Source organism: Stegodyphus dumicola, chromosome 8, assembly GCF_044657685.1.
Source record: "Stegodyphus dumicola isolate Sdum_Otavi_A_Nest chromosome 8, ASM4465768v1".
NCBI classification, from domain to species: Eukaryota; Metazoa; Arthropoda; class Arachnida; order Araneae; family Eresidae; genus Stegodyphus; species Stegodyphus dumicola.
Genome location: NC_140775.1, coordinates 124,679,579 through 124,816,381, shown reverse-complemented (window position 1 = coordinate 124,816,381; position 136,803 = coordinate 124,679,579). Strand labels below are relative to the sequence as shown.

At 33.3% G+C, this 136,803-nt stretch overlaps 1 protein-coding gene across 3 annotated transcripts; it reads left to right on the top strand.

Annotated features, from left to right (window-relative positions):
• The first annotated feature begins 53,116 nt into the window (after nt 1-53,116).
• LOC118194405 (putative sodium-dependent multivitamin transporter) lies at nt 53,117-128,884 on the top strand. Of its 3 annotated transcripts, none has more exons than XM_035365563.2 (12): nt 53,117-54,185; nt 61,919-61,984; nt 70,848-70,967; nt 76,383-76,537; nt 78,535-78,675; nt 85,480-85,615; nt 96,418-96,625; nt 104,820-104,974; nt 107,461-107,699; nt 120,303-120,400; nt 123,698-123,786; nt 128,484-128,884. In XM_035365563.2, the coding sequence occupies exons 1-12, from the start codon at nt 53,808-53,810 to the stop codon at nt 128,532-128,534; spliced, it is 1,836 nt and encodes a 611-aa protein (XP_035221454.1). In that variant the 5' UTR covers nt 53,117-53,807; the 3' UTR covers nt 128,535-128,884. The 3 variants fall into 3 exon arrangements, with proteins under 3 accessions (XP_035221454.1, XP_035221456.1, XP_085678500.1); XM_085822374.1 differs by lacking the exon at nt 53,117-54,185 and adding an exon at nt 57,478-57,551; XM_035365565.2 differs by lacking the exon at nt 61,919-61,984.
• The last annotated feature ends 7,919 nt before the right edge of the window (nt 128,885-136,803 follow it).

Here is a 136,803-nt window from a genome sequence, read left to right as displayed (position 1 = left end):
CTGTTTGAAACTTCAATAAAATTCAAGAACCTATTTCTTTTAATAGAGGTAGACCAAACCTGCTTCCATTTATCATAGTAAAAATTCTTCATAATTGAGATCATCTTTCTTCTAGCCGGTCTTACATCAAAATAATCCATACCATCCCCCAGGGCAGCCTCCTTTGCCAGTGCGTCCGCCCTCTCATTGCCAGGATGTCCAATATGTGCCTTAATCCAGTGAACATGGATAACATGATATCCTAATGCTCTTTTAAACAGATCTTTAATGTCTTCCAAAATTTCATTTTTAGGCTCTGGCCGGGAGAGAGCCGTTAGCACAGATAGGGCATCTGAGTATATATGTATACAGTGTCTCTTAGTAAGTTCTCTTAATATCCAGTTAAGAGTTTCCCTCAAAGCAGCCATCTCAGCCTGATAAACTGAATTATGTTCAGACATTTTAAATTTCTCTACATGTATCTCAAATCCATAAAAATAGACAACAAAGGCTGAACCGACTCCCCCCTCGAAGCCAGAGCCATCGGTATAAATTTCAATTTCCTGTAGGTCCAATGTATTGCAATCAAAACTAATGCTACAATAGTCCATAGGAGAAACACTCTCTGGATTAAAATATTTAATAAAATTGGCACAAACTTTAAAATCATTATAATTAAAAGAGTCTCTCAATCCATTACTTAGTAAAAATTTTTCAAAATAAAACTGGTAAAAAATCGAGAGAGGGGGCACACCGGCAAGTATGCACAGAACCTCCGTCGAGACCGTCCTAATAGCTCTGGTAACAGCCAAGAGCCAGCCTCTCTGCAAAGAGTCTAATTTAGTTCTTAAACGGAGGAGCTCCCCTGCCCGGACACCCCATGCGCCAATGCCATATATGATCTTGGGAAGAATAACGCTGATATAAATTTCTCTCAGGGTGGCACCTTTCTGAGCCAGAGTACTTGGATTAAAAGTATAAACATAAAAAGTTAAAACCTTCTCTATCTTTCATTGTATATCTTTAAAATGGGAAATAAAATTCAATTTCTGGTCTAAAATAACACCCAAATATTTTATCTCATCCTTAAAGCGTAGATTTTTTCCGTTAAATTTCAACTTAGGTGGTCTAGTATGAAAGCCACCCTTTGGAAAGAAAATAGCATTTGTTTTATCCAAATTAAAGCGAATAAATTGTTTATGGCTCCATCTATTAAATAAATGATCTATCTGGAAAAACCTCTGTTCCAACGTTTCCAAAGAAGAATCATACACCAAGACCAGAATATCATCGGCAAAGCAGTTAATTTCAATATTTGGTAAATCGATAAGTATTTCATTAATTATAAGGCTCCAGAACAGGGGAGCGCTGCAAGAGCCCTGCGGGCATCCTTTCGTGATCTCATACTTCAGGTTAACACCATCACTATTACCTTGAAAGAACACTTGTCTATTTCTTAGATAATCTTCAATTAAGTAGTATAATCTTCCAATAACACCTAATTTCCTAAGGGCAGAAAGGAGTAAAGGCCAGGCAATAGAGTCAAAGGCACCATGTATGTCAAATGAGACAAGTGCAACATGAAAGTCCTTCTTCTTTTCCCTAATCAACTGTATAGTGTGATAAAGTGCAAGTTCAGTAGAACGCCCTCTTCTAAATCCATATTGTATAGGGCTAATAAAATCTTTCTTGTATAGAATAAAATTAAGACGATTTGTGAAAAGTTTATCTAAAACCTTACCAAAAACTTTCAGAAGACAGATTGGACGATAACGACCTTCACTCTTCGGAACAAGAACAATTTTTCCAATTTTCCAACAGTCAGGGAAAACAGATAAAATTAAACATCGATTATATAAAATTATAAAAAAGGAAGGATATTCACAAAACAATTTTTTAATAATAGTAGCACCTATCCCATCCAAACCAGGAGCAGATCTTGTTCTTAATCTCGAAATCACACAATAAATTTCTTCGTACGTAAAAGGGGAATCATAAACTTCTCTATAATCTTGACTACTTTCTTCATGTCCTATATCTTCTTCATAAGAGTCTCTCATCACAGAGTCCTCCACTCTACCGGAATGGCCCTCATCCAATTTCAAAGCACTGCGGATAATACAGCCATAGTACTGTTCGACTGAATCTTTATTCTTATCTTCCCTATCCAAAATAATATGTTGTCTTCTTTTATTTGTAGCAATCCTGTAATACTTATCATAATAATATTTACTATTCAAAAATATTTCTTCTCTATATTGTCTTTTAGTAAACTTAATCTTTTTCTTATAAAATGCAAGGTTTCTTTTATAATCCACTTTCCTTTTAATACGCAACTCATCAGGAATGTTTTTAACTTGGTAGCTTTTCCTAGAGGCTCTTAATTTCCTTCTAAGACTGTCCAATTCATTAGTCCACCATACGGTATAGTTCTTATGTTGCAAGGTCTTCTTAATCAATAGATATCTATCCATATTACTAATCAACAGTCTCTCCATTTCACTAATACAATTATTCAACTCTAAAGCGTTGGAGGAACAACTAACTTTGTCTTCAATATCAAAAATATCCCTGCGACTCTTCTTCACCATTATTTCAATTCTTTTAATGTTTCTAGAGTACTTCTTTCTAATGTCACTATTGACTTTAATATCATTCAAATTAATCAAAATATATCTGTGGTCGCTAACGGTATCCAAATCTAGAACTTCATATTTAACATTACTGATATCCATACAGATGAACAAAGTGCAAGGTCAGTCCAGCCACTTTCCACAGAGGAAAAAAAGGTTGGAGTAAAATCTTGAATATTTAAAAGCTTCAAATTATATTGTACAATAAAATCATAAGTTAAAACTCCTCTTTGATCCATTTCCCTAGCTCCCCAATTAAAATTCTTGGAATTAAAATCACCAACAACTATAAAATCATAAGTATAGAGTTTAAAAACATTTTCAAGTTGAAATAAATGCATCTTCAAATCCTCTGCAGGTGAAAAATAAACTGAAATAAGAGCTAATTTAACTTGATCCAGGAAAACAGTGATTGCGACAATACAATCCTGAAGTACATCTACTGTAAACTCTAAATTGCTATCCGCAACAATAATACCAGTCCTGCCATTATCAATTCCTACAACTCTCCAATTTCCAAGTAGATGAGCAATCTTACCCTTAATAGTATAGGGCTCTTGCAGCGTAATTACATTCAATGGCTCTTTAATGATATTATTAATTGCAGAGAGCTGGCAAGAAGCGGCCGCACAATGATTTAAATTAATATTTAAAATATTCATGTATAACAAAATAAAACCAATCCACATTAAAAGCAATATTTTAAAATCAATATGTACAAATAAAAACGGTATTAAAATCAATCAATTAAAATCCAGTAAAAGTCTTAGTAAAAGTTCAATTGACATAAATAAATAAAATCAACACCAGAAGGTTCAAAGTCTTTATTAAAACCAGAGCAGCTTACCAGGGGTGAGGGCAAAATCTTCTTCTTCTTCTTCTTTACTGGCTTCCAAAATAAAATACTTACCCACAGGCCAATCAATAATAACAGAAAAAAGTAAAATAAGATAAACAATATCACACTCCTTTTTAGTATTGAATTAAAATATAAACAAACAAAAAGTCCCCACCGACACCTAATCTCTCAATAAAATCTAGATGTCCAAATGATCCTTTATAAATTTCATTTCCTCTAAGTATACGGAACAATCATTAGAAAAAGCATGATGGTGTACATCAAAATCTGTGTGAAACTTCTTATTGAATTCCACACAGTTAATGCAAATAAACTCTTCACTTTGACAATCTTCCTTTCCATGCTCCTTAGAGCAGGCGGCACATATTTTGTCATTCTCACAAAATCTTTTTGAATGTCCAAAGGCCAAACAGTTAGTACAACGTTTAGGTCTTAAAAAGATCTTAGTACTATAGGCCTTCCAATCAATCCTTAATCGTTGATCTTCAATAGTGTTACCCTGGCACTCTCTAGTAACCCTGATACACACGATGTGACACGAACTGCTCTGAGGCCCTCATTCTAAATAACGGCTCGACACAATTCCCCTCACAACAGCAATTTCTTTTCAGTGCTTGCGTAATCTTATCGTCTGATACTTCTTCTGAAACGTTATAAGTAACAATCTTTGGTCTAATAAATTTCCTTCTTCTTGGTCTTACTAAAGAACATATTTTCTCATTATTCTTAATTACTTCCTCTAATCTCTTGCATTCATTCCGATTTTCAAGTTTTACCACCATATCACCATTCTTGCGGCAAAAGGAACTAACTATTCCAATTCCTATCTTTTGTGGGTCTACATTGGATTTAACTTCTTCATAAACATCAACTCCATCCTTCATCGGGCGTAAGATGACCTCATTTTCTCTTAAATTATCTTCTCTATTCATTTCTCTCTTCCTCCCATTTCTTTTTGATCTAATTTCAATCCATGTTTCTTCTCGAGTAGCTTCATTGGTCATCTTCTCCTTAATTTCATAGACCTCTTTTTCAATCGCATCCAATTTACTCACTATCAATCTTTCATTATCATTTACATTATTTGTCTCTCTTTTAACAATCCAGTCAGTTATAAAATTTAGACCATTACTTAAATTCGCAATAAGAATCTTCGGGACTCTCTTTTCCCTCAACGTGTCAACGATCTTATTCATATTACACATAACCGTCAGAATATCATATTCATTACTTGCAAAATCTAAGATGGTATCAGTAACTGAAAGTACGTTTTGACTCATCTTTGGATCAGAAATTATATTATGTCGGCTTGGGGACAAACAAATCAAATTACCTCATAAAAATCAATGCATATAGATAAATCCTAATATAATAAAATTCTAAAAACCCTAAAAGTTCAAAGTTAATACATCTATAGTGTTAAAACTTCTTAAAAAAGATAGAAATCAATTTCCAATACAGCAAATTCTCTTCAAAAATTGGTAAAAATTCTAGAATTCAATAAAGTATCCTAAAATCAGTATCTGCAATGCGTGAAATAATTTTTACAATAAAAACGAGAGTTCTAGCAAAGGAAACTGAGCAAATCGACCAACGTGCTGAAAGACGTCGAATATGATGCACCAAAATATGTCAGACATGTTCCTCCATCGGGGAAAAAGACTTTATTACATGGTGCACCAAATCATTATTTCTTCCAATAACATAAATCTATTATAAACAAATGTCAGCCTCGTTAGGCCTAGCTCACTCTACAATTTCAAATTCAAATATATTCAAAACCATGAAAGATAGAACTGTGCTTTTAAATATACAACTAGATAGAACATGTAAGAGTCTAAAACAGCTGACAAATTAAAATTGCAGAAATAATTCGTCATATAATCAATGTAAAACCTACTCGTCCATGCAAGATGGGCGTTCCGGTGTAGACAGAATTTAAATTCCTCATATCTTGAAAGAAAACCAATTTCAGAACTTGCACAATACCTTTTTCGAAAGCGGAACACTTAATTAAAAATAATTATACACTTTCACAATCCACAATCAACTTTTACACAGGAAAATAGCAACTTTAAGCGGGAGCACATAAACAACCATCCAACATGGATTCCAACATGCGCAGCATCAATTATGACCTGTATCAGATACTCGCGTAAAACTAAGAGATGAAAATTGATGCTATTTAACTGTATTTAAAGACGTATTTGAATAACATGAGTTTGTATCTAATATATTTCCAATATTTTGAATACAGTGTAGGGGATTGATTAAATAACTATACAGAACTTCAAACTGTTTTTGAGAAAAATGGCAAACAGCAAATAAACGACAGAGGCTTGATACTGCAAAATAAATAAATGTAATGGATATAAATTGCGGAGTTGATTACAAACTTATGTACTGATAAAGCAATCTTCTTCTTGCAAGTCTGTTCCTTTCTTAGTCTTGTGAAGTCATGTGCCAAGAGGGGAAGGAAAAAGTTGAATTCCAGTTAAGCCACATACTCAAAGGCGCAGCCGCCACGTTGTTTTACACTAGCCGTTGCGCGGCAACATTGCTCTCAACATTCCAAACATCATTACTGATGTCATGGTGGGTTGTTTCGAACTGAACCGAATCTTGCTTTTGCTGCATGAGAGCCTTTGCAGCGTAAGGTTGTAGAGACATTAGAATTTTTTTGGACGCAAGACATGTGAAAAATGAGCAACGCCTTTGCCAGGAATCGAAACACGGACCTCTGGAATACGCGCCTAGCGTGCTGTCTACTACACTACGAAGGAGTGCTAAGAAGGCGGGAAAAATATCTTATATAGAGAATAATCATCCACCACCCTTTTAGTCCGGGAGCCATTGTAGAGTCATTAGGTTATTTTTAAAGCAAGAGTGATGAAAAAATAGCAACACCTTCGCCGGGAATCGAACCACGGACATCTGGAATACGCGCCCAGCGTGCTGACCACGCATATACATTACGAAGGCATGCTAAGGCAGGAGAAATACCTTATAAGGTTTATTTATTTTACAGTCCCACCCTCAATTGTTTGCCGTAGCCTGCATGAAACACACGCTAGCGAATACAGTTTTAGAAGTTGTGCATGAAATAGCTGATTTGGACGTTTCATACAGGTGGTGACCGGAAAAATGCCTACAGGAAAAATGCTTACAGAATAATGCTCACAGGTATAAATGCTCACAGGAAAAAAAGCCTACACAGAAACATGCCCACATAAAAAAAGCTCACATAGATATATGCTCACATGGAAATAAGTCCATTGATAAATAAAATACGTAGAAATATCCTTACATTAATCAATCAATAATTAATCGATTTGAACATAGTACATCTACTTGAATTTTTCAAAGAAAAATTGTTTAAATTACCAAAACATCTATGGTGTATATATATATATATATATATATATATATATATATATATATGTATATGAAAAACTGTATAACTTATGTGTAGATTTAATTGCTATATAAGATTAACAAATGGGCCGTTTTGAATTAGGAAAAAGAGAGGAGGGAGGAAGAAAAATAAAACAGAATATACAGCGAAAAATTATTACAATTTTAATTGTTAAAAAAATAAAGTAATAGCGAGCTTCACATTTTACAATATAAACATTTAGAAGAATAAGCAAATAGAAATAATTATTTTATTTAAATTACGTAAAATACCTTGTTATATAAAAATCATGTATATTTAACATAAACGTATAAGCTATTTCTCCCGCCTTCTGAGCATGCCTTCGTGGTGTGGTGGTCTGCACGCTGGGCGCGTATTCCAAAGGTCCGCGGTTCGATTTCCGGCGAAGGTTTTGCTCATTTTTCATATCTCCTGCATGACGGTTGTGGAAAAATCCCCCAAATGATTTATATATCGCCGTTAGAGGGCGCTTCGCTTCTGAAAAGGAATGTTAGTTTTTAGTTTGCGACGTAGTTAGTTGGCAGTGAACCTTCGATGTAATCCAGGTTGCTTTGTAAATAAAATGATTATTTTTGTAGATTGTTGAAGTATTTCACTTCATTTAGAATTAGAACCACCTTTCGCAATATGGCGCATCGTTGCCGAGAACCTTTGGCCAATTTAGAAGTTTGTGTTTTTTAATTTTGGATATCATTTTATGCGAAGACAGCCAAGGTAAGCCTGTATTTTCTATTTTTATATAATATGGAAGATCTTATTTCTAAACTGAAATCGAAACGAAAGGTATTGAGGACCGGAGTGTCCAAGATATTAAAGAAAATTGAAACCGAACTGAATAAAGATGATAGTAGTATAAATGTAAATGTATTGGAAGAAATTTTAGACCAGTTAAACGAAAAATCAAAATCCTTGAGCAATTTAGACGCTGAAATAGAACGAGAATTAAAAGTCGAAGAAGACGAATTTGAACTTGAAATCTCATCCGCTTTAGAATATGAAGAGAAAATTCAAGTGTGGCAGTTTAGAGGAAAGAAAAAGTTGAAAGTGTTGAATAAGTTGGAAAATTCGGACAATGCAAATAGATACACTTCTAATGAAACCGTTACAGAATCCCAAAACGAAAGTAACAAATTCACTCGTCTTCCAAAATTAACGATCTCTAAATTTTATGGTGATTCTTCGGATTGGTTAGAATTCATAGGTCAGTTCGAAAATGCGATTGATAAAAATCCGAATTTATCAAAAATAGAAAAATTAATTTACTTAAAAAGCTTTCTTGGTGGCTCAGCCGCTAAAGCTATTACTGGTTTCGCTCACATCGAAAATAATTACGAAGCTGCTCTTGAACTGTTACGTTCCAGATTTGGTCAAAAGAACATCTTAATTAATTCGCATTTAGGACAACTCTTAAGTACTTCACCTGTTAGAAATCCTAATGATATAAACGGATTAAGAAAACTTTTAGATCACGCCGAAGTACAGATAAGAAATCTTGAAGCATTAAAAATAGACTCTGATACCTACGGAAATCTCTTAACGACTTTAATTTTGAAATTACTTCCTAATGAATTCGTTCTTGATTATAGCCGAAAAATTAAAGACGAAAATTGGGATTTAAAAGGTTTGTTAGCCTTTTTGAGGAACGAAGTATTCAGTAGAGAACGCGCGGCTTCTGTTAATTATAATTCTAGAGAAAAATATTCGCGATTGGAAAAGCATTTGCCCTTCAAACATAAACATTCTCCAGCCATAACGAGCAAGCCGTCTACAGTTGAGTTATTAGCGGCATCATCCGAATCGCAGTGTCTGTTCTGCGGGAACACAAATCATAAATCTGCGGATTGCGAAATTTTAAGTGTAGAAAAGAAAAAGGAGATCTTAAAAAGTGAATCGCGGTGTTTTTTATGTTTGGGTCGATTTCACAGGATCCAAAATTGTAAACAAAAAATAAACTGTGCCTTCTGCTTTAATAAACACTCGAAAGCCATTTGTTATTCATTCCATCAGAAAAAAGATAATGAAAAGCCTGAAAAGAAAACGTCGGATTCGAGCGTTATTTCCGCTGTTTCGTCATATAATTCCGATGAAAATAGATCTAATAAAATATTATTACAAACGGCTTCTGCATTGATCCGAAATAATGATAAATCTGAAAATGTCAGAATTCTTTTTGATAATGGCTCAATGAGATCTTTCATAACTAAAGATGTATCTACTAAAATGGAATTTCCGATTGTTAGAAAAGAATCACTTTCTGTTTATTCCTTTGGTGATAAAACTGCGTTAGAAAAAACCTTTAATGTTGTTAGAGCAAAACTAGAAAATGTAAACGATCCTAATCTTAATATATATATTGAGCTTCTTGAAATCGAAAATATATCCAATACTGTTATCTCTCCTCCAGATTTGAACTTTGCTAAGAAAAATAAAATTTTACAAAATTTACAATTAGCAGATTGTTGTAGAAAAAGTGACAAAATTGATATTCTCATAGGGGTAGATTTGTACTATTCTATAATTACTGGTAAAATTAAAAGAATTTCAAGAAATGTAGTAGCCACAGAATCTTTATTTGGGTGGTGTTTGCAGGGTAAAGTAAATAATGATCATAGTGAATTATTAACTATGAAAGTAATTGTAAATGAAAACTTGATATCAGATCAGTTACAACAGTTTTGGAAGCTAGAAAACTTGGGTTTGGAAAGTGATACTCAAAACGACAAAACTGTTGATTTAGAAATTATGAAATCTTTCGAATCTGATATCAGGTATAAGAACTGCAGATACCAAGTAAAATTACCTTGGAAACCGAATTCAAAACATTTAATGGAAGATAATAGGGATATAGCACTTGAAAGATTTAAGAAATTGAGTAACAAATTTAAAATTGATAACTCTTTGTTTGTTCAATACACAGAGGTTTTAAAGGATTACGAGTTAAAACATATTATTGAACCAGTTCAAGAAGACAATCAAAATGATAAAACCCTATTTTATTTACCTCATAGAGCAGTCATCAGAAAGGATAGAGCAACAAGCAAACTAAGAATAGTTTATGATGCTTCAGCCCATAAACCAAAAACACTCTCTCTAAATGACTGTTTATATACTGGTCCGAACCTATATCCTGATATTTTTGATTTATCGATAAAATTTAGACAAAATTCGATAGCCTTTACAGCGGACATTACACAAGCATTCTTACAGATAGAGTTAAATGAAGAAGACAGGGACGTTACACGATTCTTTTGGAAATATGATCCTAATGATAACAATGGAAGTTTGAAAATCTTTAGATTTACAAGAGTTTTGTTTGTAGTAAAATCTAGTCCCTTTCTCCTAGCTGCTACTATTAAGCATCACCTTCAAAAATATTCAGAAATATATCCTGAAACAGTAGAACTCTTAAACAACTACCTGTATGTTGATGACATTATTGGTGGTCACCAAAATTTAGAACAAGCCCTGAAAACAAGTTTAGAAATTGTGAACATTTTTAATGAAGCTAGCATGTCACTATATAAGTGGCATACTAATTACAAAGAACTCAAAGATATTTGGCATCGCAAAGAATTTTCGATGCAAGAATCTCCTGAAGTTGTCCCAATTAAAGTGTTAGGAATTAACTGGGATACGGATAATGATAATTTTTATTTTGACACTCAGCACTTGACAAATTTCATTTCGTCGTCAATAAACTCAAAACGTTTTCTATTGCAAACCGCAGGCCGTATTTTTGATCCTGTCGGATTTTATGGCCCTTTCACTATAAGAATTCAGGAAATCTGATGAATTCAGTGTCTGATTCAGGAAATCTGGTCTGCCAAAATTGATTGGGACGATCAACTGCCACCTGATCTTAGTTGTAAATGGAAAGCCTGGTACGAAGAAATTGAAGAACTGAACCACCTCAGAATTCCCTGCTACTATTTAGAAGGAATATTAGATGCAGATGTGAAACAAATAGAACTCCATAGCTTTTCTGATGCTAGTTTGAAAGCTTATGGATGCGTGGTATATCTGAGAATAGTTTTGAACAATGGAACTTTTCAAACAGTTTTTGTTGCTTCCAAGAGTAGAGTTGCACCTCTGAAATCCCTTACACTTCCTAGATTGGAGCTTTTGGGTGCGCTTTTATCCGCTAGATTGAGTGATAAAATAGCAAAATCTTTAAAATACGAAGTAATCCCCTTCCACTGGACTGATTCTCAAATAACGTATTTTTGGATTCAGGGATCTCCCGAAAGATTTAAATCTTTCATCAAAAACAGAGTTTATGAAATTCAGAAACTAACTGAAAGCAATAATTGGCATTATTGCCGTGGGAAAGATAACCCCTCCGACCTCGTATCACGAGGAACTACTGTTGCTAATTTAAGAAATTGTTCACTTTGGTGGTTTGGACCAGAATGGTTGCAAAACAAACGTATAGACTGGCCAGTTCAACCGAAGTTTGACGTGGGAAACGATAAGCAACTAGAACTCCGTAGTAAGATATCTGTTTATGACGTTGTTGTGAAAAGAGATGATCAACTATTGGATATAACAAAATTCAGTAATGTGCTGAAATATCTCAGAATTATGGCATGGGTTAGACGTTTCGTTGCTAAGGCAAGAAAACTGGCTGCTAATTGTGGAACATTAAGTGCTTCTGAAATTCAGAACACTGAAATTTTTTGTATTCGTAAAGCTCAGATGGATTTCTTCACACCTGAAATTAAGGTTCTTTAATCTAACAAGTCAATTTCTCCAAGCTCTAATATATTCAGCTTGGCACCATTTCTTGATGAAAATAAAATTTTTCGAATTAAGGGAAGATTAGAAAAAAACCGAATATACAGTTGACGAGAAGCATCCAGTTCTTCTTCCTAAAGATTCCAAATTTACTGAATTAATTGTAAAAGGAGAACATAATAACGCTCTGCATGCGAGAGTTGCAGCAACTTTAGCCAAACTACGACAGAAATTTTGGATTCCTAAAGGCCGTCAGTTGGTAAAGAAAGTCTTAGGGAACTGTTTAATTTGTCGAAAATACGCAGTAAAACCAGCGAAACAAACGACAGCTGAGTTACCTAAAGATCGAATTGTTGAAACTCCACCTTTCTATGTTGCAGGCGTGAATTTCACAGGTCCAGTTTACATAAAGTCTGGAAACGACATTCAGAAATCATACATCGTATTGTTTACGTGCGCTGTTACACGAGCGTTACATCTAGAACTCATTTCCAACATGTCTGCAAACAAATTCATTTTGGCTCTCAGTTTCATTTCGAGAAGAGGAAACTGTCGCACCTTTTATTCAGATAACGCGAAAACTTTCAAATATGCTGCCAAAGATTTACAGTATTTTTACAGCATAATTAAAGGTACAGAGTTTCAAAATTTTCTAGCAAATGAAGGCTTGACTTGGAAATTTATCGTCGAGCTTGCTCCATGGTGGGGAGCTTTTTATGAACGCCTTATGAAAACCATAAAGGAACCATTGAAAAAGATATTAGGCAGAGCTCAATTAAATTTTGAAGAATTTATGACTGTGTTGACAGAGGTCGAAAATATTGTGAATAGACGTCCTTTGACCTACGTTTACAACGATTTACATGAACCTGAACCGCTTGCACCGGCTGATTTTCTATTGATCGGACATAAGGATGAATATCCATACAACTTTGCTGAGATCCTGAATAACTCTCCAACAAGAAAGAGTCTAATAAAACGAAAAGAATATCAGACAACGCTTATAAAACAGTTCTGGAAAAAATGGAAAAATCAGTATCTTCTTGAGTTAAGAAATGCTCACTTCTTTGGTACACCAGAAGCCAAGAAAAATCTTAAAATTGGTGATATAGTTTTACTTGAAGGAACAACTAAATCTAAGTTCCTCTGGGATTTAGGTCGAGTAATTCAAGTCTTCAAAGGACGTGATGGTCTTGTACGATCATGTGTGGTAAAAACTAAAAAAGGGGACCTTAAGAGACCTGTGCAATTGATATACCCCCTTGAACTATCAGACTGAAAATGAACTAATTTTGTAACCTTTTAATTTTACTTCTTATATTTCATATTCACTAATATTAATTTTAGATAATTTAGTTATTACTAATAATTTACTGTTTGTAATTTGAATTAATATTTACGTATTGAGTAACATTTGAGTTGATGCAGTTAACTATATTTGTTTATTTTAAAGAATTTCCTTTTGCAGTTTATATTTACATCAGTTGAATGTATTTGATATGTAAGTTGCTTTCTTATATTTTATTATTTGTATGCTGAAATAGTGATAATTTTTGCAAAAATTATCAGGTGGGGAGTGTGGAAAAATCCCCCAAATGATTTATATATCGCCGTTAGAGGGCGCTTCGCTTCTGAAAAGGAATGTTAGTTTTTAGTTTGCGACGTAGTTAGTTGGCAGTGAACCTTCGATGCAATCCAGGTTGCTTTGTAAATAAAATGATTATTTTTGTAGATTGTTGAAGTATTTCACTTCATTTAGAATTAGAACCACCTTTCGCAATAACGGTTCTGCGCATGTCAGCGGCCATATTGGTTGTGGTTTTGTGTGCTCCGTTAAAAGTGCTAAAATCTTGGTAATTATACCACTTGTGTTTGTGAAAATGTGATTCTTCCATGGATTACTAGTTCCGGTTGCGATATTTGTGGTGTTTCTCTGCGAAGAAGGGAAATCTCCGAGGATAGGAAGACTTAAAATTGTTGCTGTCCGCCGCCCTCATTTGCATATCCTGAGTAAGCATTATCTCTCAAGGTTTTTATATACTGTGCTAATAACTTTTGAGTATAAAATAGCATTTTATATCTGTTTCTCTCCTTATTTTTTGAAAATTGTGATTCTGGTACATGTATGAAAAATGTTATATGCATTTGTAATTCTGAGTAAGCGTTAGGCTTAGTGTGGCGGATATATGCTGACACCACGAATTTGGCGCTCCATCCACAAAAAGTCTTTCTGCCCGTCGAGAGGGGAAGGTCGAAACTTTTGGTTCACTGATATTTAAGTCTTTCTGCCCGTCGGCCGATTTGTTTAATTTTCGTCTGATAATTTAAATTTCTGCTTAAAAATTATTTTGGAACCATTTAATACACAAAGTGAGATGGTTCGTCCAAAAAATAAAGAGCCTAAGGGGCAACGCCCCGACAATGAGACGCAGTCGGCCAGTGCTCCAATAATAGATAAGACACAGAAACAGAGCAGTACACGACAGCTAGACGTTGATATAACTTTGGTAGATGCCAGTACAGAGTATCAAGAGGCTTCAGAGTGCTATACTAATCTAATTGGATATTTAAATAGAGACGACATTTCCACAAAAGCAAACAAAAAGATACGAGGTTTCTTTGACCATATGTTAAGAATAGTCTCGAGGCAGAGTTACAAAATTGCCAATTTGGAAGGACAAATTGAACAAACTAAGAATATAGAGACATGCATCCAAGGAATAGTCGCCACTCAAAAGCTGTCTTTTGCAGAAGTTGCAAGATCTCGAAGGCCATCCAGAAGTAGTTCTAGATCTAGACGATCACAATCAAGATCACGGCAAGAGACAGAGCATGTATTACTAGTCTATCCTAAGACTGAGGGTAGTACATCCGACGAGGTAAAGGAGAAGCTGGTGAAGTACATAGATCCAGGGAAACTCAAAGTAGGCGTCAAGAATATAAAGAGAGTCAACAAAGGAGGGCTCCTAGTAGAAGTTACGAAAAAGGAAGAACTGGCAATACTTGAAGAGGCCATAAATGAAAATCGGAAGCTGAAGGACGTAGTGGAGACGAAACATCCAAAAAAAAGAAACCCCAGAATAATAGTCTACAATGTCAACGAGAACATTAATAAAGACGAGATAGTAAACTTCATTAAAATACAGAACACCGACCTAGCAGAAAGTGAAATAGAGGTTCTGTTCGCCATGAAGGCCCGCTTTGGACAGCACTGGGTTCTATCTATAGACCCAGTAGCTTTCAAGATCCTTATGAAAACGAAGAAGTTGAACATACAATGGTCAAGATATAACGTAAGGGAGTTTATAAAGGTTTCGCAATGTGTCAAATGCCTTGGGTATAACCACCCAGCGAAATATTGCAAGGAAGATAAAGTCTGTGCCGGATGCGGCTCCACACACCACGGAAGACCAATTGTGACCAAAAAACAGTCAGCTGTGTCAACTGCACAAAGGTGAATAAACGATATAATACAGGCCTCGATGCCCAACATGATAGCCGAGATAAGAAATGCCCATGCTACCTAAAAGAGCTCGAAAGATTAAAACAACGAACAAATTATGGATAGTATCCAAATAATCCAGATTAATCTTAAGCACTCCAGGAGTGCAACAGAAAACTTAAAGATAAATTTTGAACAAAACGACAAACTCAAAGTAGCATGTATCCAGGAACCGTACACAGTACAGAACAAATTGTACGGATTCCCCACAAAATATAGGAAGTTCTACTCTTGAACAGACGCAATAACTGCAGTGATTGTAGCGGACTCAAATCTCCCAGTTCTGGAACTTTTCAGCTTTCCGGAGATTATAGCGCTTGCAATAGGCAGTGACTCAAGATTTATACTAATCACGGTATACTGTCCTCCATCGCAAGATATTGCACCAATCCTGACAACCCTAGAAAGGTTTATGCAGGACAATAACAACATGACTACAATAATTACCGGAGATTTCAATGCCAAAAGTCCTCTATGGGGCTCACATAATACGGACACACGAGGCCTCAAAGTATGCGAATTCATTGCCAGCACTGGACTATCGATAGTCAATGAGATAGGGGATACGCCAACCTTCGCAGGAGTAAGTGGTAACAGCTGGATTGACCTCACACTTATCATAAGTAGAGACAGAATCCGGATCGATAATTGGAAGGTAACGGACGAAGCAAACAATAGCGATCATAATAATATCTATTTTGACGTCTCCAGCATTCATTACCCAACATGGAGAAGATCGAAAATCAATGTACGACATACCGACTGGCTAAGTTTCAAAAGGTATGTCTCAAAATCTTTAGCTGACCCTAGAAATCTGACAACTATCGAAGAAATCGATAAATATGTAAGAGAAGTTACCACTAGTCTTCATGAGATCTATCAAAGAACAGTTCTCTCACATAACTCGAAACCAAGATCGCGCACCTGTCTATGGTGGACAAAAGATCTCACTATTCTCAGGAAAAAGGTCAGAGCAACAAGGAAAAGATTCCAAAAAACAACTGGAGAGGAAAGGACCCATAACAGGCTGCTTTACCAGAGGGTACGTGCACAGTACCGGCAAAAGATGTATAAAGAAAAGAAAAAAGCATGGGACATGACATGGAACAAAATCACTGTTAGCTCTCCGTTCGGAACATACTTCGATCTAGCTAAAGGGAAGAGCATGGATCCATTACAGATAGGTTCAGTTCAAAAAGAAGATGGCACAATGACGAGCACAATTGAGGATACAATTAGAGAAATCATGAGGTTCTATTTTCCAGAAGACGACCCCAACGAGGACTCTACATACCATGCAGATATTCGTTCCCAATCAACTGAGATTCCAAACTCGGAAGACGATCAACCGTTCACACTCGAAGAAATGCAACGTACGATAAACTCAACACGCCGAGGTAAAGCTCCTGGGCTGGATGGCCTCACGATTGAAACCATTGAAGAGCTTAGGCTCGCGGACGACAAACAAATTCTAGCACTCTTTAACAAGTGCCTTGAATTAGGTTATTTTCCAAAGGAATGGAAAAACGCAGAGCTAGTATTGTTCCAGAAAGAGGGAAAACCAAAGTCCATGCCCAGTTCTTACAGACCTATCTGCTTACTCTCAGCGTGGGGCAAGGTCCTTGACAAGATGCTTACGCAGAGATTAACGTATTACCTGGTCAAAAACAAACTACTAAACCCCGCCCAATTCGGGTTTACTAAAGGGCGGAGCACCACCGACGCCCTCAACCGTGTTCAAGACATCATCTTAAATAACAGACAAAATAACCTCCATACGTGTATAATATCGCTTGACGTAGCTTTCGCATTCAATAAACTATGGTGGCCAGCGCTGAAAACAAAACTAAAAGACCTGCGATGTCCAAAGAATCTTTACCAACTGATCGCAAGCTACCTCACAGAACGTCAAGTGACCTACAAAAGAGACGGCTTAAATATCACGATGAATTACCACAAAGGAGCCCCACAGGGGTCTAATATCGGACCCATCTTGTGGAACATAATTGCAGACTCAGCGCTGAACATCAACTTTGGAGACAATGCCAAGATACAAGCTTACGCCGACGATATTATACTCATAATAGACGGAGGCAATAGGACAACAATAGAGCGTAAAGCAGACGCAGCACTCAAATTGCTTGCAAAATGGAGTCAAGACAACAAACTGTGTTTCAGTATTGAAAAGACTCAGATGATAGTCTTTCCAAAAGGTTCAAAAATAGACGCGAATCCACCACGCATAAAGTGGGAAGGGCATCCACTGCGACGCCAGAATACCATTAAATACCTCGGATTCACGCTTGATAAGAAGCTCACGTGGGTATCACATCTTACGGAAGTCCGAGATAAGACGCATCGAATCATCAATAAACTAAACAGGATAATCACAGACAAGTGGAGCCAAAAGGGGCGCCTGTTAAAACATCTATACCTTAATGCAATTGAACACATGATCCTCTACGGCTGCCCAGTCTGGATGAATGGCACAGCAAGAATATGTCAAAAACTACATCAAATACAGCGAGTAATCCTGTTAAAAATCACCAGTGCGTATAGCACCACATCAACCGCAGCACTTCAGGTCTTAGCTGGCACGCTCCCACTCGACCTAAAAGCAGAATTAGAAAGATCAATCTATCGACTTCTACATTACAAAGAGGACCTTCACATTAAAAAAGATTTACATCTATCCTATGCCAGCATAGAAAGCTTCCAAGATTCCCCTAACTTACACCCAGGAGATCTACCCATCCTTTCCTGGTGCAAATCGCCACCCTCAGGACAACAAAGAGAGATTTTTTCTGACGGTTCAAAAATTTCAGGACGAGTAGGGGCAGCGTTCACGGTCTTTTCGAACAATGAAGAAATTTATCAAGCACAATTCCGTCTAAGCGATCATGCTTCAGTCTTCCAAGCCGAGTCCCTAGCACTCAAAGAAGTAGCACTATGGTTAGATACACAACCAGCAGCTCACACTTCATTCTTCACAGATAGCATGAGCGTTCTGAATGCGCTAAATTCCTTTCCTCCAAAACATCCGCACACGGCAGCACTTAGAGAGATCTTCTTGACGTTAGGCTCTTCCATACCTTTAAAGATCAACTGGATAAAAGGACATACCGGGCAGAAAGGCAACGAACGAGCGGATGAACTAGCTAAGACTGCAGCTCTCAAACCAGAAATTGACAAGGAAGTTCCGCTTTCCGCAGAAGTTGTAAAAAGGCTCCTCAAGACAGCATTTCAAGAGACATGGTCATCACGATGGCAGGAAGAAGAGACAGGAAGATTTACTTACAACATCTTCCCAATACCTTCTCTCAAGAGGCTGAAATGCAACCGACTCTTCCTCCAAGCCTGTACCAACCACGGGAAATTTCCAGCGTATTACAGACGTTTCCTCAGACAGGACGTCAACTGTTCTTGCGGTTTTCGCGGGGAAGACGCGGACGCACTTCATTACCTGCTCTCCTGCCCTCTGACAGAGCACCTTCGACAGCAGTTCTTTCCTTCCGACTACATCACATATCCTGTGAATAGACTGTTCACGGACTATTACTGCAACAAGGGCATCTTAGAGATAATGAAGCAAGTGAATGAAAATAATTATATCCAAGAAACTACAGATTAAAGTAAAATGTAGAAAGGCGGCCTAACCGTCAGATTGCTAGCAATGACTAGGATGACTTCCTAACCCTGTAGTGCCATTAACTCAGTTTGGCGGAACAGGTTAAGTAAAGTGACCATATATATCTCCTGCTTCCAAAATACCTAATGTCTCTACAGTGGCGTCCGAACTAAAAGAATGGAGGATGATGATTCTCCACACCCAGGATTTGGCAATTGGGTCACCTAAAAACCCCAGTCGTCCTTTTAAAGGGTATATCGTATATAAGGTATTTCTCCTGCCTTCGTGGTGGGGTGGTCTGCACGCTGTTCGCGTATTCCAGCGGTCCCTGGTTCGATTCCCGACGAAGGCTTTGCTCATTTTTCACATTTCTTGCTTCCAAAATACCTAATGCCTCTACAAACTTACTGAATATTAGCTAATATATGTAAATATCTAATTTTATCATCGATTTTATCATAGTTTCTTACATGATTCGCGATTACCAAATGTAAGTATGGTTACCAAATGCAATGTAAGTTCTCATTTTTTTTTTTAAACCCTGCATTTATAATAGCTAGTAAAAAACGTTGACAAGCTAAATCTTTTTTCAGTCCGTCGAACAAAAACCATATACGAAGACGGCTACAATTAAATAATGAATTTAGTATCTTATGAAAGCTTTCGTAATAATTTGTTGCTTTACGAGATTTTTCGAAGGCTGCTTCATGAATTTGCAGGCAAGCCTCCACATTTATTCAACATCAAGTCTGTTCACTGCGACCGCTCAATAACAGAGCGAAATTGGCGGCTACAACCGGGTTCTCCTTCTTCTGCTGCTGGGCTCCGAAGATGTAGGACGGTCTTCTGGCCGTTCACACCCGAATGACGCTTGTATGCCATTTTGTTCTTTTGCATTCCTGTTTTGACTGCCATCTCCATATTGTTTGTAGAATAATGCATTTTTCCTAGAAAATAGAAATTGGTACTGAAGATCTGACTAAAATTATCTAGATGCTGACTTCTGCAGTAAATTAATGATGTTCTACGACTTGAAATATCCTCGAAAGGACTTCATGTGCACGTGTTCCACTTTCCTGATATGATACGAATATTCGCCTTGTGTTTCTTCAAAAATATATTGGAATAACCAGCCAACTCAATTTCCTCCGTTATAAAATTTGATTTTTTTTAATCATGAAACTTTGTTTAAAGACGATGGACTGAGATTTACTTTGATTGGAATATTACGCATTTCTTTACGAAAGGTTAGGTTTCAAAATGGTAGAACTGTTTCCTTCTGCCGCTGTATGATCACGATGGCCAATCTTCTGTTTGGCGATATTTACTTAATTTATGCTGGTATTAATTCAAAGTTTTATGATGTCAAGGTATAATAAATATTACTTAATTCACATTATTTGAAGTGTCATCCTTTGAAAGTAAGTTACTTTAATTTTATATTCTTTTATAGAAAACACATTCCATCATTACATTCGACACACATATTTTTATTACAATAATGATTCGACACTTCGATTGGAAACTGTGGCTTTCTAGAACTTTTTTGACTCCAAACTTAAATAACTACATTCAAACATCAATTTCTATAGATACACATCAAAAGTATGCAAAAATAGAGTAAATAAAAAACAAAAATAAGCTATTGGCAGTTACAAAGGGAAAAAATGTACAGGGGGCATTGGTATAAAATATTACAGAACATGCAAAATTTTACTATAGTTTTTCATTCTTTTATATACCGCCCTTGAAAAGGTTAATATGAGCATTTATCCAATAATTTTTTAAAATGATCAAATAACTTTTCTTTAAAATATTCAAGTAGGTGTTCAAATCGATTTTGATTGATTAATGTAAGGATATTTCTACGTATTTTACTTATCTGTGGGCTTATTTCCATGTGAGCATATATCTATGTGAGCTTTTTTCCGTGTGAGTATATTTCTAAGTGAGCATTTTTTCATGTGAGTATTTTTCTATGTGGGCATATTTCTGTATGGGCTTTTTTCCTGTGAGCATTTATACCTGTGAGCATTATTCCTGTGGGCCTTTTTCCCTGTGGGGTTTTTCCTAGAACCCATAGAGGTATAAATATTCTCTTACGTATTGAATCATTAACATTCATTAAAAACTAATTATATGAACCCCCCAAAAGCGTACCTACAATTAAATATGAGGAATAGGAAGATGAACATTTTGTTATCGATTTTGAGAACAATTTAGTTTCTGGCTGAACAGTTTCTATTCGCAAGCATTATTTGAGTTTGCACAAATACTTGTAACTCACAAAAATCCTTGTAAGAATAGCAACGTAATTAAAGAAGCAATTCTTGCTTCATCGGTCATTTAATTTCGAATGAAATCATGTCAGTTAATAGTCGAATTATCCAGAAATTCCCTCACTCGTAGAATAGATGGTATGTCTGAAAAGAGAAGAGGACAAGTAGAAAATGATTTAAAAAAATACCTTTTCCTAACTTTACGGTGTGATGAATGAACAGATATGTGCAATATAGCTCAAGTAAATGTTTGTATAAGGACGGTCTTTAGTGATTACTCAGTGAAGGAAGATAGACTGTTAGTTTAGTCAGTAAAAATCAATACATGTGACACTGACGTGTATTAAGCTATTAAAACCCATATAATCGAAAATAATCTTTTGCCTTAAAACATTTGTGGCCATAAAAACAGACGACGTACCTGCCACGATTGATTCTGCTTCCGGTTTCATCACATTATGTGAAAATGATGTTGACTTCCTAAACATTTTTAGCTATCACCAAGTCATACATCAGCAAGTATTATGTAGAAAAGTGTTACATAATAAATAAGTGATGAAAGTTGTTTTAAAAATTGTAAATTCTATTTATCCGCTTCTTAGCAGTACTGACTCACGAAATTAAGGCCGAGTGTTTTTATGTTACAATTCTGAAATTAAATGGCTTAGGAAAAGTCCTACAACGATTTTTAAAGCTTCATCCAGACATAAAACGGCTTCAAGTATTCACTACAGAAATGAAACTTATGAAGAATTTAATGATCATAGCTGGTTATGATTTAGCCTTTCTTACAGGCATAACAACGAAAAAGAATAAAATAAATCTTGAACTTCTGAGGTAATAGAAAGTATAAGCGCATTTAAATGAAACTTAAATTTGTGGATGTCTCAAATAAAGGAATGCAACTTTTGCCACTTTACAAATTTTGAGAACTGCATTAAAAAGTATAAGAAAATTGATGCAATCTAATATTCTGAAAGTCTCCTCTAGCTTGAAAATAATTTCGAAATTAGATGTTTTTGATTTTAGTAAAATTCAGCCCATTGCTTCATTCATTTCAAATCAGTTTGTTGATACTAATATTTCAGAAATAGCGAATAGATTGCAAATATGTTAAATAAAAATTCTACTAACCTGGAAATGGAAATAATTGATTTCTTATTTTTGATTGATAATCTACAATCAAAAATTAAGAATATCAAGTAGATTTTTGGATACTCATAGATGAGAAAAATGCCCACGCTTAAAAGAATCTCTTAAAAGGTTAAACTCTTGCTTTGGATCAACTTTTAAAATTAAAGTTCTGATTCAGGAACGTCGTATCGTATGCACCAGAATACAATAAACTGGTTAAAGACATGCAGTATTAGGTTTTATATTATAAAAATATTATAGAGCTTATCCGAAGGCTATTTTTGTGAATAAGGAAGAAATTTCGTCAAGTTGTTCTGAAAGAATTTATTTAAGTTTCCAAAGAATGAAACAAACGACCTTGATTACTGTTCATGCCAGTGTTACTGTACTTATGATAACTGAAAGTTCAGATAAAATGGACAGTTACTTTGATAAAAAATTATGAATATTTTGCAGCTTTTATTGTATACTATTAATTTTAAGCTTCTTCTCCTATATAATCAAATAAATATTAAGAAAGGAAAACACACATTAGCGTTTACTTTTTAATACACCAATTATTATACACAACGAACTGAAGTTTGAAGAAGAATTAATATTACTGTTTACATTACGTTATTTGGAAGCAGGAGATGTGAAAAATGAACAACGCCATCGCCGGGACTCGAACCACGGACCTCTCGAATACACGTTGAGCGTGCTGACCACTACACTACGAAGGCATGCTAAGAAGATAGGAGAAATACCTTATATTACAAAATGAAAGTTCTTTCTAATGTTCGTAAAATAAATTAAAAAGTTTTTTTATTTTTGCTCATTTAGTTATTTTTTTTTATTTAGTGCAATTTAAACCCTTTTCTTGATATGTTTTCTACTTCACATTTTTCACTCCGATGGTGAGAAAATGTAATAAAAGACACTGCTTTTAAAGTTAATGGAATTCTATATCTAATATGTGTGGTAACAAATTAATCAGCATGGTAACATCCTAGTTATTTCTAATTTAAAGCGATGTTATAGGATCTTTGAAGCTGAAAAAGAGGTACTCCTGCAGTGCAATTAAATTGCAATATGATATTGTGAACAAATTTCAGAAAAAGAAAATTACCTAATTTAATTTGTTTTGATCGCTCTTTTTCATTAGTAGGATAAAGGCTGATTTGAAAATCTTGAAAAATTTTAAGACGTTATGAAGATAAATTTTGTGAGAAAAATATAAACATATCATATAATATATACATGATGGGAAAATATGGTTTGGAGCGCCCTGTAGCACGATCTAATAGCCGAAATGGCACCAAACTTGGTATTTAGACTAATCAAGACATGGGAAAAAGGATTCCGTGAAAAAACATTTTAGTTCCAAAAATCGCCGCTAGGGCATTTTGTGGCGCTGCTGTAGATCACAATAACGAGAATTAGCATAAAACACGGGTATCAAAGAAAAACGTAAATGATGTGAGATGACAGCGCCAGCAATAGGGACTATAAAAGCAAGTAGTAGACAGCTCCGACAAATAATCTCAGCTGAAGTAAACGAGCTCCAGTGGACATGCCTCTCACGTTACCGGAACGTGCGTTACTGGTGAAGCTGTATTACATGAATCAATGTAATGCATCCGCAGCTCTTCGGAAATTTCGAATCTGAAAAAAATTACGAAAGGGGCCTTTATCGCTGCATGGTCTTAAGAAAATCATTAGGAAGTTCGAGGAAACGGGATCACTGACCATTCGCACTATCAGGTTCAGTCCTCCTCCTTACTTGCTTTGGGAGCATTAAATGACCTGACTCGGAACAGGGAGCTTACTAAAGCTACGTTCAATAAATTTGGGAAGTAGACAAGATACACAGGAAGGGTATACGAAACCCTTTATTTTTCTCTCTTTACAATGATTTCCGGACTTCGGAATACAGAGACCAACCACTTGTGGTCTGAACGTAAGAATATAAAAATATTAACTAAATTCCAACTAAACTAACTTTGGATTAATAAACAAGTGGCTACTTGAAGATTGGCCGTATATTAACAGAAAGGCCGTATGTAGTACAGAGAACTGTTAACACTACGATACGTTTAAAATTATCAAGAGGATTAAACCTCTGGCCTTGAAGGCAACCAGCAACCGAGTAAAACTGCTAAGGCAAGCGGCCTGCTTCTACTAACTCCTTCCTCTCTCTTGCTTGGCAAAAAGCCACAACTTAAGTACTTGGCGTTCGCAAGACAAATTTGCATAAATAAGTTAAAGCTTTTAATTCTGGCCGGAAGTAGAAAATAAGAAGTGACAGTAAAGATTTAAAATAAAATAAACGTTAGTAAAACTTAAGATCCTTACAGCACTGGGAGGGGACGTAAACCAGTATCAAAAGATGTAATAACTGATGTGGCAACTGCAATTGTCGAAGGATCGCAGGGAACCATTGCTGGTACTAGCAGCGCCCGGGGTGTACCTCGACAATTGGACATGAATTATTTTTATACGGTATGGAGAATTTTGCGGCGCGTTATTGGATTTTACCCCTACAAAATCAGCCGCTTGCACGAACTGAAACCAAGTTATTATGATAAGCGAGTGGCATTCGCTCTATCGTTTCTTGCCAGGGTAGAAATTGATGATGCTTTCCCATGGCACATTCTGTGGGGAGATGAGTGCCATTTTTATCTCAATGGGTCCGTAAACATACAAACTAGCCGAATTTGGGCTTCTGAACAGCCCCACACCGTGCACGAAATTCCATTAAATTCCCCAAAAGTCAATGTTTGGTGTGGTTTCATAGCCGAATTCGTAATTGAGCCATTCCTTTTTGAGACCATCACTCCGACAGGACCCCAAACGTGCACCATAAATGCAGAAAGGTACCACGAATTGCTGCAAACGTTTGTTATTCCACAACTTCAGCAGAAAAACTGTCTCCAACAGACAATCTTTATGCAGGATGGTGCTCCGTCACACATTAGTAATAAGGTAAAGCAGCTGTTGCGCCAAAACTTCACTGATGATAGAGTCATAAGTAGAAGTTTTCCAGTTGCATGGCCGCGTCGTTCCCCTGACCTTACGCCATGCGATTTTTGGCTCTGGGGTTATTTGAAATCTCAAGTTTATGTTGGTGGAGTATCAAATTTGTCTAATTCTAAAGGACAACATAACAAAGACAGTGCGGAATATTCCTCGTGATATGTTACATACGGCTATGGAGAACGTTGTGCACAGAATGCACGGTGTTGTTTCTGAAAACGGTGCTCACATTGAATGTGGTCTAATTCCTCACCGGGAAAGTTAATGTAGTAAATAAACATTAATAATTTAAATGTACGATTGTATGTCTGGATGTCGCATGTCTTGATTAGTCTGAATACCAAGTTTGGTGCCATTTCGGCTATTAGATCGCGCTACAGGGCGCTCCAAACACTGTCACTTTAAAAAAGATCACCCTGTATACACAAAAAGAAACAAGTAATAGCCAAAAATTAAAAACAAAATTTCTTTAACGAGTCCTGCGTTATAGCTGCAGAACTGAAGTAAATTAAACTTAAGCATCTCAAGTTAAAATTAAATTGGAATCAAAGCAAGGCAATTATCCTCAACAGTATTAATACAGTATTAATAATTGCAACCATGGATAAGAGGTTTAACACTGTATCTAAACATATCAAAATTAAAATAAGAATTCATCAGTGGAACAAGCTCGAAAAATAAAAATGCGGAAAGGAAAAATATACAAAAAATATTTCTACTATAAGCTATTAAAAAAAATCCATAGCGCAATTACCTATCAAAAATTGAAACTGCAGCGAATATACTGCAAAAACATTTCACTGCAATTGATAGAAGATTTAAAATCACACGAATAAATTTTACAGATTTTCCAACCTTTATGCATTGCCTAAATTTTACAAAATGCCAGTTAAATTTCGATTCATAGCTAACGGGACCAGATTTTATATGAAAGAAATAGACTATCGTTTTACTCAAGTACTTAAAAAAGTTCTCTACTTTATTAAAGATGCAGAGATGCAAGACCACAATTGCAACTATGTAGTAAGCAACAGCGAACCGATATTAGAAGTACTTCGTACTTTAAACATTAAAAATATTTCATGTTGCTGAATGACAGCTCTATTTGAAAAGTATTCTTTTTAATAATTATATTGCATTTAATAATGCATTTTTTAAACAAATCAACTCAAATACAACGTTCCTATTGTTGTAACATTTACGGTTACAGCCGAAAACATCGCGGACGAAAACGTCGCGGAGAAAACAACGCAAGGCGAAAACGTCGTGATACAAAACATCGTGGGAGAAAACATCGCAAAGAGAAAACATCGCAGTTCTAAAACATCGTGATACAAAATATCGTCGTCCAAAATAAAGCGGTTCAAAAATTTCGCAGTTTAAAAACATCGTTGTCGAAAATATCGTGGTAAAAAATAAAGTATCTACAAATCATCGGATGACGATAACATCGCAGACATGTTTTTTTCAGGCTTTAATAATTGTAAATGGATATTTCCATAATGATTTGTGAGCGCAAGATGGAAAGAAGGACTTGCTTTACTTTCATATTTTTTATTAACTAATAAATTTTTGCTGAAAAAGTAAGAAGGAAATTTAAGCATAGAAAATTAAGGCAACTTATAGCACTTAATATAATTTTAAACTGACATAGTTAACTAACAAAGGTCATTTATAAATCATTTTTTTATAAAGTTTGTACTGGTAATTTTTCATTAAAAGTATAATCTAAAAATGTTTAGAAAAAGGAAGCTACGTAACTGCATGAACTTATCTATAAAAAATTGCTAATTATGAGATTATTTTCTTCACTTTTGTCAATCTAATACTCTTAAAATTATTTCTTCTTCTGCTTCAGTTTATTTTTAAGTATCAAGTTTCCTTCTTACGTTTTTAGCAAGAATTGATTAGTTAATAAAAAATATGAAAGTAAAAATTATCTTCCTTTCCATCTCGCGCTCACAAATCATTATGGGAATATCCATTTATTAAAGCCTGAAAAAAGCAGGTCTGCGATGTTATCGTCCTGCGATGATTTGTTGATACATTATTTTTTGCCGCGATATTTTCGACGACGATGTTTTTAAACTGCGATGTTTTTGAACCGCTTTATTTTCGATGACGATATTTTGTACCACGATGTTTTAGAACTGCGATGTTTTCTCTTTGCGATGTTTTCTCCCACGATGTTTTGTATCACGACGTTTTCGCCTTGCGTTGTTTTCTCTGTGACGTTTTCGCCCGCGATGATTTTGCCGCGATGTTATAGGCGGACACCAACATTTACAGATGTATGGATGATATTATTGCAATCAACAACTTCAATAAAATAGAATACGATCAGATTTAATCCCTCATGTTTGAAACTCAATAAAACTAACTTTCAACAACGAGATATTAATTACCTAGATTTGAAAATTATCCGTTTTAAAGACATAAAAATTTATGAAAAAAAGAATAGATTTTGATTTCCCAATTATAAAACTCATTCATTGGCACTCAAATATCTCCCAAAAGAGTGATACTTAATACCATACATACCCAACTCCTTTTAACCAAAAATATTTGCAACAATGTCGAATACTTACAAGAAGAAATCCCTAATTTGGTCAAAATTTCCTTAGAGAATAAAACACCTTTATTCAAAATTTCTATACCTTTAAAGAAAGCTAGTATTAACTACTTTTTCAAAATTTCTCATCTTAAAGTGAAATGATAATTATTACTTAAACCTTAATCGAGGTAATAGTTGGATGACTACGATAAGAGATTTAATGTAAATATGTACAAAGATCTTGTTTCTTTCCCTTTCAATTATTAATTATGCTGTCTATCTTCTGTTTTTGTCAATTTAAATAAACTGGCAAACTTTGCTTTTATCACACACACACAAAAAAAGGGGGGGGGCTTCTAGTTTCAAAGACGTACTGTAACCCGATTATGTGAAGACTTTTATCTTTTATAACCTAAATTTTATCTTTTCCCTCAACTTTAAGCTAGTTTTGGTTTCGCATTTTAAGATTTTACAGAGAATATCATCTTTTAGAAAGTTTCTTCAGCCGCCACGTTGGAGTTGACACTCACCCTTCTCGTTGGTAATAATTTTTACTGACCCAACGTTTTGCAGCCCCCCCCACACAAAGTTTAACAGGATAGGAAATTTTGAACACATGCTAAAATAATTTGTTCTGCTAGTGGACACTTTGAACTTTATCGCATACTTCTTCCATGAAGCACAAATTTTTACTTCTCCAGAGTAGCCTTGAATTCAACTTTCTTTTTCAAGGAATACAGTTTAGAAAAAGATGGTCGTGTTTAGAATTCAGTAAGTTTACATTTTGTTCAATTTTTGTTTCAAACAGGTTTTCAGTGCTAGCTGTTTATGGCCCTGATTAGATTTTATATTATTTATAGAAATCTCTTCTGTTAAGTTTTTCGTTTTCTTGGTATTAAAAGTTTAGGATCGCATAATCGGGGGCCACCCAGTTTTTGAGTGTTGTTTAAATGACAATTTGATTTACAAGAATATTTGTTTTGCTCTTTAATTTGTAAATGCTTTTGAATGTCGGATTTACATATAGTGTTATTTGACCAGTTTGGTTTTTTGAGTGGTCAGTTTGTAATAATGTAAAGCTTTATTGTTTTTGTTTTGGTAGTCAATTTGACATAATATTTTATTCTTTTTCCCAAGTGTTTCAAATGTGTGTAGGGAAAATTCTAGACACATTTGAGATTCGATGTTTCGGTTTTAAATGAATTTTAATGTCTTAAATGAAAATTTAATTGAATGTTTTTTTTTTTCAGTTTTATATTTCAAATGAACCAGAATAACGAAACATGTATTCGAAGCATATTAATCGACTTTCATGAATCTTTAATTAATTTTTCTCTGATGAGTTCTGAATTAGAGTTTCAGTAAAAGGAGATTCAGTTTTATATTTTTATAATTTTTGTATATTTTTTCCTTTTCGCATTTTTATTTTACGAGCTTCTACTGATGAATTCTAATTTTAATTATGATATGTTTAGATACAGTGTTAAACCTCTTATCCACGGTTGCAGTTATTAATATTGTTGAGGAATTGCCTTGCTTTGATTCCAATTTAATTTTAACTTGAGATCCTTTAAGTTTGCATACACACACACACACACACACACATATATATATATATATGAATATATTATATAATATAACAAAAAAAAATCATTCGGTTATGGAAGAATCTCCAAAACTCGGTGAATAATGTTAAAGGTTTGGAATGAAAATCTACGGAATGATTATTTCTCAGCTCAACCGGCGGCTAAATAATCGAAATTCTGCAATGATTAGTGCAAGCATCAAGCGACGATATATGCGAAAACTCCGAGCAATATCACTTCATTAAGTATAAAAATCTTAAAAATATATCATTAAATATAAAAATCTTTTACTGAATTTTAAAAGAGACAATCGGTATGAAATGTTGTTATCTCAAATCTATTGTAGAGACATTAGGTTAATTGTAAAAGCCGGAGAGATGTAAAATGAGCAATTGCCTTCGCCGGGAATCGAACCACGGACCGTTGGAATACCGGCCCAGCGTGCAGAACGACTACACCATGAATTCACGCTAGGAAGGCGGGAGATATACTTTATACTATCTATAATGAAAATTCTAAATAAACTAATTAAGAGTAAATTAGTAAGACCATAATTTGCACTAAAGCTGCAAAGTAATAAACACACAATTTATGGTTATTATTATATTTATTATAATAATTTATGGATTTAATTGAATTTCTGTTCCTTGGAGATGGTATTAAAATGTTTTCTAATAAATTATGTATATATATATATATATATAATAAATGTGTGTGTGAAAAATTTCTTTAAAATCAAAATCGAGTGTGCAAAAGTGGTACAAAAACTGATTTGTAAAGTTTAACTCTCTTCGGTATCATCCAATGATAAATTCTACGTAGACGTTAAGTGACTTACCGCTCAGTCTAAAGTGCAACAGAAACTGAGAAATGTGTAAAAGCCTCTTTATTTTAAACTAAATAAGAGGAATAGAAGGCACTCCTGGTGCTTAAAACTCTGCTAACATCTATGGCGAGAAACTTTAAGGAGTAGGTCAAACGTACGGCTTAAATTTAAATAACCTAATAGCAAAAAGCTACGCAGAGGAATTTAACGCGAAGTTGGCACAGAAATTTACTCGCCTGGATTTCAAATATCGGCAAATAATGCAAAGCCGAAGACAGGGATTCTTATCTAACGTCTTAAACCTAGTAACGTGGCCACGAGTGGCATAACACGCTCTGTCTTAACAATATCAAAACCTCACTTAAATAAGGAATTTGCATTCTGGCGGGAAAACGGAAAGAGAGAAGTTACAGTACAGATTCAAAATATAAAATAATTGGTTATTTAAATTAAAGGAACTTCACAGCTATTTAAATAAACGAAGAGAAGCCTAACTTTATAAAAGAGTGTAAAAATAAATTTCTCTGAAATGGGAATTATTGCGCAATTTTGATAACGAAAATGACTGTATAAATTAAGAAAATGCGTAAAATGACATAAAAAAATAGAAGAAAAAAATTTATATTTCTTTTCTGCAATTCAAGGAAATTTGTTTGTGAAAACTTGTTTTAAAGAACCAAATCGAATTTTAAAATTTATAATCAAAAAAGATATTTATTTCTTAGCACATTTAGAAAGAAAAGCGTCTGTATATCTCATCTAAATTTTTGTTAATTTTTAGATTGTTATACGATTATCGCAAAGCCCTCGAAGAATATTTGCCTAAGGAGGGAGATGCTTTCATAGAGAATTTTTTGTAGTGTGTATTTAAGTTACACACGGGAAAAAAGACAAAAATGCCCATGTAGCTAACTCGTTCATCCAAATTTGAATCCTGGCCGAACTTTTAGTATTTTTTATCCAGTCAGTTACTAATGAGCCGACTACCTTTCTCACCAAAAGGTTTAAATAACATTATTTTCCACTTATTTGCAGATTTTTTTGTCATTAGCAGTTTTTCGCTTACCTGAGCAAGCATTTTCGACTTCAAGATCGTTCATGTAATGACTAGACTACCCTAAATCAAACAGTCGAATTATTCATACACTATCCCAGATCAGACTATCAAAATACTTCCATTAACTGATCAGCTAGATAAACATACGAAATCAGAAGGTAATTTATGCATTCTACTGTTTGATTTTTAGACTTCTTTAGAAGGTATTTCTCCCGCTTTCCTAGCGTCCTTCGTGGTGTAACGGTAGCACGCTGGGCCGGTATTCCAGAGGTCCGTGGTTCGATTCCCGGCGAAGACGTGTGCTATTTTTCCTTGTTTCTGCCTCGAAAAAAATCCTTATGACTCTACACATTATTAAATGCTACTAGCAAACGATTTTGAACCAGATGTACCAATGTGTATAACGTAATAATCTAAGAACTATAGCAGGTAACTGTCATGAGAGGGAAAAAATCCATTAATATAGTTTAAACTGCGTATGGCTGATATTAACTGAAAACTGCGTTAGATTTTTGCGTTTTTCCGCCAGTGAATTTAGCTCCATGTATTCTAACAATCATATTTTTCCTTAAAATATTATAGAGTTTAACTTCCTTTGGGAGCGTAAATTAGCTTCAAACTTCTAACAGACGTTAAGCGAATTATCACTGCGTTTGAAATGAGCTACAGAGCCTTAAAAAGGCTTAAAACAAAAAACCAAACCTTTTTATTTAAAGGAAACTTAGGACATAAACGCACTTCTCGTGCTCAAAGGGTCAGCCCCCAATTTTTGCGATGTAAAGTAACAGTCAAATTCTAAATTTAAAACTTAACCCAGTAGTCAAGGACTGTACAATTTAATTTAAATCCAAGTCGTCTCACAACTTCTCACCGACGTAACAATTTAAATGACAGCTCCTATAACTCAATAATTTATAATCTTATCAGAACTGGCAAAACGACGTAACGAGACCTCAAGAGGTGAAAACACGCTCTGTCTTACAATTAAAAACCTCCAGCTTAAATACTGTCTGACTCATTTACATTTCTGGTGATAAGACGGAAAGGCGAAGTTATGGTAAAGGCTGAAATTATAAAAAACTGGTTAATTTAAATAATTACCTTATAATATGATACATAGCAAATAATTCTGAGAAAATGTAATTTCACGAAAAATTCAGCTTTGAGAATTGAAAGTTCATCAATAGGTTTGATGACTAACCAATAGATATCTAAACTCTTTATATAGCGTAATTTGGTAGAATTGCTATTTGAGACAACATACACAATTTTTTGTTCTCCAGAAACTATTGCATTTTGTAATATTAGACAGTGAGTTCGTATAATTAATAGACTACAGTTATAAAGAGTCTTGTAAAGTCAGTTGTACCTTAAACCAGAAATCGAACTTGAGACCTTCCGGTTAGCAGTTGAATATGCTCATAACTACCAGATAGGAATCATGCGGGGTGCAATGCATTTCCATTCAAATATCGATTTGGGAAAGGAAGCGAGACCAGGTCTTTCAAACCGAGATGGTAAGGAATTATAATCTACCAGCAGTTAAAGCGCCACTGTGTAAGGTTATGTTCATTTTATCAACAGTTAAATTTTAAGTTCGTTTCCTGTCAAATTCTTAACTTCAACTTACTACTTCCGGCCAGAACGTACTTTTGGAATTTGCTAAATATTTAATGAAGAGGAGCGGTATTTAAACCACGAAGTTACATACTGAGGCAGAGAGAACCAGAGTTTCTGATTTACGCGCGTCTGCCTCTTTGGCCAATCTCTCTCTCAAAGCTGTTATTACGCTCGGCCGTACTCAGGCTCTTGCTAAGCTTCGTAGTAAAATAAGTTGAGAGGCCAACTCAAATTGAACTTTGATAGCTTCGGCTATACTTGTTTTAGTTAATCTTAGTTTTAGTTTAATTCTTAGTCTTTTAAGTTCAAGTCCAAGTGCGGGCTTTGCTTGTACACTTCCAGGCGGAGTTTTGTTAAATCTTATTGGAATAATGAAGGGTTAGTTACCCTTCTATCTTGTTTCTTATCACCGAACGCAAGCGATTATTCGCTTATCAGTTCTTAGATTCCTCACTTCCAACATTAACTTAGAATTCCAAAGTCAGGTACTCTACATTTGGCGCCCGAAAAGTTTTTTTTAACGGACCATGTCGTTAGAATCCGGGAAGTTTACGTTGACCCCTCCGACCTTTCAGGTCCCTACAACATCCACGAATCCAGTAGAAGGGTTTGGATTCCTCGCGGAAAAGTTGCATGCATCTATGAAACCAACAGCAACTTTTGACGGCAAGGGCTCAGTCCTGACATTTTTGGAGCAATCGGACCTGCATTTCACCTTACACCCTGTGAATCAGCTACAAAAAGTTATCATCGCTACTACAGCCTTAAAAGGTCAAGCCCTTAGCTGGCAGAAGAGTATAGGAAAGTTCTTGTTGGGGGACCCAGGATCTGAATCATATAACTGAGAAAATTTCAAGTCTGCATTACTAAAAGCATTTCCAGTCATTAAAGATCGTGCGAAGCTTGAATCAGAACTGTATAGTAAATACCAAGGCGGTTTCGAGTATTTGACGGAGTTCATTTTAAGAAAATTTCATATTTTTAATCTATTATACGGGAAAAGGCCCGATAAAGAAATTGTCGAACTAATTCTACCGCGTCTTCTAACGTCAGCGCAAGATTTCCTCGATGTGCGTAATCCGCAAACATTAGAAGTTATATTTCAGCTTGCAGTAAAATTCCAAAGTAGAAGAAACTTGGAGAAAGCGCGTGCAAGTCAGTTTGGCCAATACTCAAGATTTACTCCCCAAACGAAACCACAATTTCAGTACAAGGCGTATCGGCAGACTGGAAAAAGTGAAAAGTTCAATAACAAGTGCGCAGATAAATCTAAGGGCGGTGGATATAAAAATCAGCGAAAAGAGGCGGCAGGTAACCAGAATTTAAACGCAAACCGGTGATCGAGAAGGGGCTACGGTCACCGAGTGGAAAGAAGACCCCTCAGAAATTTGTTTAAATACAGTGGTGGTACAAAATCTTGCTATGCCGGAGGTACAGATTCTGGTAAATAATGTACCAACCACTGCACTCCTGGACACAGGGGCACAATGTTTATTCCTATCGGAGAATTTTTTTAAAAAGCATTTTCGTCGTTACAGACTGTACGTGACAGAAAGTAATTGCCGCCCAAGGCAAACAGTGCGTATGTTTGGGAAAACCGCACGGCATGTTCAGATTAAAAAAGATGTTCTAAAAGTTAATTTTTTAGTCGTGAAAAATTTACTCACGTCAGTTATATTGGGGGTCGATTTTTTACGCGCATCCGGCGCAAATCTTAATTTTCAGAATTCTACGTTTCAGGTGCACATAGACCCGGTAGAAGAAGATGAAGTTTCCATGCCGGAATTGCATCTAGACCACTTGAAGCTCGAAGAGAAAAAGAAGATTGAAGAACTGGTAGGGAAATTTAATACTTTGTTTAACGACAAACCTGGTTTTTGTCAGGTAGTTAGTCATTCCAAGGTCAAAGTAGTTAGTCATTCGAGCAAGGTCTAGAAATTTCAGCGGATGCATCCGATTATGCAGTTGGAGCGGTGCTCTCCCAAAATGGGCAACCTATAGCTTTTTTTTCGAAAACCTTGAATGCTACTCAGAGGAACTATTCCGCTACTGAGCGAGAAACGCTCGCTGTGTTATTAGCAGTTCAGAAGTTTCGTGTCTACTTCGGAAGTTCACCGATAACGGTCTACTCAGATCATGCGGCAGTGGGTCGCTTGTATTCAGGAAAAAATTTATCGCCTCGCTTGATACGTTGGACTTTAAAATTACAAGAGTTCAACTTAATCATAAAACACATTCCAGGAAAAGAAAACTTAGTCTCTGATGCCCTTTCGCGAATAAAAATTGATGAAGAGGGAAACACAATCAAGTGTGCTATGCTCACCTCAAGAGTTATTGAGTCTCGTGAAACAATAGTCGAAGAATTGAAAAAGGACCCGGAATTTAAAGATATTTACGCGTACCTGGAAGACCCTGAAAAATTTGAACATATAGATTTAACGGCTATTCGCAATAGAGCACAGCATTACGAAATAATCGACAAATTGTTATTTTATACGAACGAATGAAACGAATGAAAATCAGGTAACGAATGAAAATCAGGAATACCGACCAGTAATCCCAGAGAGTCTACGTTTAAGTATCTTAGAGGAGTTGCACGATCTACCATGTGCCGGACATTTCGGAACACGAAAAAAACTAAAGAGAGTACGCGAAGAGGTTTATTTTCCGCAGTTACAGAAAGTTGTTACGGCGTATGTTAAGTCGTGCCATATGTGCCAATTAATAAACGATGTTAATTACAGCCCGGCCGGGTATTTAAAAAACATAAAGACCACTTTTCCAAATGAAATAGTTGGCATAGGTTTGCTCGGACCCTACCCTAGGACAAAAATAAATAAAAACAGATATATTTTAACAATCGTTGACCATTTTTCAAAATGGGTAGAAATAGTCCCTCTTAAACGAGCTTCAGCTAAAATAGTCGCAGATTCGTTCTTAAATAAATATATATTAAAATACGGGGGCCTCACTAAAAGTAATATCAGATAACGGAAAACAGTTTGTTAGTAGTATATTTAAAAATTTGTGCACAGGACTTGGCATACGCCATCTAAAAATGATACCATATAGACCGCAGTCGAATATAGTGGAACGCGTAAATAAGAATATTGTAAAAATTATCAGGGGATATGTGAAAATTTTCATGACCGCTGGGACAGCTGTGTATCTTAGAGGTTAAGTATCTTAGAGGAGTTGCACGATCTACCATCTGCCGGACATTTCGGAACACGAAAAAAACTAAAGAGAGTACGCGAAGAGGTTTATTTTCCGCAGTTACAGAAAGTTGTTACGGCGTATGTTAAGTCGTGCCATATGTGCCAATTAATAAACGATGTTAATTACAGCCCGGCCGGGTATTTAAAAAACATAAAGAGTTGTTAGTTAGGTTTTGCCTTGAGAACCGCAAAGCACGATACTACGCAGAAGACCCCCTCGGAAATATTTTTAGGAAGAAAAATCATAACGCCTTTGGATAAGCTGTTCTTTATACAACAGAGACAAGAAGAATTCAAGTTAAAAGACATTCAAAAAATTATCGACGAAGCAATTAAAAGCTCTGATATAGCAAGACAAAAACAAAAAGTTTATTATAATAGAAGTAGAAGGGAATTTGAATATAAAGTGGGACAGAAAGTTCTTAAGTTGAAATATTCGTTATCATCGGCACCAGAAAACAGAGTTGCGAAGTTTGAGCCCAGGTTTGAAGGGCCATACATGGTGGAAAGAATAAGAGAAGCCACGTTTTATTTAAAGGCTGAAAATGACCAACAACTGGTTTCAAATATCGATCAGATAAAACCTTATTACAGCCGCACTGACTTTAAAATATTGCAGGATTTATTACAGGATCCTGGAAGTAAGGAGAGAAGCCCGCCAGCTTAAGAGCACAGCTGGAGTCCCCCAACACAAAAAAAGCAGAGCCAGCAAACTTCGACCAGGGAAATCCATTCCAGTAATGCTTCAAGCGCACAAAAAGGAGGAAGTTAGCACAAACAGATCAACGAGTCAGAACCGAGGATTCTGCAAAACTTCAAGTACCATCAACCAGAAGAGGGAGGTCTGCTGACAAGGTTCCAGGAAAGGAGAAAATTCAACGACGAATGAAAACTAGATGCAAAGCACAGTTTTCAGCATCAACAATTACAAGGGAGGCTCAAGGAGGACCAGCATGAAGACCGAAAAGCCAGAAAAGACCTGTAGACACAACCGTGCCGGACCAACAAGTTAGAAGGGCCAAGAGAAGATTCAAAGACCCTGAAGGACGGATATCCCCACCGGAGCAAAAAAGGAAATTGGCATTCCAGAATCCGCAACTCGCCCGCAAGAGTCCCAGATTCCTAGACAAGGGGAAAAAAAGGAAAAGAGTGGAATTAAACGGAGCGGAACATCAAAGCTCGAGAAGAAGATTGGAGGTCATCAGGTTCCCTACATTTGAACAGTTCTGTAACGTCAGAATGCAGGAATACAGAAAAAGATAAGTGAAAATTTTTTTGCTTATTTTTCTTTTAAGTTCAAATTAAATCATCTTGTTATAAGTTGTTAAAGATGTTTAGAAAAGTTAAATCGCAGATAGCGAAAGATTGGTTGTAAATGTTCGCAATCATAGATTTTTATGTTAGTAATTTGGCGAGAAGCTACTAGAGTTAAATACTTTTTGTTAAGAACTCGCAAGTTGCGAGAAGTAAATTGTGAATAAGTTTAGTCGGAAGACTATTAGAATACTAAAATCTGTTAACGTAAAAGTAAGATTTCGTGTAAATATTGGTAAATTGTAATTAAGCAACTATGACTGTTGATGTAAAATGAATTCAAAAGTGATGTGTAAATATTTTTCATGTTCATGTTTCAAGTTCATGTTCATGTAGAAATGTTTAATCTTTGTGTCGAAATATCGTAAAGTTTAAATGACTTCGAAATTAAATTTTGATCTCTGTGTATTGGAATATATATATATGTGTGTTTAATGTTAGGCTCTCCAGTTAACACGTTTAAAAGTAAAATATAAGCTTTCGCTTACTACATTAGGAAAGAGTTTTCGTGTAGGGAGTCTTGTAAGGTCTGGTGTGTCAAATTTAACAAAGTTAGGTGTTGTGTAGCGGTAGTTTTGTTCGCGGTAACACAACATAGAAGATCTTAAGTACATTTCAGTACATTTGCTGGAGAGCGTGGGTGAAATAAAACTGTAGTATGAATGAAAGTGCATGAGAGCCAAATGATGAAATAAAAGAGTAAAGTTAGGATTTAAAGAAAAGCTTTGTAAAATGCATTACTAATGACATTTCCTTCCAGATATGGAAGGATCAAGACCTGACACAGTTATAACAGAATAAAGTGTCCATTCATGAAGATTTATGTCAAGATATATGTCCAGAAAGAATCAATTGTAAATTTTATTTTTCCTAGCTTTAGTCTAGCTTTTAGAATTGTTGTAAAGTTGGCCCTAAAAACGAAACTTTAAAGTCATTTAGTTAATTTAAAAGTTGGAAGAGTGTAGTTAACGTAAGTTTTCAGACTTTAAAGTCTTAAACAAGGTCGTTTTGAGACCTTATTTTTCGAGTATTTTAAAGTCTGGTCGGAAGCTATGTAAGGATTATGTTAATTTTATTAACAGTTAAATTTTAAGTTAAAGTTCCTTTCCTTTCAAATTCTTAACTTCAACTCGGCAGTACTTAGGCCCTTGCTAAGCTTCGTAGTAAAATAAGTCAAGGGGCCAACTCAAATTGAACCTTGATAGCTTCGGCTATACTTGTTTAGTTAATCTTAGTTTTAGTTTAATTCTTAGTCTTTTAAGTTCAAGTCCAAGTGCGGGCTTTGCTTGTACACTCCCAGGCGGAGTTTTGTTAAATCTTATTGGAATAATAAAGGGTTAGTTACCCTTCTATCTTGTTGTTTCTTATCATCGAACGCAAGCGATTATTCGCTTATCAGTTCTTAGATTCCTCACTTCCAACATTAACTTAGAATTCCAAAGTGAGGTTAACTACAACTACAACTGTAAAGCCATTAGCTTCAGTAGAAATCTTTTAAGATCAACGGTGTTTTGGCCGGAAATCGATTTGAGACATTCCAAGTGTCGGTTAAATATCCTGACTGCTACAATAACAAGGATACAAGAGACGAATTTTTTCAATTCCTTACAAACGTAAGACATTTTACTGTTCTTGGACGTATTCCAGAAACAAGAAAGTGCTTTAAATTTGAGGCTATCGATACAATGGCAAGATTTTTTTGCAGTGTTCGACCCTTTTCCTATTTCATTCTAAAAATTGACTTTGGCCACATCAATTAAAGGACTTAAAACGCAACGAAAATGGCGTGTCTAATTGATTGCGCAGAATGTCCCAGACGGAGCAAAAACACAAAATGCTCTGAAACTTTCAACTAAAGAAAATTAAAAACTTACAACTACTGAGAACCTTTTATTCAGACATGAACGCTAAATAATTCTTTATCACGGGATAACTCTGACTGTGTTACAAGGAGTTAGCATAACACAGTTTCGATACAAATAATGCCTGATTGGGAATTATTACTGTTGATGTTCTTTATAGTGTTATTAAAGATTACTGAGAATTTTATGTATTATTATTAAATATATTACACCTCAGTATTGCAGTTTTCACTTTAACCAAAATGAAAAAATATCGTTTATTATCCGTAAAAAAATCATGACAAAATTTTGTATTTACATTTAGAGTTTATACAAAGGAATTAATTTCATTGTTTTATTTCAATAGAAAGAGTAGTGGGTTGCTTGTTCAAGGTGAATAAGATATACTTTTATTGTTTTATAAGGTATTTTCTCTCTCTTTTCCGCATGCCTTCGTAGTGTAACTGGAAGCAAATTCGAAGCGCATTCGCGGAGGTCCGGAGTTCGAATCGCGGCGAAGGCATTACATTCTTTTCAAGTCTCCAGCATCAAAAACCCTAATGAGTCTACAGTTTAATGTTTAGCCTTTTTTTCTGGAAGAATAAAATTTTTTTAAACTCTGTCATCTTTATTGAAACATTAATCTTTATTGACACTGTCAATGTTTAAAAAAAAATCTGCATTTGCATTCAATTAATATATAATCTGCCGTTTCTAAAAAAAGACAACTTATCAATCTTAATAACTTATTAATTTCTAAAAAGCATAACTTACTTATTTAAAGCTGTGGAATTTGTTAGTTCGTATAACTGGAGTTATCTACTTTTGTTTATATCAATTTTTTAACCTAGAAATTAGATACAGATGTGCGGAAGTCTGAAAAACGAGAAATCTTATTTTAGGGACTGAAATATTAAATTTGACGGCAGTTAGTTCAACTTAAAGAATTATGTGTGCATTTTGCGTGTGCTCTGTTCACAAAAGCTTTTAATTATGAGAAAAACTGATTATTAGTTTCAAAATTTGTCTTCAGGTAATAACGAGATTCGGTTAATCTCAGTGGTAAATGCTTTCCCAGCAATACTTTTATTAGTTTTGGAAGCAAGCCTGTCGCGGGAAAATTACGTAACTTAGTTATGAAACAAATATATGACGACTTTAGACGAGGATAAGGTCATATACCTCTTCCAGAAAGGAAAGAAGAGTTTTATTCCGAAGGCAAATAGCACTCTCCTCGCGTGTTTTACATAATCAAGTAGCTTACCAAATTAGCCTATTACATTCAAGGAATGAATTATTAAACAATTTTAACTGTCATATTTATATTCAATGTGACATTAGTAAAAATGTGTTGTTTTTATTTCAAGCATTTTTTTTCTGTTCAATTAATTAATGTTCTAAAGTTGACGTATAAAATACGCGCAGAACCATATCTTTTCTTTTTCACAAAGTAGTGAATAAAAACTTTTAAATTCTTTAAATTTATTCTACATTTGCAGGAAGAAGACTTTTCTTTCATATTCTTTCCATAAATCTTTGAAATAAACAGGTGCAGCAGAGAAGTGTTATGCTAATTCTGTAGCTTAAACGGGAAACAAACTTAATTTATTACTTTGCAAGAAATAATGTGCGTTTCTTGGAAGTCGTAGCTGAAACTTTTGTTTTCCGAGACTCAATTTCTCAGCCGCTTATTTGCGACAACTATATTTGGAATCTTGCGAATGGCGTGTTTTATGAATCATAGCACTTCGTCCTGGAGAATATTTTGTGCTGCGTCTGATGGTTTGAAGACATGTCTAGACATTCTTCTTTATACTGCAATAGAAATTTTAAGCGAACGAACAAATTTCGTTTAGAAGTCCTGTTTCACAAACTTATGGATCAACTGGAATATACACTACACAACTGCAATTATATTTAGACTTTCGAAAAATGTGGTTTAATTTATCTTTTACTCTATTGCACATAAATACTAATTAGGAATTGAAAACTAATGGAACTGAATCCTCGTTATTTCTATTCTAGGATTTCATGATAAAAATCATCAGTAGCCTTTAGAAGACATGTTTGATGTTATAAGGTATCCTCTTCCTCTTTATGGGTTTCTTCGCTGTGTAACTGCAAGCACGTCTGACGTGTGATCGGGAGGTCCAGAGTTCGAATTCCCGCGAAGGCATTGCACATTTTTCACATCTTCCCCATCGATAAACCTAATGAATATACCATCTAAGCAGGGATAGTATGTTTGACACGGACACAATTTTTTTTATGTTTAACGCAGTAATTAATGCTATATGTTTGATTTCTATTCCGCATTGTAATTTATCAATGTATTTTAATTAATAACTTCAAAGGAAAATGACGGTAAACAAACTAAAAATTGCGTTTGCAAGCACTCGGATCTGTCTGCTATTTGTTAAAATTTACACGGTTATGTATGACTGAGTTGATTTGACTGGTGACCTAAAACATTTCTATCCAGATTCGAATCCTGGTGAACTGGCTCGTTTCGAGGATACGACAAAATAAATATAATCCATCATATTGTGGTGTTAAAAGTATATTCGTACATTATATATAATACTAAATATTTTTATAGATACTTTTAAATTAATAGCTTGTAGAATATCCTTTAGCATAAATAAATGCTTCGAGTCTCTTTGGTGTGGATTCGATCAAATTTGCTGTTACTGAGCTAAGCATGAACTCCCATTCTTACTTAAGAGCAGTTATTTAAGCCATTTTTATTAGAAATGTGACTGGATCTAACATTTTTATCAAGAGTTTCTCATAAATTTGCAATGGGATTAAAGTAGGGCGACTGAGGAGGAAATTTATTAAACTTTTAGGTGTTATATAATAGCCAGAACCGTGTATTTAGGGCTGCATGCTTGGGGGTCATTGTCATGTACGGAAACATGTTCACTATCCAAACCCATTTTTGTTGCGCTAGGCTGTAATTTTTTTTCAAAATATCAATGTGTAGCAGATGGTTCATAATGCCATTAATCATGACTAAATTACCGACCTCGGAAACACTCATGCAATCCCAAACCAAACCGCCTCCCTCTCCATGTTTCACTCTCTGTTGATAGTAAATTCTTTGGACGCATTTCTGTATTTAGTTTCATCCCCACCATTTGCTTTCCTCCGACCAAAATTATTGAATTGAAAAAATAATGTTCTTCCAGAAGTCTGGGCATTTTTTTATGAAGGATCATCGTAGCTTCCGATTGCCCTCACATACAGAGAATTTTCTTCGCGCAACATGGCTGTGGAAACCTTGTTTTCTGCATCATTTCGAATCGTGCTTACGGATACTGCTCTTCTGATGTTTCTCAATTCTGCTGTAAGCTTAGAGCACTTTCGAATTTTTCTTCAACGAACGTGCCAGAAATCATCTGTTAACGGATAGGTATGGTCGTCCTGATCCAGCACAATTTTGCACTGTTCTAGAAGAATAAACTTTCAATAATCGACTGTACGCTTGAGCGTGGTCTGCCGACTAAAACTAAAATTTCATTTGTACGATTTACCACCTTTACTAAGCTTTGAGATTAATTCTCTTTTGGAAACACTCGTTTCTTTACCATTACGATCTATATTAAAATTTTACATTTCGTATCATATTTGAAGTTTACACCAAGTCATTTTATGTGATCCGCAAGATAAATGACGTCAGTTATCAACGAAAAACTGATTAAAACAATTTGAAAATGCTACCAAAATTTTGAATTATTTTGAATGTACGAATACTTTTTAAGCGCGAATAAATCGCCAATTTTTAATTTCCCGTATATTTGGAAGCTAATTCAATATCTTTCCAGTATTATTTTTTGAATTCGTATTTGGGAAACGTTTTTTTATTAGTTATTGCCTTTTGAAGAAATTTCGATAGAATTAGCAGGTCGAAGAAAAGTTTCTTTCGCGAAATGAATTTGTATGAATAATTTCTACACTCACTGCATCTCTTCCTTGGCATGCTTTGCCGCAACTGATTAAACAATGAAACAGACAAGAAATGCCAAAAATATAAGTCAAATATGTTCGAGAAGCTTATGATGAATTCTTCGGTGAAATAAAAAGCGGGTTCAAACTCTGATGTAATACTATATGAACGGATAATTTATATAGCGATGGTGCAGAACTAGAATTAGTCAATCATATGTGCAATGAATTTTATCTATGGGGTTGTGACTAAAAAAGGATCAGCCAATCAAAAGGAGGGACAAAGAAATTATTTCTGGGTATCTTCCTTTAAGCAGCAACTCTCTTTCCGCCCACAGACCCATAATGCATATCAGCGAGTTCAGCTTCGTATAGCGATGAATACTGCACGAAATTCGTACTGAAAGTCAAGATTTATGCCAACAGAATGCGTTCTGCCTATCACTCAACAATGTCCTGTGCTACCCCAAAGCGCCATTTGTGCACACACAGTTCATTACAAAATTTGATTACTTCAGTTCCTTCCACTTAACTTTAAATTTTTAACATATATTTTTGAATCAGCCTGTATTTTAAATAAGTTATATAAGGGAATATCAGATAAGATAATGCATACTATATTATTACGAAGAAATGTATTTTGAATATTCCAGAATCAATACTTGATTATTTATGGAAATAATGTTATTCCAGAAACAATGTTTGATTAAATTTTGTTGTTGAATTTTGACATGAATACACGCCCAACGCGTAATCGGGAGGTCCGAAGTTCGAACCCTGGCGAGGACATTGCGCATTTTACACGTCTTGTGATCACGCATTGATTCACGCATCCATATAACCTAATGATTCTACAAAATTACATCGCCATTGTTTGCATTATTAAATTTGCTATGATTTCGATTTAAATTTGTCTGCGATTTCGGCAATGGTCGCTTCACCTTAAGTAAACGCTACCATTATCATTGTTGAGTTAGCTGAGAATTGTCACTGATATGCATGTTTTTTCCACATTTGGGTGTTTTCTTCAACAAAACTGTGCAAGCGAAAAACAACCCTCTATATCAATTTCATAATAAGTTTCCAGTGTATAATCTCGCATAAAAAGTTTTTAGTATTTGAGATATATAGTTTTCAATAATTTTTGCTGATTTTTGATAACTGATCGGGGGCACCTAGGACTAAAAAGCGGAAATCGCATTTTTCAGCAGTGGCTTTGATGCAGTCCTTGAAAGGAATTTTCAGAAATGACACATCATATTTACTTCTATTCCTTTATCCAAAATTGATGTGCAATTCGCGGTCCAACTTACTTGCTTTCAGTTTTTGATTTGTATATGAACAATACAGTTATCCATTACAACAGCAACGCTTTGCTTTTGATTTTGAAAATTTTGATCTAAATCTTTTAGGTTCACAGTGGATGAGTAGTAAGATCCTGACATTTTAGCACTATTGAACATTTTAGCACTATTTTAAGACATTTTTAGCACTATATTGTTTTGCCGTAATCCAATTCTTCGATTCCTTTTAGTCAAAATGCGAAAACATCCAAGTTTTAGAGCTAATTTTGTATGTAACTAAAAGGCATTCTACAGTAGCGTTTTTAAAACACCTTGGTGTTAAATATTTGGCCTATTCTATGAGCGTTTACATGAGTCTTCAGTTCATCGGTAACAATCATCTTTACATCTAACTTCACAACTATTCAGTTTTTGATTTCTTCCCACTGTAGCATTTTTAGGAAGGGAATGATGTTTTTTAATAGAAAATGAAAAGGTAAAGAGAAAAGGTTAGATGTATTTTCTTCCTCCTTCCCACCATGCCTTAGGGGTGTAACGGTAGCACACTCGGTGCGTATACGAGAGGTCCAGGTTCGACTCCCGGCGAGGTCAGTGCACATTTTTCTCATCATCCTGCTTCCAAAAACCCTAATGACTCTACAGAGGCGCCCGGACTAAAAGATGGTAGGCGATAATTCATCACCGCCAGGATTTGGTGACTGAGTCCTCTAAACCCTAGTCACCCTCTAAAAGGGTGAGCATATAAAGTATTTTCTCCTTTCTTTACGCATGCTTTCGTGGTGTAATTGGAAACATACCCGACGCCTATTTGAGAGGTCTATGCTTCGAGTCCCATCAAGGGTACTACACATTTTGCACGTCTCCTGCTTCAAAAAACTCTAATGACTCCGAACTAAAAGGCAGTGGTCGATAATTCGTCACCGCCAGGATTTAGCAATTGGGTCTCCTAACCCGAGTCGGCCTTTAAAAGGGGGAGTACATGAGGTATTTTTCTTCCTTTTCCCAGCATGCCTTCGAGGTGTAACGGTAGCACGCTCCCTTCGTATTCTAAAGGTCCAAGTTCAAGTCCCAGCGAGGACATCGGCCCCCCCCCCATTTTTCTCATCATCCTGCTTCAAATGATAATGTCTCTGCAAAATAAAGATTTTTTAAAAATAGTTTGTGCAGAAAATTGCAAGATTCTTATAAATCATCTTCCGACTTAGCTTCTTCATCAGAAAATAATAAAAATCCAAACATTTCCTGTTTTGCTTAACAAATTTTCAGAGCAGAGATTTTACACTCATTTGCATGTGAGTAGCGGTGCAGATGTCACTATCAGAACTTTTAGAGCTTAGAACTTAAGTTCAAATCAGTAATATTTACATTTAATGTTACGTTAATTAAATATTCATCAAAATGAGTCTAAATAACACGTTTAGAAATTACAAGAAGCGAAAAGACATCGGAAAAATAAAAGAGAACTGGAAGTTCTGTTTAAATTGTTTAATGTATATATTAATTAGAAAGCAAGTTAAAGAAAATGACATGGGGTAGTCAAAAATCCTAATATCTGAAAATGAGATATTCACATCACATAATCCACGCACGTAATCATGCTACCCCATAAAAACGTTATCCACGTGATTTGCGGCGAAATTGCAAAGTAATTGGATTATTGAACTGGGCAATTTGGATTATGGCAAAGGCATATGAGGGCTATCTGCTTAAGGGCAATGGTGTCTTCGCAAAGGATATTTGAAGGAAATTAGTTGTTATTCACCATTTATGGTACATCTGTATCTGAGCCATTAAAGAAGCACATTTTAAACTTCTTTGAAGTCCGACATCTGAAACCTTTTATTTCTTCATTTTTCCTTTCTTTTATCTCTATCTGTTTTCTTTAAGTAATTTTTGAGTGAGTCTTTTGATTTTAAATATTATTAAAGATTATTGAGATACTCCGCGTTCTGGGAGATGCTGCTTTGGTCATTTCTTACTTTTCGCATTCCTCAGTTAATTTAATTTTTCCACATAATATCCACGAACATAGTTTTATCTCCATTTTTGGGAAGAAATGAATTTATTCGCTGCATCCGCTCCATTAAGATGGACTAGAAAGAACTGCTGCTCTAGATTTTGGGACTATTTTTTTAGAACCGAAGAAGAAATAAGATTGTTTATTGGTTGGATCTTATACCAATGACATGGAATCATTTTAGCAAACTGTACCATATAATAAAGACAGAAAAAAAATTCCATTCTCGTCATTCACCTTTCATTCTCGTCATTCAGCAAATGATATTTCCATAGAAATTTCATCGGTTTGATTCGACTTTTCCTCCATCTTTTTGTAAAATTTACAGATTTCTAATAAATTAAACAGTTAGCTCAGAATTTAAGCATTGATGTTTGCAGCAATTTATTATTTTCACTTGCCGAGACAAAAACATATAACTGTAGATATTTTAAATGTTATAAGATACGAACTATTTACTACTAAGTATAACATAACAACATTTCATAAAAGCAGCAATGTAATGCAACGAACAAATAAAATAGTAACAGTAAATAAATAAAATAATCCTATAAGCAGGGCTTGATTTCTACGATTAGAAGTGTAGGAGCCCCATGGAAGACCGTCAGCAAAGAAGAACAAGTGTAAATAAATAAATAAAATGACTATTAAACTCATTAATAATTTTAAAATTAAATAGTTAATTACTATCAAATTACTTAATAGCTATTTAATTAATGTTTATAAATTGTTATTTAATAAATAATTATTATATAATTAATTATAATTTAATTGATAGTTATTAGATAATTAATTATTATTTATTGAAATAATTAAAGATTGAAGTAATTAAATAATTAAAATTAAATAAAATGTAAAGAGATAAATTGAAATTTAATAAGCGATTTTTAATATAATTTTATTGCTAAAATAAAATTTTCGAGATAAAATTTCTACTGAAATTGTTATTCAATTACATAAAAGAAGTGCCGCAGCCTTCTTATTCAGGGCTCCGGTGCGTTAAATTGTGGTTAATTTTATAAAAAGAAGTACCGGAGCTCATCTTATTTAGGGCTCCGGTGCGCTCCGGCTAAAATTGTAATTTACCTTAAAAATTGAGGAGTACTGGAGCCGGGTTCCGGTGGGCTCTGGCGCAATTTAAGCACTGCCTATAAGCAAACTGGAAAATACTGAAAATTATAATATTATTTCTATGAAACTGGTTTATATTTTAGGATGAATAATTAAAAAATAGCAGTAAAAATAGCTAAACAATTATTATCATTATTACACAGAAAGCTTAATCACGAAATATAAATACAATTCAAAATATAAATAGCGAGAAATAAACTAATTAATTAATTTCAGTAGTTTCAGTAAAATTAGAAAGATATATCTGTCTTGGGAGGAATGCTTTCGTGCGTAACATTTTAAGGAAACTATCGCACATTTATGTTACACTTGGCTTAAGGGCAGTGCATTCGCCAGAAAGCAAACCGAGGGTTAAACTGCTGATATTTAGTTGTCTTATCGATTGGCCACTAGTCTCTGCTAATGAGTCAGGAGTTTTTTTTATTAAATTTTAACAATATACTTAAGTCTTTTCAATTTAGAGTACATTCTATAAAACTTTTCCTTTTTCTTTCTATACAAATGATGTGAATAAAAATTTACATTATTACATATTTATTTGTAAATTTAACTAATCTAAATTAGTCAGTTTTAAAATATTTAATATTAGTTCATTAACTATCTAGTGTTTAGCTATTAACTCAATATTTTCCATTCTAATTTAAACAATGTGTGTAATGCTGTCATATTTTACAACATATTTTGCTGAGTTTTAAAATACGTTATCAGCAAAAAAGTTTCTTCTATGATAAACAACTACTACGTCTGTGCAAAGACGAAAACATGCCATACGCAAAAAAGGGTGCAATAAATTAAACCCTTCATATGTATCCTTATTTCTTTCACTTTTATAGTCGTTTAATTTTAAAAATAAATTTAATTTTTTTACAGATGTACCATAAATGACTCGCGCAGATTCTGTTAGACTTATTATCATGAATTTACTATTTCCCAGCAATTTCAGTATTTGAGTAAACTGATTTTGTGTAATGTTTTGAAGCTGCATCTGCATAGCATAAATATATACAAGATACCCCAAATGAAAGTGAAATCAGAATTGAAAAATAAAGACGCCCTTTTGATACAGTTAGGCGTAATCTGTTACTATTTATTTGTAGTAATGTAGCACGTGCTACAATGCAGCGTGCTACCTGCGTATTCATTATGCATGTAATGGATATGCATATTTAAACATTTTTTATACTGAACTTCTATTTAGGTATACTTTTATTTGATACCACCTGTGTAATTCATATGAAGCAATAGTAAAATAATGACATCACCATTAACGTAAAAGATTTTAAACATTTGCACTCGAGAAGTGATTTTTACTTGATTTGATGCGGCAACTCGAGAGGTGAATCTCGATCACCACTCGGTTTGACGTGACAATTCGAGAGGTAAGGATGTTTATTTAGATTTGGTTTGGGCAATATTGCTTCATAAATGTATTCAGAAATGGATGCGTATAAAACAACTGCTAATATTTAATCTTAAATGCATCTTTCAGATTTATTTTTATATATGCGTCTTCAATGTTAGTTCGAACTGGCAACATGAATATAATTTTTAGAGTTACACGGGGCTTATTGGAATACGATAAAGGATACAGTTCAAGTGAAGACGAGCTCGATTTTTTTCATGAAGAACGGAATTATGGCTTTGCATAGACTATTTGATGATCGAGTAGAGGAAAGCAGTGATGAAGATAGCGATAAAGTAAGAGGCGTAAGAAGGCAAAAAGTTGGGGTAATAGATAGTGAATGTGAAAGCGATATTGATTTCGAAGAACAGACAGAAAATTCAGAATGTATAACGGGTACAGAATCAGAATGAATATCGCAGAACATACTTTTTGTATCCGACGAAAGAGCCGTAGGATCGAGCTGTAGAATATCTTCAGATATGAAAGAACCATTATATTTCTGTGAAATCATTTTAAATTAGCTGTAAGAAATTCACCACATGTGCGAGAAATAATCTTGAGTTGTCTGTGCACCCGAGCGAGAAACGGCCTAGAGTGCAAAAGCTAATTACTAAAGAGTTACTTTAATAAAAGACTTTTTAAATAAATAGATATTTTTTTAATTATCATATACAAAGCAATTTATAACCACCCTCTTACAAAAACACTGTATCGTTCGTATCAAGCTCTCAGCTGTCAGTACAATGAAAAATGTAATATCGTGTTAACGTACATATCGTCGTATTTTATTTATAATAAAATTTCGATTTTGAATTAGTAATCTAACGTTAAAATCTAAATGCTAAAAAAAATTAAAAGTCTCAACGCCATCAGAGCGTTTTCTAGCAGAGGAGGTATGAATTATCGCAAATGTATCCAATATTGAACACGGTTTTTGTTTCCTTGTAATGAAGTAAAGAAAGTGTTGTAATCACGAAATATTTCGGGTATCATATCCATTTTGACTGTTTCGGAACCCATTTGGAAGATTCTTTTGCGAGATGTCTGCACGTATGGACAGAGTAAAGAATAGTCTTTTCCAGAACAGATTATGCAACGTGTTTAAAGCGGATAGGGATTTTTTCGTGACATCTGTACGTACGTATGTACATAACTCAAAGACTATTAGCCGTAGAACGTTGAAATTTTGTATATGGGACTGCTACAATATCAAGTTCTGCACCTGCGTTTTTTTTACTCCAATCAGAACTAAGCGCTTATATATATATATATTGCTTCATAAATGTAAATATATACGCGTATATATATATATACTCGGCCTTTATTTTCACAATCGTTGGCTATTGTCATACACTTCCAATTACAGAAGAGTTTTAAATGGAGACATATATTCATTCTTTTCGTAATGCGAATTTAACAAAAAATTTAACTTTTGACAAATGACAAAAACATAACTTTTAATGCGATCTAACAGTTACTAATATTTGGGAAGTTTTATATGCATTATGAAAAATAAAATTATAAGAAGTTTGACTCCCATAGGAAGAAAATTGACCGCGATATTAAATTTCAAAATTTACAGCTTTTGATGTCATTTTCAACTTGCCTTCGGAGATCGGTTAATTAAGATAAAAGATTCGAAGAAATAAGTTTGAATGAAGTGCAACAACAAAATATGTATAGTTTAATAGACCGTACAAGGAGGTCATGTGGTATCCACATCAGACATTTTTTCATTGGATTCACTACTCGGTGCAGCTTTCTGGAACATTAAATAACTATAGCTAAGACACAATGAATGTTTTCTTCACTGTATCTGAGCTCTAAAAGGGGTTAGCACAATTGTACTTTCGAAAGCCGGCCAAATTTCTGGCAAAATACATGAGGAATAAATTTTCTTCCTTTTAATTTGACAACTAAGAGATAGAGCTGATTACTATAGAAGCTTCAAATGGAATTTGGAAAAAACTTTCATTTTCAATTGACAGATACTAACTGTTTCGATGGGTTTCTAAAGTAGGTGAAACATTCTGGATTAAAAAAAGAGCCTTTTTCGGAGAACGAATAAGTTTGTTTATACCGCGCGTCTGAACGCAAACTAATAACTGTGGACAATATACATCATAAACGACTTACTAACGAGTATAAATTGTATAGAAATGAAACAGCAGTCGGTCGGAGCAAAAAAAGAAACTCTGAAAGCGTTTCAGATTTTATATTACGCTCGAAAGGGCGTTTTTTTAACGTTTTTGTGCGCTTCCTTTATTTATTAAATATCATGCTCTTCACACTTAAAACACAAAAAATTGATTTGATCAGCAATATCACAAAATATTTAAAAACAACAAAACAGCGTACTTTTAGAATTTCGGATACACAGTCTCACGCACTGGAGATTGAAATGTTTTTTTTTTCGTACAGTGTTACCATTGCTCGTCTTGAAATCGTTGAGTTTGTTAACCAAAAATTCGTTAAAGTTTTACAAAATTTGAAATAGGTAATAAAACAAATTCTAAATTCAAAATTCGGACTTCCAAATGCTAATGTTCGGTTGGGGGACTACATTATTCAAAATTTGATAGCTCTAGGTACCGTTGGTTTTTCACAATGCGAGAAATATTCATGCAGATTCTTCATTATTTAGTTTCTATAAATAGACTACATGGGGATAATATTTGGTACCAGCAGTTTGAAAAATGAATCAAGGTAGAAAGTGAAACGACGCAAATGTCGTTTTGAGATTAATAGCCCTTCGGATTTAACGCCCCTTCGGGTTAAAAATCTGACCTAGTAAATGTAATGACCTAATATTTAGCTGACCTACTTAATGAAGTATGACTGCAACTGTTTCTGAAACTAGCTTCATTCAGGAAAATGTTAAAAATTAACGGGCTTTTAATTTAAATCATATGTATAATTCCCATATTTTTACTCATAAATTCAATGTATGAAAAGGTTTAGCTAAATAAAAAAAAATTAATAAAAGTTTATGTTTGTCATTTCATATAGAACACGTATGGGAATATCAATTTATATTTAATTGAATGTTAAGAGCACAAAAATCAAATTTAAATTCTTCAAAAACATACCGATTTAACTTTTGTGAATCACTTTAGCATTTTTAATTTTTCTTTTAATGTCTAAAACAAACACTGAATTACTGACAGATGATAACTGATTGAACGGATTTTTAAACCAACGGCAATGCACCTGCAATCCAGGGAAAAATTTTGGACAAAAGATGAACCTGTTTTTAATTATTTTATATTAAGTTACAAAAACTTAATTAAAATATTTATGTGAATAATTTTAATTTATTAACAGATGTTAAGGATATTTTCTAAGACGCCAAACGATTTTCTCTAGAAAGCTATATGAGTCAACTTAATATTTCCACTGAGAAAATGTACTTCCGTCATTATCTCCTTAACTCATTTCGACTGCTGTTATTTTTCTTCGATCAATTTTCAATCACTTTCGAAATCAAATGATGCACATCTTGAAATTTTTTTATTGATAATACTTATTTTGGAAATAAGAATCTTGTCATAAAAGATAAGAACTCATCTAATTTAATAGCAACGTTGGTGAATATATCCTTCTGCAGAAAACAATTTGGCGCGTGTTGCCTTACAACGAAAAAGATCTGAAATTAATTTACAAAACGTTATTATTTTTAAAAAACTATTAAGAACACATGTTAATAAGAACTTAGATTTTCGTTTATATGAAAAAGAATGCAAGTTCACTAGTAAACCTTTGTTTTAAAATATATGATCGTGCACAGAATTAAAGCACAATATTCGGAACACATAGAACCGTAAATTCATTCTAGAAACTGAATGAAAACTCAGAAGTAATGCGAATTTTTAAGGAGTAATTATATTTTGGTAATAATAATACAAACAAGGTAAAATACTTAGCTAAAGGACTCCCCCCTTCCTATGATTCTGCGCATTAAACGTATGAAAATTAGTGGATGACTCTAGACACTAGGAAAAATGAATTCCGATTTACTACTCACCTTTCCATCCCCCAAGAATGCATTTGTCGGCAGATAATGCGCATGCGCTACTCGCTTCGTAGTAAAATGCTATTTTCAGCGTCATTTGGGATCTGAAAGATCTCCGCGGTAGTTCGTGAGTTTCTGTTGGTGATTATTACTTTGTCTTTTTCATTCCAGTGTGCAGAAACTCCTTGCTTACTTTCGCTTTATAATTATCTGATATCTGTGTGATGAATTAAGAAATAGCTGGAATACATTTTGAAGAAATTTGGTTTCAGTCTTCCTCTTATAGTGCCTTCAACGAAAATGCTTTGGTGGTGTAATACGTGATATGTTTAGAATTTTTGTTTAATTTGTTTGCTATAGTGTGTAGTATTGTTTAAGAAACCACGCTCAGTTTGTTTAATGTCATTAAATAAGCAGCATTTCATACGTCCAGGAAAAGTGTGCTGTGTGCAGTAAGTGTTAAACATTTGTCTGTAACATAACAGAGATTTAATTTTAAATAATATCGGGTTAATGCAGTTAAGAAAAGATATTTGCTCCAACTCCTTTGTTTAGAAAGGAATGAAACACTGATTCTTAATTCAGAAAGTATCTAAGATAACTGAGCTGTTGTGCGTTCTAAAGCGAACTATTATTCAGCATTTGGATCACACTTCATCGAATTTATACAACAAACTGAATTCATTTGACTTTCTTGATACCTTTACATCGTTATACTTTAAATCAGCTGATAAATAATATTTTCATTCATCAGAGCACAGCGATAGTTCCAAGAATGAATCATTCATCGATCTTTCATTCAGAACCTCTTTCGCGCCAAGAGCTGATGCTTAGTGTAATGGATTACATCGTGATAGGGGCTATGCTTCTTTTCTCCTCCGGAATTGGCGTTTATTTTCGATTTTCTGGCGGGAAACAGCGCACAACACATGAATTTCTGTTGGCTGGAAGAAATATGTCTGTGCTGCCGGTAGCATTTTCGGTGATGGCTAGTGGAAAATCGGCCATCACATACTTAGGTGTACCAGCAGATATGTACGTTTACGGAACGTATTTTGTTTTTACAAACTTGGGAACCACAGCTGGAGCATTAGTAGCAGGATTCCTTTTCATACCAGTATATTTTCGAACAGGTGCAAGCACTACATATGAGGTAAGTATATTGTATTTTCTTTTTTCTAATCCAAAGAGCGAGTTATCGAATTAAAAGCTGACAATTAAAAGTATTAAGAAGTTATGGAAAAGTTAAATTGAACGCAGTAACCTTTGTACTTTATATTGTTTAATAACCTTTATATTGTTTAATTTAAAGGAGATTTAAAATAAGAGAGGAATTGTGCTTATTATTAGCTCTAAATAATGGCAATGAATTCGAAGATTACCTACCTAAGGAGAAGTATGCTTCCGTTAGGAGTTTTAGAAACCTGGTTTATATTCACATTGCTTTGAGAAAAACCACAAGAACTACCATGCAGCAAGCCCATTTAATGGGATACAAGCCTGGGTCAAACTACCAGTATTCAGCAGCTTTACCTGTAGGCCATTCTGCTCAACGACGTTAAGGTTAAATGCCGGTGATTAAAAATTTTAGTTTTGCATATTGCATAATACTAGAATAATATACGAAACATATCCAGAATACATTATCTAAGAGAATCTGAAATATTTGCCCCAAATTTTACTCTAAAAATGTGGAAATTTCTTTATCATACAAGAGACATATAAGTAATTTATTACTAACACAAATACTGTAGAATTTCTGTTGTGAAGAAAACATGATATTTTTGGCAGCCAGCCCATTCCATAAGTGAGAATCGATTCCAAGATTCAACTAATTACCGCTAAACTTTGGCCACCCACAACTCCAGATATCCGAAACTCTAACTACCTGGATCACTTCATCTAAATAAACATATTGTTAATTTCGCTTAATTTTTCGTTGACTTATATAATGTAAAAGGATAAGCAATGCATTGTTTTAAAGAAATGTGTAGATCGATCTATACTATTAGGCAAGTATTGCGTTAAACAAATATTACAGAGATATATAATATACATATAATTTTATTACTCTATCACAATCAAAACAGTTTGGTTTAATTTTAGTTCAACAGAAATGTATAGAGGCAATATGAATGATTCATTTGTTTTAAAACCCCGTAATTTCTAAGATTTATTTCATTTACTGCGTGATTAATGAATCGGTAATGCAGACAAAAATCTGACTTGTATAAGACACCCTGATGTAAATTTGCCAGGCTTTCATGAAGACTGCTTCTTTGAATTTAGAAAGTGATCTTCAAAAGGGAGTGCGCAAATTTATTTCGGGGCAACCTTATGAAGATTTCTTATCTTTTCGAATAGCAGCTAACCTGCATAAGTTTGTGGGCACCTTTATGTCGAAACAGAGTTATGTCATCCTTTTGAATGACCTAACCGCGTTAAAGTATATTAACTCGACATTTGAGAAAGCATATTCTTTTCGTACTGAAAGTTCAAACTAATGTTAACATTAAAGTCAGATGACTGATTTTATCTTGAAATATTACAAGATAATTAATTATCAGAGCTTAAATTCAACTGCAATCAAGTTTTGTGACATAACTGAATCATAATATTAGCAGATTATTGCTACGTTATGAATGCAACATTCTTTGTATAGCAGTTAATAATACTGGTAGTTAATAACACTGAGCTATTCCCTGTATGCCTAATTTTCTATTGGAAAAGCGAACAAAATACGTGATAAATCAGCACTCGGGAAAGAATCTCTTCATGACATACAATTCTTTTAAGAAGAGTAATATTTATGGGATGCGCCTAGCCAGTGAAGAAACCTTTAAACTCATTTTCCATTTGTTTTATTATTTAGCTTTTCTAAACTCATTATTTTAATTTATTACTTATCTATCATTAGTTTATTTTATTATTTCTTTATTTATTTTCATTTTATTTAATATTAATTACTCTATTATTTTACTCATTGATTTATTTTATTTTTGTATACTTTTGCTAACTGCTTTCCATAGGGCTTTAGCATTTCTAATTTTAGAAACAAAGCTCGGCAGCACATCTGCCGGAGCTCACCAGCGTTCGAGCGGTAAAGTCGCTGAACACTGGTAGATCGATCTGAGTTCAATTCTAGGCAAACGAGCTGGCTAGATGCGTGGTTTCTTGGTTTTCTTTCACGTGGTTACCAGCCCATTCTCCTTAGAAAATGCTCTCGAAAGCATCCATTCCTTTAGGTAGCTAGCTGTCGAGTTTGCCGTAATCAAATAAACCAGGGCAAACTAATATGCAACTGCACAACTAAACTAAAATTTACCAGTTTTGCTATTTTGAATGAAGGCTTCTTAGTCTGTTTACTGTATTAAGTTGAGCAATATATTTTTGGCAGCTGCCTCATGTTATATTGAAATTTTTAGATTTTGTTTTAGTTAAGTTCTTAATACGTATTTTCTTCATATTTATAAACAGAATCGCGATTATCTGACACACCACGATCACGTGACTTTAATACAAGTACTTTAATAATAATACCGCACTGCTGAATTAATTTAAGGTCTAATGTCTTGTAGCTGCTAGAAGTAGTTGCAAATATGAAGAGAAGCATACGTTTACTTTATTTACAAAGCAATTTCTCGATAAGTTTCCTTTAATACCGAAGCATTTTATTCCATTGTTCAATTTTTGTATAGAGAATTCAATATAATGTTTGACATAATCTTTATTTTTCAGTTAATTTCACTTACGTAGACATGAGGAGATAAAATTGCCTGGTGATATTTAAATGCAGGCATATTATATATGTTTTCTGTTGTTCCAAGTTTGTAACCAAATGGGTAATTTTTGTTCATTCATTCAACCCGTTTCTGTTGGTTAACCGGAGCCTTACAGTAACTGTTTTTAAAATAAGTTGTAAAGTCTAATTTGATACATTTATGAGTTTTTAAAAAATGTAAAATATTCGGTTGATCTTTAGAATATGGTAATTGGTAGTTCGGCGACATTTTGGAGGCGATAAAGGTTACTACCTGGGACTTTGGTAATAATGTGAGCAGTACCTAAGTCCTGGAGCAGTACTCAGTTCCAATTACGCATTATTTTGTATGAGGGAAATGAGAGATCATGGGATATGTCATGTGATATTAATGGACGAATTACGGTTATTTAATCGGAAAAGGGGGGAAATCGGGAAACAATCTGGAAATTTTGTATTTGGCTTCATTCTGTGTTGTGTGAAACAGTGTTCGTTAATTTTTGGATCCCATGGCCCTAACTAAAGTGAATTCGAAATGGGTATTTAGTGGGATTGAAAGGGGTAGTAATAAGTGTTAAGGTTCTGCGAGATAGAAGTAAAGATGTTTTATTAAGTTATTTATTTTACCTGGTACCTTGCTGTGAACTATAAGTGTGATTTTAAAGATCCTGAAATAGGCGCACATACGCTTGCTTTTTATTTATCGGAGGAAATAAGAAAAGTTTATCGGACACGTAATCAAGATTCTGAAGAAGATTAGTTAGTATTTTTAATTATTTGAGGATATTATTTTTATGCATTGTTCTAAATGTAAGGTGGAAGTAAAGTAATTTGATATTATTGGGAAAATTGTTATTAGCAATGATTTAGTTTAAAGTAATTAGGATTGTAAGCTAATTTTTATTAATTTAACGTATGTGCTTATTTATATTTTAAGTAGTGTTTTTGAATTTATTTATATTTTAATTAAATGATAGTTATTTTGTGAATTTTATGTTTGTAGGAATTTGGTATACGTTTTAGTTGAAGTAAACGTGCATGGAAATAATTTAAATATTTGACACTAAGAATTTGTAATGCTTGCGGTATGAATTCGTTGGTGACGTTTATAATATAATAGATGATTTAGAGGTAAAAGTTTTTGGATATTTTATTTATTTTATATGTGGAAATGTTCATATTTGGAAAGGGTATATACTTTTTCGCGATCAGGTAATTTTATATATGTTCTTTTTATCGGATTTAAAGATTCAGAAAATTGTCATGTATTTTCGTGAAATTTTTCTAATTTATGAGAAAAAAGCAGTGTACATGGATATAGTGAAGAGTGTGCACATTTTTCTGTAATTCTGTGATATTTTTTTTAAGTAAAAATAAGTCGACGTGTACAAGGTTTATGTGTATGTGTTATTTTGAAAAACGCGTAAGGAGTATGGTATTGTGCACTTTTTCCCAATTTTGCAGTGAATATTTGTCATGATTAAGCAGTTTTGTCAGATAAAATTTCTAGCATAAGTGTGATTCGGCTTGTAGATTGTTGGAAGAAGTGTTCAGTAGATAAAAAGAAAAGAAACATGTCTTTACTTCGTGAAGACAAAATGGCGGCGGGGAAAAAAAATAGAGGGTTGCTGTAGGGAATTTGGTCACCAAATTTTCGTCAAAAAATCGCCAAGTTACCATAATCTAAAGATCAACCAAATAGGCTTGTATATAAAACATTCTTGTATATAAAACATTCTTGTATATAAAACATTCTTGTATATAAAATATTCTTGTATATATGTTTGTATACGTAACCTTAAAGCATATTTGTGTTTACGCTTTTGTAATATCCACCCTTTTCATTCAAATATTTCAGTTCCAGTTTTCGGGAACAGCTATTACGCGGGTTATTCATTTTTTAAGCTTGATGACTTGCACTTATTCTCTCACAGAAAGATCAGGATATCTGTTGAAGAATAAAACATTTTTTTTAATACCCAAATCTAAGTATCCATATTTAAGAGCTTTATATAATCAGAACCGGTTTGACCATCAAACAAAGGTTACCCAAAGCCTTCGCCTAAAGTCATCAAGATGCGATGCCTTAGATTTTTCCAAGTGAGAAAAAAGAAAACAATGGCCTAGTCTTCCCGACTTTTTTTTATGCCCAGCTTAATAGCGCTTAATATTAAACGAATGTTAATTGAATATTGCAAACAAATGTACCTTTCGCGGCGATTATCTTCCCAACACACCTTCCTTTGAAAGTGACGAATATTTCTTAACCCTTTCCGGCACTCTACCTTTTAAAATTGGAGTTTTGCTAAAAAAAAAAAGGTAGGCAACCTAATTAGGCCTAGAGGAGTACACAAGTAAAATTTTGTGAAGATAGCACTTATCGTTTTAATTCTGTGGGTGTGCCCAAAGTGGGCACACTGATTGAATAGAGCTTCGAAAGGAGTGCCGAAACGAGCATTGTTTCGATGAAATGACCGGTGAGATGCGGAGAAACAAAGAATACAGACTCTCAGTTTTCCTAGATTATCGATGAGCCCGGTCTGGGCACACCTAGGGTTCGCCGTTTGATTTTAAGCAAGATTTCAAGGTAAAAATTTAAAACTAATATAGAATAAGGAGATTAGCATACAGCCAAAAAAATAGCATAGAAATTTCTTTTCAAACAATTCCTTTTATACCCTAAAAAATCTGGAAGATTTCTTTGAAAAATGAGGATCTTAAAAAAACTAACCATGGCTAAAATATATGGACTGGTTTGTGTGGAGCTGCCATCTACTATAAATAAAGAAGGTTCAGAGTAACCTATAGTAACCTATAAATCCTTTCTCATTCAATTTTTCTGTGCGTACAGAAGGAAATTTTTAGGTGTGCCGCAAAGGGTTAAAACATAATGAAATAAAGGCATTTTGAACGTAAACGATGATCCTATTTTCCAAGGCGATCCTATTTTCCAAGGCTATTTATGCTAGCAGGAAGCATTCAGAAGCTGTTTCTTAACAATCATTTTTTAATATGCTACAGGCACACTTTCTCTTTTTACCGTATGTACAAGGACAACTGTTGTTTTTCGTGTCACTTACATAGAGACGATCTATTTTTTTCGTGTCTGGATTAGGAAAATTGCCTTCCAGTATTAAAATCATCTTCCAATATCTTGAATTTAAATTTATTTGATAATGTAAAACGTACGAAAGCTATCTGCCTAAGGGGAATCATGCTTTCAGAACGGATGTTCTAGGAAGAAACTTCCGTTTCCTAGAAAGCTCCTCCTACTTACGTTACACATGGGTGAAACAGCGAAAACAGCTACGCCGCGAGCTTGTTCTTTGGGGTTTGAAATCTAGTCGAATTACTAATGTTCAGCAGATTCATCCGCTTAGCTATTGGTAGCTCGCCTTTAGTTACATTAATTGGATCTGAGATGCTCATTACTGTAAAATTTTTCAAAATCCTAAAATAATCTCAAATTTTACTCAAACTACTAGAAAATCACAGTTCATTCACCTTTTTTCTTGAACTCGCTCAATAACTCAGCGGTAAACTTTTCGGTACTTACGTATTATCGCAACGAGGTTGGCGCGATTTGTAAGTTTGAGTAACAAAGTATGAATAGAAAGAAAATGTACATTTATTAATTACAGATAATTTTTAATACAGTTTTTTATATTATTTTGTTTTAAAATATAAAATAGCAATTAAACCCTTCCGGTTTCGAATTTGAATAAGTTGCAGAATTATTTTTTCGGCGGAAATCTTTTGGCTATTGCTTTTAGCACTGATTGAAAACCGTCTTCGCCATTAACAGCTTTAGCTTGGCGCCAATATAAATTCGATAAGGTATGAGTCAAGATGATGACGGGCTGTTCCTCTCTGTTTTTTGTTGCGTCATTTGGCTGAGCCCCACATGCGCTCTACATGTTGTGTGTGAACGTCCGTGTTGGGATCCACAAAGTTATATTTGTGATTAACAGTTCCATGCTGAAATCCAGCATTTTCCAACTCACTTGTATTGTATCCTTTCCAGCAATTCGAATAAATGATGCTTCCTTTCTTTATATTTTCGCAAATGTTTTCCATGAGGGTAACGGCGCTTCTGTTAGGTACAGTAACCAAAAAAGTCTTTCTTTTCTCGGCAAATTCCGCCGAAAACCCATTGCTGTGCTAGTACACGCCCAGTGTTATTTTTTCTTTTTAAAAATAAACTTTCGTCTATTTTCACAATAAGTCCTTCGCCGCCTATTTGCTTTCTTTCTTTTTCATCCATTTCAAGGGCACATATCTCCCGCATGTAATTATTCCAATCTATAACAGTTTTGTCAGCAATTCCCATCTCTTCACAAAATTTAATTGAGGTTAACTCTTTACACCAACAATAAATGAAGCGCACGGCTGTCACAAATGAAATTCGGCTACCTTCAAACCAATTTCCGGTTCTCACACCCAAATGTTGATTGCACTTTTCGACGTTACATTTCCAGAAGATTTGCTTTCCGAAATACAGTTTCATTTTATGAGAATTTTTACAAGTACGTTCGTTCGGTATAATTCCATATCCCTGCAACAATTCAACAGCATCTTTTTCACTCGTAGGCAGATCCCAAATACCCATAGTTAAAAGTATTTCAGGGCATTCAATCTAACCAGTAAGAAAAATAATTTCTTTACGAAAACCTACGTATAACACGTAGGGTTGCCGTAAGTAGGGTCGCCAAATTTGGCGATTTATGCGAATTTTGGCCTGGTTGCGTCAATACGTAAGTACCAATTTTTCTTCGCAAAAATGCTAATGCGGAGGTTATAATATTATATTTACTCGAAAATAAAATATTTTTTCCCTAAAATTTGGTTAGATCTTTGATACGATATTTTCATAAATTAAACTGCAGATTGAAAAGAAAAAATTAGTTATTATATTAGATAGAACAATTACACTGTTTAAATAATAAATAAACTCACAGATAATTACAGTGCAGTTTATATTACAAAATAAATAATTACCTAAAGTTTTATTTCTTAAAATTTAACCTAGAATGTAAGGAGGATAGACATAAGTACAGGCATTACGTGAGTGTATTCGGTAATTTGTTACTTATGTCTATAAAGATCTTTTTACCTTTTTATTCTAGTACCTTGAAAAGCGTTTCGGAAGGACTCTTCGGATTATGTGCTCTTTGAGTTTTTCTATTCAATCAGTTAAGTATTATTTTTCTTTTTAAAACTTGTTGCTGATTTCTTTAATGGATTGAAGTTGAACTTTATAATGAAGATTTTGATTCATTGACCGTAGTGATTGAAACTTTATCTTAGCTAAACACCAAAAATTGCCTTGGCGTAATAGATAGGAAATTCTTTTTTATATCTTCAGAAGAATGTAATTCTTGATTATTTTGTTATGATAGAAATGGGGGCTAAATTATTGCTTAAAAAATGCGATATAAAGATTACATTATACAGTAAGACATGACGGGAATGTTATGCTGTTATTATTAGAGTAGTCATTCGATGCGGAAGGCGGGGAAAAGAAACGTTTGCGGTATAGTCCCGGAGTAAATCGTGAAAATTCGCCGCCTGGGATTAATTCACGAAAGTAGGAGCAGCCATTAAGTATTCGCACTGACATTTTCCCTAAATAAAGGAGAGAAAGTCTAGCTACATAATAACGGTATTATGTAACTGTTTAAGCATTAAATTATATCTTTTCTAACCAGTCAAATTATGATAAGCTAAACAACGTCGCTAACTAAAATTGATTTCCATTTAAATAAATGATAAGTGGGTTGTGTTATATTGTACATACAGATTTTCTTCACTAAATGACTCAAATTAAAAAAATATGCATCGAACCTGTTTATCGGGGCTGAAAGGCAAAGGAGGAAATTTTCATGTAACTTTAGAAAGCGACTTTTCATGGTACCTGCGAAATATTAATAAAATTGAAGGTTTTTTTAAAGAATCAGTTTTGATTTGGAATTAGGATAGCTTTGCAGCGTGTTTTTCACGTATACTTCAAATAGAAAGCGGCATTAATTTAAGTATAAAAATTAATCTGTTAAAAATAGAAATTAAAAAAAAAAAAAAAAAAAAAAAAATATTAAATGTTTCAGATTTTAAATTACGTCCAAAGGGGCGTTTTTTAACATTTTGTGTGTTACCTTTCTTTATTAAATATCATGTTCCTCGCACTTAAACCATAAGATCCAATGCAACAGCAATATCGCAAAATAGTTTTAAAACGAGCATATCTTTAGAATTTCCGATACAGAGACTCACGCGCTGCAGATAAAAATGTTTTTTCTGCACAACGTTGCCATTGCTCGCTTTGAAATCCTTGAGTTTGTTAATCAAAAATTCGTCAAAGTTTTAAAAAATAGGAAATCGATCATAAAACAAATTTCAAATTTCAAATTTGGTCTTCCACATGCTCATATTCGTTGGAGGATTACGTTATTCAAAATTCGATGACTCTATGTACCGTTGTTTTATCACAATACGAGAAATATACATACATTTATGCAGATTTTTCATTATTTAATTTCTTCAAATATAATGCAGGACTCTAACATTTTGTGGCAACAGTTTGAAAAGTGAACCGACATTTATGAGTTCGACGCAAAATGCCAAAACGAAACTAATAGTCCTTCGGGATTCAAATCCCTTTGGACTAAAAAAAAAAGGAAAATGGAAATATGCAGATATATTTGACATTTACGGAAAACTTGACTTTTTGCGAAGTCACAAAATTTAAAATTTGCCAAAACAATAGTGGAAATTTTCGCCTGGCTTTTTTTTTTATATTACTAGCTTAATTCGCAGTTTATGCTCATTTCATTGGGGCTGACACTGATAATTTGGAACTGAAGATTTTTATGTCATGATATTACGAAAAATATATTTTCATTTGGCTTTGTATTGGCCTTATTTTCTATCTTTATTTTTAAATAAAATTTTAATATCACAACCCTACTAGAAGCCCGTTATGTTTCGAATAAATGTTTTAGATAGAAAGAAAACAAAGTTACGTTTTTTTTCAAGAAAATATTTGAAATGATTCACTTTTTCCCGGATATTTTAAATCTGGAAAGTTAAAAAAAGAAAAAAGTGTTTCATTTTTAAGTTGAAAAAGAAGAGATTAATCGTATCTACATTGAGGAATTAAAGCAAAATACTGTAACCCATAAATATTATTTTTTTTACTTAAATTTCTGTACATTCTGATACTATGTGTTAACATTTAATTTTTCTTGGGGTCTATAGTGGTAATACAGGAGAATAAAGTAATTAATGTTCGTATCCTGGGCTATCATGTACCTAAGATAGTGGAACAAGAGTTAGAAAATAGTGTATGGACCAAGTAACTGTTCGGAGTATTTAGGAGAATGCAAGATTCTACAAATGCAAATATACTCTCCCCACTTAAACAAAAAGTGAGAAGTAAGACTATTAACCACTTGCGCTAAAAAAGACGTGCCACGCACGTGGAGACGCTTTTGTCTCAAACCGCGAGCGACGTGAACAACAACATGTCGATAGGCATTTATCGCAAAAATGAAAATAACGTGGTGCACACGTCGCCTAACAACGACATTGTTTATGTTTAGGAACGTGTACGAACTAAGTTAGTACACAATAATTTAATAATGTAGATTTTTTGTGGCATTATAATGTAGATTTTTTTGCCATTATAAATGTAGATTTTTTGTGGCAACAGTTAGGTTTTTTATATTTTGCTTTGAGCTTGAAAAATCACGGAATGTTGTTCTTTTTGTAATGTTTAGAATGCTAAATAAATAAGTTCGTTGTTAATTAAAAAGGTTTTCTCTGCGAAATGTATTACCATTCGTCCGAAGTTATTAAATAAGCCAAGAAATGATTAATTTCAAACAGTTTATTTCTCGAGTTACAGCTCTGGATTGCACTCGCAGATGCGGAGCGGCGGAAATGAGACACTTTACCACTTGTTATATTGTAGCGCACGGCACCGCAACCGTGAAGTTTAATCGTAACACAAGGGTAAAGGAGGAGCCAAGACCTAAACGGCTGTTACATAGTCCTCCTAAACGGCTGTTACATAGTCCCAACATGCCTTCCGTGTTCCAAAGTATTTTTAATTTATTTAATAGTGAGAAAATTTGTTTTTTCATTTTCTTCGATACCATTTAATTTAAATATTGATATATCATTTACCTCGCATAATGCTGCGCAATGTATTTCAAGACAAAACATGTTCTCGAAATTGGAAATATCAATATCATGAATTTAAAAATGGCAAAAATAGAGATTGTTAAACTAACTAGAAAACCAAAAACCTTCCAGCGTTCTCGAGTCGTGGGGAAATTGTGATTCCAGCCAATAGTGCAAGTTCTGCCACAATCGGCGGCATCAACAGCATTCCTACCTTTCAGCGTTAAATTAGCTCAAGTAAAATGTATTACATTACATGACATACATAGTTGTACAGGTGCATGTTTCATGGCGTTATCTATTATAGCGGGTACAAACATCATGTTTTAGGATATTAAATATCGCAGTAGATATAGGCATGATGTTCTCACGTTTCCCATTGATCTGAAAGCTTTCAGATTTTTTTTTTATTTTACAGCACAATAAAAGTATTTTATGTACTTATTAAAAGTTTCATTTTAGTAAAATTTCCTTTATTAAATTTTATAAGATTAGTCTAATAAGCCAATGCATTTTCAACTTTATTATCTAATAAATTTGCCCTTTTCAAATGAAAATATTTGTACTATAATATTATTGTACATTGTATCTACATGAAATTGTGTATTAACGAAAAAGTGATGTTAAAAATATGCTTTTCGAAATATTTAAAAATTGGAGCTACAGAGACTCTATCATTTTCATGCCGAAGAAAATGTGGTCTTTGAAAGAGAAAAAATATAAAGTGTGCAACATGTTACAGTATAATATGTGTACTAAGAATTCGCATCTTATACTAGCTTAATTCTAAAATAATTCAATAGATGTGAATCGCATCGTTTTATAAATGGAAAAATTACGTTAGTTCTACTGTTATCGTGTTCACACGTAGTGATTAATCATGCTTTAAAAAAGACTTATATTTATAAATCTATCAAAACATTGTACCTGAATATCAAAATAAATTTAGTTAACATTAGTTCGCTTTTGAGAATTTTGGATAACGATCCTAAACGGCTGTTACTAATTAATAATTAAGCAAAATAAGTACCATTAATTTGTAGTTCTGCGGTTGCTGTTTAAAATTTAAGGTATATCTATCAATATTATCTTATATATGTGCATTTATAGCCGAGTCAAAATGTAACATTAATTAATAACTTGTTATTCTGTTTCATTCGAAATATAAAGTAAGTTTATAAACATTTCCTTATCTAAAGACATGTTTATAATTTTTAAGATAAAAACATGCTATTCTGCAAATATTTTATCTGCAAGTATTTATAACTTTTAAGATAAAAGTCATGCTTATAACTTTTTAAGCTGTCTAATAGTCGGATCAGATAACCGTGTAATGAAATGTGCAAATAACACTAAGCCAGTGAGTGTAAATCATTAGGGTAAATAAATATGATTACTTCATCACCATGATTATCATAAATGAGTATGTCATGAGTGAAAACTGAGATGTGTATGGAAGTAGTTGAATCGGTCTTGAAACTTCAGATTAATGGAAACGTTTTGCGAAAGACACGCAGTTCAGTGTTATTACATAAACAGAATTGAACTTGGGTTTTGTTTTTTTAATGTTGAAAGCGCGATCATGAGGCCAAGACAACTGTTTCTAAAATTAATAAAATACATATAATTATGTATGGTAGAAATATTTAAAATTAAAAATGAATGAAAGCAAACGGGATCAAATAAATAATAATAAAAGAATGTGAATTTAAAACTCTGTATAATATTTAAATACTTGTGTGTTAACCTGCGCCCGCCAATACCCCGCCAGTAATCTGTTGACTCATTTTGGCGATGGAATACATTTTTGATGTCAACAGGATATTTTGATTTCCAGTAGCATTGTTTAACATTCTCGTTCAGAATAGCGTCGGAATGTTGCTTTGCGCAGCTTGTCACTGCTTCTATGAGAAATTTGCTAACTGAGAAAAAGGAAATGACTTCTGTCGAACCAGTTCTCGTTCTCATTTGACACTTCGTCGGCAGTTGTTAATATTACACTTCCATCGTATATCATCCGTCATGTAGAGTTTCATTGAATGAAAGGCAAATTTTTTGATTTGAAAATATCATACTCTTTGAAATATAATGGATTGGTTCTGTTTCGTTTCTTGGCAAAACTAATAAACGGACAATAAAAAACGGTAAAAATTAACGCGAGACGACGTTGTCTAGGGAATATTTCGTGAGAAAAGGATTACCGAAGAAACCATTAAATGCAGGTATGCACTTGCTCTAATTAATCTGAGCCCACCAGCGGCCGAACGGTAAAGACTCTGAACACTGGTAGTTCGGTCTGAGGTTCGAATCCCGCGAACTTGCTGGCTGCATGTGCGTTTTCGTGGTTTTCCCCATGCGTAACGTGTATACGAGCCAGTTTCCCTTAGAAAGTCCTCCACGAAGGCATCCCTCCCTTTAGGCAGATAGCCCTCGTGTGCTTTGCCATAATTAAATAAACCAAATCAACCTAATTAATCTGAAGTTGTCGCTAAATAAAAGTCTGAAAAGGTACCTACAGATTTTAACGATCGCTCAAAAGGATTCTTTTAATATTTAATATGGCTTATCTGTAGAGATAATCCACAGACGCGGCCCAGGTGGAATAGCGAAACATTATAAGAGGATATTAGATGAATATATAGATTTAAACTGACATGGGAACGTTAGGTATCTTCTAAACATTAAAAAGTGTAATGCAGTTTTATAAAAATACTTAATGTTTTAATCAGATATATCAAGAATTAAATACATTTTTATTTAAATCAATTGGATTAAACAATAAAGAAATATTTTTAAGAATTGCATCTATTGCTTTTAAATAGTTTGTTAATTAATAACAGATGGTAAATAAAGAATAATATCTTACGTTTTTCCGAATGGCAACAGACTCAAATGAAAAGTGAAACAATGCAAAATCGTGCTTTGATACTAACACTTTTGGGCTAAAAAGAAGCCATCCAACACTCCCTTAGGTTAGAATTAACAAGAAAAATAGTTTAGTAAATAAATTCATCTTTCTTGGAAGAATCCGGAACAGTTTCTAGGGTTGAATGCTCACAGGAAACAAATCGGGTGACATTTTTAGGATGTATCGGCAGATACTGGTTCATTTAACATGATGCAAGTGTCCTACAAAAAAGATAATATGATATGTACCACCCCTTTAGCTAAAACTAAGTAGTTATATTTTCTTTTAATGGAAAAGTTAAGAAGTGAACGTTAACTTATATTACATATTTTAAGAGGTGAACGTTAAGTTACATATTTGAAAAGGATGGAAAAAGTTTTCGAAATACATCTAAGGCAAAGATGGCTTTTTGTGTTTTGAGTAATACTGTATACGAAAATATACAATTAGAAAAAGTCTTTACTGATGTTTAATTGTTTTCTCATTTAGATTAAAAGTAGAATTCGTATAAGAAGTTTTCTTCTCTACAAGCAGGAATTTTAGTTTCGAAAGGAAAACTCAGTAGGTGTACATAAGTTTCTTCCAGAGTGTGAAGTTCTTGCTTTTTAAGTATTCGTGACTAAGACGGATGATTTGTAAACTTTCAACTGTCAATATTTTAGGAAAAAAAATAATAAATCTGTGTACCTTAAAATATCTAGCGATAAAAAACTAGCTGCTAAGTGTTGTAGAGAAGGAAAAAATATGCAAATAAACATGTTTGGCAATGCCGCGCAGTTTGACGCTTTTCCGGGATTTCAAATCTCCGAGTTTCCGAATGATCGATTTTCGGAAAAAAATAATAAACATATGCGTTAATTTGCATGCCTTCATTCGCGTATATTTTATTTATTATGATTATAGCACTTAATTTATTTTCGGTTTAGCGTTTCTTCTCGCTTTTATCACAATTTTTGCAGATTTTGTTTTGCAGGAGAGGTTGTTTTTGTTAATCTATTTTAATAAGAAAAAGAACTAAAGTAGAAATTTCGGTTTTGAAAAATGCTACCAATATTTGGTAGAGGTCTGAAAATCCTTATGGATTAAATGTATGGTACCATGAAAGAATATATATATGAAGAAATGATCAAAAATTATATTTTACAACAATTACATACTACGAATTTAATAAAAGTATCAGACTGAAAAATTATGAAAACTTTCAATTTACGCACCAAATGTAAATCACTTGCAGTGGAATTCTGCTATTGCATAAATATACGTATGTAAATAATAAGGAGTCTCTAAGCTAATAAAGGCGAAAACATTCTGCTGATGTATTTAGCAAATCTGATAAAATACTGATGAATCTATTTCGATCAAGTACTAAAATTATTTGTATCAACTAGAATGTTATAATTGCGAAGTTACAAAAGTTGTACACAAAAAATTGCAAGTGCTTCTGCTCATTTGAGGAGTAAGCAGTTTTAAAAAATTAGTTGTAGAGTCGAGTCTATTTGACGGTTGAAAGCATGCACAAAAAATTGAGTTTAGCAATGCAGCGCCGCTTCGGCGAATTTTCAAAATTTTGAAATGCTTTCAAATTTTAGAGAAAATTTATTTTTAGTGATTAAAAACTTTGTCTTTAATATAGCTACTTTTAGTAATTAGTTTGAAATGTTATGTCTGTTTTGGATCCTATTCTTCGTGCCTATGCTGCTGCAATCAGAATTGCCTTCATTTTCCAAGCATATAATGCTAGCTTTAACACTGTTCGCCTGATGCATCAATCTCTGGAAAAAGAAATTGTAGTCCAAATAGAATGGCCAGTAGGCTTTCCCAACCTTAATCCCATTGAACATGAGTGGGACACTTTCGGGAGGCGTATTGCTGGCCTCCAGTCCCCTCCCCAAACCCTAGATGTGCTTAGTATTGCTTTATCTCAGAGCTAACTCTTTTCAGTCGCGACCCCTTTTTATCACTGAGCTTTTTCTTCGCAAACCCCAATGCCTCATAATATTTACGAAAATTTTGTGGGACGCCATAAGCATTGCGCAAATCTGACACACGCGAGAGTGAAACTCTCAATTTTTTCACTTTAATATATTATTGCAGTTTTAGGTCATAAACTTTAATTTTTAGACAAAGAACAATGTGAAAATTTTAAATAAGTAACAGACGAAATGACAACATCACGTGCAAAGCAAATAAAATGAACGTTTATATTATAAAAAGAACGCGTCGAAACGTTTTCGTTTTTTTTTCTTTGTTTGTATTGCCTTATCTATTTTCAGATATATTGTGTAAAAATATTTGGTAATTGTAAAATTATAATGTAATAAGTTAAAGAAATATCAAAACTGCTAAAAGTTTTGGCGACCGCCTGCTGCAGGTCCCGCGACCCCCAGTTTAAGAAACTCTGCTTTATCTAATCAATGAAGACTGCTACCCATGCAGCTCATTGACAGCATCGTAAACAGCCCGAGACATCGCTGTCAGGCATGTATTGCTGTTCGAGGTGATCATACTCACTACTGACACTTTTTGTATTTAATTTGTATGCCAAAATTTTATGATTCTGTCGATATCAGAAAATGTAAATATTCTGGAAAAAATTTGGTACTTTACGTATTAGCCGAGGAAATTTCGGCAACGGTTGCCAGTTGCCACTCGTTACTGCAGAATTCTAAAGGAAGTGGTCATCCATAATTGGCGCTAAATCGCACTACTTAGACGGGATAATACATAAGTACCAAAACTTTTTTTTTTTTTTTTTTTTTGGTTTTAAGTTGTTAATGGTGTATCAAATGTTATCACTAATTTTCGTCCAATTTGGTTGCATACTTCTTGAGTTATCATCAGTTTTTGTTTTCAAACTATTGGAAACTAGTGTATCATACTAATTTAGCCATCAAATTTAAAACCTAAAATATGCTGAAGTGTTTTTTAAATCATAATCATAAATTATGTTTTTCCTTGTTTTTTAGGTTTTATACCTAGCGGTAATTTTGTACGCCCCAGCATTAGCCTTAAGTGCTGTGACAAATCTCTCCATTTGGACATCAGTTATTTCCGTTGGCGTCGTCTGTACATTTTACTGCACGCTGGTAAGTTTATTACTTCTAGCCTTAACAGTTTCATACCTAAATATATAACAGAACTATATATTTGAAATTAATTGTACTTTGTTAGCATAGAATTAATTAGTATACTTTAACGTTTGTTTTGTGCTTTATTAGACTATGATTTGTTATCATAAATGATATTGCCCTTGGTTTCTCATGCATTAAATTTTCTTTTAGGTTTTGCAATAAAACTGTTTTGTATTTTATAACTTTTTTATAGATTTTGTATTTGTGTTTGCACAGTGTACACGAAAAAGTTTTTAGAGCTTTAATAATGTGTTTAGGCTAAAATGTCTTCATAAGACTTCTTATTTATGGTATAAGTGAAGATAAACACCAGCGCAACGCTCTCGCCTTGTTACATCTGCTTGCTTGGTTAAAATTGTTTGGATTATGTCAAAGCGCAAGGATTATCTGTCTAACGGGACGCATGCCTTCGTAGAGAACTTTTTAAGGGAAACTCCCACGTAGCTAGCTCGTCCTCTGGAAATAAAATTCACATATAATTAATATAATTCAAATTTACATATAATAATACAAATTCAGATTCACATACAATAATACAAATTCAAATTCTAACAACCAGCATTTGATGATTTTGAACTTGGATTCTGTGGGTCTTATCTAGTCACTATTCATTTTTTAATTGAGAAACATACACAATGGCGTATTGGGGTATATAAAGCACAATATTCCGGCATAATATTAGAAAAGTTTATATAATAAAGCAATAGGCTATGTTTAAATGCAATGTGATAGGGTTTACGACCAAATTTTGTGATCCTAAACATTTCATAGACTGAAAAATATAAAAAATTTTGAAAGTTTACTTAATACAAGTCTAAGCTCAGTTGTAATCTTGTGCCAAAAAATCCTTAAAAAATAATCGATTTCCAAATAGGCAAATGCTTATTTAAAATATTATTTTTATTCCTTAACTGTTATTAATCTGCATTTTAATTTGTGACAAAATGGCATTTCTTAATTTATCTTAGAATTGTTCTCCCAGTTCTCTTCTGCTGCTTTCTGCAGTCTGTCAGTTACCATTGGTCAGCACGTAGAAATGCTTTTTTTTTAGCAGTCCAAAAGCACAGTGAGCTAACGAAGCCACAGGGTAAAATGCCAAAAGAAAGAAAAAAAATAGAAAGAAATTTAAAAATGAACTCTGCTTATTATCAAAACAATATTTTGACTCAATATTCTCAATCAACTTCTTTGCTCCCACTATGCAAAGCCCACCAGCGGCCGAGCGGTAAAGTCGCTGAACACTGGTAGTTCGGTCCGAGGTTCGAATTCCGCGAACGGGCTGGCTACATGGGCGTTTTCGTGGTTTTCCCCATGTGTAACATGTATACGAGCCAGTTTCCCTTAGAAAGTCCTCCACGAAGGCATTCCTCCCCTTAGGCAGATAGCCCTAGTGTGCTTTGTCATAATTAAATACACCACACTACCCACTATGCAAAATCACCAGATGAGGCTGCTGGAATATGCGATAATGCGATGCTGTACAATTCTCATTTTCCAATTTTCCCCCTAGAAATTTAGATATTGACGTGACATTGTTCTGGAAGTTTTGTTGTGCGAGAGCAAAAAATCTGGATTGATATTTTAAGTATGATGTTGAAATATTGTTTTAATAATATACAAGGCCCATTTTTAGATTTCTTTGGATCTTTTATAATTTTAGTTTTTCTGTTTGGAAACCTAGCTCTAATAAAACTTTTACTGAAATTTTCATTCGACACTTTATCCTGTTTTACGATGGCAGATTTATCGCTTTTAATTAAGTCATTCAAATATAGATTCAAATGCTTCATCTTCAGTCACGACAAATTTCCGTTTCCATGAGATAAATGTCTTTCGTAAAGAAATGTAGTACATATGGCTTCACGCTTTACCACTAGTCTCGAAAGAAGGCAAGGAGCACTATGCGTATTTTAAAGCTTTATTCATTACGGATAAAAAACTTTGAGAACCTTGCTTTTAATGCGAAGTTTTAATAGTATGTAATTTTTATTAAATATTTGGCGTTCTATTTTTTGTAGAAAACGGTGACTGAGAATTTCTTGCTCTGTTGTAAACGATATTTGTTACTGTGTCCTTATATATTTTGATTCCTAGATTTCTATACCGTGCTTATATTGAAAAATGACAATATTGTTTTGAAAATGCAGGAACATACTTCATATTCAAAAAAAAAAAAAAAAAAAAAAAAAAAAAAAAAAAAAAAAAATGAAAGCTAGTTTGTGTTTCTGAAAATTTGACTACCGTAGTCGATGATTTATTCCTCTGTGCAAAATTTTTTCCAATTTTTTTAATATTTCTGGTCAATTTCAGTTATAAGGTTGACCAAAATCATTAAAAAGTGTAAGGGATTTTCTGTTAATAGGACTATAATTTTGATTGCAAGATTTATCTCAACCTGCAGTATTCTTCACAATTCTGTGAAAGATTTTAAAAATACCAAATCTTATTAGACTGAAATAAAAAAAAATTCACCAGCAGTTTTTTAATATTAAGTTTGTCCTTTTTTGTCATAAGGTGCACATCCTGCAAAAAGGGGTGGGTGGGTGGTAGTTCTCTAAATCTTCCGCTGTACTAGGCCGAGGGACGAAATTTAACTTGAGTTTTTCATGCCTCGAAAGCGCGACTTAGGGTGTTTATTAGATTCTTGTATAGCATTGTTCTAACATGACAGGTATTTTGGCACAAGATCGGACTTTTTCTGAAATGACATACCGAGTATTTTCCATATTTCGATTATATGACTTGAATTATGCAAAAGTGCCAAGTTTTGTAAAAATCGCATGAGTAGTTTTAAAACAATTCCCAAAGCTCCTTAATGTTACTGACTTTGGTATATATTTATTAATATCTCCGTTTTAGTAAACGTACTTGATTCCTTCCTTCCCAGGCCCACCAGCGGCCGAGCGGTAAAGTCGCTGAACACTGGTAGTTTGGTCCGAGATTCGAATCCCGCGAAAGGGCTGGCTGCATGGGCGTTTTCGTGGTTTTTCCCATGTGTAACGTGTATACGAGCCAGTTTCCTTTAGAAAGTCCACCACGAAGGCATCCCTCCCCTTAGGCAGATTGCCCTAGTGTGCTTTGCCGTAACCTCAATAAACCAAACCAAACCAAACCAAACCTTCCTTCACAGTTCGAAATTTAGGTTCAATCGAAATAAAATTGCCAGCTATTTATCTAATTTATTTTTTTAAGTTTGCTTATTTTAGCAATTTTTATAAATTTTTCAAAAAATGTTTTTCAGAATAACCCATAAAAGTTTTTGTCATCACCTTAAAGTAGACGTGTTTCAAGGCACACCTGCAAAAAGATAAGTTTTTTTTATCCCAAATTTCTGAAGATATCCTTGAATTTATATACTGGCGCGTTCTGAAGTTTGACATATTTGTTATGAACGATAATAATGCCAAATGTGTTTCACGCACTTTGTTAAAATTATTTGAAAGATTGAACAATGGACCTTTTTTTCCCGCTCTTGCGCAGTGAAAAAAAGAGAAAGGAAAAATAGTCTATTGTAAATTAAGAATTTCTCCAAGTGAATTATTCTTAGTCCAGATTAAAAAAGATGCCCAACATGAATTTTTAAATTTGTCGCTAAGTTTTTTACCGAATTAGCTTAATTTGAGTCGTAGAATCGGAGTATGGACAAAAATTGGTGTCATTAAAAAAAAAAGTCCGATTGTCAAAATACATGTGTTAGAACAATACTGTATATAAAACTAATATATATCCTATCCTAAGTTGCGTTTTAGAGACATGAAAAACGCAAATTAAATTTCTTCAATTGGCCTGTAGAACGGGAGATATAGAACTATTCTCCGTTTTCTTGTGCAGAGTGTATGTCTGTGCCATAAATATTTTCATCACATTCGATGATATTCACAGCTTTGATGAAACGGTTATTAAGCGCCTGAAGATTGATGGAAAGTGGAAGCACATCCTTTATTACATTCCGATAAAAAAATCACATGGTTACGGCTAAAAACATTGCGGAAAGAATAACGTAAGGGAAAAATTCGTACACAGGATCATGAGAGAAAAAGAAAAGAAAAAAAAAGGAATATGGCAGACATGCGTTTCCTGACTGAAAAAATGAAAAGAGCAAGAAGAAACAAATAATATTTTTATTCCTATATATATTTCATATTTTTATACTAATAAATTTTTACTGAAAAAGCAAGAAGGTCACTTGAGCATTAAAAAAATTTGGAGAAATTAATGCTATATATGGCAATTAACGTCATTTAACTTACCAGTATCATTTTCTTTATAATCTTTTATACTGTTTTTATGGAAATCTACTAATAAGTCTTTGTATAAGAGGTTAATTAAAAATGACTTCTAATAATTGGCGACATATTGCTAAAATTTTATAAGTTGCTATACATAGCATTAATGTTTACCAATTTCCATATTTTGAGTGATTAAATTTCTTTTTTGCTTTTTCAGTAAAAATTATGTACTATTTTATAAAAGTATCAAAACTGTTAAAAATATTACTTCTCGTGCTCGCAAATTATTACGCGAAAATCATCATAAATTTTTTACAATTAAAAAATGTATGTCTTTGATGTTTTTCATCATGCGATAATTTGTAGGTGATTTATTTATTTTTTACCTCGATATTTTGTACGTCGATGTTTTAAACCTGTAAAGTTTCTACATCGCTTTATTTCCTCCCACGTTGTTTTGTACCGCGATGTTTTTTCCGCGCGTTGTTTTCTTCACGACACCAATTTCACGAATGATGTAACTCTAACAAGACCAGCGCATTAACAAATCTTCTTGTTGTCTGCTTAATGCTTAATGGACTTATGCTTAATGGACTATTTTAATTGAGATACTCTCGCAAATTATCTCTGTTGTAGTGAGCTAAATAACTGTCTTATAGAATGCGAAAATTATTGCTGCTTTCATTCAACTATGGCATAGATAGCTTTTCAACACTTCCTAGTAAATCCTAAGGAGGAGGTTTTTCTTTCCCTTCCCATTTGCATTTTGGCAAACTGGAAAAGGCGTGAAGTCCTCGGTCGTCCCCGCGCTCTGAAAACCCTATCTGCGCCATTGCCTACCAGTGATGCATAAAGATCTACATACCATCAAAAATTAGAACTCTTACGTGTTTGGGAAGCATTTGGGGGAGATTCAGTTTCATTTTTTATTTAAATACAATGAAATTTGGTATCGATTGCGTATCTTTTTCATGAATTTTAATAATGTTTCACTGACTTATGAATAAGCCTAATTGTGATAGGACTAAACAATAACTAATTAAATTAGGTAAAGCATCCAGTTTTGAGATAATATTAGTAATGACAAATTTTATAGAAAAGTAACATATTTTTTAATTATGAAGGAATTTTTCACTTTTAGGGCGGCATGAAAGCTGTGCTTTGGACCGATGTTCTGCAAGCCTTGCTCATGTATGGTGGGTTGATTGCGATGGTTGCGAAAGGTAGCTATGATGTTGGAGGCTTAGAGACCGTCTGGAATCGTTCACAAGAAGGTGGAAGACTTATAATTCCTGAGTAAGTAGAAAGAAATTATTTTCTAGACTGCTGGCTTAGAGGTGGGATGAATCTTAAATTTTCTCGAATACGATTCCTGAAAGGTTCTTTAAACTTTTGAAACTTCAATCCCTCGAATTCTACAAATAAAAATAATAGTAAGACAAAGTATTTAATATAAAAAATTTTAAAGCAGAATTCGAAAAATATGTTTAAGAATACACTTTTAAAAATACATCCATATTTATTAAGAAGACACAAAATTTAACAAAGAAAATATATAATTAAAATTATTGAATCTTACAATTTTAATTAAATGATGCAATAATAAAAATCTTAAGATTTAAGAATTTTAATTATTAGTCCATTTTATTAACAGCATTCTTTCAACTTAATTTGAGAAAGATTGGCTTAGCATTTCAAATTTTTAATGAATAGTTCAAAATTTAACACCTGATATTAAATATCTCAATTAAAAGACAACTAGAGTTATGCTCAACATAGCATTTGTAAATCTCATAGTATGACATGAGTTGCTAGAAACATCCAGGACCTAGCATTCAGAGTCTCCATGGGATGATAATAGTGATCCAAATGCCACCTAAAATTGCAACAGTGGCTTTATTTCTTGATGAAAGCTTCTGTTGAGTCTGAATAAAATTAACCTCTTTAAAATTTTAAGTTGAAAAATTAAAGTTTATTAAGATTAGCACATTGGGATGGCGAAGAAAAAAAACACGTAATTCGAGTATTTTAGGTATAAAATACTCGTATATAAAATACTTGTAAATTAGGTATAAAATACTCGTATATTTAGGTATAAAATACCTAAAATTCGAGTATTTTAGGTATTCTGCCTCTTTCGTCACTTAAGATTCGTTGGGATTGGATTGACTTATTTGGAATAATATTTCTACTATCATTAACACTTAATTAGTATTACATTTACTTTTCCTTATGCGTCAATATTTAAGTTAATTATATAAAATACACGCAGCTAAAAGCGAGTGTAAGTTGCTTTGAATTCTCAGTTAAAGACGCTAGTAATTCATTTGCGGGGAAAGAACAGCGGAGGCGTATGTAATCTAAAACGTAGTTCGGCAAACCGTAAAAAAGGAATCATTTGGCGGGTTTAAATGAACGATATACAATGTATCACATCTTAAAGCTATGAAATTATATGTATGTTCCATCTATGTAATGTCTTTGTTGAATACATGGTACTTTCTAAATTTAGATACTAAAAAAATTCTTATAAATTTAACTATCAAAGCACCAGAGTGCGGCTTTCACGCGAAGACTAAAGCAGACTGGTTTTGGTTAATAAATTTTCCACGATAGACGATGCTGTTCATACCGTGCTCTAAGAACAAACTGAAATATTCTGATATACAGTCTTTATTCATTTGTAGTGACAAGTATCTTATTAGTTCTAATAATGTAGCAGTCCATCATGACCTCTTGGATGAGCAGCTTCTTTTTAAACGACTTAGCGTAGCTAAAGAGGGCAAGAAGGGACATTTGTCCCTGAGTGTAGAATCCAGTGGTCGCCAAACTGATGTTGCGAATTTTTAAAATGAAATGTGCTCTACTCTTGGCAAACAGGATGGGCGCGAGATTTTCATTTGCCCCTGGGCGCTAAAACCCCTAACTACAGCTCTTTTATAGCGCCTTCTGCAACTAAAAATTTCAACTGAAATTGATTTTAAGCTGCCCCCACGAAAAAAATCTCTGTGATACATATTGAATTGCAAGCTTCACACTGATTCATCACATTTTTAATGTTTTGAATTTATCGGATATTCTGTATTTGTTGTTTTGAAAAAACAGCATTTTGTATTTTAAGAGAAGGATTCTTTTTCTTATTGTATTGCTTTTTTGTTCCTACTTGAAAGCTATTGTAAATTTTAAGTTACGTTTTAAGAGTATTATCACTGTTGATTGTATTCTTTACTTATATATTTTTATAGCATTTAAGGTTCAAATTAATTATTTTAATTTTGTTTTACCGATTTTAGATTCAAAATGGATTTTACTTCTCGTTATACGTTCATCAACATATTCTTGTACGGATTCTTCACCACGTTATCCGCATACGGAGCCAGTCAATTGCAGGTACAAAGACTCTTAACTGTGAGTTCTGCAAAGAAAGCTAGATGGTCAGTTGCAATTTTTCTCTGTGATTTGCTGAATCAAACTGCTTTTGTTTGTATTTAGTTTCAACCAACATATGCGTTTTTAAATCTTAAATTTCAATAAGTTTCGTAAAAAATTAATTCTTTTTTCAGGTGACTAATGCGTGTGATAATGAAATTTGATTGTATAGAAATTTTATGACGCATAATAAATTAATTTTCAGTATGCGAACGACATAAAGGATATCTGCGTTAAGGGCGTTGTTAAGAGGTAATTTTCTAAAGGAAATTAATTGGATTTATGTTACATATGACAAAATCCCCAAGTAGCCTATTCGTCTGCTGGCAACCGAACACGAGACGAATCTTATACAGTGGATAAAAAAAGTATTGGCAATTTCTTATAATTGATCATATTATCTAGCGAAGGAAATGCTTGACAATTTTAGCTCGTCATAACAAACGTAGGAGGTAATAAAACACAAATCTAATGAAATCTTCATTTTAATATGCCTTTTATACAAAATATTCAACAAAAACGTAAATTTCGATGTCAAAAATGTATTGGCAAAGTTCTAACTGCTATGCAAATTTTGTTATGTTGAGGTCTCCTGTTTAGACCGATAAGACACCCTGTTAGTATAAAGTCTGCAGTGCTACTTCAAAACTTTTAAAACGTTATTTTGCTAATACCGTGATAAAATGGCTTTAAAGTCGAAAGAGTTGGATGTTAGTGCTAAAAAAAAGTGATTATTCAGCTCAGAAATGAAAAGCTAATTTATCGTGCTATAGGAATACAACTGAACATTAAGCTATTTACTGTTAGAAGTGTTAAAAATGTTCAACGAGACAGGATCGACAGAAAATAAGATTAGAAGTGGACGGCCTCGAATATTTCCTTCAAGAGATAACGGGCATTATCAAAGAGGTTAGGAAAAAACCCTAAAATAAGTGCACCCCAATTAGCCAAAGGTTTTGCTAATACTCCGCATAAAACTTTCAGTGTACAGATTATACGGAATGTTATACCTGCAGGGAGTTATTAGGAAGGGCAGCTAGAAAGAAACCTTTCATTTCAGAAATAAACAGGAAAGAGAAAGATTAGATTTTGCAAAATCTCATGTTAAGTTATCAGACGAGTTATGGAACACTGTTATTTTCTCCGACGAAGTTTAAAATTTTTGGGAGTGATGGGCGACAATACATGTAGAGAAAGCCAAACACCGAGCTGGAATTTAGCATATAACCACAACCTGTGAAAATTGGTGGAGAAAGCGTCGTAGTTTGGGGCTGTATGGCAGGAAATGGAGTTTGTAATCTGTGCTTCTTTGATGGTATTATGACAGCATGTACGTACACTGACTTATTGCGATATAACTTGAATTTCAGTGCCTAAAGTCTTGGCTTAGGAACATTATTCGTGTTTCAACAGGACAATGGCCGTAAGGATACAGCCAACCTCGCCCAGAAGTAGTTACTCTATAAAGTTCCTCGCCAGTTAAAGACACCACCTCAATGCCCTGGTATAAATCCAATTGCACATTTATGGCACAAATTGGACCTAGAAGTCAGGAAACAAAATTTCGTGTAAAGAAGAGCTGAAGCATATACTTCTGCAATAATGGCACTAAATTCCCAGTAGTACAACGAAGACTTTGGTATTCTGTATGAGAAAAAGATTACAAGCTGTTATAAATGCAAAAGGTATGAATACAAAGTATTAAATTTTGTTCCCACATTTTGCTATATGATCTTGCTAATAATTTTTTGACAAGCAAATTTACATTTTTGTTGTATATTTGTGTAAAAAGCATATTAAAACGAAAGTTTCATTAGGATTTGTGTGTTTATTACCTCCTGTGTTCATTATGTTCACCTAAAATTGTCAAGCATTTCCTTTGTTAGCTAATATGATCATTTATATGCAATTGCCAATACTTTTTTTACCCACTGTATTAGAAAAGTTGATGACGGAAAAACAAATGCTTGTGGCGTGAACCGTACATAGCTGATCAATGTTTATTAATGTTTGTTGTGATTTTACTTAAAACATTGTGTACAGTGAAGCTTTTGATTACTTTATCACGAGTTGAGCAATTTTGTCAACTTTACAACTCACTATTGCGCAAAGTCTGAGATATGTTGTGAAATTGAATTATATTATATATTGCATTTTTTAACCTTTCCATTCTTATGCAATTCGTATCGTAGAGAGTTTCACGCATTCTCTTTTTCGATTTGTGAAAGAATCGGGGTTTACTAGTTACTATCTATTCTGCCATAGTTTTTCACTTCTTTATTAATTTTATAATAATTTTCGTTAAAAAATTCAAATACTAAATAATTACTTAATTTAAACTGAAAATGTAGACGTATCTCTCTGCAAATTACTTCTGAAATATTTGAATTTTAACTTGAACTTAACTACTTAACTGAATTTGAATTTTAACGTGAAGTTTAACAGACGCACTCGTGACCCCAACCGAACACTAGTTATTCACTACGCATCCAGTTCTTGGCGAACAGGCTGGATCCATGAGATTTTTAATGGTGTTCTTCATATGTAACGCTAATGAATCGGAGGTTTTCTCCATATGTAACGTAAATACGAGCCGGTTACCATCAGTAAATAGGCTTCTCAGTTGAGTTTCTCTTTTTAATGAATGATTCCTGCTTTAAGCTACATAGTCATAGTGTGCTTCGGTATGATCAATTATTCAATACAAGGGTAAAATAGGTAATACTACTGAATTCTGGAGTTCGACCCAGCTTCATATCCTGGTAAACGGGTTGCTGCAAGAGGATTTTATGCTTTTAACCGTGTAAAACGCAAATGCGACCATGGTCTTTCGCGACGATACCCTTGTTGAAAGGGATGATCTCCCAACTTGTTGTAGAAATACATAACATTGAAAAAGATTAAATGTTAATATTTTATATAGCATTCAGAAATTATTAAACAAATTTTTGAACGCCAGTGGCGAACTTTATGAAGAAAAATAGCGGAATTTTAAAGTTTCCCGAAATCTCCGAAACAAAGTTGCATCCCCAAATACAATTAATTATATTTGCCCATTTTAAATTTTCTCTTCAAGTTTTTTACCACTGAAATTTTAATATTATTTATTTCTAAATAAGAAAAAAAATTTTCAATTTTTTATGTATTCCTTTATTTTCAGTAATTTCGATGTGTTATCAAAATTGCTCCCTCAGTTTTCAATAAAACAACAGTCTGTACTTACTTGAGTTTTGAGCTTGATGAGGGGAGTAACAAGTGCTACACACTCAAATCCCTCAGAGTATCACATTTGGTCAGCAAGGATGTCATGACCGCGGGCCTTAGTGCTGTTTACCCCTTTCCCTCTGTTCCTGCTTCTCCTTTTCTTTCTTCCATATGGTTTCCTCCTCGGAGGATGGTGTTGACCTGAGATGCTGTTACGAATTTTTTATCTATGAATCAAAGTCTAGACAAAAATTTAAGGAACCGTAGGTACGGCTGCTGGTACTTCACTACTGGATTCTCGGGCATATAGGGTTTGAAAGAAATGAACTGGTAAGCATCACAACAAAAAAGTGTGTTATGGAATTTCCTAGCCGGTTCGTCCCTTTAAACATCTTAAAACTGTTATTAAGTACAAAATCATAAATGACAGCTACTCTGAGACTTTAAGTGAATAATAAATTGAAAAACATAAATCTTGAAGTATTGGGTGGCTATTAGAAACCGTCTTAAATAAGTCATTATCGAGATAGATATACGTACTTATCATCTATTGCTGAGAGTGAGCCTTTGCAATTAAAATGTAAATTTTATCTATTGCGTCACATTTTAATAGAGTGTCCATATTTTAATTTCACTTGAATTATTTTAATAGCTATGACTTGTTGACCGTTTAATTGGAAAAAAAGTTCAACATTATTTCAATACTTAAAATAGACTGGACTTTTTTTTCTTTAATCCGGTTTCAAAGTCGTTTATTGCATGTATTTCAGGTTTTGTACTTTTATTTGTTTTATATTTGAATTTCTTTTTTGAATTTCATGCATTTTTTCATTTCAGCAATATTTATCAGTATAACAGTATTTATCAATATATATTTAAATTTATTTTCGAAGTCTTTTTTTTGTTTTTTTTTTTTGTTTGTTTTATTGAAGGTTTTCAAGTTATGTGTGAGTAAATTCATCATCATACATCATACCCGTACATACATCTTAAAAAAGAAAGCTGTTTAAATTAAAATTAAATGCTAAATTACTGTAGACGAAACAAAAAATGAAACAACAATAGAAAAACCATCACCACCACGTACACGCAACCTCAAAAACAAAACTATTAAGTTAAAATTAACTGTTCAATTACTGTAGATGAAACAATAAAAAAAAACTGAAAGGTAACAACCTCATACAAAAGGGTTTAAGGCTTTTTACACTCTCGCTGACCCCGTAGTCAACAAGTCTGTTACAGCCACTCCTACTAACTCATTTTCTTTGTCTTTTTAGCTTTATTATTAAGCATAACGTTTTACACTTACGCTGTATACAATTCAACAGCAAAATTACAAAAATTTAAAGCATCGTAGCGTAAATGTTTAGAGTTCCTGATGCAGCTTTAATTTCTGGCATACATTTTTCTATTTTATTTTCAGTCTTTTCTGAGTTCATAATATCAATGTTCAGTTTTCTAGCTAAGATATTTTATATAAATGCCTTTTTCTATGTTTTTATTATTCACGCTTTGTTTAGTTTACTTTATTTATTAAATGTCCCGTTCTTGGTACTTGCACCGCATAAAATTCTATTCAACAGTAAAATTGCAAAATATTTAAAAACAGCATATCTTTAGAGTTTCTGATAGACAGTCTCGTGCGCTGGAGATAAATGTTTTATTCCCTACAGTGTTGCCACTGCTTGCTTTGAAATCGTTGAGTTAATCAAAAATTCATTAAAGGTTTACAAATTATGAAATAGATAATAAAACAATTTCAAAATTCGGGCTTCCATGTTCCCCTGTTCAGGTGGAGGACTACGTTATTCAGAATTGGAGGGCTCTAGGTATCGTTGATTTTCACAGTGTGAGAAATATACATACATTCATGAACGTTATGCATTATTTAATTTCTTTGAATATTATACAGGGAGATGATATTTGGTTGCAATAATCTGAAAAGTGATGTGCCGTTTTTAGTGATTCAGCGCAAAATTCCGTTTCGACACTAATATCCTATTCGGAACTAACGTCCCATTTGGGTTTAAAAAGAAAATTTTTAAGCACCAAAGCAAACTTTCTTTCAGGAGTTTCCGCAATTCATTAATTTTTTTCATTCGATAATCTTAGGCTAACAAATTACCCTCACAATGTTTCGTCTTGCATTCTGTCATTTAAATGAACGTTAGCCCAGAAGGGCTATTGGTCTCGAAACGGCATTTTGACATATAACTCTCGAAACTGAATTTTCAGTCGCTAAAAGTGTTGAATCACTTTTGAAATTGTTGTCACCAAATGTTATCACCCTGTATTATATTAAAAGGAATTAAATAAGGAACAATGTGCATGAATGTATGCATGTTTCTCGCATTGTATAAAAACAACGATACCTACAGCCATCAAATTTTAAATAACGTAGTTCTCCACACGAATATGGGCACTTGGAAGCCTGAATTTCGAACTTGTTTTATTATCTATTTCATAACTTGTAAAACTTTTAACGAATTTTTGGCTCCAAAACTCAACGATTTCAAAGCGAGCAGTTTCAACACTATAGGGAATAAAACAATTTTGTCTCCAGCACACGAGACTGTCGATCGGAAATTCTAAATATATGTACTGTTTTTAAATATTTTTAGCCCAAAGACTCTCGAAACCGTATGTGTGTGGGAGGAGGAATGAAAAAACGCCCCTTTGGACGTAATATAAAATCTGAAAACTTTCAGGTTTTTCTTCCTTCTCTTTTTTCTATTTTTAGCTGTAAATAACTTTATTTTAACTTGCAGTCATGTTGATTGCAAGTTAGGCCACTTCAGCGTGTAACCGTTTAATATGTGAGCACACATTATATGTTGAAAAGGCGTTTGCTTCAATGGCATTTAATTTCTCTTAAAATTGTTTAATAAGTTTTGAAACTCTGTATCTGCTATATAAATCAACCGGAAATTTGGAAGCATCTAATCCAAATATTGTATTTTGAATTTATATATAACTTTTATTCGAATTTCAAATTTAAACCCTTTATTTTGCAAATTTCACATTTAACTTTTGTTTGTGAAAAATGCTCGATATTGCTGTCATAAATGTTTTTGGACACGAGATTTTCTGTAAATGGGAATGCTGTTAAAAAAAAGTGAGCAGTTTCATTATCAGATGAACAGTTTCAGGTATGCCCTTGTTATAAACGTTGATCTAACACCATTTGCCGAATTTATCAACTGAGATAGTAATAGTTTTACGTTTTATGGAACAGTTAGAATAAAAAAAATTATGCCATTTGTTATTCAGGAAAATATGCTTCCGAAAGTATTTCTCAAATCATATAGGATTTTCATAAATTTGGGTTGGTGATGCTATGTAATAATTTAATTTCATTAGTAATTTTCGAAAGAAGTGAAAAAAACTTAGATTTTGCACAGGTTATTGTGGCTAATTACGTTTAATTATTACATTGATGTATAATATTTCTTCTTTCCAAGCATATTTTTATGTCCTTTACTCCAAACTCTTAATGTAAGATCTGAATTATTTTCATTGACGAAATTTAATTTAAACGATTCTAATAGAATATTAACTTTATTATTGATGTAATGATTTTCAATGCTTTGTATTTTATCTTTTAGTGCTCTGTTTTCAAGCTTGCCCATTACCTTTGTTTTTTTCGTGGTAAACTGTTTAGCAGGATTGGTTGTTTACGCCAATTTCTATAACTGTGATCCTTTGACATCCGGCGAAAATATCATTACGAAACCTGATCAGGTATAGACATATTTCTTGTATAAATTTTATTTGAAATAGGATCCGAAATAATGAGTATGTGCTTTAAAATTTTGTATGCAAAATTGATACTGTTATTAACATTAAAATGAAAAATCAATAAATTAAAAACGGCTTTCTTTTTGCTAAATTATTATGATTCTTTTTGCTATAAAAATGTTCGGTATAAATTATTTCTCTAAAAATGTTTATTTTATCTGTAATCACCATTAAAATTCTGGTAATTATCATTATAATATGCTTTTTAATATCAGCCTGAAATTTCAGTGGGTCCAGAGCATTAAAGATTTAATAACTTTAATTTTTATAAAATCGTATTGAAAATAACAATAAAATCAAATAGAAATCAATAATGTTTATCACCAAATAGAGGGATTCGCTATGGGTACTTCCCTCAATACAGTATTCTCCGATATTTGAATGCATTATTTTAAAGTAAAATTATTTCATAAATTATCTTTCAGGGTCTGGTTCCGTTACGATGGTGACACATTAGCACTTTTATAAGTCAATTTTAACCAAGATTTTATCTGTTACTAATTCGATTGATTTGATGTAGTCGTTTTTATAGTCCATTCTTATATCAGTTACAAAATAGTTCTGTATCCAGAAGCTGAAATTTCAGGTCATCTTCTCAGCTACGCGACAGCTATCTGCTTAAAAGGAGGGATACCTTCGTGGAGGTCATTTAAAGAAAATTTGGATGCTATTCACATTGGACATGGCAAAAACTCTCATGCAGAGCGCATTTTTCGAAACTGAAATCGGATCGAACTACTAGTATTCAAAGATTTAACGTTCGGCTTTTAATGTGCTCCGCGCGGACTAAAGAGAATTTCATTTGTTATACCTCTAAAATATTTTTTCCTTTCCCTTTTTACTATTTTTTTAATTCTCCAGACTTCGTATATGCCTTCTGAACGCAGTTTGTGTTTATTCATGCGAAGAGACGGTATTTTATTTTTATATCACATATGCACAAGACAGAAAACAGACTTAACTGATATGTAAAAAATTCCTTTATAATTAAACACAGGATGATCAAGAATTTCCCGAATACTAAGCTCAAATCTTTTCATATATGAGTTTAATTTTATTTATTACTTTCGAGAATCTTCCACTAATCCGTGACAAATAATGTTGAGATACAAAATGCCCTTTAATCTACTGTCGTGATACAATGGGCAATTTATTAACGTTAGATGACTGCGCGACGTTACCTAGAGCAGTTCTCGAATCGTACAGCTACACCGGTTTGTTAAATTATTGCTTGAAGCATACAAACCTTTTTTTAACTCTTAGCTCAGGAATTCGCAGAAAGGGATTAACCTCTACACCTATTTTCTTCGTCATTGGTGTTTCATAGCAAGATTCTTCTAACTTTACCCTGCCAGTATATTTTATTCGAAAAGATGTTTTCTCCCTTTAAAAAGCGAGTCTAGAAATTTATTTCCTATGACAGTCGTGTGATTCTGAGAAATTTTATTATATGCAGTACCACGTTGAACATTTCAAACGACCATTAACAAATATTAAAATAATCATTATGATGGTTTGCGGCTTAGAGATTTTTATTCTAAATATTTAATACTGAAAAGAGTGTATTTCCAATTACGATAGAATAAAACTATTCATTGGATTTGTGGGGTGTAATGCTATCTTCGTGACATAGTCTTAACATATGTAAATGATATTATTGAACAAAAGCATAAAACCTATTGAGGTTAGCTCATGCTCAGCTGCGTGCACCGCCAGCTGACGTCATTTCGCCATCTGCTTAGTGAAATTCATATACCTTGTGTTAATTTCTAAGTCTGTATGTAATAAGTAGTTGGTAAGTTGTAGGAAACGACCTCGAGTTTACTCCAAACGCCTACGCGTTGCATTCAGCCAATTTACTGCGTTAGCTAGTCAGTTTTTTTAAATAAACTGATTCCTTTGGATCCTTATAGAAGATCTTATTTCAATAGGTTCTATCAAACCTGAGACTTCTTGGTTCGCAGATAAAAACGATAAAGGACACATTTTTTTAAACATTTTCTTTTATAATTATTTTTTTCTCTTAATCGAGTACTAGTGGCCGAATGGATGAGACTATTCAGCACTGGTAGTTTGATTCGTACTCGACTTCTGGCGAATAGATGTGTAGCATGCATACTTTCGTTATTTACCCCACATGTAAGGTGAATTTGAGATAGTCTGCCATAAATGCATCTTTCCCACCAGGTAGATAGCCCCAATGTAATTTGAAATAATTAAAGAATCCATTCTTTTCCTTTTGACGAGCCGGATGAATTTGAATTCCTTGAAGAACTAAAAATGACATTTTTAATATACAGTTAATAATCCAGTCCGCTTATTGAATGAGTTTGCATATAAAGACTACACATAACAAATACATAAATGATGCATGACGATATGTAAATGATATGTTGTAGCTCGTTACATTACCGTTCTAGGTAAACTACCCAGCAGGATAACACAGAACCATGAATACACAGCTAACATTAACCCTTTGGCCTATAACTACGACTCTGTATCATGGTAAGGAATTTCTGCCATAAACAAAAGCCACGACTCTGACTCGTGGTAAAGAATTTGTGCCATAAACAAAAGTCACGAGTCTGACTCGTGGTGAGGAAATTGTGCATAAAATGCTCCGTATTGTTATTAGAACAAGCGATTGAAGTTATTTCTACATCCAATATTTTTCCTTTGATTGTAATCTCAGGTTTTTTTTTTCAGTTGTTTCTGACGAAACTGGATGATCTATTACTTTAGTTCCTCGTAAAGTTTCCTTACGTTCACACGTTTCATATAATTTCGTATAAAGAATTAAAAAACTCTTATACCCATCATGCAATTATTTTTGTCAACTAATCAATGGATCATGATTACACCCTAGACGTCTTAAAATTACTATTTGTACCTAAACATTGTTTATTATTTCACAATTTCTTTCGTTAGACTGAAATATATATGTTATGAAAAGTGTACATTTTGCGCCAGTTCGGGTACACGGCTGAACAGTTGAATGGCACGGCACGCGACTGACTTTCTTGTTTACTATAGCTCGCGTAATTGACAGATATCGGGTAGGCCAAGGGGTTAACAGCAATATGCCTTTTCATATGAATGCTTTTTAGCACCCGCATTATTTAGATGACCTAAGAACTTGCACTACATGCCTGTCAACACTACATGCCTACAGTATCACATGGCAGAATTCGTTGAATTAAAATCATACTTAGTTAACGACTATGCTATTCCAGCGGATGGCTTTAGTTCAACTAACTCTGTAAATTTTATTATGCAAGTTTGAGTATTGGTTTTCTATAGCTACTTGAAACTAAAATCACGTTTTTAGAATATATTTCTATGTGTACCATAAAGCTGGTATTCGTGTAAGCGGGTTTTCATGGTCTTGTATTTTCGGTATGAAACAGCGTATTAAAACAATTTGACATATGGTTTGGTTTATTCGAATACTCAAAAAGCTACTAAGAAGAAGGATGCCTTCGTAGAGGACATTCAGAGGGAAATTGGCTTGTATCACGTTATATATTGGAAAAACCATGAAAACATCCATTTATCCAGCCCGTTAGCCAGGAATCAATCCCAGATTGAACTACTAGTGTTTAGGTACACTGCTCAAAAAAAAAAAAAGGGACAGTGCTATATCTACCGTTCTAATGGGCCGATTGACAAAATTCAAACTGCGTTTTTCATGTCTCGAAAGCGTGACTTAGGATATATATTAGATTTATATATAGCACTATTCTAACATAGGTATTTTGACACAAAATCGGACTTTTTCTGAAATAACATACCAATTTTTTTACATATTTCGATTTTACGACTCAAATTATGCCAGAATACCAAGTTTTGTAAAAATCGTACGACTAGTTTTTAAAATATTAGCTCTCAAAATTTTAGCTTCTCAATGTTAATTGAATTTGGCAAATATTTATTAATATCTCTTTTTTTATCGAACCTTTTTGATTTTTTCTCACATTTCGAAATTTAGGTTCATTCCAAATAAAATTTACCCATTTTTTGTGTTTTATTTTTAAAATTTCTATTTTTAAATAATTTTTATAAATTTTTCGAAAAAAATTTTGAATTATAACCTATAAAATTTTTACCATCATCATAAAGTAGGTGTATTTTTAAGCATATCTGCAAAAAATTAGAATTTTTTATTCAAAATTTTCTAAGATATACACGAATTTACATATTTTCGCGTTTTGAAATTTGGCATCTTTTTTTTGAGCGATAATAACGCCAAATGTGGTCTATGGATTTTTGTTAAACTGAATTGCCACAGCTATTTTTAACCTTAAATTTCAAGTAAAATTGTACGGAGAATTAATTATATGAAATTTTTTCCCTCAATAAGGCGTAATAAATATTTATTAATACTATATGAAAAGCTATTTTTTAAATTATAGATGATATTATTCAAATTTTTAACAATTTTTTAAAATTTCTCTTTCTTCCTTTTTTTAAAAAAAATAAGAGTGCATTTTTCTAAGAGATCTTAGAAATCTTTTCTTTTTACCTTCGGCGTTTTATCGTCTGCTACTTTACTTCGCTTAAATCGAATTGTCTAAAACTGAGAATTTTCGTTTAATGTTTATTTGAATTTTATGAAAATATTTTATGACATTAACTGCATAATTTATTTCTAAACAAACTGTTGCTTTTGAAGTGGCTGAAAGAGCGGCAGATACTATCATCCATATTTTTAAAGCACAGTGTATTTTTATAGAAACATAAGATTTAGAACAATCATTTATATAAGTCAAATTATGATATAAACATACAATCCTCTAGAGACTGAATTAGTGGAAGTTCAATGGTTATGTAGAAATGATCTGCAGCTACTTAATGGCTGGATAAGTCAGCAACTTCTGTGGACAAGTAAGAATAATTATATAAACGACACACAACATTCTGGATTCAATTAACAACGAGGATACGATGTTTATTAAATGAATTTAAGAAGTTTTAAAACATAAAAAATCAACTCATTTTTTATCCTAAAATGTATTTTTGTGCGTAGCGTATTTTCATTATACCCTTAAAATTCTAATTTAGAATGTAATTGTCAAGAACTGAATCCTAATCATCAGTAATATAATAAGTAATTATTACGGTTATTAATAAATCCTTCTTATAAAGTAATTGCAAATATTTAAAAAAAACTCTGTCTGAATGCAAATATTTTTCTATGCAAAATTTTTAATTTTATATTAATCAAGATTGCACACGATATTATTTATTTGCACTTCAATTTTTACCTTCAGCTCTAGTAGAAGTTACAAATCAATTATATTTAATTACGGATTGGATTGGATTATTCAATTATGGCAAAGCACACGAACGCCAAATGTGGTCTATGGATAACACATTAATAACGCCACATTTGGAATTATTATTTGAACATGGGAGCTATTTGGTTAATATGCTTTTATAGAGAACCTTTGTAAAGAGAACCTAAAAAACTACGAAAACCAACCATGCAAGCCTGGGTTAGACTTCGCAACAAACAATTAGTATTTAATAATCTTCAAATGCTAGGCAACTGGTGAGGCTGCAATTAAATCTCCAATTTAATATTTTATTTGTAAATATTTAAAATATTGTTGTATACTTAAACACAAAAAGCAGAATTTAAGTTTTGTTAACTCATTAGTAAACTACCAAGCCGTAGTGCAAATGAATATTCAATTTCTTTTGCAATAATTGTATTCACTTAATATTCTTGGAATATGAGCTAAAGAAGGAACGTTCTTGGAAGATTAAAGAAGTGTTTAAATCCAGTGATATAAGGTTTGTCTTACAAGCTCAGGATCAAAACGATTCTGCAATTGCCCCAGTAGTTGACTTGTAAATGGCTGTGAATTAAGCAGATGACTTTTAATCTTACGTTTTCAGTCAGGCAACGTATTCCAAATGTTTTGTATTGCATGATAATGCATCTTTTCATTATTCAATAACCAGTTGGAGAACCGCTTGTGTTCCGAAAATAAGTATGTGTACTCAATCGTCCTGCATGTTTTTCAAATTTGTCTTCTTGTGATTTTTTTCTTTCCCAAAAACTAAAGTTGCCTCTCAAAGGAAAGTTTTTTGATATTGGAAGAGACAAAAGAAGTATGACATCTACTTTTAGAGGCATGTCAAAAACAGATCTCTACAAGCCTTCTCTTCCATTACATGTTGTGCAGTCAGACAAAACGTTGCATCAGCGTAAATTCTATAATCTATTTTTATTACACTCTGATTGCTTTATTAACATACAGTGAATATATAGTAAATCTTTTACTTCAGCTTAAGTAATTCGGAATTTTTGACGGAATTGTTGTCGGAACTAGGACTTAGAAGATAAATCAAATTAAATATTTCGATAACCCAATAAATTCAAGGTCAAATTTCAATATTTTATTTTCGAAAGTTTCGTTTATGGTGATAATCTAAACAATTTGGCAGAAATGAAAAATGTGATACACTGACATGTCCGTAACATTCCTCCTGATATGCTAAGAGCTGCTGTTGAGAATGCAGTAACAGGATTTAACTTGCTTTCGGAAAATGCTGGACGCTACATAATATGCTTCGTAGCACGTTTCGCAAAATATTAAACACATTTTAAACAGATGTTTTCGTGTCTTATTTCATTTAACAATATTGTATACAGTGCCATTTTTCCCTGGTGGTGGGTTTTTGAACTCTTTTTTTTTTTTTTTTTTTTTTTTTCCCGCGGAAAATAAATTCCCATAACCTCCTTTACACGATTCCCAAGTTTGATAACATTTGGTCCGGTAGTTTTCCTTTTATGACCATTTCAAATTGGAACTTTAATTATAACCACCATGCAAATTAAACTTTAAAAGTTTGACAAGTTGGTTCAAGTCCCAGCTTTAAAAGTATATGTATATAAATATAATATTTTACATTAATCATCTTAGAAAGAATGTTTTAGGAAGCTAATCTTTATCTCGCGTTATAGATTGTATAAAAAAACATGATCTTTAATGATTTAGATTGTTTCAGCTGATATAAGAATCGGGTTACTCGGTAGTTCAGAATAAACCTTACTAGACTGTTTTATTTCTTTGTCATTTAGCAAAAATATTTTAATTAAAATATTTATTCTTTGGACTTCTCTTTAAACTTAATTTATAGTTAAAATGACTAGAAAATGAAAAGCTGTTTTCAGCTGAATCGCAATTCATGTAATTGATATTTTAAAAAATTGACAAGAATGCAAAATTTATGGAAGTCTAGCAATCGAAAAATCTTAATTTTCTTGTGTGAGCACTGAAAGTAACTGTAGAAGAAAAGAAGAAAATTAGGGAGAAAAGTAAGCAAACATTTGCAGGGAAATTTGGCTGTCAGACATACCAAGATGTTTCAAAAAGTTGGACGCTTTTGAATATACTTTCAGGATACTTCAAAGAATTTAGGCGTTCAAAGAGAAAACACTTGAACGTGTACACCAGCAAATACCATCAATTGAGCTTGTGTTAGCAGAAAAGACAAAAACGATATCATTGCAGATTAAAGTGAAGAGCGACTGGTTTTAGTCTATATGGTTGTATAAATTTAAATTCGTTATAGAACATCATATCGTATCATAAATGGAGAATCCCATGATTTTCTCAGTCGAATTATTTGAAGATTCAGGAGTTTATCCAGTATTTTGTATGTGGATGTCACCCAAAGGCGTTTTTTTTTCCCTCCTGATGAAACAGCGGCCGAGCGGTAAAGTCGCTGAACACTGGTAGTTCAGTCCGAGGTTCGAATCCCACGAACGGGCTGGCTGCATGGGCGTTTTCGTGATTTTCCCCATGTGTAACGTGTATACGAGCCAGTTTCCCTTAGAAAGTCCTCCACGAAGGCATCCCTTCCCTTAGGCAGATAGCCCTAGTGTGCTTTGTCATGATTAAATAAACCAAAACCTCTTGATGAAACCAATTTTTCCTTTCATCTCATACCTTCAAAATGTTTAGTCTCTAAAGACTGATAAAACTCTAACGAAATACTTCGTGAAGAACTTTATAAGGAAAACCAGCTGTCATACACGGTACACATGTGAAAATCCACGGAAACGCCGACGCAACCAGCCCGTTTACCGGGAATCGAACCCCGGAGTGAACTACCAGTGTTCAGCGACTTTACCGCTTGGCTGTTTGTTGGCCTTTATGAAATGGAAGGCGATAACTTTATTTAAAATAATTGTGAGAAGTACCAAAATGTTTCGAAAAGTTGGATGCTTTTTTAATATACTTGCAGAATGCCTAAAGAAAAAGAGCAAGAATAAAGTAGAATGCCTGAAGAAAAAGAGAAGAAAAAATAAATTTTTGCGTAAAATTTAGTATTTTAATTTTTTTTTAATTTAAAACCTTTTAATCTTATGATATTTTATTCTTGCGATTTCAAAAATAAAATATTTGACTAAAATATGAATAACATTTTAAGAAACCAAATGTAGGATAAAATTGTGTAAAGCAATGGGCACAATGATAAAACTGTTTTAAGCAGTGTATGCAAGTCATCCTAAGTTAAAATATCGTTTATACATCTCTCTTATTTATATATCTCTTTTCTGAACGGAACATTGAAAGGCTTGTTAACTTTGCTTTACTGTATTTTCTCTTTCAATGTATGCAGTTTTCAAACGCATCGTAGTCTGGGTTACAAAGTATTCCTCCGAAAGAAACGCAATTCAAATAAATAAAATCAAATTCTGGAAAATTTATATTAATAAATATATTTAAAATGCTCAATTCGAAGGAATAAATATAAAATTTTAAAACAATTATCTGAAGAGACAATGCAACACAAACAATTAAAATAAAAGTATAAGAATTTAAAAATTACCTAAAATAATAACTATGACAAAAATATATATAAAGAAAACTATTTGAAAAAAAAATAAACGCTGCACCTTTATTTACGCAGTTCGAATAGGTAAACAGAAATTTTTAAAACAGTTATTTGAAAAAAATATGCAACTTAAACAATTAAAATGAAATTCGAAAAAGAAAAAATTACTTAAAATAATAAGTTATAATTAAAAATATAATATAAAGAATATTATTTGGGAAAAAGGAACGATGGTGACTTTTTTTCCTCTCACGGGAAAGGAAACTAAGTTGCTATATATTAAGAAGTTCGCTAAGTGAACTATTCTTGGCGCAAACTGACAAAAAAGTGCCAACATAAATTTGTGAATTTCTCCGTAAATTTCGCTCCAAATTTTACAAAATTTCATATTTAGGCGTAATTTGAGTCGTAGAATCAAAATATGTAAAAAAAATTGATATGTTATTTCAGAAGAAGTCCGATTTTGTGTCAAAATACCTATGTTAGAATACTGCTATATATAAATCTAATACATATCCTAAGTCGCGCTTTCGAGACATGAAGAACGCAATTTGAATTTTGTCAATCGGCCCAGTAGATCGGGAGATATAGGACTGTCCCATTTTTTTTATTTTTTATTTTTAATTTTTAATTTTTAATTTTTTTTTTTTTTTTTTTTTTTTTTTTTTTTTGAGCAGTGTACTTTGCCGTTCGGCCACTGGCGTGTCTATTGACATACGTACAGACATTTAACACCGATTTCTCAATGAAAGAAAATTCGATTTCATCTTATCGACATCTTCTAATGCACAGTTCTAATTTCTTGGTAAGTATTATTTGCCGAATGGATAAAGCAATTGATCATTTCTAATTCATCCTATGAGTAGCTTCAGTTTTAGTAACGGAACAGACTGGTTGCATGGTTTTATTGTCCTTTTGTTTAAAGTAAATACTTGCTAATTTCTTACAAACTTCTTTATGATGTTATGTATCCTAGGTCAGACAGTTTTTGAGTGCTTTTCTGTAATTACATATTTATTCCTTTTAATTTTATTTCCTTTGATGCCAACTGTTCTATCCGTACATTGTCGTCTTTGCGGACTACCAGTATATCTTTGTTAACCATTATATATCTCATACCATTATATCTCTATTTGGAATTTTCCTTTTCCCAGAGTCAGCATAAAAGTTTATTCTCAACTTTAGAGTGCCGAGTGGCCCATAAAAATTTTAAACTTATAGACGGCTGATATAACGTGTAGGTCTACTTTTAGCGCAGAGGCCCTGTTACTCACTCAATGTTTCTTGTTAACTTGTGTTTTAAATTGTATGGGTAAGTAAAATATGCAGCAGTTTGTGATAATGAAGTATGTATCTGTTATGTCTAGAACGCGGGACTGACGCTTTTGTAATGCTGAATTTAGAAATTAAGGCGGTCTTAAGATTTGTCATTCAATTTCATAAAAAAAGAAGAAAAATCCTTCAATTTTGATTTAAAGCTTTGTTTTACGCCTATGAAACCAACTAAACTGTAAGAGATGTCTACAGTTTGTTTTCTAAAGTAATGATGTCTAACTGTTAGACATCATTACTTTAGAAAATGAAGGAAGATTAATGCGTAACATAAAATGCATGAAGTAAATTCAAGATGCGTATAGATGATATACGTCAAAAAGTTAAGATAATTCAAAATGTTAATATCAGATGGCACTTAAAATACTAGCCGAAATTGGCAATAATTACTGGCTGATTTAACATGTTTTTATACAGTTTCTGATCATTTTAGATTGAAAACGCTTATGCAAATTAAAATTGGAAACATCATTTTCACTGCAGCAATAAGTAACTTTCGTTATACTTTTGTTTGACAGTACTAGTTTCACAACCTTATTATAATTTAATTATTATTTTAGCTCCTTCCCTATTTTTCGTTGACTTCACTTGGTCGCTATCCGGGATTGCCTGGCCTGTGCATTTGTGGGATGTTGAGTGCAGCTCTCAGTACCATGTCTTCGATGGTTAATTCTCTGACAACTGTCACCGTGGAAGACTTCATTAGGCCTACATGTGCTTCAAGAGGAATGACTGACAAGAAGGCCACCCTTATCGCTAAAGTCATAAGTTGGCAATTATTTTATTTCCAATTTTTAATCTTATTTAACAATTAAAAGAAAAAATGAAAATTTTTAATTACTTTACTAAAATTTTAATTCCATCGAAAGAAGATATGTATACACATATATATTTTTTTTTACCTTGTGTTGTTTCTTTGAGTTGTAGGGCATGCCTGAGAAGGCGGCTTTAACACGTTGAGCGCCATGTCAGCCATCTGTGGCTGACCCTACACTTTCCGTTTAGACCGCTTCAGCCATCTGTGGCTGACCCTAGACTTTCCGTTTAGACCGCGTCAGCCATCTGTGGCTAACACTAGACTTTCCGTTTAGGCCGTGTGGACCGCCGCTGGCTGACAGCGTGTAACATGATATATAACTATACAATTTACACTGTTTTATGGAATTACAGAAAAATTATTTAAAATTTACTTAATTTTGATTCATTACAGGACTGATGCATTTCATTGAAACACGGTAAGCATAAAAACAGTTCTCCATTACAGCTATTATAAATTGTGACAACTGTCTTAGTCTTTTTTTCTGGCCATTACTCTACCAGCTTCAGTTGCATTTTTATCATAACATAATTTACAATATTTCCGTACTTGAGAGGCTTTTTCCGATTTTCTTTGGAGTTTATGCTGTCGTTTTTTAGATATTCTTGCATTTCTGTTCGATGGAATATCTTCTTTTTTCACAACCAATTCTTTCCGGACTTCAGTAATGCTAATTTTCTGCTTCGTAATATCTTTGCATAGAATGTAACTATTTACAAAACAGACTTGGAGCATAACGTGTTGAATGAATGCCTATAGGAATTACGTTCCAAACGTAAACTATCTTCTACTGAGATAAGAATCGCTGACGCTACAATGCCAGCGCTTTTAAGCGGCGCGCGTGGCCTGAACGGGATTGCCTAAGAAATACGCTTGGCGCTCAACGTGTTAAAAGATATTCATCTTAGACATATATAGAAGTACAATTATTTTTTCTGTAAGGAAAAAATATTTAAAGAGTAAAATAAAAAATAAATGAGATAGATATAACGTCTCAATGTCAGTTTTAAATGAAAGTTAATTAACTGATAGAATTTTCAAAGTAACTGATATAAAGAAGAAATGTGTGATATATATTATATACTTCCTTTCGCCATCGACAGAACAGCTACCCCAATGGATTAGGTGGTGTTCAGCCTTCTGGGTCCCGTTGATGGAATTAAAGATATTAAATAAATAAATCTGGGGATTGACTACGTAAAGTGAGGAGTACTGAAATAAAGATCAGAACATGGAGAAAAAGTGCATGGTGGGGACACTGCTGTTTAGACTAAGTGATAGATGCTGATCACTACTTATCTTGAACACTAGAAAATTGCTGTTACTTGCAAAGAGGTACTGACATTGTCGTGTACAATGTGCTCATAGTTGTAATGCGTACTAACAAAAAATTGCTGCTGTGGATGCTACATTACCAAAATCTTTGCGACTTTATAATATATTATGTATTTCTGCTAATTCAATGCATATTTTGGATATCTTTCACTATTATGGTATATGTTAGACATGCAAATACAATAAGGATAGGATATAGAAGCGGATACAGATGTAAAAAATGAATTATATCCAAATATTTATGCATTACATATCATGAAGCAAAATAAATTAGGTTAATAAAACTATGCATGAATACATGTTGCGTTTATGTTATACAAAACTTAATGACAAGATATACTGGAAAAATTGCAGACTCGTATATCTATATTACGTACTAATACGTATCTATATTACGTACTAATACGTATCTATATTACGTAGTAATTACGTATACATTAAATGAGTGCTCAGCTAAGAGAATAGCATTAACATAATGTCATGTTAGGTACTAAATGAGTTAAATACGATAAAATATGTGTACAGACTGATTTACGAACATCCATTATCACATATAATACCTATTTGTATATAGTATTTAAGGTACAGTGCTGCTTGGTAAGGCAAAAAATAATAAAAATGTATTTACATATTGTGCTCAGGACAAAAATTTAGTACAAATAGAGCGAAGTAAGTTAATCCTTAGTACTAAATTGAATAATTTGACATAAATAATTAAATTTAACTGCGAGTAAATATTCAGAACAATACCAGCTGGATTAATCATAATAATAAACATTATTAAAGCAAGTAATTATTATACATTTAAAAGATATATTAAGTAAATTAATATATATACACAGGGCAAGCTGCTGATGGTAGGGTGTCGGAATAAATTTGCCTAAGATTTTTGCTTGCAGTGCTTTTAGCAATGCCAGCACAATCTCTAATGCGGCTGAGCACATATTTATTCTTATTTGTACTCCTGATCCACGCCGGTATACTATTAATTGCAGTGGGTCTTTTCTAAACGAGAATTCGCTCTTTGCGGGGAATCATACACATTGTGACAGTACTGGTGACCCACTAAGACATTGGCCACAAAGTCTATGAGGGCAAATCTGTGAAGATAGGACGCATATTAGGCGTGCCTTGTTAGATACTGTATGAGTTGCCAAGAGCCGCTTTAAATTCTAGTTTAAATATCGTATGCACTCTCAAAAGTCAGTCTGGGTTGTCTTATGTGATTAAGTGGTCCTTGATCCATTTTTAGGCTCTTCTTGAAAAGAAAATTTTCTGCAGACAAAAAAATTAGGTATAATTGGAGATTATTTATTCCGATCTGATGGAGTGCCTTTCATTGATCACGGGCCGTTCGTTATGCTAATGTTTAATATTCAGTGTAACAGTCGTAGCTTTTCGCAACCTAAATTATTTCGATAGCATGTACTGGCCTCTATTCTTTACTGGTTGTAATACGACTGATTTTTTTTATTTGGATCTGTACTAGAGATAAAGTGTGTCAGGAAGACTTCAAATTGTCTCATTCCCTCACAGCCATTATTAATGCTTATAACTTTCATAGCGATGCTTTGCAAATGTTCGTTTATGATTGTATCATACATCTTTATCATACTATCATACTTCGAGCAAGCATTTCGAAAACTTAGCAGGTGCTGGAGGATGTTATATTCTTTTATTGGTTCAGAGGGTTTCGAAAATATAAAAGTCTAGTATTAAGTACCCCTATAAAGAAATAAATTCAGCCAATGAACAAAAATCTTCCTTTTGATTTAGTACGCTAAAAATTCGTGTGCAAAACTTGGAGATATGAAAATTTAATATTTTCAGGGATTCTGTCTACAAATTTAATGATGAATATTTTTTTTGCCCACTATGAAATCATTAATCGCAAAAATGAAACTTCTCCCAAGATTTTATGTAAATGTATGGAAAGTTTTGTAAAGCATACTTTTTGTTTTAATAATTCGAATAGTTGCTTTGCAGAGAACACATCAAAATTAACTTTTTTTTATAAAAGCCTTCCTATCCGCAGTATTAAAATTGTGATCTTGTAAAATTGTTTACGTTAATCACTTTATAATTGGACCTAAATGCCTAAAATCAATATTTAACAGGAAAAGGGCAGTGTTAATTACATGCTCATTATACAGGGTTTTTGAAACTTTTTTTCGAATACCCTACATAGATAGCAGAACTACTGCAGAAACTGGACAAAGCCTGAAATTGAAACACCTGTATCTAGAGTGAAATATCTGATCACTATTAGCGTAGGCTTTCTTTTGTAGGCCAAATACGACAGTGGTTTGCTTGAAAATGATAGCTACAATCTTGTTTAATAATTCTTCTTTAAAATAAGGCCCACCAGCGGCCGAGCGGTAAAGTCGCTGAACACTGGTAGTTCGGTCCGAGGTTCGAATCCCGCGAACGGGCTGGCTGCATGGGCGTTTTCGTGGTTTTCCCCATGTGTAACGTGTATACGAGCCAGTTTCCCTTAGAAAGTCCTCCACGAAAGGCATCCCTCCCCTTAGGCAGATAGCCCTCGTGTGCTTTGCCATAATTAAATACACCAATACGCCAACCTTCTTTTAGAATAGTTAACTTCTAGAAATCTTTTTGTAGAAGAATGGCAATTTCACTTCATAGTAGTGGGAAAGGAAAGCGTTTTCCAACTCTACCCTGTAGCAAACTCTAGACAGTGTTGGTGGTGCTGACATTAACGGACTGTGGAAGATGCTCAAACTCGCTCTCACATTCTTCAAACTTATCGCTGCTTTATTTCGTGAACCTAACACATAGCATGCTCTTCCAGATATAAAGTGAGAACAACTAAACGGACATGATCTACCGAAAGTCCTTGACAATGGTTTGGTTTATTTAATTATGGCAAAGCTCACTAGGGCTATCATCCTAAGGGGAGGGATGCCTTCGTGGAGGATTTTCTAAGGGAAGGCTCAAATACACATTACACATGGAGAAATCCACGAACATTGACAATGATACCACCGTCAAGAATACTTAATGTTGCCCGAGAGTTATTGGATATTGCGGCCCAAACACCAGCCCATGCTTTATTCTGGGTCCGAGACCGTTTAAATAGTGTACGTCTAAAAGAACATTAGCTGTCCCAAAAGTGAGAAAGTTCCCTAAACAATATTATTTTTACTCTGTAAGTTTTATGTTCCTGACACTCATCAAAGAAGCCATTAGTTAAGTGACCACTGGTTATACAGAGGCTGTTCACACATTTTTTACACGATGTATATTGTATTCACAAAACTAAATTACATAAAATTGTGTTTTAAATGTTCTATTTGACATCCCTTACTCTGGAATATCTTTCGACACCGCAATTTCCAGGATAAATAATGTCTTTTGAAATGGCAGAAGAGGTATTCTATCCCATTCCTCCCGAATAGCTTTCCAGAGTCCTGTTAGGGTTTTGGGACAACGTTTGGATAATGCAGTTTTAAAAGTCCGAAAGCACAAAAATCCGTAGGTGACACATCGGGAGATTTAGTAGGGATATCTGTGAAGGGTACGGCCTTGATACTAATTTTTTGTTCAGTTTCCTTTAGGAAATTTACAGTGGATTTTGATGTGTGACTGCTAGCTTTGTCCTGATGGAGTCTCACAGATGGCACTTTGGGTAAAGCGATGGTATTCCATTCAGAAAAATTGGCGATAAAATATGTTCCTGATAGTATTTGGAGTTAATCTTGATATTTTTTTGCACTCTTATTTTTATCTTGCCATTATAAGAAAAACTAGCAACAATCATGAATCCCTTAGAAAAACTTTCTTTCGATTCTTTGAACCATGTACTTAAATTTTTCTCCTCTTTTATGATAATAAATGGCTCTTTTTTTGTTAAAATCATTTAAATACACCCATGCTTCATCTATTGTGACAATTGTTTTCCATTTTTCTTTGGATAAGTGTTTCTCATATAGAATTCTGCAGCGCGTTGAACGATATACTGTGGAAGAAGACGACGCACATTGCGTTTTTTCGCTTTTTTAAGATTTAAATAAACGTTTATCATTTTGTTTACAGTGGACACCGAGCATTTTAATGATTTTGCAACTGTCCTTTGACTCGGGGGATTTTCTTTTAACGTTAAACAACGTACCTTTGCAATAGTCGAAGTTGTCCGTTTTTTCTTTGGATACTTGTTTGGAATTTTTGTCCCACTTTAGGCTCCAATTTGACGTTTTTTTTCCTTTCTTGTTGATGATATTACCTATCTACGCTTTAGATCTCACAAAACCATGACTCTCACATCGTTTTTGGATAACGGAGTATGCATATTTCTCTTCGGAAAGAGCGTAAATGTAGCCTTCGAACCACTGTTTTGTTAAATTCGCTATTTTGAATAAAAACAAAACTTTCAAGCCACAGACGATAATTTTGACTTTTAAAAATACAGTGCAATTGCAATTACTTCTTTTGCAGCAAGCGATTTTTTATTATCGCTTACCAAAATCGTCTAAAAAATGGGCGAACAGCCTTTGTAGAGTGGCTTTTTTTAGAAGCTTTCCACTGTGAATATGAATTCTGTGACCTTCTCGACGAGAAAACGTTATAGAAATAAGTGAAGTTTGGGGAATTCAATTTTTCAGAAGTTTATTAGTCATCGTTTTATATTTTATCGGTAGTTTTTATGTCCAATAATTCTCAGTGTTTTCAATGAGTACCTTGGGAAAAGCTTCATACGGTCTTGTTGATAAAATCTGACGTAATCCAGGGTACCTAAACGGAAATGCATACAATGGATTGAAATTTGTAGTGCTATATACCCCGACGACTTCAATTTCATTGTTTAGTTCGAATCCTATGTTGCATGCAAATGAAGAATGGAAGTCGTTTCTTAGCAACTGACAGATCGATTTGACAAGGTAAAACCAACTGACAGATCGATTAGAAATTTTGCACATGGGTAATGTGTTTATTTAATTAGGATATCAAGTATTTCATATTTAACCTTGTTTCAGAAGGATGACCGAGAAACTGTTATAGGTAATATTACTGAAGTGTATGTCTTTTGAATAAAGATAATAAATGCCGTACGTTCTTCATATTTAATTCGGATTCGATATAAAATGAAGTATACAGTATAAATAATATAGTAGTACTTAAACAGTAACATTTAGACAAGAAAAATCTATGTTGTTAGTTATTCTGTGATTTTAGACGTTGCAAAAATTGGAAAGAAATCTGGCGTGTCAAAAAAGTGTTTGTAAAAAATTATAAGGATGTAATGATCAAAGAAACTGACAGTCGCAACTATTCCAAGTAACTTTTTTTTCCTGTAACTTTACCTTCGTTGGGACTGCTATGTCTCCAGATGGAGACAGAAGTAACTAACAATGAATAATCTTTGTTAAATACTGGTGGTGGTGGGAAATATTCGATAGCTTTTAACTGAAGCTTTATCGGGATGTAATTGTCAGAAGTTCTTTGCTTTTATATCGTTAATTTTACTGCCAACCGAATTAGAATTTTTGGAAGCTCTAGTAGGGAAGATGTAGAAAAGACACGTACATAGTATGACATAAAACATTGATAAAAACTTTGAGAATAGATACATAATTGAAATTAATTTGAATTGATGCAGAAATATGTTATCTTCGGTGGAGTATATGAGTAGCTTTAGTAGTTACTCGTAGTATTTGGATATAGTTAGTAACAAAATTACCGAATCGATAATTCGAATATTTTGAGTATATATCATGTTGGTTACCTTATTATTACTTGCCGCTAGAAAATGTATCACCCAAAGTCGTGAAACTGAAGATTAGCCCCGCCAACATTTGGTACTCGATTAAAATTTTAGCAGATTACTTCATTTTGTGAAATGCCTTTTAAACTCTGGTAATGCGTATTATGAGTGATGATTTTATATACATTTTAAAAATATTTTTATATATATTAAAAAATAAAGCAACTAATATAATAGTTTTATTTTGAAATATTTATGTTTACACTAGGAAGTAATATTCAGAATATTTCGCATATACTTCAGATTTTCGAAATATTTTTGTTCTGTTCTTATTTTATAATTTGTAAAATATCGTCTGCACAAAAATTCATTTGCGATCGTGCTGCATGATTCATGTCATTAAGTTTCACGATTCCATTAGGGGCCGGAGGGATAAGATCGCCGATTACTAGTAGTTCGATCCAAGTTTGAACTTTAGCGAATGATCTGGCTGACTCAATGTTGATGATTTTTCACATGTGTAAGATAAATAGAATCAGTTTTTTTAGAAACTCCCCTTCGAAAGCACTGTTCTTAATCTTCGCTTGTGCTTTCTTCAATTATATGAACATTGAACTTATGCTCTAGTTGGTGGAATTTTATTAAATCTCGTATTAGAAAATAATTACTTCATTAGAATGTTTAAAATAGTATAGGTTTGAAATATTAGAAACGTTTAGTGGAAGTTAGGAATTTTAAAATTAGGTAAAATTCACTCTGGAACAAAATTTAACCTTTTTGTCCAATTTGAAATTCCCATATTTCTTCCATACATTTATAAGATTTTTCCAAAATGTTTTCGCAATGAAGGATGATTAGTGATGCACGAAGCAGATAATGAGTAAACCTTTTGCAGAATTTCTGAAGAAACCTTTTTGTAGTATAATGCATGTGGAAACATCATAAATTCTCAGCTTGTTTTACTTAAAAAATCAAACCATACTAGAATTCAGTGGATTCATCCGTCTGGTCCCTAGAGGTTCACAAGAGAGTTTCATTACAAATTATTCCGAATGTAGAAAAGACATTTAACTTTGCTTTTTTTCTAGCTGTGCTTTATGGTGCCATTGGTTTGCTCCTGACTTACATAGTGGCGAAGTTCGGAAATGTGTTGCAGGCATCTACCATCCTGTATGGTCTGGTAGCAGGTCCAACTCTAGGCGTTTTTCTATTAGGAGTCCTCACTTCAAGAACAAATGAGAAGGTTAGTTTTTTCTACCGAATATAGATCTATGTTTATACATGGTGTGCTCTCTATGCAATTTATGACGCTTATGTAATTAGTCTGCACTCAGCGATACACCGTCAACAAACCATTTGAGAGCTTTGTCGATGAATTATATTTTCGACATCAGCAGATCGCTTAAACAGGTTTTTTTGATTCCGTTAAATTTGTTTGCTTAGTCACATGCAAAGTGATTGTTATTCTCAGCAACATGTCTCTGCCTCCGTATAAATTTTGCTGAATGGAGAAGGAAATTTTTTCTGTTCTGAACCAGTTCCTAATTCTTATTCTAGCATTTGTTGGCTGTTGTTGACATTAAATGTTCATCGTATATCTTACGTCATGTTTCCTTGCATAAGAACTGAAACATTCGCAGTTTTTGAAAAATACCACACGCTTCGGATAACTCATTGCTTCTGCTTCATTTCTCTGAAAATCTAGGCAATGTATGATTCAGAATAACTAAAACGTAACTGGAAGCAAGCAAATATTGTCTTGAGGACTTTTCAAGAGAATAAGTTATTGAAAAATGAAGCAGTGCGGGATAGGCGGTTATTCGTATTGCTCTGAATTTGACAACGAAATAAAAGAGGCCATACTAATATTCTCTTCATCTCCTCAAAAAAGGAATTACAAAATAAAAAAATCGCGACTTTTTAAAGGGTTGCTGCAACTTTTCAGGGAAAGCAGAATAATTTGTATTATCTAAATACCCTGTTTATATAAATTTTCGAAATATGTTCATTTATCCTCTAATAACCAATTCTCCATGTTTAAATTCAGTTGGACCCCGTAAAGCCGGGTTTTGGTGCTTCTCAGGTTTTTTTAAATGTCGTTATTCTAGCCATAGCCCAAATGAGATGAAATCCAGCATTCTGTTAAGCAACTGAATCGCAGTAGAGGTAAACTAATTGTAATTCTTGCATTTTCTTTGAATCGTTTTCAAAACTGAGATTAATATTAATTACTAGACGTCGCCCGATTTGGCTTGTCTCTAAAGATAAAGCTACACAGAATTTTTTATGCCATCAGCCTGTGTATATAGTATTTGAAGACACATAATACGCAGCGGGTTATGATGAGATGAGGTGCTTAATAGAAAGTCTAAGCACTGGATCACTTTGAGCAAACAGAAAAAGACAAAATAAAAACAAAAGCTACTAAATGCAAGCTTAGGTTTCCTAGAAAGAATAAAATGCGAGTTTAAAAAGAAACATTGCATATCAAAATGCAGTCCTTTAGGATGTGGAATGTTTATGCGCTGCCCCCACACTTAAAGGAAATTTCACTTGGACTAGATGCCAAAATAAAAATATATTTTTATCTGACTTCAAATACCGTTCAAATTACTATTTCGCTTATCTACGGCACCATCTTGTCCCACCCCGTAGGTCGTTGGGCGCACAGTCCACTTTCGTGCAATCGACGCGACAGAGTTTGGTGGGATTTGAGCTGCTGCAGTGCAGCCCGTACCAGTTAGATAAACTGAGAACACAGAACAGCATGATGACAGATTCAGTCATTTTGTTGTTCGCGATCTACGAGTTCTTGCACATAGCATCAAGTAGTGATCGTGTGCTGCTGTGGTAATCTTCCGGCGTCCAGTGGGTGTTGTGGTGAGACTGCGGGATTGCTTTTTATGGCTAAATTTGGTTGCCTGTTTGCATTCGGCGGTGCACCCGGTACCTACTATATAAATTATATGTTTTGATTTCCGTTTTTACATCCGTACCTTTTCTCTTAGCATTTGTTGCTTATTTTTTACGAGAGTGCATTATCCTACAAATTCTACTTCAGACAACAAAATCATCCAAGAATATGTTGGAAGTATATTTTGTATGCAACAAAAATTAAGTCTTTTTCATTCTGGATAATCATATTCGACGTATCAGTGCTATCTAAGTGAAAGAAAATTTCAATTTATAAAGTACTTTATGTAACTGTATTAATCGCTCGTTTACATATTATTTATAATGATCGTTTTCATAGAATCGATGAATGGTTATGAATTTGCAAAGGGGATAGCATGAAAAACTGCTCATGCTTTCTGTTAGTCCAGTATTTCATAAATTAAGTTTTGTACTAAATTGTATAAATAGAAGAAATGATTAATTATAAGTAACTCTAATAATCAAATGTATGATAATACATGTCAATAACAAAACTATACATGAAAATCATACTTGAAGAAAGAGAAAGATTTTAGGCAAATTTTCCATCAAGCGATATTTTAAGAATAATCATCCAGAGCATACAATCAAATTATTTTTCTTTTCAACATATTAAGATTTTGGAAGGAAGGAAATTTAAGCAAGCTATGATTTATGTAATTACGTAACGAATATCTGGTGGTTACTTCCTTTTTCCAAATCTGAATATATTTATGAAGCCTTTAAACTTTTACACGAGTTTAAATGTTTCATCTGCTTTATATAATATTAATAAAAAACTGTGAATTCTTTCAGGGTGCCATCATCGGATTATTACTTTCTGTATCATTTACTGCCTGGATAAGCTTTGGGAGTGCATCCACGAATACTGCTCATCCTCGTTTACCAGTGTCCGTTTCAGGATGTACAGCAACAGGACTGAATTTAACGACGCCCTTTGGTTCCTCTACTACAATCTCTACAATTACCTCAAATTTTAACGATAGTAGTGCTTGGACTACACCACCATCTGGTACGGAGGATATTCCAGAAAGGTAGTCACGAAGTTCTGTTTGTGTTTGAAATATTGATCAATTCTTAGAACTTTAACTACATTGGTTCCCCGGATAGCAAACGTCTTGCATAACGAAAGCGTGCATGGATAAAACCATAACCCCGATAAAATATTAGATGCTAATTTTATTATACAATAAAGTCGAAACAAATTGTTTTACTTTCTTGTTTAGCAATGCATAAATAGGGAAAAATAACTGAGCGTAAACAAAACAAGCAAAGGAGCAGACAAATAACCGTGTCTTAATATTATATTATGACGGCCCTTTGTTAAAGATACAATATATTGTTTACTATTTGTTTCGAACTTTTACAACGCTTTTATTTGAATTTGAAAAATAATTTGCCTAACCGCTTGAAGAATGAAGCTTTCGCACCTGTAGAAGAAAAGCTGTAAGGCCTTCTGAAAGCGAAATTTTATTTAATTAGGAACGAAAAGAAGTCGAGGTCACAGTAAAAAGAGTAGCATCTTAATGAGTTTAATAGAGCAGCTGATATATTCAATGAGAACGCCATGCATATTTCAGGAACATCCTGAAGAAGAGGAAGACTATAGACAATTTCTTGAAGCCTGGACGTACCATAAGACTAAAAGCATATGTCGAAACAGGTAATGGGTAGATGGGTCTTCCACCTTAGATAAAGTATTACCAAGACTGGGATGATTCAAACTGAACTAAAAAATTAAGTTTGTTATACATACATAGTGTATGTAAATACTTTTATAACTAATAAATTCGCAGATTCCGAAAGTTTTCAACATTGATAGTATTAAGTCTTTGGAAATTTTATACAATGTTTCGTAATTTGGGTCGAGGCACAGAAATGGATTGAAATTATTTCCATAGCAATCTAGGCAAAATAGCTTTGTGTGTAACAGAATCATGAAATATTGATAATTATTCGGGTTAGCAATAAAAATATATATATGCATGATATAGGGATTTAAAACAGATGGAAAATTTGATGTTTTCCTAAGAAACAGCCTGCTAAGCCTTGTGCGAGTTCAGTTAGTTTATATTAAATAATTCTCCGTGAACATAAACCTTTCCTTAGGGTGGTAACTTTCGAGTGTTTTGATGTATTTAAACGAATAAACCTTGAAATACTGTAGATACCCCATTCTGTCTTCTACTAGCTGTTCCCGAGATTCGTTAGAAAAAAAGAGAAATTATCATCCCTATCAATAAGCAATTAATTTAAGTTTATATTTGAAGAATTGTAAAGTCCACCGAGTTTTTAGTTATAAAAATTATTGGTGAGTACCATATTATCGGTTTTATTTCAGTTTTCGATATATAGTTTAGATTATATCAGCAGTACTTTAACCAACTGATTCTGTACTAAGGTATGCAATTGTGTAATTTATAGCTTTAAAGGAAATTTTGGTTTAAATGATGGTGTTGAGTAGAAAAGATAGAGAAGGTGTATTTTCAACTTTCGACTGATTATACGAAAGCATATGTAAAGACTATGCAACCGATATGATAAAGATTTTAAAATTTATTTTTAAATCGCCGATGATACGTAACATGAAATCAGCGAGTATCAGTAACTTCTATTCTGTTTCTGATAGCAGAATTATCGGATAATATTCAGTGGGAATGCTTGGAATGATGGTCCCTAATGATAAATCTTTCTTCAGTATCTGAGTGAAGCATTTTCAAATGAACATGATCCTTATGAACAATTCATCTCTTTTGCAAGTTCAGAAAAGGAAAGATTTTACTTTCGTAAATATTGATCCTATGTGTTTCCAACTGCAAAGTTTCTTAAAATGAGAATAAAATAAATAATGTTTTTTAAAATAATGTTTTGGCTGTCGGATATTTTTGTAAATACAAAACCCAAATTTTACTTGAATAAATAGAGTAAATGTCCATTTAATAAAATGTTTATACATTTTTAATACATCAAATACGAAACTTTTCACACTTTTATATGAAATATTCTCTGAATTAATACTGGAGAACAAATTTATGGTATAAAATTTAGGCTGCAAGTACAGGAATTAAGACTGTTACGTTTTAGCGATTAATAATTTTTCCATTTTGCTGGATAGAACAACAGCGTTTATAGTTGAGCCCTTGAAAATATTCATTAATTAAATATATCTCCAAAATTTTACACGCAGAAGTATAAAATCTTCTGTTTTCAGTTTAATAACCCTATTAAGTAGCTTCCTATCAGCACGCTACTAAATAACATTTATGCTTGTCAGCAGTTATATGAAAAAACTTAAGTATTATGTTTAGAGAACCATTGCATCCGCAAAGCTGAAACTATTTTAAGATAAAATTAAATGAACAACTGTAAAAATTTATGTAGCTTCAAGGATTTTGCAGCTAAGAGCATTGAATTTACACATTATATGTTTGTTTTTCATTGCATATCTTCAAACTGCAGAACCGCCTACTTCTGAAAGACAAATTAAATAGTAAGTGTGACATAAAGTCGGTAGGAAAAGTTTGTTTCAACGTTTTTTAGAGATATATAGAAAAAAACTATTAACGTTAAAATGTCACTATTGATCGAAATGTAAGCTTTAAAGCGTTCTCAAAGCTATGTATTTAGATTGTTCAAGAGCTCCTGTGGTAACCAAATGTATTCATAATGTATAGCGCTTTAAACGTTTGGGAAGTGTTACTTGGAAGGCTGCAGTGATGTGTTCCGCGCAAGTTCTTATTGCATTTAAATATCTAAAATATGTGGACCATTCCATCCGCTGGACTCCTTCGCTCTAAAGATAATTAATCACTAATGAAATGTGATGCGAAGAAGCGTTATCGTCTTTAGAGAACGTTGTTACCTATTTCATCCCTAAACAATCTGACAACAACTTTAACTCCATATATTTCAGCATTCAAAATTGCAGTGCTAAGAATGTTTAGGTTAGGGCGGCCCTTCAAAATGACGCTCGTCTGTGCAATAATTTTACCAGCTTTGCCTTTCATTAGATGTATTCAGGTTTATTGTGTGTGTTTTGCATCTTCCAGACTGTAACATATCTAGAATCATTCTCCAAACACAAACTAAATTCATCTGTAAAGAGAAATCTTTTGCTGTCTGTAACATTCCAATCACAATGAGCTCTGCAAAATTACAAGCGGATGTATTACGCGGATGGAATTAATGAAACGCAAATCTTATGGCTTCCTTCCATACAATCCTCTTTTACATAGCCTCATAATCACGATATATTTGTTTATCAGCTGCAGTTCTTATGGCAGCCTGTCAACTTCTTAGTCTGGGTTGACTTGAATCGCCTTATTCTTTTAGCATTCGCTGCCAGGAAACTGTGCTGAGAATTTGTTGTAGCACGTTTTTGACCTTGACTTATTTGTCTGCATACATTGAGTGTTTTCAAACAGATTTTCAGATTCATGGCCTGATGCTTTGGCTACTTGTAGGTTTTTATAGACTTGTGTCATTGGACTACTAAGCAAACTACTTTTGTATAGTTGTTTCTTTAATTTTTCCAGCCAGTATAAAATATATTTTGAGGAAGTTCGCAACTGGAAGTAGATGTTTAGGATCAGTATTTAAGAAGAAAACATTTTTCTGGACGATTTGATCCTAACAATTACAGTCATTGGATTTGATTTTCTATGAATATCGGTTAGCTTCTTGAATTATTGAATATATCAGGGTTGGCCAAACTTTGTCAGTAAGAGCCGCACGTTTGAATTCAGGAATGTTCGAGATCCACATCTAGTTTTTCTAAAAGCCACAAGTTCATAGTTACATCATTATAAAAGTAGTGGAGGAGGTTTTAAATGGAAAGAAATCCCTAATAACTTTGTAAAATGAGTCTAAGCTAATTACTTACTTCCTTTTGGACACTGAATAGTTTTAGTTTACCATATTTCATACATATGTTTTATATGCATGAGTCGCACAAATTGCAAAATTTTATATGCACGAGCCGTATCAGGCTCGCGAGCCGCACTTTGGCCACCCCTGGAATATATCGACTTACGAAAAGTGGCTTGAAAGGCAGTTACAGTTCCGGGAAGATTATCTCTACGAAAACATTAACTTGCATGATTATACAAGTTAATGAATTTTAACTGATATTTGCGAAGGATGTATTTATGAAAATCATACAATGACAATACAGTGATTCCATTCGATCTGATTTTAATTTAAATAAAAAGTTTAAAACTTAAAATGTTTATACTCATTTATTTGGATATATGAGGTGTGAAATATTTGAATTTAAATACAAATGTATCTCTCTCTTTATATATATATGTATGTGTCTAATAATTTTGATGCGTAGTCGTGCTGGCAGAGAGGCAAGACAGGATTCCGATAAATCACCAATCTTTATTTTCGCATATAATCAAATCATTTCTTAGTAGATAAGACATTACTAGATCATAAGCAATTACAATATTTTTATGTGCACGTTGTGTCATTTTGGAATAAGAACAAAGTACGTAACAGCATAGAAATGTTTGCAATGCCGAAGCTAGGGAAAGGAAGAAGGATGCAGTTAGCGAGTGGTATTTATACCGAGGGTAGATGCAATTGTAGAGACAAGTTATGGATTGGTTAATTTTAAATTTAGTTGCCTTTTTGAAGCGGTGTTATATAACATGGAAGGATATCGAATTTGGGACAACAGATGAATGTAGGGAGAGAGCACCAAATCTAGAATCGTTAATTTTCAGGTCGCCAGTTATTTTTAAAGCAGCTATCGTCTTTCTTATATATATATATATACAAAGAAAAAGTTGAGAAATTTCAAATTAAGATAGTATATTACTGAAGTTACGGTGTATGTTGTGAAATTAATAAATTAAATCATAGGCTATATCTTAATAACTAATTAAATTAAATTTTTTTATTGCTTTACTGCACGCTTAAAGCACTTTATTTTAATTGAATATATAAATTAGCACTTTCTTTTAACTTTTATTTTGAAAAGTTTCGAGAATTCACAATCGTCTACATATAATTCAGAAACTTGACTCTGTTGATTCTTTGGCTGCTCCTTGAAAAAGTCCAAGGAATTTTCAAAAACAATTTTACATATTTTTAAGTCATATATATGCTTATATATATATGATAAATTATTGTATACGATGACTAATTACTTAGATGTAATGACATATACATATATGTCGGACAGGAAGCCAGATGAGCTGAAATCCAACATTGTGTTGCTACCTGTGTTCTTGATGTCTCCTTGAAAAAGGACCAAGGAGTATTCAATAGTTTTATATATTTTATATCAATTTTATTACGTTATATTAATTTTCTGAACTGTTTATTTTGATATGTATATTTCTTGTTAAAATGTTGCTTTGTTTTATGATCCAATTAAGATTTAATTTTTATCTCTTGAATATCTATATATGTATTTTGATGACTGGAGGTTAGTTATAATTCATATCTTTAGTTATAAATAAAATCGTACTGTGATAATAATTATAAAGGCTCGGTGGCGCATTGGCTAGCGCATCGCGCTGTAGCACCACAGGTCCGGGGTTCAATTCCCGGGCTAGGCAAAGTCGACTCAGCCTTTCATCCTTTGATTTCCATCACTTGGGTCGATAAAATGAGTACCAAGTTCGCTTGTGGACTAAACACTGGGGTTCCTGCGACAAGCTGACCTCTTGTTCAGGGCATATGCTTATGCACCCCGGGGCGCAAGGTCAAGATAGCAGATTTCGGGCACTGCAGGCCTTTGCCCATTAGGGCTGTTACGCCCCTGAGTTTACTTAAACTTATATTTACCCCTGAGTTTACTGATATTAATTATGGATATTAATGTTCAACTAAGCGTCCCCGAATCAAACTATTTTAATTCTAAATGCCTTTTTTTTTTGTCTCAGCTGTTTTTGATCTATTTATAAATCATGCATTAGAAAGTTCAGTCTTCTGGAATTTTTCTATAGCTATTTTACGAGGCTAGGTTTTGGTCTTTTTTGAGCAAAATGGGGCGGTAGAGTTTTGTCATTATTTTTTATCTGCGCAACATCAAAATCTACGCTGCGTTTAGTTTCTTAATAAATGGAAAATTATGTTTTCAAAACTACCATTAAAGCAAACTACGAATTCAGGATCATTCTATGGATTATAAAAATTCTGTCTTCCCAGTTTTTTTTATCATCGTTACATTATTCTATCGGGACGTCTGTCAGTCATGCAGCCTGGCTAGTGTTATCATTTTACAAGGTGTAAGATGCTTGATTTATTATCCACTACGTTTTCGAAAGTATGAAAGAACCATCTTTATCAAATTAAATCTTGTGTTGCTGAAATTAAAGATTATTTTCTTATAGTCAGTTATTTTCAGAAGAGCTTAAATAACTCAGATATTAGTTGTATACATGGATTTTGTGAAGTCATTGATTAAGTGTTTGCAAAGAAATTCACGTGCTGAGTGGTGGAGAATTCTTTACTTTCAAACTGTAGTTTCTGTTTGAAGTCTGGCACGAAGCCAGGTGAGATGAGACAAAATCCGACATCGTGTTGCTACCTGGGTTCTTGACGTCCTGCAGGCACCGAACTAATAAATGAGATGTTCCTGTCAAGAAGAAATTTTTGGCGGCATTTGGACTGGGTAGTATCAATGCAGTTGTAAACTCGAACCTAATTAGCAAGTTCTTGAATGGATTCCAAATGGGATGATGAATCAGCACGTGAATATACTAATAGAGCATGTCCCTAATTTACTTTTTGGAAGATATTTTAATGGTTGAGAAGAAGTGAGAAAACATTGTTAAAGATAGAATGACTTTACATGAGAGACAAAGAGGTGTCTGCTTGAGGTTGCAGTAGGAGCAGGAAAGAGATCACAAAATAAAAAATCCAGGTAGCATGTGTAAGACAGCCTATATGTTTCACTTAACCAATAAAGTCCAAGATGGCGACTAAGGGGGAAAAGTCAGTGTTTATGACAGTATACTGAAAACTCTGCGCGCTAGCTCAGTGCAGTAAAGATAAATTAATATCCTTGATGAGATTTACGTCTTCTGTGTTTGAAATATTTAATATTTTCATATTAATAGAATCCCTTTAAAAAGGATACTTATTCATCACCACTGAGCAGGCTTCTGACTTAAGGTGTATACCAAACAGAATAGTGCCTGCTCAGTGGGATTATCCAGCATTCGCCACCACCAGGGTAGGGTTGTACATATTTTTTAAACAAAATTAGAGAGTACATATAGTAGCAGTATTCCAAACAAAGACAACTTGTATTTATATGCTGCATATAATTCAGTTATAAGTTGGTACTTAATATAATTAAAACAAAGTCGCTCATTAAATTTTACAAATACTTATCATAATAAACAAAACAAAAAAAAATAATAATAAAAACAAAATATATTAAGGGAAAACATAAAAATTAAAATAAAATAAATGAAGAAAGAAATAATATAAATAAAATGAAAATATATGTAAATATAAATAATAAATAAATGAATATATACAAAATAAAAGGTTTATATACTACGGTTACTTAGCTGGTTAATGAGTACGAATATCGTTATTAAATGAGTACTTAGCTAGTTGACGATTGTGAACATCTTTCTTTACAAAATTGAACTATTTTAGTCAGTTTAGTAAGATCTTCCTTAGATTTTAATAGGTGTGAGTTCCATTGTTTCCAGTATTGATCAGATGGCTTGATCAAGTGAAAAGGCATAATGATTCGGAGTTTCTTTCTGGCCACATTCACAAGCGTCCAGTTCCGTAATGCCAAATTGATGAAGATATGTTATGAAAGGTTCGTGGCCTGAAAGAAAGGCTGCCAATGCAGAGGAAAATGTGAGCATCTTAGCAGAGACATGGAGATAAAAACGAAAGGTCCGTCTTCCCGTTGTTGCAATATTCCATCTGGACTGCCAGTGATTTATTAAGTTCTTGTAAGTAATCCTTTTAAGAAAGGAACTCGGCAAGCGATGTTCTGGCAAATTCGTGCCAGTTGCTGCTTGCCTGGCAAGTTCGTCAGTAAGCTCATTGCCAACTATGCTCGTATATCCTTATATGCTCGTATCGCCAACTATGCTCGTATCGTAACCCAGTATATAACTGTGGACGAAACTCTGACGTTATATTGAGAAGTAATTTTTGAATTTCTATGATTAGCGAATTTCTGGAATTTATACCACCAGTTGCCTACAAACTAGATAGATAGTCCCTGCATATATGAGCTTATGTATGTATCGAGTCTGTAGGAGAGTTTAATAGCTTTCTTTATTGCCCTCAATTCAGGTTGAAATATTGAGTTATGATTACTTAATCTTCTTTTCCAAGTGTGTTTCACGATATCATTTAGCATGACACAGACCTGTACCTGCTTCAGTACGCTAACCATCTGTGTAAATGGCAATGCCGCGAATTAGCAAATTGAGGCGATCTAGAGCAAATATAAGAATCGAGATCATTATAGGAGGGATGGAAAAGATAAGAATTTTTTGCCTCGTAGTCCGAAGCTTAAAAAGGAAACGTTGCCAATCAAGAAACTTTCTAAAAATATTATTGCCGATCGAAAGGAAATGTAGCCAAATGAAATTTTGAATATCTATCGGCAAAGTAGGTAATGGAGGAATAAAAAAAAGTCGATTGCATGTATTGGTAGTTTTTAATTATTTTTAAATGATAAGATTTATTTACTAAAATTAGAATGTTAAAATATGAAATCTGTTGTGCAACTGAAACATCGCGTTTAAATATGTTAGGCAGGTAGCTCTTTAGCTCTTAGGTAGGTAGCCTTCGAGTGCTTTGCTATAATTATATAAACCAAACAAAACTGTTTGGCACATAGAAGACATTAGATGCTAAATTATTGTTGGTATCGAGAACTGCTGTGTCTAAAGTAATGAAGTTATATTATGACATCGTCTGCGACACAGATTTGCGTAAAGAAAATATAACTGCAACGATTGGAGCAGTCAATTTAATATACGACTGCAGAAAACAGGTTCAACTTAAACAGGCAACTGCTTAAACAAAATATTTATTACACAACTCTTTGCTTTGCAGATGAATAAAAACAGAGACTACAAGTGAAATAAAAGAAAAAAAAAGTCTGAAAGGTTTCAGATTTTAAATTACGTCTAAAGGGGCGTTTTTTTTAACAATTTGTCTGTTGCCTTTATTTATTAAATATCACATTCTTCGTACTCAAAGCATAAAATTAATTCAAGAGCAATATCGCAAAATAATTTAAAACTGAGCATATCTTTAGAATTTCTGATACAGAGTATCGCGCTTTGGAGATAAAAATGTTTTTTCTGTACAACGTTGCCATTGTTCGCTTTGAAATCCTTGAGTTTGTTAATCAAAAATTCGTTAAAAGTTTTACAAAATATGAAATCGATAATGAAACCAATTCCAGATTTCAAATTGGTCTTCTACATGCCCATATTCGCAGTAGGATTACGTCATTCAAAATTCGATGGCTCTATGTACCGTTGTTTTATCATTTTGCGAGAAATATATATACATTTTTGCAGATTTTTTTCATTATTTAATTTCTTCAAATATAATATAATGCAAGACTCTAACAATTAGTGGCAACAGTTTGAAAAGTGAAACTGACATTTATAATGAACCAACGCAAAATCGCAAAACGAAAACAATAGTCCTTCAGGGACAAAGCCCCTCTGGACTAAAAAAGGAATTGTGAAATTTTGGAATTCCGTAATTAAAACCTGCACTTTAGGTCGATGTATCAGTATTTATACTATTTTAATAATTCAACTTTATCGAATTTATGTTGTATGTTTCACAAATATGGTTTTATTTATTCGTTGTTACCCTTTGTTCTGGTTCTTTTCCACGAACAAAGAAAAAAGAAAAAAACTTTCAATTTCAGGTATCTAAATATGCTATGACGGAGCGCTGGCGTATCGAATGATCCCTAAAATACCAACTTTTGGCTTTAATAAATAAGCCATTTTTAAGCTAAATTGAGAAAAATAACCTAAATATCTCTTGTGTAGGTTTTCCAAAAAATATTCCCTTTGAATTTTAGTATTTATGTTTCTACCAAAATTAAAATTACTGAAGAAAAACTATTGTAAAAAACAAAAAAGAATATCGGAACTATTCTACAATCAGACAAACCGATGTTGTGGAGAAAAATTCGTACAAATATTACATAAGTGCAAAAATGCAATAAATTAAGGCAAATGGGCTTTTACATTTCCCGACATATTTTCATCCGGGGATTCTGGTTTTTGAACTTTACTTTTTTAAAGGTTTATGTAGCTGTATCATTTATATATTCTATCTTAAATTATATATTATTTTCTAGGATATGTAAAATTTTGAAATTCCTTAGTTTTTAAGGTTTTTCTTGTGTTTTTCTTTGCAAATTATCTACCTACAGACACACATAAAAATTTAAAACATTAATTTAAATGCTGATTTATAACTTTCGTAAGATAAGTTTTGATTACATTCGTATTTCTATGACTGGAAGAAGATGAATAGGTCAAAGATGTTGCTGTCTTCTTTGGCATTGACCATTCGGTAATTTTCCGAACGTAGAAACAATTCCAATCAAACAGTTGTCAGGACACTTGTACCCGAGATCGACCAAGGATTATCACCTTTTAGGATCGGTATATATTGCTGTAATAGCAAAGAGGAATCAACGAGCGATCTCCACAGTTGTTACATCCATGGTTGCAGCATAGCTCCGTAAGACAACATTCGCCAGTAATGTGCGCCGAAGATTTCGCATGAAAGGATTACCCGTTCATGTTCAAAGGTTTGTGTTCCACTCACCACTTTATCTAACGGGACATCTCATATTGTGTCAAACCTACATTACTTATGGTAAACATTGGGTGTCCCACTACATTTCTACCAGACCAGACCGTGCCAGATTTTCGCATGCGTTCTGTTCACAGACCAGTCTAGATTACCTTGGAATAATAATAATAAAAAAGATTTGCAAGGGTCTTAAGAAAACGAGACATACGGAATCAGGCCTAGAATGCTATCAGATATCATGCATTTAGAGCAGGCAGCACCATAGTGTGGGCTGGAACTTCTGTGAGATACCGCACCCAGCTGCACGCCCTTAAAACGGTTCTGGACGACTGCGTGGTATCGGAATGAAAATTCTGCACCACTAACTGCAAGACTGTACGCTGCAGTAATTGCTCTTTATTTTCTCCTTTCCATCCTCATCTTGTCAGCATAGTAGTGTAACAGTAGAGTGAAGACATTTCTCGTGTGGAGTGGCCGCCGTTTTTCCCCGACCTTATTGAAACTCTCCACGCCCTCAAGCGTGCTGTCTCTGCACTTTTACCTCCTCCAGCCCATGTCAGATAGTTGCAAATTGCCCTAATGAAGTAATGGATATTACTAAATTTTCGATTCTTGAATACCTCATTTGAAAGCACCAGCAGTCGAAGCTTGTGTAGTCCGGAGTAATCGTGTATCTTATTAATGTAAGTTTTCTTTAAAATATTTGTTCTTAGCTTTAACTCTTTCCGGCACGCTACCTTTTAAAGTTGGAGTTTTGATTTAAAAAAAAGATAGGCAGTCTAATTAGGCCTAGAGGAGTACACAAGTAAAATTTTGTGAAGATAGCACTTATCGTTTAATTCTGTGGGTGTGCCCAAAGTGGGCACACTGATTGAATAGAGCTCCGAAAATAGTGCTGAAACAAGCATTGTTGTCAATGAACTGACTGATGAGATTCGGAGAAACAAAGAATACAATACATACTCTCAGTTGTCCTAGATTATCGTTGAGCCCGGTTTGGGCACACCTAGTGTTCACCGTTTGATTTTAGGTAAGGTAAAAATTTAAAATTTATTTATTTTGAAGGTAAAAATTACAACTAATATAGAATAAGGAAGATTCATAAATCAAATAAAAAGCATAGAAATTTTTTTCACAGTTCTTTTTATACCCTAAAATAATTTGGAAGATTTCTTTGAAAAATGAGGGTTTCCAAAAACTAAACATGGCTAAAATATATGGACTGGTTTGTGTTGAGCTGCCATCTACTCTAAGTAAAGAAGGTTCAGAGTAACTTATAGTAACTTATAAATCCTTTTTCATTCAATTTTTCTGTGCGTACAGAAGGAAAGTTTTAGGTGTGTCCATACCGGACACACTGTGCCGCAAAAGGTTAAACATGACTTTGTTAGTGATTTATATGTGATGTCATCATATAATTTACAAAAATTAAATGTTTTCATCTTCGTAGCACAATGCTTATTTTCTTCATGCTTAGACAGATTTGTACTTTCATGTGCGATTTGGTATTAATCAAAGCTTTAAATTTCTATTTTAATTAAGTTTATCGTCGCATACTTAATTTTTGAAAGCCAGCGAATTATATGATCCTTCAAACAGTAACTCAATACACTTAAGATGTAGTTTATAATTCGCAGTTCATAAGGATGATTAATTTAATCTACTTGTGACATGAAAATCTTATTTTTGTTGATATATTTAAATGGATTTTATTACTTATAAAGGGAGTGCACGATTTTCATTTCTAATTAATTTTAGATAATTTTTGAAATTTTTAATTACCGAAAAAGAATTTTGGATATGTTACTATATTATTATAATTTTTCTAACTTTCCTTCTAGGTATATTTTCCCACTATATAAGATTTCATATATGTGGTTCACTTCTATCGGGGTTGTGACCACAGTCGTGGTCGGCTACTTGAGCAGTTTCTTATTTGGTGAGTATTTATTACAGAACTTTGGGTAAATTTTCTATATAAGTGTTCTTTCGTGAGTAAAAGTTCTCATGAAATGAAAAAAATATCGTGTACATTTTCATATTTTTCTCCCTTCGCGTAGATACTAGTTGTCCTGTGATTAACCCCGGGCTCGATCACATGCAAATGGGATTCCTGAAAGATTGGGTTTTGCGATTTTATCCATGTCTAACGTAAATAAGAGCCAATCTGCTTCAGAAAACCCTCAACGAAGGCATCGCTTACCCTAAGCTAATATCTCTCCTGTACTTTACCATATTCAGTTAACCTAACGTAATTTATATGGCGTATTTTCTCTCCTTGATTTTAAGAATATCATATATGAACTTCTGCTTTGTTAATGTAAGAGGTATATCCAGATATGAAAATTGTTTACTTAAAAAATAATTCCCGAAACTAAAAACTAGAACTAATTTTTTTATAAAGTCCAGAATACATTATTAGGATCTGCTCGTGTGGACTTTTTTTAATATGCTGTGTAATATGTTCTTTATTTAAGAAACGTTCATCCTTTCAGAAGTGATATACTGTCAGTTTCTTCTGTCGATTATGGAGGTAAAATTAATTAAAAGGGGAACAATTATTATACTTATGTGATTATTCCTCACTAGACAGCGCTTAGGGAATTTAGTGTGTACTAATGCCTTGTTAGCGAGCATTTGTAGATACGACCTAACCCTAAAATATCAGTAGGTATGATTTCATGTTTCGCTGTTATTAACTACGGTTGCACACTGCAAGTTATTTCAATCTGATTGTCTTTTAACCCGTCATTTGGTACAAGTAATATACTATACATTAGGTAACTCAGAATGGTTTTAGACAGTGAAAGACTAATATGCATGAAAAATTATTTATTAGATGTGCATATTTAAACTCCACAGACGACAATTTGTGACAACAATTGCAGTTTATCAAATTTCAATAAATTCTGAAAGGAAAGAAAATGAAACTCGCGCGAGCACACTATCTCGGTAGGATTTTTGTGATTTTTAAGTGTGGTTAAATCAAGGAGAATGCCTGAAATGTCTACAGGTTGCATATGGAAATTAAGCTCCATCTCGTGCCACTGTAGTCAGATGGTTTATAGAACTTCGTTGCGATCGAAATTCTCTTCTGGATGAACATTCAGGAAGACCTTTGTCAGCTGTAGTCTCAGAAAGCGTGCTGGCCATACGAAAAATGTTAATAAAATATAATCGCTACACCTAGAAAATTTTCAGAAAGAACCTAACATTGGATTCGCAGCAATAGATAAATTATTCGTGAAGAAACATAAAAAATAATTTACCGTTGTGTCATCCATAAATTAACAGAACATCAAAACGCAGCGCTGGGCAAAACCAGGATAGGAACTCTAAATTGCTTAATAATGGTGGCCATTGCATTATTTAAAATCATAGCTGGTGATGAAACGCATATACTGTTTTCTGACGTTTTAATATGTCAAGAAAATAAAGTATGGGTCTTTGAGGACTATTTTAAAAGGCGTCAAGTTAGAGCAGAAGACTTACAGCTAAATGGTTTACCACTGTCTTCCAGAAATTCTGTAAGAAATGAAAATGGAAGACTCGTGTTTCACCGTGACAATCCATCTTCAAAACTGACAGTTCAATTTCTTGAACAAAACCAAATTAAAGTGATAGAACATCAACCCTATTTACCTGATCTTGCCATGTGTGACGTTCGGATATTTTTAACGTAAAACAAAATTAACATGGCCGTCATTTTCATTACGGCGATGAGACTGATGAGGTTATAAAATCATATTTTTCTTCGATTCCAAAAAATGGATGTCTTGAAGCATTTAATGTTTGGAAAATTCTCCTACATAAGTGCATTGATATTAAAAGGAACTACTTTAAACACTTCTAACATTTGATGATAATTTTGTAGCATTTAGCTGTATCTCAAAAATTTCATGTGGACCCTTGAGTAAATGAAGGAAATGTGTAGTCGTTTCTACGAAAATGTTTGAATTTTATTCTGTAATTCAGAAACCACACTGACAACGTCTCTGTCATTTGTAAAGGTATTGAGCAACATTAAAATTATTAAACTTACTATTGATGCATAAAAAATTGATTTGCTTTATTTTTATTCTAGATTCCCACCCTTCCCTTACTACTTAAAATAGAATATTGAAACGTTTCACTCATTAATATAGGATATTGTATGAGACGGTAGACTTCAATGCTCATTTAATATTAATCCATCTAATTATGGGCCAATGAAATATGTATAGTGTTAGATTCTAAAATAAGTGTAACGAAACCGATTTTTAAGAGAATCTGAATAAAAACAGTAAATCATCACAGTGAAACATGGTTTTAATTTTAAATGCTTTTATCACTTGTATCTGCTGCCCAGACGGTATAGTGCCTACTGAATAAAGTGGTTGGACCTGAGTTCAAATCCCAAGAAGGCATGTCTGTAGCTGATCGTCCCTTCATAGGAGGTAACGATGACCCATCTATTAGGTGACTCCACAATAAAGTGGTTACTACTTCTGGCCTAAGCCGACTTTGGCTAGGCCTAAGTTGTCTGAAAACAGTAAATAAATAAGAAAAAAATTGCAATATTCATATTATAGCTTAAAATCTCGTAACGTTTATCAATTTCAGAAAACTAGAATAATATTTAAAACTTCGTCTAAAAATGGTAATCTTAAAAGAAATTTAAAGTTGATTTTGGTTTGCAAATTTCAATTAAAACCCAACACATTTTAATCCTAAGCATTTATGATAGGTCTTGTAATTTAGGAAACAATACACCTAAAATAATAATACGCAGAAAATAAGATATATAGCATAAAAAGTGTGATATTTAAAATGACTCTTCAAAATAGCTATGACAAATGGGAAGAAAAAAATTGCTGTGACATTATCTCTCGTAAATTGACGCAAAGGGGAGATTTGTGCATTTATTCAATAAAGAACATACATAATTATTTAAGACGTTGTTGTATATTTATTTCAATAGATCAGACTTGCAACAAATATTTCCCTCACATCGCAATATTTCAGATAACAATATTTCAACTACCCCTGAAGAAATCCGCAGCGTGCCAGAGAAAATATCCAATCGCTTAGTTATTAAAATTACTGAACATTAGTAGTTTTTCTTCGAACGAGAATCTGTGTTGTTGGAGTATTCCTGTATAACTAAAGGCGAGTCATTATCATTTAAAATGTTATGTTGGCACTTTCTTGGATATTATGATGTTTTACTAATTAGTATTTTATATTATCTTTTCAGGAAAATCACCGCAGCCAGACTTTTCTTTATTGAGTCCGACAATGAGAAAGTTAAATTGTCGAAAGCCTGAGAAGTCTTCCAATGTTGAAGTAAAGTTCATTTCTTATTATTCAGAATTTCATTACGAGTATTAGTGAAATTAAGTACATAAAACATTTTTAAAAACCCATTAATTCTCCTTAAAATAAATCAGCAAGTGCTGCTAAAAATGTATTGATGTATACTTTAAACTATAAAGTTATTTTTAAGAATTTGTTATTAATGTATAAAGCTATTTTTAAGAATACTTAAAAGACAAAATAATTTAGATTGATTACAGTTTTCTTAACATTTAGTTATGAAATGTTATCAATGTAAAGAAAAGTCGACAAGTAATGTAATTCAAACTTCAATGACAGAATTTTAAATAATTCAGAAATTCCTTATAAAAATATTCAATAGTCAACATAATTTAGGTAATTCCAAATTGATTCTGTTCTCATCATTATATATAAACTTGTCTTGGATAAAAAAATATTATAGTTAGTTGTAATATAAGAATAAAAAGAAGAAGAATTGTGTGAAAATCTGCGTTGCTGTATATTTCCAAATGCATAACTTAACAGAAATATTTTCCAGAGAGTTTAAAGCTGCTGCTGATAATAAAATAATTAAAAATAGGCAGTAGAAATCCTGGTATAACTCAGCCTACTAAGCCAGAATTAAGCTCATGAGATGTCCTATAGAAATGAAATGGAAAGAGGGTGAGTGTGTGCCCTACGTAAGCCACACTCAATCGCTATCAAGTAGCTCCAATATACTGAGGTGTATACGTGGTAAACCACGCAAGCAAAGATGAGGTCTTTAACATTACGCAAGGTTTCTTTACTTCCACGCTTAGTCACGAAAAAGAGTTGTTTTTCAATGTGTTCATGATTTTCTTTATCATACTGTTGCTAAGAACCCATTAACTATACATTCTATGTCTAGTTCCAAATGGGCCAAAAAATAAGACAGTGCAGTATGGATCTGCTGGAGAAGGCTACCGAGTACATAAACAATTTCAGAAAGTTCTTTCGAGTCGCAATACTTGCTTCGGCATCCCGATGACTTTAAAACGTGGCGAACAGCATTTAAGAGAGAATTGTGTGACACTAATGAAATTCTAGTGGTGTAGTGATAATCCGGATCTGTAACAACTGATTCAATTTTAGATATTCAACCTTAGCTCCTGCATGTTTGAATTAAAATGTTTTAAAAACAGTTTTGATAATAACCTGCTTTTCAGTGGGACAATGCACATTTTTAATGTAGCAAAATAATTATTAGCTTTTTTTGATTATGAAATTTCACTTCCATCTGCAGATATTGGTATAAAAATTCTTTCTTTTTTCATCATTTCCTTAGAGATGCTATAGAAGAATTCATTTTATATTTACGATGATTTAAGAATAGAAATGGGAGGAATTAAGTGAAAGAATATATTTAATAATTGAGAATAAGATGAATTAGACTTAAAACTCTAGTAATCTCTTTTCTATTCATCATTTGTCCAATTCACTAGCAGTACACAATTCTCAACTGATCTCGTTCTCGTTATTCTGAGTACTTTTTAATTGATTCAAAATTTAAACCTCTTTAATATTTAGTATTAAAAGATTTTTTATACTGTATCAACTACCACTCGCATTTAGAAAATCGAGCAGAGCAGTTACTGATTAAACGCAAAAGTGAAGCCGATATAAAGTGAAATAGGCCAGAGCCGGAACGCGTCATAGCTCTTCAAAATATGTTAGGAATTATAAACAAACATAGGTAATAAGTGTATAAATGGATAAGGGAAGCAAAATCAAAAGTAAGAAACGAGTCAATGAAATCAGTCTTTAGTGGGAAAATTACCAGTTGCTAAATATTAGAAATGCAAAAATTCAGTAAAAACAAAGTATTTACTATACTGTAATAATGTATAATGAAACTTATTTTTTTTTACTTCATTTTAACCCTTTCACTATTTATCTACCGTTTCAGATTAAAAATAATTCAATGACTTTCATTTTAAATTATGTTCGCATTTTTGTCTTATTTGTGAATAGCTTGATTGCTATTTGTAATTGCTTATTGTACTTTATTTACTTGTTGTTTATTGTATTGAATTAACGCAGTTTTAATTTCTTTAACATACGTACGCATTAATGCTTCATACGTATGCACTAATACTTGATCATTATCCTACAGTATATCGGTACGTATTTTATGTGTTATTTTTGTTCTCTCACTCGATGACTTGCTTGGAATCGTTACTGTATTGTAATGGTTAGAAAAAAAAGGGGGGGAAAGAAAAAAAACTTTAAAAAAATTCAGATTTTAAATTACGTCCAAAGGGGCGTTTAAACTTAACTTAAAGTTTTACAAAATATGAAATTGATAATAAAACAAATTCCAAATTTCAAGTTTGGCTTTTCAGATGCCCATATTCGCAGTAGGATTACGTTATTTAAAATTGGATAGCTCTAGGTACCGTTGTTTTATCACAATGCGAGAAACGTATGTACGTTTATGCAGATTCTACATTATTTAATTTCTTCAAATATAATACAGAGCAATAGTATTTGATGGCAAACGCAAAATCGCAAAACGAAAAAATAGGCCTTCAAGGACACAAAGCCTCTATGACTAAAACCCTTTAACAGTTTTTGAATGCCGCTTCATTACTGAAATATCAAAGGCATAAATTTTGACGTCACATCCACCTAGGAATAAAAATTTGCTCAACTTGTCATAAGACAGTGAATTGTTTTCATGGCTCTCCAAGTATGTATTTTTACACAATAAGAGTTCGAACAGGTCAATGTATTCAACAGTTTTTTAGAGCTATTAATTTGCATTTCACTGCAAAGTTATTCACCCAAAATTTTGAACAGAATGTCTTAATTTCCTTACTAAAATCTCAAGTATTGATAGGGTTTTGTCAAATAAATAGTAAAGTCGAAGCACGAAAGAATATGTGAACACTGAACTTAAAGCATAGGCCTAATGTGTGGTAAAGTTCTATGTAATGACAAAGCAACTCTACAAACGAAGTCAGAGACTTAATCAGATAGATAATTGCTGGCTCAGGCTGTGTTTATCCTGCGTATACATTAGTTTATTTGCTATTGACAACAGTTTCTTTTCAAATATGCCTTAAAATGATCTAGCGGTAAGTTAAATATTCGACAATTAATCTATTATGATAACACACGATTCCGGTTTTGCAATCTAAAGGGAAAAGACGAAACTGTTGTCACAGAAAAAAAAAACCTTAGCTTGAATATCTTTCAGTTATGAAGCTACTCTTCTAAAAAGAGTCGGTTTCCGTTTTATAGAGACCCCATCTATTACCCTTGAGACGTCGTAAAATTGATTACAGGGTATATGTATAATTTATATAAGAATAATTGCAGGACTAAGTACTTCTTGGCTGGAGAATCTGTTTTCGGCTTAAGAAGTAAATCAAATTAAATAAGCTTCGAAAATTGCGGCCACATGACGCTTTTCAGTAAAAATATACAGAATTTAAATGTTTATAGGCGTCTCGTAGTGGAAAACATGGGTGAAATATTTTTTATAGCTAAAATCGTAACAAAAGTTTTATACTGATAAGAGCAAGATTGATTTTACTAATCAATCTTGCTCTTATCAATGTCTGGTTTGGGCAAAGTTTTACCATTTGGATAATTTCAAAATGTTATCGAAATTAATGGATTTGCATAACTAAAATATTTATTGGGTCAGTCTGAGTTAATAGACTATGATGAAAGTGACTAGTATGTATAACGAATATCAAGAGCTTTATGTTATGGAGCATCCTAACGTTCTGACTAGCGGGCAAAGGATTTTTGTCTTAAGGAATCAAGATATACCTCATCACTTTATAACCAAACAATAACCAAATGCTACTTACATACGTAATATTTTCTGAGCACCGAATATGGAAAGGATTTCTGCTATTATCTGTTACTTTAAAAATAGGCACTTCAAGGCTGTTGCCAGCACCTCGACAATATGCGATCTTGTGTCATTATCACCTCACAGCCTTTATTTTCTCCTCATCATTTGAAGCTGTGGTTCAACTCAGCCTTCAGTCGCTTGCTTTTCATCAAGCGAAATGCAGCAAACGGGAAAGAAGAGAAATAAAATTAAGCGTCTCGATTTTTTTCCACAGCTGTTGAACAAGTTCGAATTATAAGGGGACAGCGATTCGTTAACAAGCTACAAATAAAATCGGGTGTTCAAAAATAGCTTTGATGTACCTATTTTAAAGTAACGGACTATCAAGTTCATCAGTGGCTGAGTGTATAAAACCACTCAACACTACTGGTTCGATCCGAGTTCAGATACGAACGAATAAGCTAGCTGCATAGATATTTTCACTCTTTTTCCGACGTGTAATGTAAATATGAGTCAATTTCCTCTTGAAAGCCATTCATGAAGGCGCCATCCCTTGAGCAGAGAGCTCTTGTATGCTCCGTTGTACTCAGGTGTTCTAAGAACCGATGAATTTTAAAAACATATTATCCCAGTTATCGAAAAATATATCGCTCTTTTTCCGTTTCATAATTTTAAATTTCATAGTTTTATATATGTATTAATATTTTATATAATACTGTACAGAGCAACTGAGTTTTGTACTTCGTATTTCTGAAATGTAAATGGTATAACGGTAGCAATTTACATCTAGTAATGTTATAGAGTTTGTTTCATTTTTAAAATAATGTAAGACGTAATTTTTCCCTTTAATTTATGAATAATTTGAATATAATTTTAGTTAACTTCTTCAAAGCCACTATCCAAGGGAAATCCAACGTATGAAAAGTGAAGAATCATTCACGTTTTCTTGAGACAACAGAAATCAAGTAGCAACGAATTTTCATAGAAGCAAGCTGTAAAGTTTTGCAATGTTATGAACACAGAAATACTTTAAAACACTATTTATATGTAAATAGTTAAATAACGCGCGAATCGATCAATTTCAAATAGAAAAATTTCCGTTCATATTTACTTAGCCTTTTTTAGGGAAGAGTGGTACATTTTTGTACTTCGATCAGCCAGAAATTTAATGTTATTTGAAAATTTGATCTTCATTGGAAAGTCTCTATCCTAATAAAATTATGTTATGACATCTAATTCTCAACAGTATGTAATGTCTCAAATAAAAGTATACCCAAACCAAACCGAAACGCATGCTAATTTGATTTGTTTGTTATTGTTTGGTCATACTGATTTTGAAATACCCTTTTGCTAATTCTAAAGTAGCAATGCTGTAAGAAATCTTGTTAATGAATGTGCCTTCTTTTAATATACGTGACAGCAAGTTACTATAGAAGATGTATAATACATGCAGATACACAAGCAAAGAGTTTTTGCCGCAAAGGCACATGCAAAGTATACTCTTTTGTTATTTTCCAAGACAAATTTCAAGCTAAATTTCGCGTTAGGCTATCAAAGCCACTATACTCAATAAAAAGTGGCATCAGACACTTCTGAAAAGAACGTAACCTATCCCTGCAGACGGTAGAATGTTAGTTGCAATTCCTCTTGTAGTAAGATGCGCTCACACGTGCAACTATGCAGTGTGTTAATACGTCCATGTCATTAGTTAGTGTGTTAATACGTCCATATGCAGTGTGTTAATACGTCCATGTCAAAATTGGTTAATAAAACCAATTTTGTACTGAATATCAGTCTGAATTTACTTTTATTTGGGACAGATTTTATATTTCTGCCTTTTGCTGAAACCTCGAATGTTCAAAATATTTGTGCAAGTACCTGAACAGAAGAAATATTTCTGTATTCAGATTTAATCTTGTATATAGTCCTCTACTAATTCAAAGAAGTTTAAATAATTTTAACTTCACATTGCAGTTTTAAATTACTCAATTAATTGAAAACGTATCTCTGTATTTTCATATGACTTCTTAATTTTATCTCTAATAAACAATACTTTAAATTTTTATTGCAACTTACATGCATACAGTAGTGAGTATTCAGAATTCGTTCTCAGAAAAAACTATAAAATTTATACATATTACTTTTCAAAATTTCATACGTCTTAGAATTATGCTTAATCAGTGTGAAACCTAGTTTTCTGTTTTAAATTTAGTTTCTAAATATTTCATTTTGTTATATATTTACAAATGTTTCGAAATGTAATACTAATTTTAAAGTCTGTATAATCTTTTTATATTTTTATACAGAAGATATGTGTTAAATGTTTACCTGGGGAAAGCTCACACATTTTGTTAATATATTTCATGCATTTTTATAAGATTCAGTCATTAACATCATTATATATTTTTGAAAGAATATTGTTAAAAATATTTAGCTACTGTAGTAGCTTTTTATGCATCACTGTAGGACTAAATTCATGTGTTATTTATATATGCATACGCACAACTTAATATTTGTTCTCTGCAGTAAATAAAATGTTGAATGAAATGCTTAATTATTTTGAATCAGACATGAAAACTTTGTTAATTTTTTTAAAGTGATGTTCATTTGTTAAAAATAATTGTCTTGATTGTACATGTATTGACTATATTTATGGCAATTTATTTATATAAAAATAAAAACATTTCATAATCATAAAGAATATTTCAATTTATAATTTGAAATTTTTTATTTAAAATGTTGAATTAACTGAATTTGCAGTTTTTTAAGAGTTCAAACACTAAATATATAATGTAAAAACTGTTTCTTTTGCTTTAAATTTTATATTAAAGTATTGTTATAATTGTTCAAGTCGTCTCTTTTTATTGGTAATCTACAATAACATATTAACATTTTCATCCGTTTTCAGAATTTATCCTTTGTTATTTGGAAAAAATTAAAAGGCTTTATATTTAAAATTTGGTATAAATGTATACCAAATTTAACCGAATTCATATATTTAGAAATTTCCTACTCCGAGAAAAGTAACATAGCCCCTTTGATTCGAAACATGATTTAGCATCCAACTACTACGTTGCACAAACCTAAGACTTTTAATTTTAATCTTATTAAAACCTAAGACTTTTAATAATATTTTTAATTAATTAGACTTTTAATTTTAATTTAATAATTACTTTTAATTTAAGACTTTCATCCGGCTCTGCATGTAACCGATTCTCAGAGTAGAGTCATTTCGTAAAGCATGATATCCTTAATTTATCTTTCAGATTTGTTCAGTTTGTCACTGATTAAGAAGCAGAGAGAATTAAAAGAAAATAAGCACAGTTCATTAATAATTAAAATGATTGTTTTACTTTTTTAATAATGTTGTACTATCTGATATACATTAAAATCCATTCAGTTTTAATATATACAACTGAATAATTTTTACGAATATTTGCAGATTTTTTGCAATGAATAGAAGACGTTTCAAACACCATATGTTGCACACAGAGTACCAAGTATTATTTTATGATTTACATTTTTAAATAATTTTTTGCAAATCTTTAATTGTAATATCTTTTATTCTGTAATCGAAAGTTAAAATGTTTTTTCTTTGCGTTTCATGAACGAATTTTACCATTTTTACTTCCTTTTACGAAGTGAGTAGCCGTAGAGCGTTGAAATTTTGTGTATGGGATTGCAATAAGATGCAGTTGTGCACTTCCCCTTTTCGTTGTTTTCCGACTCCACTAATCGTATATTTATATTCCCACTCTGTTACCTGGTCCGGTGAGCTTAGTTTTATCTTTCTTATATGTTTGCAAATTGTGAATTTTTCGCTTTAAAAGTGATTGAATGATATTGTTCTTATGCTCCTTTTGTTAATCTGCATGCAATAGTTGTAGAATCATCAACAATTTAAAAGTGGCGTATTAAGCCTAACGAACCGCCATTTGTTTACATTTGGAACTCGGTAGAATAATGAATTAAGTCAGTTTCTGCATCTTTAATGTCTTTTTGCCGAGTAAGACCAAAAGTAATTCTTCAGTTTTGTGCACTGAAAAATGTGCCTTCTTGCACGCTGGCCTAATTACATGTTTTTACTTATAACTCTTATTTTAATTGTAAAAAAGTTTTCACTGTTTTAACTGTATTTGGTATTTTATGTATTTCTGCATTTTATAATTTTTAATGAAGCTATTTTGAGTTTTTATGTATTTTTGCTTTGCCGAAAAGGGAGAACTGAATTAATTGAATAAGAAATATATCTCTAACGGAATTAGGGGAAATATGTTTAAATGAAGTGCAGCAAAAAATATGTATAACTTAATAGGCCATACAAGGAAGTCGTGGTGTCCACATCAGATTTTGTTAGTTAATAAAAATTAGTTGCAGAAATGCTTATTGTGATATTTAGGTAGTTTAATTTTGTATAGCTACAGCAGCCAGTACGTAATGATATATTCCACTGAATCTAATAAATTCTGTGAAAGGCAAATTGTGAAGGAAAAATTTAATTTATAAAATTATTATTTTTGGTGGTTTTAAATACTGGTACGTTCTCGGGATTATGGTCTTTTGAATGGACAATCCCAGAGAGGTTGCAGAATATTATGCCAGTGGTAGCAAACATTTTATATTATGGCGGAGATATCACTAATAGCAGTACAAGTCATCCTTTAAAATACGTACGCACAAAATTAATATGTATTAGCAGAGGAAAGTTCTAATTTTACCTCGAAAAAGAAAAATTTGTACTTTTCTTTCCGAAATACATATTGTACAAAGACAAGATGGAAACGGATCCTAAAGTCACTAATTTTATGTTAGATTGCCAATTGTGGTCAAATTATGAAACACTCTTCTTATTCTAAAAAGAAAACTATTTACTTGCATACAATTCCTTACTTTATTAAATAATACAATTATTACATCTATATACGTAGTACAAATATTTGAATAAATTTGCAGCAGTAACGGTATCGTGAATATTACAGGGAAGTACGCGTTCGTAAAGATCTCTTTAGAAATTCATCAGAATGGGAAAAAACTGATACTTTTTTAAAAGAAATAATTTCTACAGTAAGGTAAGCAGCTATAAATAGCTCAAGAGGAAAAGCGGAGATGATCTATCTATATTTTGAACTCTCGTCCCGTTCAATGAAGAACACTGTGAGGAGACAATTTTAAATCCTGTGCCGAAATTGTCAAAACAATTAATCAGCCATCCGCTCAGTATATGCAGCTGTAAGGCTGAGAACATATAATTAACCACGCTCGACTAGACATTTGATTAATTGCATCAAAGTGACCCACTGATCCTTTTTAAATATATAAAGTAATAAAATAATAGAGCAGAGAAGGAAAATGTATACACATGGTAAAGAAGCCTTAATATAATTTTCTGTTGCTGTCTTGCTCTTGACAAATGTAGACAGGACACGTTATAATCTTTACTTGCTCTTAAAATACTTTAATTCATTCGTGTATTATGATTTATTATTTATTAATCACTGTGCCTATGTATTCAATAATATATTTCATTGTTTGTTGAAGTGCAGACACTTTGTATTGTAGAATAAATCTTTCGCTGGAATTTTTGTTGCAAATCCTGGTAAATGCTTCGCTCTAGTAATGGAAAGTAATGGGCATTGCTATATAAAATGTTTACCATCTTCTAGATGTGCTGGTGTTTTGCACCTACACTACATTTCTTCTTAAAAATCGCTGAAAATACAGTGAAGTGCCACTAAATTAGGGATAGTCATGGCTATGCAAACTGTGTATTGCTGCTCCGCATTTATGCTAACGTGAGGGTGTTGTGGTAACTTCATATATATGTCTAGTACTGTGGTTGTTGTTAATCAGTCGTTTCAATTGCAGTATGGGTAAAACTTCTGATTTAGACACCTTCGATCGCGGATAGACGATGGGCGCTTCACTCATGAGCATTCAACTTCCGAAATAAGAGTGCTAGGATTCTGAAGGTCGACAGTGTCAAGAGTACACCGAGAAGAATACACGGATAGTTGGGAGAAAACTAGTGATGGGACAAATTGCAAAGGAAATTAGCCTTGAACGAGAGTGATGTGTGATGGCTCAGCCGTATTGTACATAGCCAGCAAATCAAACATTAGTTCAAATTACAACCCAGCTGAATCAGGGCGTCAGTAAACGGACCGTGTAATGCTCGCTTCAGCATATGGGGAGTCGTAGATTCAGGAGAGTGTCATTGTTCAATGCATGCAAATGAGCTGCATGTCTTGCCTGGGCAAGAGAACACAGTTAATGGTCTCAAAGGACTGGAAGCGAGTAGCATGATTGAGTCTTGATTCCGACAACTTAACACCGACGTGAGGCTTAGAATATGGCGTCAGTCTCATGAAGCCATGGATCCTGCAAGCCAGATTGAAATTGTACAAGGCCATAGCGGGTCTGTCATGCTCTAAGGTGTTTTCTCAGGCAGATTTGGGATCTTTGTTACTTGTACCAACCTACTTCTCTCAATATGATTCAGCACGTACAGTTACTGCGTGATCATCGCAATCCATTTATATTGTTCTGTCATTCACATGAATGGAGCACTCTAGCAAGATAACTAAGCATCTCACAATTCCCCATTGGCTATGCCTGCTTAGATGAGCATTCCTCTGACTTCTCTGTCATGAACTGGTTACCTAGAAGCCCTGACGTAAATACTATTGAGCACCCTTGAGATGTTTTGGAGGAAGGGGTGAAAGCATATCATACAACACTAGAAATCCTTCTGTTTGTCAAGTCGTTCCCGTAGAATGCTTCCGCTAACTTATTGAATCTCTGCTTCATCGTATGGCAGCCATTATCAAGGCCAGAGGAGGACCAACTCGTTATTGACTTGCTATGCCTAATTCAGTGGCACTTAAGTGTATGATGGAAATTTTCCTTGATTTATTGTTAGGAAGAAATTTGTTTTTATGCCTTTTAGGAATACTTCTGGGAAATACTCGTTAGAGTCAATCTTCTTGTATCTGTCTTCTATTAAAACTTGTTTAGAAATTTTATTCTTGATTGTAAGTCTTGAAATAGGAAGATGGATATCAATAAAGCTTTAGCTGCTGGCATCCTTAGCTGCTGTATCAACAGTTTCATTCCCTATTATACCAGTATGTCTCCGTATCCAATTTAGGCTAATAAAACGAATATTTATTTCCGTATTTATTGTTTCTTAAAGATTTTGAATAAGTAAAGATGTTTTCTTCGTGGAACATAACGTCTTTAAAACGTTTGACTCATCTGTGTAAATTGCTCGCATATTGTGACTTACTACATTTGAGAAAAGCATTAAGCCATAAAAGGGCTTCCTTCAAAGCTACTGTTTAGAAGTGGTAAACTGCTCTTGAATCATTTTGTCTAAATGTTTTACATATTTTAATTTGTTTATCTTTGTGAGCTATAAATGCAACTCTAACTTTATCTTGGATTTTTGATCCATCTGTAAAAATTTGTGTTCCCTCTTTTTTGGGAACTTTCATATGCCGTATAATTGTTGTGGGTTGAGCTAAGTGTTTGCTCAATTTTGGGACTTCTACTTCCACAATAGAACTTGGTATATTTAATTCAGTTACAATGCAATCCTCTTTATTCCGTCTTGAGGGCTAAAAATGTAGTTTTTTGCTAGCACCTAATAAATATGCATTGGCATGAGAAAATCCATGCGCACAAACAGTGATAAATTCTAATTAAAATGTGCTAAAGAGTTTTTGAGGCCCTTATCTCTGTGGAAAGGAGGAAATATGAAATGGTGATTAATTAAATTGTAAAATAAACGCCGATAATCCCAAAGTTGATGAAATACAGTGTTGTGGACACAAATGCAAAACAAATAAGGAAACAATGAGAGGGGGAGAGTTATAGAGTGAAACACGTTCACCTTCCCGTATCCTCAGACCGCAACTACTGTTGTTCCACGTACTTCCAGCGCTTCTCCTTTCTTAGCCACTGCGCCGATCAGACTTGCGGTAATATGGAGGAAAACTGAACTTGAGTAAAGGTGAACAGAGTTCCAAAAGCAGATACAGTGAATAATTCCAGGTTAAAGATGGTGAAATAATTAAATGGAGCAAGTAAGAAGAACATATATGTATAAAATTACGTATAAATGTTATGTAACTAGTGACAGAACACATATGAGGTGAGCCTACCCGCGATTTCTTTATTTATGATTTCATACCTAAAATTTTTGAAAAAATTTAAATTATTATTAACACCTTTTTAACAGGAATTTCTGTTAATTTTATAAATGTAGTCTTTTATATAATCAATTTTCAAGGCGTAATGCAATAGCTCATTTCGTATTAACCAGGGAACATTTATAATCTTCCTCAGCATATTTTTTTGGAAATTTTTGAAGTTTTCGTTAATTATTGAACTCCAAGCAAGAGAGGCATAAGTTAATACTGACTTTATTTTTCTAGGCATACTAAATTTTTTTCTAGGCATACTTTTTTTTCTAGGCATACTAACTTTATTTTTCTAGGCAGATTCAGATGAGATGAGCTTTCAACTAAGCATCTGAGACTAGTAGAAATACCTATTATTTTACCTACTGGATTTTTAATATGATTTTCCCAGGCTAAATGAGTATTTACATGAACACAAAATAAATATCAGTAGTTATACTATGGACACTTTGCTTCCAAAAGTATGTAATTCTTTAGTAGCCGGACGGTATTTAAGTCTTCAGACAAGCAAATGTTTTGATTTAATTCATTTTATGTTAACACGCTGGTTTGTGCCCGAGTTATCAGTTTTATTTAATGCGATTTTAGATTTTAAATCTGAGTTAATGAATTTCGAGAGTACTATAGCGTCACCTGCGTAGCAGGTAGTTCTTAGATTTGGATTATTGTTAAAAAAAAATGTTAACGTAAATAAAGATAAAGAATGGGACTCAGGATTTTGCCTTGGGGGGAACACCAGCTTCCAATATTCTTGAGACCAAAAGCCTCTTTCCTTGTTCAATTGTGAAAAATCTATTTCTGAGAGGGAAGTAATTCATGAGAAAAATTTCCCTGCCTAGATTGCAGCTAATTAATTTAGCAGCATCCTAAGCAGTTTGAGACCGCTTAAATTGAAAAAGAGAAAAGACCCTTATGCCAGACTTGGCCAAAAGCTGGCTGCCTCAGCTCCAGTGCAGCCATATTTATTGGACTACTCAAGCACTTGTGAGTGCTTCA

Excerpts from the sequence above, each read along its gene's own strand:
- LOC118194405 (XM_035365563.2), top strand. The coding sequence starts at position 53,808 with ATGAATCATTCATCGATCTTTCATTCAGAACCTCTTTCGCGCCAAGAG. Across the intron at positions 76,538-78,534 it reads GGAAGACTTATAATTCCTGA|ATTCAAAATGGATTTTACTT; the intron begins GTAAGTAGAAAG and ends TACCGATTTTAG. Across the intron at positions 96,626-104,819 it reads CCTTATCGCTAAAGTCATAA|CTGTGCTTTATGGTGCCATT; the intron begins GTTGGCAATTAT and ends CTTTTTTTCTAG.